Raw genomic sequence first — 135063 nt, forward strand, 5'->3', positions numbered from 1 at the left:
CAGGCTCTGAAGTTACATAATTTATTCAGGCCACGCTGTGTCCCCAGGCGCCAATGCCACATTTCATACATGATACTTGGTTTGCAGTTGGAATTCCCCTCCCCTAAACCCACATTCCTAGGACCGCAAGGCCTTGAGATGGAACTCAGGAAGCCATCGGATTCCATCAACGTCATCACCCCGAGTTTGCTGCAAGCAGCCATGGAAACGTTCGAAGTTCTGCAGGCTCAGTGAGGTTGCATTCAAGCCCAGTAACTGAGCTCTGAGATGTGAGGAGGCTTTTCCTCCTGGCTGCACCTGGGAGGCTCAAAGCTGTCCTGAGACTGCAGCAGCCAATTCGGAATGAAAAAGGGTTCACGCGGTGGCTCATGCCTATAATCCCAGCACTTTGGGAGGCTGAGGCAGATGGATCACCAGAGGTCAGGGGTTCAAGACCAGCCTGAACATTGTGAAACTCCCATCTCTACTAAAAAAATTTTTAAAAGGGGCCTGGCATGGTGGCTCACGCTTGTAATCCCAGCACTTTAGGAGGCCAAGGCGGGTGGATCAAGAGGTCAGGAGTTCGAGACCAGCCTGGCCAACACAGTGAAACCCCATCTCTACTAAAAATACAAAAATTAGCAGGGTGTGGTGGCGCTTGCCTGTAATCCCAGCTACTCAGGAGGCTGAGGCAAGAGAATCGTTTGAACCCGGGAGGCAGAGGTTGTAGTGAGCCGAGATCGTGCCATTGCACTCCAGCCTGGGTGACAGAGCTAGACTCCATCTCAAAAAAAAAAAAAATACAGAAAAGGTCCGGCACACACAGTGGCTCATGTTTGTAATCCCAGCACTTTGGGAGGCTGAGGCGGGTGGATCACCTGAGGTCAAGGGTTCAAGACCAGCCTGGCCAACATGGTGAAACCCTGTCTCTACTAAAAATACAAAAATTAGCTGGGCGTGGTGGCAGGCACCTGTAATCCCAACTACTCGGGAGGCTGAGGCAGGAAAATCGCTTGAACCCGGAAGGCAGAGGTTACAGGGAGCTGAGATCGCGCCACTGCACTCCAGCCTGGGTGACAGAGCAAGACTCCATCTCAAAGAAAAAAGAAAGGGTTCACTTGTTTTGGGGAGGGGTTCACCTGTTTTAGGACACTCTACTTCCTTCAGGGTAATGGGAAAGTCATTCTAACAGCTTTCAGACAGTGGCCTCCAACTTGGGGTGACACACCTCACTGGTCCTGGATGATGACAGTGTTGAAGGGCTGAGTCTGAGACCACCTCAGCCCCACCCCAAGTCCAGAAAAGGTTTCCCAAGCTTGGCAAATGCCCACAGCCCTCAAGAGCTGGCAGTGACAAGGATGACTGCCCTGTGCCGCCCAGTCTCAGAGGACTTGCCCCAGTGCTGCTCTCATGAAAATGCCTTTGTTTATTTTAGATTGCTCAGTTTCCAGAAGATTGGCACACACATTTAAAAAAAAAAAAACAAAACTGGCTGGGTGTGGTGGCTCACACCTGTAATCCCAGCACTTTGGGAGACTGAGGAGGGCAGATCACCTGAGGTCAGGAGTTCAAGGCCAACATGGTGAAACCCCATCTCTACTAAAATACAAAAATTATCTGGGCATGATGACATGCTTGTAATCCCAGCTACTTGGGAGGCTGAGGCAGGAGAATTGCTTGAACCTGGGAGGCGGAGGTTGCAGTGAGCCAGGAGTGCGCCACTACACTCCAGCCTGGGCAACACAGCAAGACTCTGTCTCAAAAAAAATAATAATGACATTGATTGTGATGACAGGCCTGCAAGGCATAGCAAGTTGATACCAGCCTGACTGAGAGGCGGAGGTACACTGATTGGGAAGTGCCTCCCCACCCCACCCACCAGCTTGGAAGCTGTGACACCTTGGCCTGGGGACTCGCCTCATTTGCTGGCTGGAAAGGGGTGACTCACTCTGGCCATGGCGCAGCTCAGGGGATTCCCACGTGGGCTCCTTCCTGCGGAAAAGAAAGCAAAAGTCAGCCACCCAGGCCTCCAGCAGGGGCGGCAGGGGAAGGAGATGCCCCCGGGCAGTCTCAGGAGAGGCCCTAGCGTCCTCCCACTGTCTGAGGGCTGGGGTTGCAGGAGCAAGAAGGAGAGCAGCAGTTGGAACCTGGAGATGGACACATGCAGCTGTTGTCCTGGTCTCCGTGTCCTGACTAGAGGGTACCAGTGTCCCTGGAGGGGCGGCCTGACCATGGACCAGAGCAGATGCTGCCGTGGACACCAGCCACTCACTGACCTGGCCAGGGAGGACCCCACAGCTGCTCACTGGGCCTGCAGAGCATGGGGGGTTAGGGGCCACCGTGCCACTGGCGTCTGCCCTCTGTGCCCAGCAGGGCTCTGTGGATACATCTGAAAGCCAGTGGCTGCGTGTGCCCTCTGCACCCAGCAGGGCTCTGTGGATGCGTCTGAATGCCAGCAGCTGCCTGGCTTCCCTTGGGCGTGGTTGGCGCCCTCGAAGGCTCACACCTCACGTCCTTTTACTCAGGTCTTGGGACGACAGAGCCCAGCTTGCAGACAGAGCCAGGAGGCCGGAATGTCCGAGCTGGGCCCCCTACAAGACCGTGAACAAGGGACACCCTTGTGTGCCTGGTGATGTCCCCAGGGGAAGTGCCCACCTCAAATAGCCGCAGTCCACTTGCTCACACCGAGAGCTTGCCTCTTTTTTTCAGACGTTTGCATGTCAGCCTTGTGCTGCAGCCTCTGAGGGAAGCTGGTTTCACTCTCACTCTGTAGTCACCTGACAGGAGTGTTTCCAGGAAGGCAGCCGCAGCTCTGGGCTAGAGTCTCCTGCACCAGCCCACGCCCTAGCCCTGCCCTCACCCCCTCAGGCCAGTGCACAGGGCACAGAGGCTCCCTCCTCATCAGCTCCGCAGGGAGCCTCCCCCAGGGCAACCTTTGATAAAAGGAGAAAGGCCTGGGGAGGGGTGGGACCTGGAGGCAGGTTTGCCTCCACGCCAGACAGTGGGGAAGCTCTTGTCCTCCAACTGAATGGCATAGAACCTCGGGGGGAATCTGAAGCCCGCCTGTCCAGGGCAGGCCCAGGGCTGGCTGCAGGCAGGAGACCCTTGAGCACGTGAGCTTGTGCTGTCACACAGCAGAGTCCGTGCCAGCAACCGTGGGAAAGAATGGATTTCTGTCTGCTTGTGTTTTCTGTGAACTTGGGAAGGACACACAAGAAAGTAATAAAAGATTCATGCCTGTAATCCCAGCACTTTCGGAGGCCGAGGCTGGAGATCACTTGAGCTCAGGAATTCAAGACCAGCCTGGGCAATATAGCGAAACCCCCATCTTTACAAAAAATGCAAAAATTAGGCCAGGTCTGGTGGTTCATGCCTGTAATCCCAGCTACTTGGGAGGCTGAGGCAGGAGAATTGCTTGAACCTGGAAGGCAGAGATTGCGGTGAGCTGAGATTGCACCATTGCACCCCAGCCTAGGCAATAAAAGCCAAACTCTGTCTCAAAAAAAAAAAAAGAAAATAGCTGGGCATGATGCAATGGCACAATCTCGGCTCACTGCAACCTCTGCCTTCCTGGTTTAAGTGATTCTCCTGCCTCAGCCTCCCAAGTAGCTGGGATTACAGGCACATGCCAGCACACCCGGCTAATCTCGAACTGGTCTCAAACGCCTGACCTCAAGTGATCCTCCCACCTTGGCCTCCCAAAGTGCTGGGATTACAGGCGTGAGCCACTGTGCCCTGCTGTGATGGATGTTTTCTAACCAGGTGTAGTGGTATGCACATGTAGTTCCAACTACTTGGAAGGCTTATGCCGGAGGATGGCTTGAGCCCAGGAGTTCAAGGCTATTGTGAGCTATTACTGTGCCACTGTACTCTAGTCTGGGTGACAGAGTGATATTCTGTCCCTACAAAAAAAAAAAGTAATGGATTTTTTTTTTTTTTTAGACGAAGTCTCGCTCTGTTGCCCAGGCTGGAGTGTAGTGGCATGACCTTGGCTCGCTGCAACCTCCGCCTCCCAGGTTCAAGCGATTCTCTAGCTTCAGCCTCCTGAGTAGCTGGGACTACAGGTGTGAGCCCTCACACCTGGCTAATTTTTTGTATTTTTAGTAGAGATGGGTTTTTGCCATGTTGGCCAGGCTGGTCTCAAACTCCTGGCCTCCCACCTCATCCAGCTAATTTTTTTTTTTTTTTTTTTTTTTTAGTTTGCAGTAGAGATGGAGTCTTACTGTGTTGCCCAGGCTGGTCTTGAATTCCTGAGCTCAAGCAGTCCTTCTGCCTTGGCCTGCCAAAGTCCTGGGTTACAAGTGTGAGCCACTGCCTGGCCAACATATTTTTTTTTGTTGTTTTTGTTTGTTTGTTTGTTTGAGACGGAGTTTCGTTCTTGTTGCCCAGGCTGGAGTGCAATGGTGAGATCTCAGCTCACTGCAACCTCCGCCTCCTGGGTTCAAGCGACTCTCTTGCCTCAACCTCCCAAGTAGCTGGGATTACAGGCACCTGCCACCACCCCCAGTGATTTTGTATTTTTAGTAGAGATTTCACCATGTTGGTCAGGCTGGTCTTAAACTCCTGACCTCAGGTGATCCACCTGCCTCGGCCTCCCAAAGTGCCAGGATTATAGGCGTGAGCCAAACCTATTGGTTTTTCGTATTAATTAACGATAACATTATGGTCCAGTTTCTGGCTTTGAGTTTTAACATCTGCAAGCTTGACAGCTTTGTCAAAATTGATCTTTTTCTTGTTGTCATGATGCTCCAGCTATGTTTATCCACCTGTTTTTCTCATGGTCAATCAGAAAACACTTTTTATTCAGTTGAATTTTGAAAATTGTTTTTCACTTAAAGCCATAGATACACAAAGTTAGGAAGAACCTCGACCACAGAACATAATGTTTGGTTTATAAAACTTCTACTTCACAGGACATTCTAGATGTTGTGATTCTGTGTCCTTGTTTTTTTTTAAAGGTGATCCTAGTGACATTCAGATCTCTCTGCAGTCAAAATAATTGTAAATTTAAATGGAAACTCCGAAGTGGCCCCACATGGTGATGATTATACAACTAATGTCCTGTTTTGCTGTCAAAGACAGGAGCCAGGCCAGGTGCAGTGGCTCACACCTGTTATCCCAGCACTTTGAGAGGCCAAGGCGGGTGGATCACCTGTGGTCAGGAGTTTAAGACCAGCCTGGCCAACGTGGCGAAACCTCATCTCTGCTAAAAATACAAAAATTACCCAGGTGTGGTGGCGGGCGCCTGTAATCCCAGCTACTTGGGAGGCTGAGGCAGAACTGCTTGAACCCAGGAGGCGGGGGTTGCGGTGGGCCGAGATCACACCATTACACTTCACCCTGGGCAACAGAGGGAGCTACTGGAAAGGCTGAGGCACGAGAATTACTTGAACCCAGGAGGCGGAGGAGGTGGTTGCAGCGAGCTGAGATGGCACCACTGCACTCCAGCCTGGGAGACAGAGCGAGACTCCGCCTCAAAAAAAAACACAAAAACAAGCTGCGCCGACAGTGGACAGAGAGGCCTTGGGAGCTGCTGCACGGCAGGGCTGCCCACCGGGGCTTCAGCCTCCAGAACTGCCCCGCATCAGCCAGCACAGCCAGGCGACTTTCCCATTCTCTCTCCCACAGCAGGCAAGAGACAGTGGATCTGGGGGCTCTCCAGCCTCAGGGGCACCAGGCTCAGCTCCTCAGCCTGTGGTTCGCTGGAGGCTGGCAGCAGGGAGGTTACTTCCCCGTGGGTGGGACCGGGTTGCTCTCTGGGACCCCAGCAGAAGTTGCCCTGTCCCACCCCATCATCCTGCAGTGGAATTAATACTGGAACGTCCCACCGGGCACAGAAGGCTGCTCTGCCTGCGGGTTGACCTCAGCAAGGATTGCCAGACCCACGGGAGAAACAGCCTGAACCAAACAAAGGAGTGGAGAGGGAGGATACAGGCACCAGAGGAGAATGTGAGAAGAACCAAATTAGTAATCCTAGAAGAAAAAAGAAGAATTTGTGAAATAGAATGCTATAAAATTCAATGCTATAAAAATAATAGAAGAGGAGTTGGATGTGGTAGGGCATGCCTGTAATCCCAGCTACCTGGGAGGCTGAGGCAAGAGGATCACTGGAGCCAAGGGGGTGGAGGCTGCAGTGAGCCGAGATCACACCATTGCACACCAACTGGGCAACAGAGCCAGAGCCTGTATAAAAACAACAAAACAAAACAACACAAAAACACGGCCGGGCATGGTGGCTCACGCCTGTAATCCCAACACTTTGGGAGGCGGGTGGAGGGATCACAGGGTGGGAGATGGTCGAGATCATCCTGGCTAACACGCAGTGAAACTCTGTCTCTACTAAAATAGAAAAATTAGCCGGGCGGGCAAGGCTGGAGCACCTGTAGTCCCAATTACTCAGGAGGCTGAGGCAGGAGAATGGTGTAGCCGAACCCAGAGGCGAGTTTGCAGTGAGGCAGAGATTGCACCACTGCCGCCAGCCTGGGGCGATAAGTGAGATCTGTCTCAAAAAGAAAGAAAAGAAGGAAGAAAAATATAAAGAGGAGACCATGAAAATCAAGCGTGATATCAAAATTAAGAAAAATGTTAAGTAGAAAGGTTATACATTGAGATCTCCCAAAATTAGAACAGAAAGAACATGAGTTTAAAAACAGGAAAGACTGGCCAGGCATGGTGGCTCACACCTGTAATCCCAGCACTTTGGGGGGCTGAGGTGGGCGGATCACCTGAGTCAGGGAGATCCCGAGACCATCTAGCTAACAAGGTGAAACCCGTCTCACTAAAAATACAAAAATTAGCCAGGCATGATGGCGGTTGCCTGAAAATCCCAGCCAGCTACTTGGGAGGCTGAGGCAGGAGAATCAGCAGACCAGGAGTGAGGTGCAGTGAGCCAAGGTGCACACTGCACTCCCAGCCTGGGCTGATAGAGTGAGACTCAAATCTCAAAGTGGTTGGGCATGTGGTTGTAGGTCAGCTGCTCCGGAGTCTGGGGCAGGTGACAGGCCCCAGGAGTGAGGCTGCAGTGAGCAGCATTGCCTCCAACCTAGGGAAACAGAGCAAGCCTTGTCTCAAAGCCGTGGCAATTAAAAAAAGATAGGCGAGCAGTGGCTCAAGCCTGTAATCCCAGCACTTTGGGAGGCCGAGGAGCCCAGGCAGATCCGCGAGGAAGTTCAGGAGATCGAGGACCATCCTGGCTAACACCGTGGAAATCCGATCTCTACTAAAATACAAAAAAAATTAGCCCGGGCTCAGTGTGGGCCTATGCACTCCCAGCAGCTACTCGGGAGGCTGAGGCAGAATAAAGTGAACCAGGGAGGCCCGAGGGCTTACAGTAGAGCTGAGATCAGCCCACTGCACTCCAGCCACAGGCAAGCAAGGAGCCAGACTCCTAAAATCCTCCAAAAAGAATAAATGCTAGAACCTGCTACCCATCAGACTGGGTGCCAATATTTAATAAGAGGAGAGAGACATTTTTTCTGCGAAAGTAGGAAGGACAGATGTCAGAGTGGAGCCCTTTTGTCCCTGGGTGTGATGTCCATGTGTCTTCATTGTCACGGAGCCCAGGAGGGTCCATGTGTCTTCATTGTCATGAGCCCAGGAGGTCAGGAGCCTGATGGTGCTTCTCTCACTGCGGAGTAGTGCAGCAGCTGGCGCCAGATGGTGGGGAAGAGCGTGGGCAGGTAAGTCCAGATGGCCCTGGGAAATTAGGCGAAACCTGGTGCAGTTGTGTGGCCTGCTCATTTTGTGTGTCAGGGTCTTAACTTTTCTTAGAGGAACTTATCTAGGTACAGCATGTAGTATCAGCAGTGACACAGACATTTTCTTATTTAGCCAATGACCACTCAAGGATTGCTTAGTTTAGGTTCAATTAAGCTACCAGCAGAAGGCACTGATTGTGAAATTTCATGACGTTACCCTGCTAAGTGGAAAGGTAGCATTAAGAGGGATAAAGGTTTCATTATGATGTGGAGTCTCATTCCTTTTGTCTTGGGAAAGCCATGTACAGTATTTAAACGTCAACTTCTCCTTCTGGTTTGTAGTTTGAATATCTCTGGTCATGGCATCAGGCAGTTTGGATTACAGGCTTGAGCCACTGCGCCCAGCCCCATCAGTTTCTTTATTACAGTTCTGAAAGTTTTAATTTGGTTCATTAACCTTAAAAGTTATCAGAAATCTGTGTTCAAGAGTACTTGTTAGAGTCTTTTCCATGAAAAGCAATTTTGGACTGTACCTTATTCCAAATACTTTTAGAAAACCATTGTGAATGATAAAAACAAAATAGCCACAGTTAAAAATCAGATGAAGGTGGGGCACGGTGGCTCACGCCTGTAATCCTAGCACTTTGGGAGCCCGAGGCAGGCGGATCATGAGGTCAGGAGATCGAGACCATCTTGGCTAACACGGTGAAACCCCATCTCCACTAAAAATACAAAAAATTAGCCGGGCATGGTGGCGGGTGCCTGTAGTCCCAGCTACTAGGGAGGCTGAGGCAGGAGAATGGCGTGAGCCCAGGAGGCGGAGCTTGCAGTGAGCAAAGATGGCACCACTGCACTCCAGCCTGGGCAACAGAGCGAGACTCCATTTCAAAAAAAAAAAAAAAAAATCAGATGAAAGTTCCCAAGTGACAAGGAAACTTAGTTACTTCTGTTACATGCAGCATGTTAAGATAGCAACCGGAATGATGACTAACAGTGTCACATCAGGGCCATCAGACTTCTATACATTTCATATAATTTTTAGAATACATGAATAACATATCCAGAGCCAGGTGTGGTGGATCATGTCTGTAATCCCAGTAACCTGGGAGGCTGAGGTGACAGGATCACTTTTGGCCAAGAGTTTGAGACCAGGCTGGGTAACATAGCAAGACCCCACCTATAATAAAAATAAAATAAATTACCTGGGTGTAGGCACATGCCTGTAGTCCTACCTGCTTGGGAGGCTGAGGTGGGAGGATCTCTTCAGTCTAAGATTTTCAGGTGGCAGTGAGCCATAATCATGCCAGTACACTCCATCCAGCCTGGGCAACAGAGACCCTGTCTATAATAAACAAAAACATATCTATACAAATGTAACTTTAGGAAAAGTTCAACATAACCAAAATTATGTCTAACATTAAATTTTGATGAATTTTTATAATTTGTGGAACATTTATACCAATAAATATAAATATAACTGAAAGATTTAGCATTATCATTTGATAACTTATCAAATAAGGCTTATCATTTAATACCTCTACAAGATGAGACTTACATTTTGAGGCTCTTCATGAACCAAAGTGGAAAATCGCAAAGTTAAATTTAGGTCAAAAAGACTTAACTGGCCGGGCGCTGTGGCTCAAGCCTGTAATTCCAGCACTTTAGAGGCCGCAGACGGGCTGATCACAGGTCAGGAGATCGAGACCATCCTGGCTATCACCGTGAAACCCCGTCTGTACCTGCTAAAAAAATACAAAAAATTAGTCATGGTGGCGGGCGCCTGTAGTCCCAGCTACTCCGAGGCTGAGGCAGGAGAATGGCATAAACCCGGGAGGCAGAGCTTGCAGTGAGCTGAGATCCTGCCACTGCACTTAGCCTACATAGATGCAGACTGCCTCAAAAAAAAAAAAAAAAAAAAAAGACTTAACTTAGGATATTGGATCCTAGGAAGCCAGCCAAAGATGTCAAAGATTCAAAACACTTAATAAAAGTAGAATCATACTAACCAGAGTGATAATCAAAAAACTGGTTGGGTGTGGGGGCTCTGGTCTCCAAAAATTCCAATACTTTGAGAAGCTGGAGGTGGGTGGATCACAAGGTTTATTTGAGCCTGGTCTCTGCCACAGGAAAGAAACCTTTGTCTCTCACTTTCGAAAATACAAAATTATCTGGGCATGGTGGTGCCCACCTGTAGTCCAAGCTACTCGGGAGGCTGGGAGGCAGGAGAATCACTTTGAACCCAGGAGGCGGAGGTTGCAGTGACAAGGTCATGCCACTGCACTCCAGCCTGGGCAACAGAGACAGACTCTGTCTCTCGCAGAAAAAGACTTCAAAAGTAATGTATGCATTATAGATGACCAATTTTTTAGTTTTGTATTAGTATTTTAATAGAAAAGATCAATATTTAGAAAGATAATTTCCTTCTAATTACAGCTAACTTAATTACACACAAAATACCCTTTCTCATAAATTCCTTTTCACAAGTCTTATCAAAACTTAATAGACAAGCATCTCAGGCATGGTGGCTCATGCCTATAATCCCAGCACGCTGGGAGGCTGAGGCTCACCTGGAGGTCAGGAGTTCAAGACCAGCCTGGCCAACATGGCAAAACCCCTCCCTACTAAAAAATACAAAACTAGCCAGGAATAGTGGTGTGTACCTGTAATCCAAGCCATTCAGGAGGCTGAGGCAGGAGAATTGCTTTAAATCTGGAGAGGCAGAGGGGTTGCAGTGAGCCGAGATTGTGCCACTGTACTCAGCCTGGGCAACAGAGCAAGACTCTGCTTCAAAACAAAAAACTTAGACTATTGGATTACATGCTTGGACTTTTCTGTTTTGTGTTATGGTTCTGCTTTCTTTTCTGTATCTTTTTTCTTTTTTTTTTTTTTCCCAGACAAGGCCTGACTCTGTTGCCCAGGCTGAGTGCAGTGGCTCGATCTTGGCTCACTGTAATCTCCAGCTCCCAGGCTCAGGTGATCTCCCAACTAGCCTCCCACTATTGTAACTACAAGCGTGCACCACCATGTAAGCAGCTACTTTGTATTTTGTAGAGATGGGGTATCTATCACCTCGCTGCCCAGGCTGGTCTTGATCCCGCCTTTGCTTCAGCCTTCCAGCACTGGGATTACAGGCATGAGCCACCATGCCTGACCAGTTTATTTTTCTTAAATAACCAGTCACTTTAGGGACAAACATTTTAACATATGTGATTCTTTTCTCATTTAAAATTATTATCTCTCTCTCTTTTTTTTTTTTTTTTTTGAGATGGAGTCTGTTTCAGTTGTTCAGGGCTGAGTACAGTAGCACTTATCTGGTTTTGTTGTAACTCCCAGCCTGAAATTGCTTCTCCTGTCTCAGCTTCCCGAGTAGCTGGGACTACAGGCTTCCCACCACCGCCGGGCAGTTTTGTATTTTTAGTAGAGACAGGGTTTCACCATATTGGCCAGGCTGGCCTCAAACTCCTGACCTTGTGATCCACCCACTTTGGCCTCCCAAAGTGCTGGGACAGGCATGAGCCACCAGCCTGGCCATCTCTCTCTTTTTTTATAGACTTACTTACCAAAATGTATCTTAATATCCATAACTTCACATTTCTCTTTCTTGCTTACTGATTCCTATCTTATTCCGTATCTGGAAATAACCTTTAAATAACCTCCAAATTAGACAAAATTATTTCTTCAAAAAAGATCACATTTTATGCCTTTCTTTATATTTTTCTCATCAGAAGCACATGTTATTTGAAATGATCCGCCACACTTAAAGAACATCTGTTATTTTAATTTAACATAACACAACATTAAGATTTAAAGTACATGAAAAGTTAATGTATATAGCTAATTATTGGGCTCAGTAGCTCACACCTGTAATCCCAGCACTTTGGGAGGCTGAGGTGCGGATCACCTGAGGTCAGGAGTTCAAACCAGCTCTGGCTGACATGGTGAAACCCCATCTCTTACTAAAAATACAAAAATTCTTAGCCAGGCGTGGTGGCTGGCACCTGTAGTCCCAGCTACTCGAGTAGCTGAGAGGCAGAAGAATCGCTTGAACCCAGGAGGTGGAGGTTGCAGTGAGCTGAGATTGTGCCACTGCACTCCAGCTTGGGCAACAGACGGAGTGAGACTCCATCGCAAAAATAACAATAATATAAATAGGCTGGACGCCACGGCTCAAGCCTGTAATCCCAGCACTTTGGGAGGCCAAGACGGGCGATCACGAGGTCAGGAGATCGACCATCCTGGCTAACATGGTGAAACCCCGCTCTCTACTAAAAATACAAAAACTAGCCAGGCATGGTGGCGGGCTGGTGGTCCCAGCTATCAGGAGGGTGAGGCAGGAGAATGGAGTGAACCCAAGAGGTGGAGCTTGCATTGAGCTGAGATCTGGCCACTGCACTCCAGCCTGGACAACCGAGCGAGACTCCGTCTCAAAAAAATAAATGAAAGAAAAAGAATTTATCTGATTTACATTTACTTAATGTATTTATTCGAGGCACACTGGCATTGTGTGTACTAATATACTTATTTTTAACAGATACCTAGATTACTTGTGAAAAATCCGAGAGTTGGTTACACGCTTGTAACCAGCACTTTGGGGAGGTCGAGTAGCAGATCAATGCAGCCCAGAGTTCGAGACCATCTCGGTTAATATGGTGGAACCCTCATTTCTACTAAAATGGCTGGGGAATTACGGGCATGGTGGCATGCCTGTAGTCCCGCTACCAGGGAGGCTGAGGCAGGAGACTTGCTTGAACCTGGCAGAGGGCGGCGGAGCCGAGATCGTGCCACTGCATTCCAGCCTGATGACACAGTAAGACTCCTGCTCAAACAAAACAAAACAAAATAACAACAACAAAAAAAGAAAACTGAGATATTAGACAAAACTAGTCATCATTTCAAGTTATTTCCCTGTAGCAATTTTTTTTTTTTAACACAGAATCTCCCTCTGTCGCCTAGGCTGCAGTGCAGTGGCCTGATCTTGGCTCACTGCAACCTCTACCTCCTGGGTTCAAGCAGTTATCCTGCCTCAGCCTCCTGAGTAGCTGGGATACAGGCACCCACCACCATGTCTGGCTAATTTTTTGTATTATTAGTAGAGACAAGGTTTTGTCATGTTGGCCAGGCTGCTCTCAAACTCCTGACATCTAGTGATCCGCCCACCTTGGCCTCCCAAAGAGTGGGTATTATAGGCGTGAGCCACTGCACCCAGCCCCCGTTACCTTTCTTTTTTTTGAGACAGAGTCTTGCTCTGTCACCCAGTCTGGAGTGCAGTGGCACCATCTCGGCTCACTGCAACCTCCACCTCCTGAGTTCAAGTGATTCTCCTGCCTCAGCCTCCCGAGTAGCTGGGCCTATAGGCACCTGCGACAATGCCCAGCTAATTTTTTTTTTGTATTTTTAGTAGAGATGGGGTTTCACCATGTTAGCCAGGATGGTCTCGATCTCCTAACCTCGTGATCCGCCCACCTCGGCCTCCCAAAGTGCTGGGATTACAGGTGTGAGCCACCGCGTCCGGCCGCCCCTGTAACCATTTTTATAGCCTGTGAATATCAGGTATTCACCTAAGTGAGAACTTTAAACTTATATATTTGTGTATTTTGCAAATAACTCAGAAGATATAGCTGTTTTCATTAGACCAACAACATTAGTCTTGCTTATCCAGAAATTACACAAATAACAACCATTCTGTCTTAGGCTGCATTTTTTTTTTTTTTTTTTTTTTTTTTTTTTGAGACAGAGTCTCACTCTGCTGTCCATGCTGGAGTGAGTAGCGTAATCTCGGCTCACTGCAAGCTCCACCTCCTGGGTTCACGCCATTCTGCTGCCTCAGCCTCAGCTGGGACTGTCTCAGCTGGGACTACAGCATGCCACCACCACTCCCAGCTAATTCTTTTTTTTTGTATTTTTTAGTAGAGATGGGGTTTCACTGTGTTAGCCAGAATGGTCTCAATCTCCTGACCTCATGATCCGCCCACCTCGGCCTCCCAAAGTGTTGGGATTACAGGCGTGAGCCACTGCTAAATTTAAATTTCTAAAAGGTATTTAGGTTGTTGATTATCACGGAACTATTATAATTTGTAAAGTCAGAACTTTGAAAGCTCTTTAAAACTTCTTAAAAAAAAAAATTGGCTGGGCTGCGGCTCACACCTGTAATCCCAGCACTTTGGGAGGCCGAGGCGGCAGATCATGAGGTCAGGAGGATTGAGACCATTCTGGCTAAATACAGTGAACCGCGATTCGACTAGAAATACAAAAATTAGCTGGGTGGTGGCTAGTGCCTGTAATCCCAACACGACTCCCAGCTACTTGGGAGGCCGAGGCTGAGAATAGCTTGAACCCGGGAGGCTGAGGCTGCAGTGAGCCAAGATCAGCACAGCACCAGCCTGAGCTGCATACAGCATGAGACTCCATCTCAAGAAAAAAAAAAAAAGAAGAACTAGGAGAGTGGAGTGTTTGTCACTTAAACATGTGAGGTGAACACCCAAAAGGTACAAAGCAGCTGTTGGGACGGAAGCAGTAATTCTGGGGATTGGGAATGTGGTGGGCAGAGGGACAGGGGTGACCACTGATTTTTTAAAATCCAAGCAGTCCCAGGACTTTTATTATTGATTTATTTACTGAGACAGGGTCTTACTGTTGTCCAGGCTGAGTGCGATGGCATGCTCACGGCTCACTGTAGGCTTGATCTTTCTCCAGGATCAAGTGATCCTTTCTGAGCTGAAGTCTCTGAGAAGCTGGGACCACAGGCACATCACCATGCCCAGCTAATTGTATTTTTTTTATAGAGACAGGGGTTTACCATGTTGCCCAGGCTGGTCTCAAACTCCTGGCTCCTCAAGCAGTCTTCTCCCATGCCTAGCCTCCCAAAAGGCAGCATTTTGGCAGGAGGCCGCAGGTAGGAAGATCACTGAAGCCTGTGAGGTGGGGGCCAGTGAGCTGTGATCATGCCACTGCATTCCAGCCTGATGACAGAGACCTCGCCTCTAAATAAGTAAGTAGCAGGGAAAAAAGCTCGGCGTGGTGAATGTGTGGCACTATTAGCCCTAAGAAGCTCAGTGGCCAGGGTGCGTGTGGCTCATGCCTGTAGTCCCAACACTTTGGGAGGCCGAGGCAGGCGGATCGCCTGAGGTCAAAGAGACCAGCCTGGCCAACATGATGAAACTCGCTCTATTAAAATTTCAAAAAAATTAGTCGGGTGTGGTGGCAGGCACTTGTAATCCCAGCTACTCAGGAGGCTGGAGGCAGGAGAAGCACTTGAACCTGGGAGGCAGAGGTTGCAGGAACCCAGATCATGTCACTGCAGTCCAGCCTGGGTGACAAGAGTGAAACTCCGTCCAAAAAACAAAAAGGCCGGGCGCCGGGTGGCTCAAGCCTGTAATCCCAGCACTTTGGGAGGCCGAGGCGGTGGATCACGCAGGTCAGGAGATCGAGACCATCCCATAATATGGTGAAACCCCCGCTCTACTAAAATACAAAAACTAGCCGGGCGTGGCGGGCGACTGTAGTCCCAGCTACCGGAGGCTGGGAGGGGCAGAGAATGGCGTGGAACCCGGGAGGCAGAGGTGCTTGCAGTGGAGCCGATCGCGCCCCACTGCACTCCAGCCTGGGTGATACAGCGCCGAATCTGCCCCCAAAAAAAAAAAAAAAAAAAAAAAATGGCTGGCGCTTGTGGCCTTTCGGGTTTTTCTCTGTAATCCCAGAGTCGAGACGGGCGGATCACAAGGTCAGGAGAGATCGACCATCCTGGCTAACATGGTGAAACCCCCGCCTCTACTAAAAATACAAAAACTACCGGGCGCAGGTGGCGGGCGCTTCTGTAGTCCCAGCTACTCGGGAGGCTGAGGCAGGAGAATGGCGTAAACCCGGGAGGCAGAGCTTGCAGAGCTGAGATCCGCCACCGCACTCCAGCCTGGGCTTATTGTGAGCGAGACCGCCTCAGAAAAAAAAAAAAAAAAAAAAAAAAAAAATCGGTCAGGAGATCGAGACCATCCTGGCTAACGTGGTGAAACCCCGTCTCTACTAAAAAATAAAAACTAGCCGGGTCGAGGTGGCGGGCTTCTGTAGTCCCAGCTACTCAGGAGGCTGAGGCAGGAATGGCGTAACCCGGGAGGCGGAGCAGTGAGCTGGAGATAGCCCCACTGCACTCCAGCCTGGGTGTGACAGAGGAGACTCTCAAAAAAAAAAAAAAAAAAAAAAAGCTGGGCAGAACCCACAAGGCGGAGGTTGTAGTGAGCCGGGAGATTGCGCCACTGCACTCCAGCCTGGGTGACAGAGCAAGACATTCCATCTCAAAAATAAAATAAAAGCAGCTCAGTGAACCCAAGCAAGGTAAATACAAAGGAAAATACGCTTGAACACATGCTAAGAAAACTGAAGATCGGGCTGTGGGTGTCGGAACGTGCCTGCAATTCCAGTATTTTGGGAGGCTGAGGTGGGAGGATCACTTGAGCCCAGGAGGTTGAGGCTGCAGTGAGCCATGATTGTGCCTTGTACTCCAGCCTGGGCAACAGAGTGAGGCCCTGTCTTCAAAAAAAAAAAAAAGAAAGAAAAGAAAAGAAAAAGAAAACTGAAGACAAAGGGATAGTCTTGAAAGGGCCAGAGGACATGTCACATTGTCACATAACCTGCTAGGGAACCAGGACACAAATGACTGATCACTGATTCTCATTGGCAATGATGGAAGACAATGGGATGACGTTTATACAATAGCGTATCCTTCAAACACAAGGGCAAAATAGAGACATTTGCAGTTAAATGAAAGATGAAACTACAGCAGATGGTACTAAAAGGACCTAAGAAAGGCTGGAGGAAAATTATGCCAGAGAGACACTAAGATCTACAGATGGAAATGAAGAGACTTTTTTTCTCCAGAAAGCTTTGGAATTGTTTTTTCTCCATGCACGAAGCTAAATGGATAACTGGTAGACAGACAGTGGTGTGATATCTCCAATGTGGTATAAGAGGCTCGCCAGGCCTCCCAAAGCTGCTTCTCCATACCAGCCACTTTCCTCTGGGCCCTAAGTTGGAAGAATTCCCAGAATAGGAGGGAGTGCGTACAAATGACCCCAGGGTGGGACGAGTGGGCAGTGAGGACAGCCTCACACAGACACCTGTATCCATCGTGCCTTGGTGCAGGGAGTGCCAAGGACAGGGCACGAGTGACTTGTGGCATCAGGCCTGGACTCCTGGAGGGCCCGATGGGACAACGGCTGTCCTGGTGGACACCTGCAGAGGACAGCTAGATGTAGCTGTCCCCTGTCTCTCCGCCCAGGCTCACTATGGAGCTAGCTCAGCCCCACCTGCATGGGTCTCTGAGGCTCTGAGAAGGGCCTCCCAACGCATTCACGAGGTCGGGTGTTGGCTGAGTTTGTCACATAGGAGGACTGAACTGCAGTGTTAACAAGGCTGCCTCTTTCCAGGCCAACTCCGCCTTCACCACACTCTTCCTGGGGGCTGGTGGCACTGGGGTGACTATAAGCATTTTTGGCACACAACGAAGGGGGACTTGAGCGGAGATACATCCAGTCAGGGTTTATGGGATATTTTCTTTTTCTTTCTTTTTTTAGAGACAGTGGAGTCTTACTCTGTCCCTAGGCTGGAGTGCAGTGGCGCAGTCTCGGCTCACTGCAACCTCCACCTCCAGGTTCAAGCAATTCTCCTGCCTTGGCCTCCCGAGTAGCTAGGATTACAGGCACGCACCACCATACCCAGCTAATTTTTGTATTTTTAATAGAGACAGGGTTTCACTGTGTTGGCCAGGATGATCTTGATCTCTCGACCTCGTGATCCATCTGCCTCAGCCTCCCAAAGTGCTGGGATTACAGGCGTGAGCCACCACACCCGGCCACAAGGGATATTTTCATTCAGTTGAGTCACATCCTTGCTGGATGTCTGAGGCTGTTGAGTCCTTAGCTGAACAGAGCTTGGTGCTGGAAGTTGGTGAGAAGCAGAGAAGCAAGGTTTGTATGCACGGAGCCATCAGTGGGTCCGCAAGACTCTTCCGATCATCCAGTGTGAAAAACGGTAAGCAGAAGACTCAACTTGCCACTGCCTGGTTAGAATTACAGTTGTCTCCTCTCTGGAGTGCATTTGGTAATGCAGCATTTCCAATTTAACACAGCATTTATTTATGTTGTCTTTTTGGATGGAGACTGCATTTATCAGGATCCTTGTTTGTGGAGCATAACCTGCAGCAGTGCTACAGGAAGCTCATCCACTCAAAGCCCAGAAGTCAATACTATGATTAGGGCCAGCGGTGGCTCAAGCCTGTAATCCCAGACTTTGGGAGGCCGAGGCAGGAGGATCACACGAGCTCAGGAGTTCCAGACCAACAAGCCAGGGCAGCATGCGGACCCCACCTCTACCCTACAAAATACAAAAATTAGCCAGGCACGGGGGCTGCGCCTATAGTCCCATCACTTGAGCCCAGGACGTCGAGGCTGCAGTGGGCGCTGCCGTGCTCCAGCATGGGCCACAGAGTGAGACCCCGTCTATAAAAATAAAAATCTTGGCCAGGCACGGTGGCTCACGCCTATAATCCCAGCACTTTGGGAGGCCGAGGTGGGCGGATTACGAGGTCAGGAGATCGAGACCATCCTTGTTAACACAGTGAAACCCCATCTCTACTAAAAATATACAAAAAATATTAGCTGGGCATGGTGGCGGGCACCTGTAGTCCCAGTTACTCGGGAGGTTGAGGCAGGAGAATGGCGTGAACCCAGGAGGCGGATCTTGGAGGAAGCCGAGATGGCGCCACTGCACTCCAGCCTGGGCAACAGAGCAAGACTCTGTCTTAAAAAAAAAAAAAAAAATCCTAAAAAACTTGTTCAATAATAATGTATAAAGACCTTTCTCATTATACAAAACAACTGTAAAATAGCTGTAAAATAGGGTATTACATAATTATTGTCGTACAACATATACACTTTATACATTACAGAAAATAAACATGCAAAACCATTCATTTTTGCCACCCATGTTTTCATAGTTTTCCATTCCTTTTTTTTGAAGTGCAGTTTCGTTCTTCTTGCCCAGGTTGGAATGCAATAGCGCAATCTCGCCTCACCGCAACCTCTGCCTCCTGGGTTCAACCGATTCTCCTGCCTCCCCCTCCCGAGTAGCTGGGATTACAGGTGCACGCCACCACGCCCAGCTAATTTTGTATTTTTAGTAGAAACGGGGTTTCTCCATGTTGGTCAGGCTGGTCTCGAACTCCCGACCTCAGGTGATCCTCCCGCCTCGGCCTCCCAAAGTGCTGGGATTGCAGGCGCGAACCACCGCGCCCGGCCTGCGTTCTTTTTCTTAAAAAGAATCCCACCCCACGCTGCGTTTCGGGCCCCACAGCCCTGGTCCTCGAGCGCAGGTCCCAGCCGCGCAGGCGGCAAAACAAAGGGGGGCGGCCGCGGCGAGAGCGGAGACCCCGCGCCCCCTCCGCCCGCGTGGCCCGGCCGCGGTGCGGGGCCCGGGGAGGCGCAGCCGCCGCCCGCGTGTGCTGGGAGGCCGCGGGGCCCGGGTTCAGGGGTCCTCCCGACCTGCGCCCCCAGCGGCCGCCGCGCCTCGCCAGGCCAGGCCCCAACGTTGCCCTCCCCACGTCAGCCGCGCGCGGCCGCGGCGTCCCTCAGACGAGCCGAACGCCGAATGGCCCCGAGCACGGGAAGTGCCCGCCCCCCGCGTGCCGCCAGCCAATGGGACGCCGGAAGCGGGGAGGCGCCGAAGGGACGTCGCGTCGCCGCGCCGGGTCTCTAGCAGCTGCCGCTGAGCCGCCGGACTGACGCCCGCCTTCGCCCGCCATGGCCGAGAGCGACTGGGACACGGTGACGGTGCTGCGCAAGAAGGGCCCCACGGCCGCCCAGGCCAAGTCCAAGCAGGTGCTTTGCTGACGGAGGAACGGCCGGGCCGGGCGGGGCGGACGCTGGGCCGGGGCCACGGACCGTGGGGCAGGGGGCTCGGGGAAGGCCAGGCGGGGCCCGGGACGGGGCGCGGGGGACGGGGACAAGGCTCGGGTGCCGGGGGGAGGATGGGGTTCGAGGGGCGGGGAGCATCGCAGTGGTAGGAGGACCGGGCCAGAACAGGGGTGGGAAGGTGGGGGGCGGACCCAGGTGGGGATAGACGGACCCAGGAGGTAGGGGGCGGGCGACTGCGGGAGGAGAGGAGCAGGGAACGGGACGGGGCAAGGGGCAGGCGATAGGACGGGGATCAGTGCCAGGGTGGGGCGGGAAGGGGATAGGGGCAGGGACTGTTGGTGGGGACAGGTGTGAGGACAGAGGCAGGAGGTGGGGACGGGGGCGGGGACAAGGTTGGGGCCTTGTGTGAGGATAGGGGTCAGAGGACCAGGGTGGGCACTGGGAACGGGGGGCAGGGATGGAGTTGGGGACAGGGCTTGGGAGGACAGGGACTAGAGTCGGGGACAGGGCTTAGGACAGGGGTGGGGACTGGGGCAAGCAGCAGGAACCAGCGATGAGGGTGGGGAATTGGGGTTGGGATAGGGCTGGGGGCCAGTGGACAGCAGTTGAGGGCCTGGGGCGGGAGACCGGGTGACTGGGACAGAGGTTAGTGACCTGAGTGGGAGTTGGGGACAGAGGGTAGGCTCCTCCTTGAGCCTTTTCTCTTTGGGTGGGGCCTGCTTGGTTCTACTGGTCTCCGCTAGTCAGATACTGCCCAAGGAGCCTACCTGGTCCATCACAGGCTGTAGGGAGTGCCTGCATCAGGGAACCCCATGAGCAGGTGGACCTTGCCTCCCCCTGTTGCAGGGGTGGAAGATGGGCGTGTCCTGAGCAGTACTTGTGGAAGGAGATCACCAGTGTGGCTGATGTTTCCGAGGGTCAGTTGTGAGTCTGATGTAATAGGGAGGACAGTTTAGTCACCACCTCTGCCTCATTCGTGCTCTCAGGTGGCCTAGGGCTGAAGCCTTTGAGGCCAGTTGGGCCAGGATGTGCTGGGGCTCTGGTGACAGGGATTCATTGGTCTGCCCTGCCCTTGCTGGTTGTACGGTCAAAACCAAATTCATTCTCCTTTTCTTTTAAAGGAAACTTAATGGCCATAAGGTAGGAGTCACGGGGAATAATTGGGTGGCAGCATCTGTGAGTACATCACACTTAGGATGCTCCACAAGTCACTTCTCTGAAGTGGTAGAAATGTTAGCCAGGCACAGTGGCTGAAGCCTGTAATCTCAGCACTCTGGGAGGCCAAGGCGGGTGGATCATGAGGTCAGGAGTTCAAGACCAGCCTGGCCAAGATTGTGAAACCCTGTCTCTACTAAAAATACACAAAATTAGCCAAGCGTGGTGGCAGGTGCCTGTAATCCTAGCTACTGGGGAGGCTGAGGCAGGAAAATCGCTTCAACTCGGAGTGTGAAGGTTGCAATGAGCTGAGATCGTGCCACTGCATTTCAGCCTGGGCGACAGAGTGAGACTGTCTCAAAAAAAAAAAGTCAAGAAATACATTATATTAATATTCAGCGACTGTAGATGAGATACCATCACTGTAATTGGTGATGTTTCTGGGGAGCCTGCAGGCTTCCATGAAATGTGTCATCTTTGTGTTACTAGGAGCCAGATTCAGGGAGGAAGGCCACATCAGGCCAGCATTTGGTGTTCCTTCCTACTTTTGCAGTACAGTCCAGCAGAGAAGTAAATCTATGCTAAATATGATTTCTCAAAAAGAATCCACTAGCGCATACTAGCTATTCAGGAGGGAGGCTGAGCCCAGGAGTTCCAGACCAGCCTGGGCAACATAGCAAGACCCCAACTCAAAAAAAAAAAAAAAATCCCTAGTGCGTCTTTCTCAACAGCAAAGGAAGTGGTGTTCCCTTAGCAGTTTATTGTGAATTTCCTAGACATCTGATTGTAGAGGTTTTTATATAACGAGTTTGGGGTTTTGTTGTGTTTTGTTTTTTTAGACAGTGTCTCATTCTGTTGCCCAGGCTGGAGTGCAGTGGCATTATCATAGCCCACCACACCCTCAAACTCCTGGGCTCAAGTGATCCTCCTGCCCTAGCCTCCCTGTACAGGCATGCACTACAATGTCTGACAATTTTTTATCATTTTATTTTTTTGTAGAGACAGGATCCCGCTGTGTTGCCCAGGCTGGTCTCGAACTCGTGGCCTCAAGTGATTCTGCTACTTTGGTTTCCCAAAGTGCTGGGATTACAGATATGAGCCGCAGTACCTAGTTGAGCTTGGGTAATTGAACCCAGCACTGCATATCAGTCATTGGGCACCACTAGTCCTTAGCAGTGTGCTAACTGGCTAACAGCAGGCCTGAATTGGTGTGTGCTGGACACTGCCAAAGCTACTTTTGATCTACTGATGTTTTCTAATTTTCTAGGCTATCTTAGCGGCACAGAGACGAGGAGAAGATGTGGAGACTTCCAAGAAATGTAGGTCCTTGTGTTTCCACTTGCAAAATGAGGCTGTACTGTGGGTCCATGTGCTGGTGGGTGTGGTGTGGACGGTGCCCACAGGGACGTTGTCAGCTGAGTGCCTGCCTGCACCGGTGCTGGCTGGAGCCCTGGGAGGCAGCCATCTTCCCAGAGCAGCTCTGGTCGGCATGAGTGCAAACTGAGAGAAAACTCTGGAAGTCCATGCCCTGAGGTGTGTGAACCTGGGACAGCCTGGGTTCCCATGTCCCCTTGGGCTCAGGCAGCCTCTGGGGTCTGGTTACCACTCTGAAATGGTTTTCCGTCAGGTTAATTCCAAACCCTCTCCTCTGCTTTTGCCTCACACCGATTCCAGGGGCTGCTGGCCAGAACAAACAACATTCTATCACCAAGAACACAGCCAAGCTGGACCGGGAAACGGAGGAGCTGCACCATGACAGGGTGACCCTGGAGGTGGGCAAGGTGATCCAGCAGGGTCGGCAGAGCAAGGGGCTTACACAGAAGGACCTGGCCACGGTGAGGCTGCGCCGGCTCTCACTTCTCCTGGGGTTGTGGGCTTGGGCGGGGGTGGCCGGAGTTCAGATAGCACGGGGAGGGCAGACTCCACCCCCCTGGTGCCCTTGCAGGGAATGCCTGGGGAAGCCAGGTCAGCCCGGCTCTCACTGCCTCTTGCACAAAATGCAGCTGTGTGTGGGTGCGTACCCCAGGGGCCCCAGAAGCTGGTGTTCTCAGGCGACGCTCCGCGCCTGGTTTCGTAGCAGTGCTAGTGGAGCTGATGTGTATAAAGCACATGTTCTCTTTAGAAAATCAATGAGAAGCCACAGGTGATCGCGGACTATGAGAGCGGACGGGCCATACCCAATAACCAGGTGCTGGGCAAAATTGAGCGGGCCATTGGTGAGTGTCCCTCCACCTTCGCCGGGTCCGCTGGACAGGGAGGCCACCACTCCTGGCTGGGGTTGGTGAGAGTGGGACTCGGGAGACGAAGATGGCCCTGAGGGTCCCCTGTTGTCTGAATTCTGGAGCTTTGCTTCTCCAGGCAATAGAGACTGAGGGATGGTGGGGGCTCTGCAGGCCTCAGGAAACCCCCAAGAGCAGTGGAATCCCACTCCCTTCCCCTTGCCAGTTCCCGTCAGCCCGTGCTGTTGGCCATGGTTCTCTGAGCCTGAGCACAGCGGTCCAGGCCCTATCAGCATGGGGCCGGAAGCCAGTTCCGCAGAGGACTCCTGACTCCAGTTCTTCCGGAGAGGGGTATTCATGCTCTGCTGTCTAAGATGATCAGACTCATCCTTTTCAAAATTAGATGTGAGGTCCAGGAGTGCCTATGTGTTGAGAGCCCAGTGAGGAATGGGAGCGGCGTGGCCCCCCTTCCCTGGGAAGATGGTGAAGAGGGGCGGCGTGGGGGGCAGGAGGGAGCTGGCGCTGCAGTGGCCAGTGGCTGTGGCTCATTTCAGGCCTCAAGCTCCGGGGAAAGGACATTGGAAAGCCCATCGAGAAGGGGCCTAGGGCGAAATGAACACAAAGCCTCGAAATCAGTGCGCTCCAGCTGATCTCGTTCTGCCGGTTCCCCTTGGCCGCCAGCACCGCCGTGGGTCTCCTCACGGCCAAACGGAACAAGGGGTCCAGCTCGTGGGGGACCCTCCCCAGCCCATTCCTGCTGTCAAACAAACAAAACCTTGCAAAGCGTTGGGTTCTGCTGACTGTTTTTCTCCCTACGTCGCGTTCCTCAGATGAGGGTGCAGAACTCCGCCTTCCTGTTCTGGGGGTGTCTGCCCAGTAGCAGTTGTGGCTCAGAGGCCTCAGGGAGCTCTGAGCACCACCTTATATAAGGGTGAGGGGTGGAGGCCAGAGGCGCGGAAGGAAGAGGAGCGGTGTCACTGGGAGCTGCTTTCTCTGATGTAGCTCTAAAGAGAAGCTGGGAAAATTTCCTGCCTTTGGCGCCGGGGCCAGATTATTCGGTCCTGCTCTCAGCTCCCAGGCCCCTAGTTGTGGGAAAGGCCGGTGAATTTTCATGACTGATGCCCGCGAGTGGGCTGCCAGGGGGCTCTGAAGGTCTCTCTGCAGGGCCATTTCCTTTCGCCCATCTGTGTGGACAGCGGGCACTGGTCAGCCCCACGGCACCTGAAGACGAGGGACGGTGCTAGCCATGCCTGACCGCCACCCTCTGCTGGGACTTAGTCCCCAGGGCGGACAGGAGCCCAATGGCTGGCGAGGGTGCCGTGCTGTGCCCTCCAGCACCGCATGGCTCCTGGGGGCAGATGTGAGTTCATGAGGCAGGGTAGGGCTTTCCTATGGGCAAGAGGGGGCTTGGCTGCACAGGTCTGGGTATCGCCACCCTCCCAGGGGATAGCCACCCACAGCCAGGCCTCAGAGGCCACAAGACTGGGCCCTCACCATGGGGTTGTGCCCGAGTCACCCATGTGGAGGACCAGAGCTCTGGGAGCTGAGGTTAGTGACGTTGACCCTGCGTTAGGACGGGAGTCCTCTGCTTGTGCCCCAGGCCAGGTCACAGCTTCACAGGGTCACCCTCCTGCTCAGGCGCGGGAGCCAAAGGGAAGGGCTCAGCTGCAGCCTTGGGGCACCTGGTGACCTGGGCACTGTGACCCATAGTCCCTGGGGCAGCTCAGGCCTGTACCACAGAGAGTGGGCCCAGCTGAGGCACTTCTCCCCTCCGGGCCTGCCCCGTGCACCGTGTCCCCTGAGGGTCATCTCCTTTGCACGCTCTTGATACTGTGGGTCAGTTTCACTGTTGTCCTCAATAGACACAGAGCCCCTGCCCTGGCCCTTGTCCTGGTGGGTCTGTGTCCTCGTGGGAGAGGGTCCCCTTGTCTCTGGTTCCTGAGCTGCATCCAGAAGCAAGCAGGCGCCCCTAGCATGTTCTCCTATCATGTCACTTAACACTGCAGCCCCCACCCTCACTGGCTGGTGAAGTGTGGACGCACTGACTTCAGCCTGGGAGCTTGGGCTGCCCTCATGGGCCAGGGTGTTTATTCACAGAGCAACAGTCAGCACAGGGCAGGGAACGCCCAGGCCTCGGCATGTCCTGAGACCTGCAGCCTGTCCCAGCCTGTGCAGGGCAGGTGTCCGGTCCCTGGCTAGGGTCTGACCAAGTGCTGGATGTTACGTGAGGAAGCGGGGCCTTATCTGAGGTGGTCTACGGCTCGCTGGTGACAGATGCCGGGAGGGTGACACCATCCTAGGAGGAGGAAGAGGAGTGTTTTTTTTTCTTTCTTTCCCGAGATGGAGTTTCGCTCTTGTCACCCAAGATGGAGTGCAATGGCATGATCTCAGCTCACTGACTGCAACCCCTGCCTCCCGAGTAGCCGGGATTACAGGCACCTGCCACCACACCCAGCTAATTTTTTGTATTTTTAGTAGAGAAGAGGTTTCACCATGTTGGGCAGGCTGGTCTCAGACTCCTGACCTCAGGAGATCCACCTGCCTCGACCTCCCAAAGTGCTGGGATTACAGGTGTGAGCCACCCCGGAAGGAGGAGGAGCTTTGACAGTGGTGGCTGGGAGAGGGAGGGCAAGGATGGGCCTTGTGCAGGTGGGGGCTCCTCCCTGGGGGGTTGTGTCCTGCCAGTGCCTACCCTCCAGGGTCACAGCTGAGCACAGAGGCTCCTGCCCACCCATCCCCGGGGGCTCCTACCGCATTGAAAAGGATGTTGTCAAAGCCGGGGGCTGTGGCCTCTGTGTTGCTCTGGAAGGGGCAGCTCCCCCTCTTCTGTAGCCAGCGCCGTCCCCCAAGTCCCAGCAGCACCAGGAGCATGAGCAATAGGAGGGCACTGCCAACTGCAGTTGGCACAGACACGGGTGCGGCTGTGTCCCCTGTGGGCCATAGGGACACGTGAGCCCTCCAAAGCAGCCCCCAGTTCTGGTGTCCGGGTGTAGCGCCTACATCTGAGGCTGAGGGGGAGGCCTGGGGCTGCCTGGTCCCCTCAGCCTCTGCTGGCTCCTGGGGTTCACCCCTATTTCAAAGGCAGAGGGTATTTTTTTCTGCCACCACAAGGAGGGGGCCTGGCAGGCAGGCAGCTGCTGTCTGCAGACTTGGTGGGGCTCATGGCCCCAGGTGAGATCCTTTCCCTCACCAAGTGAGAGCAGTCAGTGGTTGCCCTGACCCGGCTGGCAGCTTTCCAGGATGGACCTTGCCCTGGGTGTGGGCACAGGGAGCACAGAGGCCACAGCCAGGCAGGGCAGGCCCCAGAGACTGCACCCCAGGGACAGCCCAGCTCGGGCAGTGGCCCCAGGGATGAGCGGGGCAGAGAGTGGGGAGGGCACAGGGTGTGGGCCTGGCAGCTCTCCTGTCCTGTCTGGGTGCAGCATGCTCGCAGCTCCTGGGGCCACACGCTGGTAAGCCTGGCAAGCCCTGAGCCGGGCTGGCCCCCTGGGCCCTCTTCCGTGCCTCCACTGCAGCCCAGGGCTCACCTGGGCTGGGGGCAGCCTGCTGGCAACGCTGCCCGGCCAGATATTCCACGTCATCCAGGGCAATGGGCCCCAGGGCTGGCTGGCCACCCAGAGTGGCTTCAAACACAACCTGATGGGGAAGGAAAGGAGTCTGTGTGGGCCCTGGGTGGAGGAGGAGGCAGCTCCTGGCCCGGACAGCCGGCCTCACCTGGAACTCCTTGGTGCTGGCCACCTCCACCTGGGCCTCCAGCCATTGGTGCCGCCGGTGCCCGCCTGTGCCCCACACAGCCAGCTGGCCCTGGGCACTGCGCAGCAGCACTCTCAGCTCCCCCTTGTCTGAGAGCAGGGCCAGGGCGTGTCAGGCCTGGGGTCCCGGGACTCCTGCACACCTAAGCAGGGGCGGGGTGGGAGGCCACCTCCCCACCTCTGCTGCTGGACCCCTGCTGCCCCCATTGCCCAGGCCCCCATTGGGCCCAGCCGGACTCACAGAAGTGCTCGGGAAAGCCCACGTAGTACCAGAAGCGGAGGCAGGAGGCCGGGGTGGCTGGCAGAGGCTCACTGCGCAGCCAGGCGGCCCGGCCCCCGGGGCCCAGCACGCCAGTTTCAAAGAAAGCAAAGTGGCCTGGGAACAAGAGGAGGTTGATGCCCGGCTGATGGGCAGAGCCAGCTCTCAGGGCCCTAGCAGAGGCTGGGTGGGCAGGGCCTCCTCTGGATGGGGCGTGTACTCGGTGGGCAGCAGGAGGCCAGGTGGCTGTGTGTGGCCTCTGGGTCGCCTCCCCACCTGGCTCCAGTGGGCACGTACCTGCCTTTGTGCCCAGGGTGTGGTCCACAGGGGGCTGGGGGTAACGAGAGGGGGTGGCTCCCCCGCCCCAGTCCCAGCTGTATCCGCCCAGGCTGGGCCAGGCCAGGTGGCTCCAGCCGCACAGGCCAGACTCAAAGTCACAGGAACCTGCAGGACATGGGTGGGTGAGTGGTGCTGCGGCCCAAGCCCTAGGCACCACCACCACCAAGGGAGAGGGCTAGGCAGGCGCCCCAGAGCAGGGCCGAGGCCACAGCAGGGTTCCCACCTGGCCGAGGGCAGGGCCCATCCTGGAGGAGCAGGTCATCCAGAGCCACATAGGAGTGTGCCACGCCTGCGGCCACTGCCTCAAACACCACCTGGTGGGTGCAGGGCAGGGCAGCCTCAGTGGGTCCAGGCAGCCCTCAGGGGGAGGGGGAGGGGCACCCCACCGTGCACTCACCCTCCAGGCTTGCTCAGCCTGCACGTCCACGCTGCCTAGGCGCCAGGCCAGCCCACCGTGGGCACTGAGGCTGAGCACCTGGTGCTTCCCGCCCTTCTCCAGGTGGACCCGCAGGGTGCCTGCCAGCAGGGGCGGCCCCGGTCAGCAGTGTGGGGAGAGCGCCTGCAGGCCCCGGTCTGAGCTCCCAGGCTTCCGGCCTGGCGGGCGCAAGAGGCTCCCAGTGGCCTCAGCACAAGGCTGGTGGGGACACCAGGCCAAGCTTCCCTGAGCCCACTGGGGTGGGCTCCCTAAGCCCCTCACCTGGGTTATGGAGGCTCCCGTGGTACCAGAAGGTCAGGCAAGCAGGCTGGGCGGGGGGCCTATACTCCTTGGAGGTCAGGGAGGCCGTCTGGCCCCTGGGCAGTGCATCTGGGCTGGTGTCCACCACCATGTAGTGCCCTGGAGGTGCCAGCATCAGCCTGCCAGCCCCTGGCCAGCCCCCCAATCCCTGCCCCTGCCAGGCCCCCATACCTTGGGCCGTCTCAGTGGTGTGGTCTGTTGGGGGGCCCCAGGCTGTGTGGCCCGAGGCATTGGCCTGGCGCCTCCAAAGACCCCGGCCTCCCGAGGAGAAGCCGCAGTCGGAATCCTCAAAGGAGCAGTGATGAGGGGCCCAGCAGGGGCCTGGCCGCACAGCCACGTCGTCTAGCGCCATGGTGCCGTGGTATCCGTCCCGGAGGCCCTCGAACAGCAGCTGGGGGTGGAGGGTGTCAGCTGGCGGGGGGTCCTGCCCTGTCCTCCCACCCGGGCGCCAGGCCTCACCTGGTACTGGGCACGGGAGCCAGGCTGGTGGGAAAGGGTGGCCCAGGCCTCATGCCAGCGGTTGCCCTGGGTGCCCGACCGTGACCACAGGTGTGTCTCCTCCCCTTCCCGTCTCATGGCCAGGCGCAGAGTCCCTGCAGGGAGGGAACCAGTCCATAACTGACCTCTCCCCTGTGCCTCGATGGGTGTCAGAGGGGGGCTCTGAACCTCCGGGGGCCTCCCCACAGGCCCTGCCCCACTCCCAGGTCCACTCACCAATCTGGGGTCCATGGAGGTAGTACCAGAAGCTTAGACACTCCGTGGGCGCTGCTGGCACCTGGGGCCTGGAGAGCAGGTGGGCGCTGTGGCCCCAGGCCAGGGGGTCTGTGGGGTCCAGGAGCACAAAGTGGCCTGTAGGGGGCATGGGGCTGAGCTGCAGAGATGTTCCACTCCTGTCTGAAAGCCACCCCCGGTCTGAGCGCCTGTCCTACCTTGGCCTGTGGTGTGGTCGTGGTCAGGGCCACGGCTCTCCACCCAGCGCCAGTGTGTGTCTGAGAGGTGGCCTGGGTACCAGCTGCATGTGTCCCGCTCAAAGTTACAGGAGACCTCTGGGGGTGGGGCCAGGTGGGGTCACAGACCTTTCCCCCTCCCCCTCCAGAGCCCTGAGAAGGTGGAAGCTCCTGGGTCCCTGGAGGGGTGTGGGGGGAGCACCCAGGTGGGAATGAGGATGGGCAGCAGGAACCTCTGTCTCTCTTGGTGGTCACTGTGGGGCTACAGTCCCTCAGGGTCACGTTGTCCACCCCAGCTCCCTGCTGGTCAGGGCCGTCCAAGTCCACCAAACCGACAAACTCCAGCTTCATGGGGTAGGGGGATGAGGAGGATCATTAAGTCAGGGCCCGCTCCAGTGGAACCCCCACTCTGGGCTGCCCTCCTCACCTGGAAGGGCCGGCGGTGGGCCCCTAGAAGGACCTTGTCCACCTTCCAGCCACCTGCACTGCTGCTCAGGGCCTGCCATGCCAGCTCCCGGGAGCCATTGTCTACCACAACTAGTGCCAGGAAACCTGGCCAGCGGGGTGGGGGGCGCTGTGGGTCACCCGACCCCAGATCCCTCCCACCGTGCAGGGAGCACCCAGGGGCTGGCCAGGGATCTTGTGGAGGGCAGCGGTACCTCGGGGCTGGCTCTGTAAATAGTAAGCCAAGTGGAGTTCACAGCTGGGGCCAGAAGGGCCAAGGAGGGGTGTAAGGACCCGGGCCTCAGTGCTCAGCTGCCCCCAGGCCCTCTGCAGAGACAGGAAGTGCCCTAGGGGAAGAGTAAGGTGCTCAAAGCCTCGTCCAGGGCCCCACTCTGTCCCTCAGGGATCCCCAATCCAGAGACCGTCTGTAGTGCAGAGATAGAGCAGAGACTCCTCCGAGGATGCTGCTCACACCCGGGTGGGGGCTTGAGCGTTGGGCCTTGGGCCTCACCAGCAGCAGCTGCACTGGACCCCTGGCTCTCCTGGGCTGAGAGACGCCGCCACTGCAGCCGCCCCACGCTGGTGTCCTCCCAGCCCCCGGCCTCGAGGGACTCAAAGTCTGTGGTGCCTGAAACAGCAATGGGCACTGAATGGCAGAGTCCTCAGCCCGCCCCGGCACCTACCCCCTTGGCTCCTCAGCAGGAGGTCTGCAGGAGGCTGAGCCCCTTTACCGCAGGCCTGCTCGTCCTCGCCCCCTGCGCACTGCTCCTCGAAATCACACAGCTGTTCCGGGGGCACACACAGGTCCCCACAGGCAAAATGCCCCTGCTTGCAGGAATCCTGGAACCGTGAGCTGGGCGGCAGGGGCTGGGGGGCTGGGGCCCAGGGCCCAGGAGGCAGTGGCTGCAGGGTGGACACCTCTGTGGGGGCAGAACTGGGTCAGGTGGCAGGAATGGGGAGTGCTGTGCCTCTCCAGGGCAAGGCAGGGTAGGGCAGATTCAGCAGGCTCACCCGGGACTGGTCTGCAGTGGTCAGACAGGATGAGGTCATCCAGACCCACGACGCCCCCCGGGCCTGTCTGCCCGGCCAGGAGGATCTGAGGGCAGAGGGGCTCAGGGGGTGCCCAGCCTATTTTCCCCCGGGGTCTGGTCCCTGTCCACCCGCAGCAGGTACCTTGTGGGTTCCCCTCCCCTGCCCCCAGCCTGGCTCCCCAGACCCCACCCTCTTGCTGTTCCCTACCTGGAAGGGGTGGGCGCTCTGGATGTCAACACGGTCTCGGACCCACGCAGTCCCCAGCTCCCCTCGGCGCCTCCGCAGCAGGACGGGAGCCTGGGGGGCACTGGACCCCAGAGTCTGCAGGAACAGCTGGAGGCAGCCAGCCTCAGAGCCATGTAGGTAGTGATAGAAGATCAGCTGTGGAACCAAGAGCTGGCTGGGGGCCCTGCACCTGGGCAGCCAGCACGGAGGCCCTGTGAGCCCCACCCATCTCACCGAGCAGTTGGAGGCGCCTGAGGCTTGGAATTCCGGGCTGGAGAGTATAGCAGGGGTGCCAGGCTCGGCCACAGAGACCAGGAAGGAGCCTACGGGAAAGGGCGGGAGTGGGCCACAGCCGCTGGGCTGTGGCCACGTGGACGGGGCCTGGGCCAGGTCCCCTGTGGGCCTCACCCTGTGCACTGTTCCGGCTGTGGTCACGGCGTGGCCAGGAGGGGCGCTCAGGACCACCAGCGCTGTGGTTCCAGGACCAGCCTTCCGAGCGGTTCCATGGGCCCAGGCCTGTCTCAAAGTCGGTGGCTGTGTGGTGGCCTAGGGCGGGAGGTGGGGGTGTCAGGGCCACTAGGCAGTGCTTCCTGCAACCGTATGGCCCCAGCTCCAGGGTGGCCCTGGCAACCACACCCCCAGAAGGATCATCCCAAGGATCTAAGGTGCCCCCTCCCGGATGAGTGCGAGGGCCCCCACCAAGGTGTCCAGTGTCCCTGCCTCACTCTGGGCCCCCACCCTGGCCTCACCACAGGTGAGTGGGTCCTCATCAGACAGGTCCCCGCAGTTATCTTCCCCGTCGCACAGCTGCTGGGGCTCCACACAGACCTTGTTCTGGCAGTGGTGGTGTCCCAGGGGGCAGCTGGCCTGGGGGGCTGGGTAGGGCAGAGTTAACCCTTCACCGAGGCCCCGGGAGTGGGAGAGCACTCGGGGGCAGACAGGGTCTGGGCAGGGGAGTGGGCAGGCGGGGCCCTCCCGGGGGTGGAACAGGAAGAGGCGGTGCCTTACTGGGCAGACCACAGTCCCAGAACTCTAGGTCATCTAGAGCCACAGCGCCCCCGTGGGTGGCATTTCGGGTGGCAGAGAAGGTCACCTGAAGAGAACAGGGCCTCAGGACCTAAGTCAGAGCCCAGACCCCCCCCAGGCTCCCACTCGTCCAGACCCTCCCAGCTCACTCGGAAGTCACCCCGGATGCGGCCTGTGGTCACTGCCAACTCCTGCCAGCCGAGGTCCCAGGACCCTGTGCTCTGCCACAGGGTCAGGGTCTCTGAGCCGTGGGTCACCTCCAGCCGCAGCTCAGCCACATCTGCAATGTCAGGGGTCCCAGGGCAGCTGCGGCCCTGCTTGTCCCCACCCGCCCTCCCCTTGGGCACCCCCCATGAGCCTTGGGGGTCCAGGGTGTACCTCCAGAGGCCGCATGGTACCAGAGCCTCAGCTTGCAGGAAGGGGCTGCCTCTCGCAGGGTTGGCGAGCGCAGGGCTGCGGTGGATGCCTCTTTCCCTCGGTGGGTTCCGACGGCCATGTACCAGCCTGGCCCAGGTGAGAGGTCAGGAGACAGGGCAGGGAGCAAGGAGGGTGTTGAGACAGGGGCGCGCAGAGACTCGCCCTGGCCTTACCCAGGTCGGTGCCCAGCGTGTGGTCTGAGTGAGGCCCAGGACCCTCCAGTGCGGCCCCCGCCCTGTCTCGGAGCCAGCTGTAGCCTGAGGTGCTAATGTCCCGCCAGCCGCAGGAGTCCTGCTCGAAGTCGCAGGCGAAGGGGGTGCCCAGGGCGGGTGAGGCCCCACGATAACCTGGGAGAGTGGGTGGTCAGGTGTGCGCCAGACCTGCTCACACTGGCCCTGCCCGCCCATCTGGCCTTGGCTTACCACATTGGGCCTCATCTGAGCAGTCCCTGCAGTCACACACAAAGTTGCACGCGGCCTGGCCAGGGCTCCTGCAGTGGCTGGGGACCCAGGCCCAGCCTGGGGATCTTGCTGCGGGGAGGGTGACAGCCAGGGGGCCTGGTGCAGAGTGATCAGCCATCCCAGCCTAGGACTATTCAGCCTGCCTAGGACTATTCAGCCTGCCTAGGACTATTCAGTTTTGGCACTGGACATCTTTTGTCCAGGGAAGCCTCTCAGACCAGGAGATGGGGCAGGGAGGGACCAGGACCCATCAGAGAACTCCCACCCGGCTCTGGACCAAGCAGAGCATGCTCCTGTTTCCAGCCCTGAAGAGGCTGGGGAGGAGGGCCTGGGCCTGTGTGGGGATGAGCACCCTGCCATGGGCACCCCCAGAAAGGTAGCAGGAACCCAGTGTGCCCAGCAGTGAACTGGGCACTGGGAGGGTGACCCCCAATGGGAGGCACCAATGGGTGGCCCAGGGGCTTCCACAGGCTCCGCCCAGTTCAAGGGTGGCAGACAAAGGCTGACAGAGCTGGGGGGCACCTCCTGAGCCCTCTTGTCCCAGACTGGGAGGGGAGTCTTGTCTCTTCCTTTGCTTGGCAGGCCTGAGGACCCCATGGGCTGATTCCAGGTCACCCCCATTGCAGACCGGCCAAGGCAGTGCCTGGCAAACCACCTTCCCTTTGGGGCTCAGGCGTCAGCCCTGGTGCCCATCACTGCCACACAGATGGTAGGCTCAGAAGCCAGAGCCCCTCGTCCTGCTTCAGGAGTGAGACAAACGACTTACCCAGTAACAGGACCACGGCGGGCAGCAGGTGGCTGGGCGGAGGCATGGTTGGGCCAGAGGAAGCAGGGCCAGTGCGGCCACACAGGGTGCCTGGGAAGTTCTGTGCGGTTATGAGCCTGCACTGGCCCCACGCGCTGACTCTGCTGTTAAGTGGAGGGCCCCTCGGCCTGGCCCCACCCAGTGCTGACGGTGCCAAGCATAGGCCGGGAGAGCGGCCCCAGGAGGGGGCCTCTGACCCAGGGTCAGCTCCCACCTGCTCGGCTCCCTCAGACACAAGGTCAGGCCCTTCCACCCTGCCCTGCCCTGCCTGGTGGAGGGGAGTTCCCACTGGAATGGGGAGGGACCCAGGCACCCCACTAGGACTCTGCTCGGCAGTGTGGGGTGGGCAGAGGCCGCCGTGGCCTCTCACTGTGCCTTTGGCACTAGCCTGGTGGTCAGGACTCAACCAGTCCAGTAGCTGCGGGAGTCCAGCATGTGCACCAGAGCCGGCCCCTGTGGTCGCAGCTGTGGGGCACCTGCCTCTGAAGGATCACCCCCTCATTCATTCACCCTGAGCATCCAGGTGCCATCTGGTGCCAGGCACAGGGTCCCTAGGAGCCCAGAAACTTCTGGTCCTCATGAAACAGACCCACACTTGGGGCAGGGCTCTTTGAGGCTGGGGAAGAGTGTGGCATTTGGAGCCAGGCCGTTTGTGATTTCCCACGGTGTGACCTCGGAGCTTGTGTCACTGAGCCTTGGTGTCCCGGTCTGTAAAATGTGGTCACAACAGTGCCCGTCTGGAGAGGCTGGCCGGAGGACCAGTGAGCTGACAAAGGTGGGGATGCTCTGTGTACAACCAGCCCTGGCCCCCAGGGTGCCCCTGCACCACCCCACGGAGTGCCACTGTGTCTGGGGCTTCCCAGGGCAAGGCCTGAACCCATGCCGTGCCCACAGCCCTGCCGGGTGCAGGAGGGACCTGGGAGGGGCCCCCAGAGTCAATGTGAACCTGCAGGGTAGGTGCAGCTGTGGGATCTGACCCTGGATATTGGCAGGCCCCATGGGGCTAGTCATGGAAGGAGCCTGCAGGCCAAGCCTCAGGGCAGACAGGACACTGGGGAGCCCTGGGATGGGTTCACAGGAGGGAGCACTGGTGGGTGCCCCAGGTCTTGGCCAGCCCGAGGGATCAGGCCCTGACTCCAAGATGCCCTGGAGGACAGTGACCGTGGGAAGAGCAATCAGGCCATCACCAGGGCCCCCTTATCAGACCCCAAAGGGCTGAGTGTGCACGGCCACTCCCTGGGGCCACTTCTGTGCTCCCCCACCCACCTGCTTTAGTTAGGGTCTGGAGGGCCCTGGAGGTGGTGACGCACGGTGCCAAGGACAGAGTTCAGAGACTGGGAGGCGTGGCAACACGTTTAATTCTGTGGTCAAGCTAGCCTGTCTGCAAAGCCTGGCAGATGGCACGTCACCAGGGGCTGCCGCAGAAGCAGGCAGGGCTAGCCCCAAAAGGGGTGCAGGCAAAGGCGGGGGCTCCGACATGGCTGCTGGAGGTAGCAGGCCCCAGGCTGGGAGTGCTCAGTAGCCATCGTTAGCCCAGGTAACCTCGTAGTCGGGGTACTTGGCTTTGATTTTCTCAGTTGAAATGGCGTGCTGGGCAGGACCATAGGCCTGGAGAGAGAAGACGCCTGCTGGCACCACCTGGACCCTTCGACCCCGTGCCCTGGCTCTGGGCATCCAGCCACCAGCCACACCAGAAGCGAGTGTGGGAAAGGGACAGACAGTGCCTGGGGGTGCCAAACCCACCATCCCGACCGCCCTTGGGGGCTCCCCTGGGGAGAGGCGACCTCCACAGGCAAGCAAACCTTGAGGGTGGATCCTGGGGCTTGAGGCACCCAGAGGGACGCACGTGGCTCTCATCTGCTGGTGGTTTTTGTGAAGAGCACGGGCGGGGACTCTGAACTCCACCCAGGTACTGCCTGCCTCTGGGGGCCCAGGGCGCAAAGTGCTGGAGGACAGCTAGAGCCCAGCAAGGCCTCCCGGGGCAGGGAGAGGGAACGGCAGGCCATGTCTGGGGGTCTCCCTCCCGCCCCTCAGGTCTGGCATGTGCTCCATGGGGGAACGCAGGAACACAACTGGCCCTGGAAGGAGGGCTCTGCCGCCCACCCTGGGAGAACCCCGGGAAGCCTGCGTGCTCATCTGGGGCCACGGGTCAGGGCAGCAGACTCAGGTGGGCCTCGAAGCTGGAACCGGGGCCTCCAGCAGGGCGGGACGGGGCTGCGGCTCACCATGGAGTAGCCGTACACGTGAATCTTCTTGTCCTGGCTCTGGTGGGAGATGCGCCCGCCGCCCAGACACTCACAGTCACAGCCCTGCTTCTGCATGTCGCCCGACACTTTGTCGTAGATGTCCGCTGGGATGGGAGGGCGACCTCAGGACGTGCCCTGGCCGCCCTTGGAGGCCGCGGGAGGAACTCCCGGCCGAAGGGGTCTAAAATCCCAGCTCTGAACAGCCTCTTCCCCAGAGGAGACGAAGCCCCTTGAGGCTGGGACAGGGATGAATGAGAGGAGGGTGGAACCGGGGCGAGCTCGGGGACTGGGAGACTGTCGTGAGGCGGGGGGTGTCAGGCCGGGTCACGCCTTTCCCGCCCAGGACCTGAGTCTGGCTCAAACCTAGCAGGGGCAGGGCTGGGAGCAGAACGCAGTCGGCGGCCCGCAGCACCCACCCCGGCCCGCCAAGCCCCGCCCCCGCCTCGCCAGCCCCGCCCCTCGCACGCAGGCAGGCCCCGCCCTCACCATGGTACTCGGCCCACTTGTAGCCGCGCACGATCTCCTTGCTCTCCGCAGCCGGAGCGCCGGAGCGCGGAGCCGAGTGGACTCGGATCAGCACATACTTGAAGACGCCGTCGGAGTCGATGTCCACATCAGGAATGTGAGCGAGGTCCGCCGCCGCCATGTTCTTCGTCCCGGAGGCCCCTCCTCCCACCCGACCCGGGGTCCGCTTGTACTGCGGAAGGCGGGCTCTGGGAAAGCGGCGACCAATCCCGTCGGGGAATGCTGCCCAAGACCCAGCGTCTCAGCCAATTGTACCGCCGACCGAGGCACGCGCTAACCAATCGCAATCCAGTTCCTTGCCGCCTTGCGGCCCTGTCAGCCCCACTAGCCCCACTTAAAGGAAACGTGGAACCGGGAATGGGGGTTGATTAAATCCAGCCAACGGAAAAGTTCCTCTCCAGCGGGGTCCGGTGGCACCCCTGGAGCGGGGCAGTTAGGCCCCTGCGAAGCTGGGGCAAGGAGGGAGGCCTGAGGACGTCCCAGCCCTGGATCTCCCGTCCCGCACGCAGTCCGGGAAGACCACCCTCCCCGTGGCTCCCCACCGCCCGAGGGTCCCCCTCCCTCCACTGCCCGGGAAGGCTGGCCTCCCTCTTCCCCCTCCACTGCCCGAAGGCCTCCTCCCCCCAGCCTCCATCGCCCGCCTCCCCCTCTTCCCTCTCCATCGCCCGAAGGCCTCCTCCCCCAGCCTTTGATGAATGAAAAAGATATCGATATCGATGAATGGTTCTTTTTCATTGACACGCGGCGCGATGACGCCGAGGACGACGTTTTGATTTCGACGAAAATTTTGTTTTTTCGAATTTTGATTGACGATGCCGACGCCGATGACGCATGAATGACGCAGCCCATCGCCCGAAGGGCTCCTCCCTCCCCCGCCTCGAGCTGCCTCCCTCTCTCCCCTCTCCACCGCCCGAACGCCTCCGTCCCCAACCCCGCTACCCGCACAAGGAGGCAACAGCAGCCGCTACATTCAAGTTCTATTTTACTTGGTTCGAAAGCTCTTGCCTCCTGGAAATTATTTCGGTCCAGGGGCGTTCCTGGCCGGCCCTCAGGGGTGGGGCCGAATGCAGAGGCCCTGGGGCAGGGGGCGCGGGGCGCGGCGGCGGGTGGGCAAGCGGGACGCCTGGCCGGTGCAGACGCGCGGGGACGAGGTGGGCGCGCCGGGTGCGAGAGCAGGAGCGGGGGCGGGGGTGCCCAGTTTCTCTCACTTGGTGTCCCCTTCCCTGGCTTCGAAGTAGTGCTAGGGACTCCAGGAGGGCCCTTGCGTTTGGCCTCCACCCCTCTCCCAGACACCCCACCCTCCAGAGAGCCACGGGCGCGGACCAGCGTGCGCTTGGGGGGCAGGTGGAGGCCAGGCCCCCGGGCTTGCCCCTCCACGCCCGCAGGACGGAGTGCGGCCAGAGCGGGTGTGCGGGGACCTCTCGGGACAGGTCAAGCCCCTTCGGGTGGGTTTCTGTGCTTACCGACTAGCTCGCTCCCTCACCTGCTCGCACCACGCTTTCCCCTCCAGGCTCCCACCTGGGAACGCTCCCTGTCCCTTGGTCCTTCCTCTCCTAGCCAGGTGTCAGCTCTGGCCAGGCCGACATGCTCTGCTTCCCCTGCCCAAGTCCCGTGCCCTTTCGGCTGGGAGACTCGCCTATCGGCCTGAAGACCTCCCTGCGGCTTTTCCCAGCTCCTGCAGGGCCCAGACTGCAGCGACTGGAGGCGAGGGGACGGCAGGGCGCGTGGCGTGGTCGGCGTAACGAATCCGACTAGCGAGAACGCACCGCGCACCCTCGGCCCTGCCCACTGCCTCGCCGGGACGCGCTCGTGCACACCGACGCGCGAAGGTCGACCAGGGTGTTCTCCAGAGAGGAGGCACCCCAGCTGCGGGAGGCGGGGCGGGGCGTGTTTAAAGTGACAGACTGGGCTTTGGTTACGTCGGGCTTCCGGACGAGGGGAAACCGGAGTCGGGGAGGCTCCAGCGAGAGCCCCGCGGACCGACGGGGACCGGATCTGTACGGGTGGGGTCTGTGCAGTAGTGACCCCTCCGAGTGAAGGCAGAGCTGGGCGGTCCTCAGGCCCACCCCGCCTCCCAGCGGGGAGCACCGAGGGCGAGGACCGGCTTCTTCTGGGGATCCTCGAGGGCGAGCTGGGAGAGGGAGGAGACCCGGGAGAAGGGAGAGGGGTTACTGGGGGTGGGAAGGCGAAGAGCCCGTGAGGAACACTACAGGGGCGGAGGGCAGGGGGGGTGGAGGCCTGGGCGGAGCTGGAGGCAGTACTGAGCGGAGCTTGGAGGGCCAGGGAATTAGAGGCGGGCCTAGGAGAAGCCGGGGTGGGGCCCTGGCGGGGCTCGGGGAAGGCCCTGGGTGGGCCGGGCGGGGCCTGAGTGGGCAGGGCAGGGTTCGGGCCAGCGCCTGAGCTGGGCCTGGTAGGCCCCGCGCCTCACATGATGTCGTCCAGCAGGTTGGCGCTGGCCACCCAGTCGAGCGCGCGCGGCTCGGAGGCGGCCATGATCATGCACATGAAGGGGCGGCCGGTGCGCCGGTCCGTGGGGTAGATGGTGGTGGGCGTGAAGCGCCTGTTGGCCTCGACGAACTCGCAAAGCTGCTCGTAGACGCGCGGGAACTCGTGGCGGAGGAAGACGCCGCGAAGCCGCAGCTCGCGCTGGATGTGGATGAAGGCCACCTCGCGCGCGCGCCGGCCCGCCTCGCCGTCCTGATCCAGGCCCGCCGTGCCAGGCGGCGGCGTCAGGATCAGCGTCTCCATGTCGGGCTCGCGGCTCCGCGCCGGGGGCGGCCGCGCGGGGCTGCCGGCCGCCAGCGCTACCTTGGCGAACTTGCGCACTGTCGGCCCGTGGCTGCGTGGCGCGGGCGCGGGCAGGGCGGGTGTCCCCGGGGGCGCGGCGCTGGGTCCCACGGCCACGGATACGCTGAGCAGGAAGCACTCTGCCGGCTCGTAGAGGCGCCCAGCAGCCGCCAGCTCGCGGGCGTAGCTGCCCAGGGGCGCCGCGTGTGTGGCCAGCTCACGCAGCGATAGGTAGGTGGGGGACAGCAGCAGCCCCTCCAGGCCAAAGCGCAGGAAGTTGTCGGCGGAGCCTGGACTTGGGAAGCCCAGGAAGAGCACGCCGCGGCCGCGCGACAGGAAGCCGACACGCGCGATGCGCGAGAAGGCGCGGTGTACCGGGCCGCTGTCGCGGCAAAACTGCAGCACGTGGCGGCACACGCTGCCCACGCGGCCGTACACGCAGCGCGCCTTGTGGGCGTCCCAGTCCTCGCGGCGGCACAGGCGCGAGCAGTAGTAGGTGTAGCAGCTGTGGCAGGACTTGAAATAGAGGCAGGCGTTGAACATGGTCTCCGTGCGCCGGCAGCGCGCATTGGAGCAGGTCATCAGGTCGTCCTCGTCGGCGCTGGGCTCGGGGGACGCGTCGGCCGCCTCTCCCCGGGCCGCGGGCTCCTCGGCGCTGCCGGCCGAGGCGGGGGGCGAGCGTGGCGGCGCCAGCGCGGGGGCCCCAGAGCCCGCGGGCCGCGAGTCCAGCAGTCGGCGCAGCTGGGGGCCCAGGCAGTCGGCCGCGGGCTCTGAGGCCTGGCCGGCGGGGGGCCGCGAGTCGATGACTAGGTCCGTAATGAGCTCGTCTAGCTGCTCTAGGCTGCGCTGGCGGCCAGGGGTGGGGCCCTCGGGGGCCGCGTGGGGAGGTGGCCGCGTGCGGCCCCCGGGCAACTCCCAGGCCCTGGCGCTCGGGCGCTCGGTGGCGCGCAGGTCGTTGTCGGTGATGGTGATCTCGGGCGTCACGTACCAGTTGCGGCCCAGGCCCTCGCCCGCGCGGCCCTTCTCCGTCAGCGACGTCTCGGACAGGGACAGTGCGGCGTAGCGTCTGGGCGAGGTGGACAGGTTCACGACGACGGGCGGGCGACGGCCTTCCGGGGACACGCCTCGCGGCTCCTGCACTTCGCGCCCCAGCAGGTTCTCGTAGCTGCGGCCGCGGCCCAGCGGGTCTTCTCGGCGCGGCCCCGGTGCCAGAATGTTGTCCCAGGAGCGCGAGTAGTGGCGGCTGTCGGTGACCAGCCGGGGCGGACTGGTGCCGGTGCCGCCGTGCCAGGAGGCGAGCAACGGGTCGGGGTCAGAGGGCTGCGCCACTTGCAGGGTGCGGTAGGGTCGCGGGCCCCAGTCCGCCCAGGCCGCGCTGCTGCGCGGGTGCGGGTACGTCCTAGCCAGGACGTCGCGCTCGCGGTACCGTCCGAAGTCCTCCGTGTAAAAGGGGCGGGCGGTGGAGTGGGTCCGGGGCTCCTCGGAGACATAGCGGGGCCCGTAGGGCAGGCCGTAGGCTCGGGGAGCCTCACCATAGTAGGAGCGGGAGGGCGGTTCCTGGATTGGGAAGGTGCGCACCTCTCCTGCGTAGTAGCCGCCCATGCGCCTTGGACTGGGCCCTGGGAACTCCTCTGACCGGTAGGGCCTGGGGCAGTAGGCATCGAAGGTTGGGCCGGGGCTGGCCGCAAAGCTGCCCCGGAAGCCTTCGGGCTCCTCTGTGTAGAAGAACTGGGTGGGGCCCGGCGGGGTGGCGAAGGGCAGACTGCGGCGCTCAGCGTAGTCCCGGGGCCCAGGCAGGGGCCCGTCGCAGTAGAGCGCCCGGGGGTCCGCACAGTATAAGTCGCTGGGCGTCGGGGTGCGCGACAGCGCCATGTGGCGGGGCCCGGGTACCGTGAGGCCGTGGAACTGCGGGGCGGGGCGGGCCCAGGGCGCGGCCTCGGCGGGCCCGCAGGACCGCGAGCCCCGGGCAGCGTGCTGGAGCACTGCGTCGTCCGGCTTGATGTCCAGGCGGCAGCGTACGTGGGGTGCGGGACCCGCGGGTGGCTCGGGAGGTGCGCAGCGGCCGCCGGCGGCGCACAGGGGCGCCATGCGGCCGGGGCCGCCCCGCTGCGGCTGCAACTTGATGGGGTGCAGCTCATTGGCGAGGGCGCGGAGCGCCGGGTACGCGGGCTCCCGGCGCGGCGATGCCTCGGCCCGTGCCGCACGCTGGGCCTCCCGCCCTCGGCGGGGCAACACCGGCGGCGAGGCGGGCGCGGGCGTCAGGCCCGGGGGCGCGCGGGGCGCGCTCTTGGAGCGGGCGCGGCGGCGTGGCTCGGCCTCGCGGGTCCGGGCGCGCGGCACAGCGGACTCCGGGGGCGGTGGCTCCGGCAGGGTCTCCATGGCCGGCCCGTCCAGCGCCTCCAGGAAGTCGAAGCTGCGGCAATGGCGCTTGTTGAAAGGCGCGGGCTCAGCAGGCCGGGCCACGGATCGCTCACATGGCGGGCGCCTGGATGCGGGTCCCGGGGCCGCCACCTTGATGTCCTGGTACACGGTTGACACCAGCAGGTCCGGAGGGTCCGTACGGGTCATCTTAAAAGAGGTCCCCAGGCTGGCGGCTCCAGCTCACACTGCCTTGCGGGGCTTTTGCCCTGGGGGGAGACGCGGGTCAGGGCGGCCCCCTCCGCAGCCCAGGCCCCGCTACTCCCCCACGCTGGCCCGGCTTACCTGGGGCGCAGCGGGCGGAGTAGCCCTGGCTGCAGGCCTGGGCCGAGAATGCGGGCGCTTCCTCCATGCCGGGGTTAGAAGCACCTGCGGGAGGAACCCAGCTGTCCAGGCGCCCAGGTCCTGCCCCTCCCCCGTCCTCTCCCGGCGATGGGGCGGGCGGGCCAGAAAGGCTTAGCCGTGGCTGTGGTTCCCGCGGCGGGAGCTCCTGCGTGCAGCTCCAGGGCCTCCCCTCCCCCGACTAGTGACGGCGGGGCCGGCTCGGGTGGACCCCTTTCCGGGTGGGGTAAGGGAGTGGGGGCGTGGTCCTGGGGGCTGCGCCCTCTGGTGTCCGCAGCTGGAAGGACGGGGCGCATTTGGGCCTTATTTATAGGTGTTGCCCCACGAGACATTAGTGACTGTGCCCCTGTCACAGCGCCCACCGCAGAGCGACCCCTCCGATCGCGCACAGTCGAAGGCGAGTCGCTGGGTCTCAGCCTTAGCTAGCTCTGCACCAAGCGGGTGACACCAACCACCCCACCTGCTGGCCAGGCCGAGCACAGAGCCCCTCCCCCAGCACTGCAAGGACCCACGCCTAGGTGCCCTCAACTTCCCGTGAGCTCCAGGCCAGAAAAAAGCCCCCAGAGAGCATACCTGGGCCCTAAATCTCCCTTTCCTTTGCCGACACCTCTTCTGACCCCAAGTATCTTTGGGTGGTTGAAGCAAGGCCCCAGCTTTGTGTAAACGCACAGGACACCCCCCTAGGGTGTGCACGGCAGTCCCAAGTCATCGAGCCATGAGCTCGTGGCAGCCCCTGTCCCCTGAGCTGCGCACCAGGCCCGGAAGCTGCCCACTGGGGGTGGGCAGGGCGGAGGGTGGGGGAAGACCCACTGCTTTGCAGGAGAGAGCCCTCCCCACTTTGCTGAGAAGGTTCCATGGAAACCTGTGTTTCTTAGGCCCCCACGCTGCAGGCTGGCCAGGGTTCAGATGTGGACTGCCAGCCCCTCTGTGGCCCCAGAGCCAGCTGGGGGGTGCGTCAGAGAGTGGCCACAGGCCTGGCCTCTGCGCATCCAACACCTGGTCTGGAGGGGTCTACCCCAGAGTGAGCCGGGGGAAGCGGGTACCTAGCCAGGCCCCTCGCGCAGCAGAACCTCAGGTGGATGGGCCTCTCGGGGTCTGGCCGGGTACCCCCTCTGTGTCCCAGGTGTGCAGGGGCTTCCTGCTGGCAGGGCTGTTTTTCTGGGTCAGGGCCACAAGTCCCAGGTCTTGTCCCCATCCCAGCCTCCCGCCCACCCCATCTCCCCCCTCCATCCCACCCGTGGCAGGACTGTCCACCCTCCTGCTCCCTCTTTCATGCTAAGCTCAAGGCCAGGCCGGAATCTGGGCGGATGACAGGGTGTGAGGCTCCACCCCAGGGAGGTGACAGTGGGCTTCGCTGGCTGAAGCTGTGGGTGACACCCTCTCCCGTGGGGATGGGGGTGGGGTCGGCCCCCTCGTGGGCCCAGGGCCTTCTGGAGCCCACCGAGATGGCTGGAGGCCTTCCCCACCTCCCGGCCCTGCTCTGGCTGGGAGCGGCCCTTCAAGGGATACAGCCGGTGTTGCCTGGGGGCGGGGACTCCCCATCCTTGCGGCCGCCCTAAGGCAGCCTCCCCCGCCCATGATAGTGACACACTCAGCAACTCGGCCCCCAGCCCCTTACCTGGGTGCTGCTCCGGCCGTGCCCCGGTGGGCTGTGCCACCCCCAGGTCGGCTCCTCTGTGTCCCCGGCACTGCTGCGTCCCCGGCACCGGCAGAAGCTTCCAGGCAGCAGCGCGGATCCTGGCCTGGCTGCTCAGTGCTGCCCCCAATGGCAGCTGAAAGAGCTGTACTTAAAGGGGCCGCGCCCAGTGGGGGCTGCACCGTGGAGCTGGGGATCGTGACTGCACAGGCTCCAATTTGGGGCCGTGCGGAGCACAGGGTCCCTGCAGCATCCCCAAGACGCAGACCTCAGCGTCTAAACAGGAGCCCTGTGGCCCGGAGCAGCCTGCCAGTCCCACCAGTGTCACCCCCACACACTTGCCTGAGAGGAGGGGCCCCAAGCCCTGGCCTGGGCTGCAGAGATTGGTTAGGGGCATCTTGGAATTTACATCTCCTGTTGGGCGAGGTAGGAGCAGATGGGCTTCTCCCTGCCCCACTGGCCTTTCCCCAGGCCCTATCTGCTTCGAGGCTGCCAGTGCCAAAATCTCGGTGGGTACCTGGGGCCAGATGGCCCCTGCAGCCTCCTGTGTCCCCAGGATGCCATCCTCTCTGGGTGAGGCCACTCCTGCATCCGGTGTCTCTGCCAGCCTGGGAAGGCCTGCACGTGACCTACCGTACCTGCCTGGTAATGTCCTCGTCCCACTCTGCCAGCCCCTCCCCAAGGCATTGGGCCTGGAAACGTTCTAGCTTGGCAGAGGAGTGGGTAGCCGATGCCCTTGGCTCCGAAGGGCAGGACCTACACCATTCTGCGTTGTTCAAAGCAGGGCCCACTGAAACCCCAACATAGCTGTCCATGGTGTGATCCTGGCAAGTTCACGTACTGTTGACCCATTCCACACCAGGGGAACCTCTGAAGCCGACCCTGACCTCATGGGCTGTGGGCTCAGGGGCCAGGCTCCTAAGCTTGCTGTGGGCCACAGCACCTGTTCAGGGACCACAGCGACTGCCTCACACCCTGGGGTCACAAAGCTCCCAGGCACAGGAGCCTCCAGCTTGGCCATCCCCTCCCCTTCACTGGCACACTCTTCCTGCCCGCCCTGCAGGGTTCTCATGGCAACAGTAGCTGTGGGGGTGGAGGCTGGGCGCTGCTGACAGCTGGAGGGGGCAGGGGCCTGAAGGGGGGGGGGCAGTGCCGCAGGCGGCTGCCTGGGAGCCATGCAGACTGGACTTCCACCTCATGGGGCTGCGGACCCCCAAGTGTGCTGGCTGCAGCTGCTGAGCCCTGGCACAGGTGGGCTGGGATGTACCCAGGGTGTGGCCAGGGTTGGTGGGATGTCCTCACAGCATTGCTGGGCAGCCTCCTGCCTCAGAGGACTTCCCTGACAACCCATGGCAGCCTGGGCCCGAGGCAGCGGGAGCAGGTGCAGGTGCAGGGAGAAGAACAGACACACGCAGAGTGAAACAGGAGTGCTTTATGGTCTGAGTGGAGTGTTTGGGAGGCGTGCCTCCCAGCTCCCGCCTGTGGGCTCACCTGAGCGGGGGCGCAGCTGAGGCCGCTGTGGGAAACAGCCCCCATCCCCAGGAGAGGCCCTGCATGCTGCCTTCGGTCTCTCGCCAGCTGTGCCTAGCGTGGGGCCTGGGCTGCCCTTTAGGGTGGGTCTGCACACCCGTGTTCAGGGCTCCCAGCCGGAAGCGGAGCCATAGGCATGCTGCGGCCCTGGGTGAGCGTGGAGGGCAAGCAGGTGCCGGGGCAGCGTGCAGCCCGCAGCCAAGCGGCCCCTGCCCAGCCTCTGTAAACAGACCCTCATGCCCCGGGCCTCAGTCACATCCCTGAGAAACACTGGGGACTGGCGGCTCTGCCCCGAGAGGGCCAGGGTGTCCACCGAGCCCGGCCAAAGCCAGCTGTCCCCTCCCTCCTTGCAGAGCAGGCTCACACCAGATCTGGAGGCCTAGTCCGGGGACACCAACGCCCGGCCTCTTCCAGCTCAGAAGTGCACACAGCAGCCACCGGGCAGCGGCAAAGGCGATGGTGCAGAGGCAAATGCCTCCCCAGGCAGTGACAGGCACGCCCCCCACCCCAGGGCGGCCACTGCCCCGGTAGGCCTAGAGCTCCTCATAGTCGCCACCCCCAGGGTGGCGGCCGCCTGGGGCCCCGCCCCCCAGGAAAGCCTCCAGCTCATCGGCAGCCGTCCTCTCCCTGCTGCGTGGGGGCCGCTGCTGCCGCCGCCGCCGCTCCTCCTTGCCCTCCTCCTTGTCCTTGCTCTTCTTATGTTTGCTCTTCTTCTTGGCAGCCTTTTCTTCCTGCTGAGGAGCACAAGGAGGGGGGCGCCATGGAGTCACAGGAGGCCAGAGCCCCAGTCCCAGGACCGCATGCTGCCCAGCCCTGGCCCACCAACAGAGCCCTGGTCCCAGGACCACACACCGCCCAGCCCTGGCCTGTCAGGAAGGGGAGTAGCTGGTACCTCTTTGCCTTTCTTCTTCTTCTTCTTCTCCTTAGAGGGGGTTTTGCCCTCCTTACCTGCACAGACAGGACAGACAGTGGCTCAAACACAAAGCAGTGAGGCCCAGCCCTCCAGGAGGCCCTGCTGAGGGACAGGACCACACTCCTGCAGGGGGCTGCCAGGAGCATGGCACTGCCTCCTGGACTCAGGAAAGGCCCCCGGCCAGTGGCCAGCAGCTGGGAGGAGGCCCACGTTCCACCCAGACTCCAGCAGGCTGACCGCACTCCGGTGCCCCTGCCCACCTTCCTCGCTGCTCTCCTTGGGCCCAGCCTCCTCCAGCCCCAGCCCGAAGAGGTCCGAGTCATTCTTCAGTCTGAAGGTGGGGAGAGGGAGCTTGGGGGGCGGGGGCGGCTGAGCAAGGGCCTCGTCCTCGTCAGTCACATCGGAGGGGTCGTCTCGCACGGGAAACTCACCCTGCAGCAGGGAGAGCAGCTGGTCAGGCCGTCGTCCCTCCCACACCCTCAGGGGTTGTGGGGTCTCAAACCCAGCCAGAAGGCCCGAGTGTGGGGACATGAGACGCCTCTTCCAGAAGCCTCCTCCCACTGCACCCACCCACTGAGAGACTCTGGCCTCCTGGCTGACCTCTGCCCGGGGAGGACCCGTCTTACCACCCTGCGCTGTGTGTCTGACGCCTCGCTCTCAAAGTCGGGGTCATCCATGACAAAGGACAGCATCTGTGCAGCGATGGGCCCCTCGGGGTCACTCTCGGATGAGGACGCCTGCTCACCCTTCCCCGGCTCAATCTCAGCAGGGGGCCTGGTGCTGCTGTGCTTTTCCGGACCTGTGCGAACAGAGGCACCACCTGGCCGGGGCGGTGCTGCGGCCCTCATGGGAGCTGTCCCCCTCCGTGGCTTTGAAGCTGGTGTGGAGGACCTTTGTGGACAAGCAGAGGGTCAGTCAGGGTCCTCCGGAGGTGTCCTGAGCTGCCCCCCCCCCCGTCTCCAGGCCACACCCTGGGGACACCTGCCCTTACCACTTGGTCTGTGGCTCTGAGCCCTGCTGGGGAGCCGGGGCAGGGCCTTTTGGGGCATCCCCCACTTCCGCTTCCTCCTCACTTGAAAGAGTGATGTTCTGACTGGGGACGGGACCAGCGGGTGGTGGGGAACTCCCACGTGGCTGGTCTTCGAGGTCCACATCGTCCTGGAACCCTGCCACCATTGGGTTGCTGCCCAGGGCCTCCGCATCACTGCAAAGCAGGGGGCAAAGTGGTCAGAGACCACGGGGTAGGGATGGCCAGCCGGGCTCACAGGCCTTGGTTCCAGGCACCCTGGTCCCTGGCACACCCTGGCCGTGGGACCACCCCGTCCCGGGTGCTGTGTTCTAGGGGAAGCCTCCTCGTGGCTGTCACAGGGCTGCTGAGAAAGGGGTCGGCGGCTCAAGGTCGGACACAGTGTTGCCCTGCGGTCGGTCCATGGGCCAAGGATGTGGGGCCGCGCAGGTGGGCATTCATGGAGGAGGCGGGCCCAGCTCAGGGCCACCAGGCTTTCCATCCTTTGTGTATTCCTGGAGGAAGCTGCTGCCCCACAGCAATGGGTGAGGCTGAGGTGCTGAGGCCACCGGGGGTGAAGTATGTCCAATGGAGTCCACACCTGGGACCAAACGCAGGGCTTTGCTGCAGGCAGAGTTCAGGGCAACTTGGCAGAGTGGTGGGAGAGGGGCTGGCAGACAGATGGGGAGGCAGCTCTAGCTTCCAGCTCTAGGACCTGCAGGAAGCCGCCCCCAGCTCTGCAGCACCCGGGCCCTGGCCCTGCGGAGACAACATCTGGTGGCCTGAACCTCCCGTATCACCTGGAGTGGCCTTGCCAGTGGCCTCCGTGTGGAATCTGCCCACAGAAGACTCCAAGGTGCCCCTGTCCTCTCCAGGGTGTGGGCAGAGCAGGTGGCCAGGCCTTTCTGATGTCTGGAAGCCCCATCTAAGCTCTTCCCTCATCTGCTCCAGCCACAGATCTGCTCTGTCCTCAGTCAACGGAGACCAGCCAGCCGGGCACCCCTTCTGCACCCCCAGGAAGCCAGCCCCACCTGCTGCTCGGGCGCCCTAGAGGCTGGGGGCAATGGGAGAGGAGGTCCAGGCCCACCCCTCACCTGTCGCTGTCCTGCTGGGCAGCCTTGGCCCCCACCTTCTTCTCGTCCCTGGCGGGGGTCGCATCTTCCAGGAAGCTGCGGTCCAGGCGGTCGTCGGGAACGAAGTCCTCCACGCTCTGCACTGCTGCTGGGGCCTCCGCGGCCAGGACTGGCTCTGTAAACAGTGATGCCGGGTCCTCTTCTCAGCACCAGAACCCTCACTGCACCCAACCCCAAGCCAGGCCCACCAGGGACGTGCCCACGGGACTGGGACAAGCAGGAAGAAGTACGGAGCGCTCCGAGACCCAGAGCCCCACCTGTGAGGGCGTGGGGGACCGGGACCACTTTGGGAGGGGCAGCTCCAGGGCCTACCTGGAGGTGGAGGGGCTGCCTCGGCGGCAGGTGACGTCCCAAACAGCCTCGAGATGATGCTGCGCCGCGGGGCGGGGGCTGAGGGGCACGCAGGTGGGGGCAGGGCCTCTGAGGGTGGTGCAGGGGGCACAGAGGATGGTGGGGCGGCATTGAGGGGCAGCTGTGGGGCGGGCTGGGGTGTGCCGGGGCTGGAGCTCCCCGTGGACACAGCGCCTGGAGGCACCACCGGTGACTGGGAGCCCGAGGATGGGCTCTGCCCGTTGGCCACCAGTGGGGACGCATGGCCGCGGCTGCGAGCCTCCATCATCTCCAGGAAGCTGGAAGGCAGAAGGCAGGTGAGAAGCCTGGCTCCCCCGCCTCTCACTGAGGCCCGCCGGTGACAGGGGCCCTCTGCTGCTGCGGATAGGGCAGGGAAGAGCCGCCGCATCCTGGGCCATCATCCCCACCCACTTCCAAGAGCAGCAGCGCTGCCGGGCGGGGCTCACGCCTGTCATCCGAGCACTGTGGGAGGCCGAGGCGGGCAGATCACAAGGTCAGGAAATAAGACCGTCCTGGTTAACACAGTGAAACCCCGTCTCTACTAAAAATACAAAAAAATTAGCCAGGCGTGGTGGCGGGCGCCTGTAGCCTCAGCTACTCGGGAGGCTGAGGCAGGAGAATGGCGTGAACCTGGGAGGTGGAGCTTGCAGTGAGCCGAGATCCGGCCACCGCACTCCAGCCTGGGCAACACAGCAAGACCCTGTCTCAGAAAAAAAGAGCAGCAGCCCCGAAGGGCAGGGACAGCAGGCACCAGCGTCCCTGTGTTCAGCTCCCCGGAAAGTCATTTCGGATCTGTTCTGAGGCACAGCCTTTGGGGGCTCCATGCAGAGGTGGCCAAATGGCAGCAAGTGGACCTTCCCGTGAGGGGGGATTCTGGGAAGAGGAGGGGGCTGGGGCTTGGTGGAGCACGTGCGGCCATCGCAGCATCCAGCTGACCCAACCCTCAGTCCCAGGAAATGCCAGGATTGGTTCAACAGAGAAGCGCCCATGCCGGGGGTCCATTCTGGGAGCCAGAAGCCATGGGTCCCTCTCCAGGCATCAGACTGCCTTCCGTCTCAGTCTCTTGCTGTGTCTCAACCAACAGCCAGATCCGAGGTGACCCACAGGGCTCTCCCTCTGGAAACAGAGACCTGCTGGGGGGCCTCAGGAGGGTCGCTGATTCGGCGGTCCCTGCCTGGGGAGGCACCAGGGGAGGCACCAAGCCCCCAGCTGTGCAGGAGCCTGAGGCAGAGAACGGCCAGCTGTCCCACTGCCCGCAACCCCCGGGGCTGCGCGTGCTGCCCAGGCCCACTCAGGAGGATGCTCTGAGCCGCCCTCTGCTATCAAGGACCAGAGACCTCCATGTCCTGGTCCGTATGTCTCTTCAGCACAGGGAGCTTCCCAAAGTCAAGGAGCTGACCAGAAAGCACACCCCACGCTGGCATCAATGTGGGAAGCTAAGCCCCTGACGGGCAGGCAGCCCCAGCAGGACTCCACCAGCATCAGCACCTGGCCACGGTCAGCGGTGCTCAGAGCGGCAGGCACGGCATGACCTGCACGAGGAGTCCATGCCAGGTGTGACTGTGAGGGGGCTGCTGGGGGCAGTGCCAACCTGAGCCCTCCTCCACCTATGCCCCAAGATGACTAATTTACCCCAAACGGGGGGCACTCCAAATGGGTTCCACTCCTTGGTGCAGCCCATGGCCCGGTACCACGGCCGCGCCTGCAGCCCCCACGCTGCCCCCGCGGGCGGACGCAGCCACATACATGCCGTAGTTCTGGTCCTCCGTCTCCTGCTGCACCGACAGCTCCTCCAGTGTGGCGTCCATGTCCAGCTGGTTTGTCTCCAGCTGCCGCAGCAGCGTCTCCCTCTGCAGAAGGGGAGCACACAGGCCTGAGCAGGGGCCCTTCCTGCTGCGACTGCCCCAGCCCGACAGCAGCTGAGTGCACAGGGGACGCGTCCTGCTGACTAAACCAGGAGATGCTGCAGGGACGGGTGCTCAGTAACTCATGGAGCTCTGGGCTGGGCCTCACTGGAACCACAGAAGCCCACGATTCCTCTGCGGCGACCGGCACGACACCTACAGGCTGCCAGCATGGCTTAGGGGACAGCTCTGCCACAGGCATAAACCTCAAAGCACCCCACCCACACGCACCTCCAAGGGTGAAGCAGCCTGACCTTCACCTGGAAAACAAAGCCGCTCCGCTCCCCGCCGCGCACACCTCTGGTGGCAGGACACAGCCCCGGCCACGCATCGCCACTGTCCCCACACCCACAGGCAGCTGGCTCTGGAGCAAACCGCTGCCCTCCTGGCCTGGAGCCCCAGGCTGGTCTGAGGCCGGTCCATGTCACTGCTCACTTTAGATTCAAATTAAATACAAACGCCAGAGCCTCACGAACCCCTGATCTCAGGTGAGCCACTGCGCCTGGCCCCTTCTCTCTTTTTTAATAGAGATGGGGTCTCGCTATGTTGCCTAGACTGGTTTCGAATTCCTGAGCTCAAGTGATCCTCCCACCGTGGCCTCTGCTGAAATTACAGGCCTCAGCTACCTGCCTGGCCTCTTTTTTTTTTTTTTTTTAATCAGCTTTTTCAGGTTGAAGAGATTTTTTTTTTTTTTTAGAACAGGGTCTTGCTATATTTATTGCCCAGGCAGATCTTGAACTCCTGGGCTCAAGCTATCCTCCCGCCTCTACCTCCCTAAGAGCTGAGATTATAGGCGTGAGCCACCGTGCCCAGCCTGGAGGGGTTTTTAAAATAAAAATGTGGGCCGGGTGCGGTGAGTCACGCCTGCAATCCCAGCACGTTGGGAGGCCGAGGCGGGCAGATCACGAGGTCAGGAGATCGAGACCATCCTGGCTAACCCGGTGAAACCCCATTTCTACTAAAAATACAAAAAACTAGCCAGGTGCAGTGGCAGGCGCCTGTAGTCACAGCTACTTGGGAGGCTGAGGCAGAAGAATCGCTTGAACCCAGGAAGCGGAGGTTGCAGTGAGGTGAGGTCGCACCACTGTACTCCAGCCTAAGTGACAGACTGAGACTCCATCTCCCACCCCCCAAAAAAAGGATATTAAAGTCAGTAAGGTCGCCGAAAATGGCTACAACAACAACAAAATGTGATTTTAACCAAATGTGTGAACTCTGGATCCTACTCTGGATACTGACTAAATACCTGATGATCTGAAGAACTCTTTGAAATCTTTGGAAATTTTAGTTTTTAAATTTGTTATTGTGGCTTATTTCTCCAAGAAAAACCTGTGACTTTAATGTGAGGTATTACATTATGTACTATGGTCAGGTTAAAAAAAACAGAACGGATTTTTTAGAGATGTGTTTGAAATATTTTTAGGTGACACAAAGGCCTGAAATTTGCTTCCAGGCCATCCAGGGGCAAGACAAAGAGGAAATGGGGGTCCCGCTGCTGAGACGGGTGAGGACATTAGATCTGCTTGAGCACATCCATAGCAAAAGGAGAGTGACACACAGCTCAGCCCTACGCTTCCAGCTCAAGACTGTCCAGGGCCCCGTGCTCTCCCTGGGAGGCTCTGGAAGCGTTTGGAGGGTAAACCATCAGGGAATGGAGCAGCGAGCAGTGGGGAGCTCTCCAAGGAGTAACCAACCCAGTGATGAGGGGACGGCTCTGCAGGAAGGACGGGCCTCCCCAGGAGTGCTGGCACCGCACAAGTCTGACTGCCGGCCTTCCTTCCCACCCAAACGCCCCCAGCAGCAGTCCCAGCCTGCAGGCGTCCTCACTTCTGACACCAGGAGGACAGCACAGCCCCTTCCCTGGGCAAGCCTGACATCCTTCTGAAGAAAGACCAAGGCTGCTACAGCTGCGGCTGGGCCCCAGGTCCCCCAGACCCAGTCAGGGCAGCCCAGGGCGAGGAGGTTCAAGCCTCGTCGTTTGCTGGGCTCCTTTGCAGCCACAGCTGGCCTGGCCCCTTGTTTCTACAAGGGAAGTTGAGTTTAGTCCACAGACCAAAGTTGGTTCCCTGGTTTTGACACAAGCACCAGGGAAATGTGAGATGTGAACAGCGAGTACCTCAGTGGCTCACGCCTGACATCCCAGCACTTTGGGAGACTGAGGTGGGAGGATTGCCTGAGCCCAGGAGTTTGAGGCTGCAGTGAGCCATGATTGCACCACTGCACTCCAGCCTGGGCCACACAGCAAGACCTTATCTCAACAAACAAAAGCAACCAGAAACACTGGGGGAAACTGAGCAAGGGGTCTCCGCAGAGGTGGAGGGGCTCCTGGAACTGGGTCTAGCCCTCAGGACCCTGCACCCTCTGCCACCCAGAGCAGGCAGGCGCAGTAGAACGTTGGGCCCTTGCCAGCAGCCAAACTCTGAGCAGGCCCACAGCTTTCTCAGGCATTAGGAGGGAGGCCTGTCCAGGGAGACGCCTGGAAAGAGGTGAGAGACCAGCATCCACTCCACCCCACACGGTGAGTGCTTACCTGAAGCTGCAAAAATGGGATATTGAAGAACTTATGAAGGTACTTTAGGCCAAAGCTGTTCTTCATGGAAGACTCAGCGTAGCGGAAGTAGGAGGAACCTGGAGGTCTGCTTTCAAAAAGGAAGAAAGATGCAAGAGAAAGACCCTTGCCCCGGTGCCAAGGACCACCCCTGGGCCCACGACTGCCGGTCCGCACTGCCCTCTCTCCTCCTGCAGGCTCCTGAGGCCACAGGACCCTGCTGAGCCCTGCTAACCAGCTAAGCTGAGTGCCCTTCTGCAGGTGACCCCCACGGTGCCAGCACCTCACCCCGGCACACAGTTCCCAGCACAGTTCCTGGCAATGCCATTGAGGAGACCCAGGTTTCAGTGAGCCCCACGCCGCGGCGTGACCTGACATCCCCTGGCCCCCGTGCTAATGCTAACCCCTCCCCCGGCCTCTGCCTCAGCACCCTCCCCCACGCACCAGAGCACCAGGCAGCGTCCCTTGGGAGCAGGGCCACTGCACTCACCTGTCCAGGTTGTCGATGAAGTCACGCACGTCGTCCGGCAGGATGACTCGGTGCTCGCCCATGTCCCGGTAGTTCCCCAGCACGCACACTGGCACATGGGTGGGCACTTTCGGAAGCTCCCGGAGAATATAATTGAAGGTCCTCAGGGAACAGGTGAGGACCTGGCTTAGTTTCAGCTCTGCGACGCCCTGTCCCTCCCTGGGAAGCTACTGTGTGCCCAGGCCCGAGGACGGTGGCTGCTTCTCATTTCCAACATCCTACCCACCGGAAGCACGCCTCGAGCGTGCAGAGCGAGAAGGAAGTGCCTCGAGGGCCTTCGCACCCCTCCCAGCCTGCAGCCCCCGCCCATCCCTCTCCCTGAGGGACATACTTGACCGCACCCCACACTGGAATGCCCCTGCCTGTCCCTGCCTTCCCTCAGAGCGCCCCGCGTCCACATCCCTACAAAACCACCTCTGGCTTTGCCTGCGTCCACCCTCATCCCACACTGTCCTCTGTGCCCCTCGGCATTGACCCCGTGGCTGCTCGTCCAGGCTCCCTGCCCACCGGGGAGGCCAAGGACAGCCTGGGGTGCCCCTGCTACTGCCGGTCAAGCGGCTGTTTGGAGAGCCTTGTCTTAAGCAGACATCTCCGGGAACGGATGGCAAGTCTCCAGAATCTGCCTGTCGCGGAGCTGCCAGTTTCTCAGCTGCACAGTTTTCCAAAAGGCTTGTGAAGAAATAACTAGCGCTTCAAGTGACAAAACTTCCCGACTGAGAGAAAGCCAACACAAGTGGGTGAAAAACGCAGCATCCTACGTTTGTAACTCCGTTTTCTTTCATTTGCACAGTCATTTAAACCAGTCCCTCACCAAGGCCGGCCCAGGGGCACCTCTGGTCCTAAGCAGGCGGCCCTCTGGTGTCTCCTGCTCCTCGCAGCTGTGAAGGGCCTGCGTGGCGCTTGAAGCCGCTGTCTGAGCCAGTGGTGTTTTCCATCCTTCATGTTGGGCAGCAGGGGCTCCAAAGCATTGCTACCACAGGCATCGCCCACCCAGGCTGGTGCTGCCAACAGGGTCTCTGGGCCCACAGGTGAGTGCCTTTGCCGCGTCTTCCCAGGCTGGCTGGAGTCTCGCTGTCCCTCCTGCCCGCTCCTCACATGGCAGCCCAGGCGGATGCAGCTCCCTCCAGGCCGTTCCCGCGGCAGCAGTGGGAGGTGTCGTGGAGGCCACTCTGCGTCCACACTCAACTTCGCTTGGGAAAAGCCACTTCCCACCCACCAGGACAGCAGGCTGGCCTAGACAGGAGAGGCCGGAGGGACAGCAGCACCACTGCTCACCCAGGTGAGGCTGGCGTGTGTGCACCCGAGCTGGACTCGTGCCCCGGGTGGGTCCACCAGCCCCGTGCGTAGTTCTCCTGCCATCCGTGTGCCACACCCCCACCAAGGGCTCTCCCGAGGGTGCCTGCAGTCAGTCCTTGGCGGTGGTGCTGCAGGCTGGGAGGGCAGGCAGGGTTCCCAGCATTAGCAAAGGTTGGCAGAGGCCCAGAGCATGGCCGGCCAGGCGCTGCAAGCCGCCCTCAGGCCTGGGCTGCTGATGCGTGCTAAGTGTGGAGCCCCGTGACAGGCGGTGTGCTTAACCCTGGTGTGGGGGTCTTCCCAAGTAAGAGAAGCTGCTGACCAGGCCCCCAGGCCAGACCCACTGCTGGGAAGAGCAGATGCCTGGACGCGTCGAATGCGCTGCTCCTAGTGCTCCAGGCACTGGCTGTGGGTAGGAGGGGCCCCGCGCCAGGAGGCTGGTCTCCACAAGGCCCTCGTTCTTCTAGGAGCCTTGCACCAAGTGTGTGTCTGCAGCACCCCCACGCTGGGGCTCCAGTGCGTCCTGGGGGACACTGCACTTCTGAGGAGCTGAGTGGATCCCACGTGACTCCACACAGTGGCCTCTGGGCGCTTGTGCCTAGTCCCCCAGAGATAGTCCTGAGTGCCACTGCCCTTAGCAGATACTGCTGTCATCTTCTTGCTAGAATGAATCTTGGCGTGGGTTCTCCTGGGTCATGGAAGACGGAGGTCTCGGGGAGCCCTCAACACAAGCAGCCACTTGCTTCTGCCAAATCCCAGATGGTTTTTCAGGAAGAATAATGGGGCTATGGAAGGTACATGCCTTGCCCCAGACACCTTTCGCAGCCGGCCGCACCATCCCGCCCCATATGCACAGACATAGCTGTTGCCTAGTCCGACATCCAGGCCACTGCCCCTCGTGGCTGAGCCGCCACAGCTGCCCAGCAAGAGTCCCTTGGCCCTGCAGAATGATGCCACTCTAACCATTATCTGCTGCACAGAGAGGGCGCCCAAGGGGCTAGGGGGTGACAGTTACCGGTGGCCGCCCCGCCAGCTCCCGCTTACCACTGCTTGGTGATGTCAAACATCATGACCACGCCGTTGCAGCTCTTGTACACGTCCAGGAACTCGGCATCCAGGGCCATGTCGGACTCCGCCTGGGGACGGAGGGAATAGTAATGAGACTGGCCCAGGATGGGCCCCACCCATGTGGCCCACAGTCCTGGAAAAGGCTGGATAGTTTTCTAATCTGGAAAGATAATGGCCAGTTCCATTTGGAAACGATATGCTGAAGAGATGGGATAGCTAAACACAGGTTTGCCCTAAAGGGTCTGACAGTCAACCCCAGCCTCGCTGGCAGCTCCCTGAACAAGCCCCCTACTCAGGACCTCACACTAATCACAGCAGTGTCTGCCCCAGGCCTCACGGATGACCAAACCACCACTCGAAAATAGAGGCAGGCGCCAGACTACCAGCCGCCCTCGGCTAGATGTACATTCCGGAAGCTTCCAGTGCCCACAAACAGGGCTGGCTGCAGTGCTGTGGGCAGAGTCACTCCACCCCATGCTCTAAAGGGAGTGGGATGCACTGCACGGAGGGTGCGAGGCCCCCAGTGCGTCAGGCTCAGGTTGGGTTGGCCCCAGGTGGCTCCAGGGAGAGTGAAACACGCCCACAGCCACCACTGCAAGATGTGTCCTGTGCTTTGAAGGGCCGAGCCCACTGTGACTGGGATAAAAGTTTGGCGAATTCACTTAAATACTTCTCAGGTCACTCATATGCCAATAGGGGTCAGTCCAACACGATGTCTAGTACAGGTGAGCCAGCCACCAGCCACCCCCAAATGCAGCCATGGCAGTGTGGGGTTTGCGGAGCAGGTGGGAAGCCCAGCGGCCCCCGTGGCCACAGCATAACTGGGGTGCTTGGGGTCAAAGGCGTGTGAAGTGTTGGGCACCGGCTCACGCACCCCAGGGCCCTGAGCCACTGCTACCCGCTGTGCACCGGGCACTCACCTCCTGGGGGTCGTTCTCCATCTTTAAGCCATCGCCTCGCTTTTTGCATTTTCCTTATTTAAAAACAAACAAAAATTACGAGGTGGAATCCCTGGGCCACAGGAGGAGCATGGGTCCCCCTTGGCCACTCAGCCCCCAGCTCTGGCAGGTGCCCTGCTCCGCCACCCCAAGCAGCCTGCAGTGCGGGCACCCACGAACTCTGGAGCAGCGGGACCTGGGCAAGGCCCTGCTGTCGGCTTTGGGGGCAGGGCTGGGCTGGGCCTGGACAGAAGGTGCTAGATGGGGCCCATGGGCTCAGCAGCTGCTGGACAGGCTGCGGTGGGATGGCCCACAGCCCTGCACCAGGAGGGTTTGCTGCTGAAGGAAGGGCCCCCCCCGCAGCTCCCCCAAGTCCAGGGTGGGAGGAGGTACAAGGGATATGGTGGGAAAGTGAGGGGCCTCCCCCTGGGGTAAAAGTAGGGAGATGAGCGCACAGACTCTCAAGGCAACAACCAACATGGGAGAAAAGGAGAGGAGGGCAGGGGTCCCAGCCCTGAAGAGGCCTGGGGAGGCAGGAGGGCAGCTGTGTGGTGTCCACGGTCTGGGTCCCCTGAGCCTCTGCCATCAAGGTCACCATGGCTCTCCTGAGCAGTGAGGGGCCATGGCCCCTCCCTCTATCTCCACAATGCTGACCTGAGGAGAAAGGGCTCCAGACCATCCTGGGAACTCTGGGGATCCCAGTCTTGAAGTCACGGACTGGGACAACAAACAAAACCCCTAAGAACAGATGGGGCTCATGTGTTTAAAACGCCACCTCCACTTTATTCCACAGCTTGTTTCTGAACTGCTCACCACGATGTGACCCGGTAGGGGGGTCAGCCCCTCCCTCACAAGGTACAGGAGACAGAACCAGCCCAGAGGAGCCTGCCTAGTCCAGCCACAAAGGGCTCAGCACAGCACTGCTGGCTGTCTGGGGCCTGTACCCAGGAAGGATGCCCACAGCCTAACCAGCACCCCCCTGGGCTAGCCACTGAGGCCGGTCGGATCTGCTCTGGGGAGAGCAGGCAGAGCTGGAGGGGGGCCGGGCCCTGGCTGTCCAGGCGGAGGTGAGGGATGTCGGCTCACCTTGAGGCTCCTCCATTCAGCCTCCCTCCGGGCAGCCTGCCCCGTGCAGCCCCCGCTGAGCCTGATGGCCTCACCTTCCCCTTCCCCTCGAGAACTCACCAGGTTACCATGAGGCCTCAGCACCCTCCACTGCGCTCCCCACTGGCCGTCCCAGCTGCTGTGGGCAGTGCTCACACCTTGCACAGTGGGCACGGAGTCAGGGTGGCAGTGGAAGGCATGCCAGGCCCTGTCATGGAGCTGGGGGGACCTTTCCCTCCCGAGGGGCCCTGGTTTAGGCTGAGTGAGACTCCCCGGTGGGTGCTAACAGGTGATGCAAGGGTACACATGCAACCCCAGAGGAAGCCCAGCACTGGGCCGGGTGGCCTCTGCACCCAAAGGCCTCCACGGCAGCCCCAGGCACGACAGGCCACCAGGAGGGGGTCCCATCCTAAGCCATGGAGACCACACCCATCACAGTGCCCAGATACGAACCCCTGTCTACGGGAAGCCTGTGCCCGCTCCACACACGGGCAAAGCCAGGGAGCCACAGCCAGGGAGCCAGAGCTGGAGGGAGGCACAGGAAATCTCTGCAGCTCCGGAAGGGACCCTGCCCCGGATGTGGGAAGCATCCCAGGATGCGAGTCAGGGCAGCCCCGCCTGAGACACCTGGGGGCCACAGGCAGATCTAATAGCTTCCCCTCACAGTGGGGACAGGGACAATGACGGGGCAGTGGGTGGCCACCTCTAACGCCAGAGACCACGCAGAGCTCTGCAGACACAGCATCTGGAACACCAGGTCAGCAAGGGCCACACAGAGTCCAGCGCAGCATGGTGGGAGCCGCAGGGGCCCAGCACCCCTACAGGAACTGCATGAGAACCCGTCTCTGACCCCCCATGGTCAAACCCACCCCAACAAAACACAGGTGGAGGAAGGGGAGCATGCGCCATCCAAACAGACACCATCACACAGAGACCGCGACCGCCTTTCCAGCAGAACCTCGTAACGAGGCCACAGCCAGGCCTGCAAGGCTGGGGCGTGCATGTGGCCAGCCCTGCGCACACCACACATGCCCACAGACCACGGGCCCGGGGAGGGCCCTGCACACATACACCACACATGCCCACAGACCACGATCCCGGGGAGGGCCGTGAGCTCCACTCTGAGGACTTAGAAGAACTTGTGACCTTGTGGCTGAGGAGGAGACCAACGATGGCGAGGACACCCCGAGGCTGCTGCAGCCCTCCCAGGGCCCCCAGAGCGCGGGTCTGTGTGGCTGGGGATCCCTGGCGGGAACACATCCCTCGAGACAGCCTGTCTCCGGAGCGCAGGAGCTGGGTCCTCGGCTGTGGGCATGGGGCCACCTGGTGCTGGATCGCTCTGCCAGGCAGTGCAGGAGGGCTCCCAAAATAGCACCCCAGGCCTTGGGGCTCAAAGCACACCCCCGGCCGCACCTGCCACTGCCGTGCATGCCGTCACTCAGAGGCGGGAGGGATGCTAACTAAAGCAGCAAAGCATGTGGTGCCACAGGAGGGCTGTGCTGTGCCGCGGGGTCACCACTGGATGTGGAGGGGAGCAGAGCAGCAAGACTCTGGGCACCGTCCACGAGGACAGTGGGTGATGCATGGGCACCGGGGGAAAGAAAGGAAGCCTCTCTGCACAGAGCACACAGTCCCAGAGAGAAGCAGACACAGAACACAGACGCCTCACCTTTGTCCACCACATCCCAGACTTCAACCTTCACGATGTCATCCGTGGCTGAAACAGGGAGAATCCTAAGATTAGTGCCCAATATGAAGTTCCCAGAATTGCTTCCTTGATCCAGTAGTGTGGTTGTCTGTCTTGCGCGCAGAGCACCAGCTCCTGGGACTTCCGAGTGTCCAGAAACCCAGGATGTGCCCCCTCAAGATGACCACACAGGGAGCGGCTCCTTCAGGCCTCGCTCGAATTTCCCTTCCATTCCATTCCCTCCTTCCAGTCCAGCCCCGATCCCTGGGCGGCCTCCATTGATCCCCAGGCCGGCCCCTCCCAGTTCCATTCCTGGGCACGGCCCCCCTCCCTCCCAGACCCCAAATCCTGGGCCTGACTCCCCTCCCTCAGCCCAGATCCGGGCCTGACCTCCTCCCTCCCATTTGATCCTGGGCCACCTCCCAAATTTCAGATCCCCCGACCCCAATCCCTGGGCTCCCTCCCTCCGGCCCGGCCTCCCTCCACTCCCGGCCCCGATCCTGGGCCGGCCCCACTCCCCAGGCCCCTGATCCTGGCCGGCCCCTCCCCCGACCCCAATCCCTGGGCTTTGGCTCCCCTCCAGCCCGATCCTGGGCACAGCCCTCCCTCCCAGACCCCCAGATCCTGGGCATGACCCCTCCCAGACCCCTGATCCTGGGCATGACCCCTCCTGGAGCCCCTGATCCACGGGCATGGCTCCCCTAGATCCATTCCAGTCCACCGGCCCCCCTCAATCCCCGGCCCCCACGGCTCCTTCCCCCCTCCCTGGGCCCCCCCATCCTGACCCCACGACCCCCCACTCCCCGTCCATTCCGGCCCCCACTCCCTCCATTCCTTCCAGACCCCGATCCGCCCCGGCCCCACGATCCCTGGCCCCCTGGGCCCCAGTCCTGGGCACGACCCCCTCACTCCTCGGTCCCGATCCTGGGCATGACCCCCTCACTCCTCGGCCCCGATTCTGGGCATGGCCCCTCACTCCCGGGCCCCGATCCTGGGCACGGCCCCCTCCCTCCCCGGCCCCGATCCTGGGCACGGCCCCCTCCCTCCTGGGCCCCGATCCTGGGCACGGCCCCTCCCTCCCTGGCCCCAAACCTGGGTCCCTCCCTGCAGGGCCCTGATCCTGGGCACGGCCCCTCCTGGCCTCAGCATACTGGAAGGTGACCCTCCTGGCTGGGTGGATGTCTTTGTTTTGCCCATAGTCTCCATGAGAGCAGGTGCGCTCCTGCTGACGGGTGTGAACAAACGGGCCCACCTGTGTCACCTTCTCCTGACCCTGTTTCTGCATCCAGTGACTGGCCTCTGGTTCACTTTGAGGGAGTGGGATGTAAGTAACCACTGAGGGCGGAGGCCGGACCCTCCCTTCGGAGCCACCTGACAGGCCCCAGGCCTGCCCCATGCTGCACCATCACGGCTGGGCCTGCTGGTGCCGCCTGCTCCTCCTGAGCACCCACGACTGTGCCCTATTGTGGGGCATGCTGGGGTCTGGGGGAGCCAATGGATGGAGCCTCCCGCCCACCCAAGGATTCCAAGGGGAAGGGAGAACCAGAGGGGAGAGGCACACCCAGGCCCCTCACACCGCCAGGCATCTGCACACCAACCGCATCTGCACACCAACCACATCCATGTCGCCTGAGCAGAGGGGCATAAACGCTGCCATCACCCTCACCCCAAACCAGGAAGAGAGTGCGGTGGCAGGAAGAGCTTCTGCGTGCCGGCCCTGTGGGCTCTGTGTCCTGTCAGCCCAGCACCACCCTCCCAGGCCCTAGAGAGCAGCAGATGCCCAGCAACTCCACGGCTGTTCTGCACAGCAGTCCAGGCGTCAGCTGTCACCATGTGGCAGCTGAAACTCATCTTTGCCTCCCACTAGTAACCCACTAGGTTTTATTTTTTTTTTCAGTGAAAAGGAATGGTGTTTAAAACAGCCCTGGCTAAGCGCAGTGGCTCATGCCTGTAATCCCAGCGCTTTAGGAACCCAAGGCGGGTGAATCACATGGTCAGAGTTCAAGGCCAGCCTGGCCAAGATGGTGAGACCCGTCTCTACTAAAAATATAAAAAATTGGCCGGGCGCGGTGGCTCAAGCCTGTAATCCCAGCACTTTGGGAGGCCGAGATGGGCGGATCACGAGGTCAGGAGATCGAGACCATCCTGGCTAACACGGTGAAACCCCGTCTCTACTAAGAAATACAAAAAATAGCCGGGCGAGGTGGCGGGCGCCTGTAGTCCCAGCTACTCGGGAGGCTGAGGCCGGAGAATGGCGTGAACCCGGGAGGCGGAGCTTGCAGTGAGCTGAGATCCGGCCACTGCACTCCAGCCTGGGCTACAGAGCGAGACTCCGTCTCAAAAAAAAAAAAATATATATATATATATATAAAAAATCAGCCAGGTGTGATGGCGGACGCCTGTAATCCCAGCTACTCAGGAGGCTGAGGCAGAGAATTGCTTGAACCTGGTTCTAGTGAGCTGAGATCTCACCACTGCACTCCAGCCTGGGCGCCAGAGCAAGATTCTGTCTCAAAAATAAACAAACAAAAAACAGACCAAAAAACAAAGAAACAAAAAACAGCCCCAAGGCTTTTTGCTGTCAGGATTCTGAACACACAGGGCAGCTGCTCTGCCTCCCACAGCACGAGCCTTGGAGCCGCCACAGCTATCACCTCCCCAACCTTCCTGCATCTACCCAGGCCCCCGCACCCAACTGAGACCCTGGCGAGGGGTCTATCCCACCATCCAGCCCACCTCACTGAATCTTTTAAGTGACACAAACTTTCCGCAGGAGCAAGGGCTCAAAGGTCTTATTACTGTTTCTGGTGCTGGCGCAGATGTGGGGCTGGGCCCAAGAAAAAACACCACGTGCTCCAAGAGGGCACAGGCCAGGGAGTGCTCCTCAGAAGACACCTCCTTTCAGTCCCCCAGGCGCCCGCGTACCCACTCACCTGCGGCCACTGTTGTCCCGAGCTGAGCCTCCCAGCTCAGCGGGGCTTCATGAAGCTCACTCAGGCAGCAGGGTGATCCACCCCAAAAGAGCCCCCCGAGTTCACTCCGGGACCCCCACGCAAGCAGGGTCCCTCACAGACAAGAACTCTTTGGGGAGACCCCCTCTGGGGAACGCATCTCCCAGGAACCAGGGCCAAGGAAGTGGAGGCCTGGAGCCCGAACCCCCGAGGCGCCCGCCACACTCACTCTTGTAGCTCCAGTGGATGCTGGTGACCTGGATCTCCTGCGTGGGGATGTACTCCTCCACGAACGGCCGGCCCTGCAGGCGGTGCCACAGCGCTGTCTTGCCCGTGTTCCTGTCTCCCCGGATCACTATCTTCACTGCGGGCACGAAGAGTAAAAGAAAAGGCCAATCAAACGAACCGAATCCAAGTTGCAGCTTTAAGAGCAATTACAAAGAGAGCCGGTTCTGCTGCCACCTGTTTATCTTTCTTGCCAGAGTCAGACTCAGGAGACCCGCAGGCAGGGGAGGAAGACCATGGGTGGGAACCATGGTGACCTCTCCCATCAGGAGGACACCTGGCGGCACACAGAGCATCGATGGCGACCGGGGCCCAAGGGGCAGCTAGGGGTCCTCCTGGGCTGCTGGAGGCCACAACCTGGGTCAGGCTTTCTACTTGGAGGACATGGTTCTGCCCTAGAGCCCACCCCGGGACCCCTGGGGACCCTCAGGGTCAGGGGCCGCCGCCTGCGGAGCTCGCCACAGCACCCCAGGCTTCTGCGGATTGCTCCTAACCAAGTTTTCTGCAGCCCTGGTGTCTTCAATGCACAATTCTGCAGAGCATGGGACCTGCATCCCAGCTCACGCACAACATGTGTGTGCCGGGTAGCCCCGGGCCTGGGCCTCCTTGCTCCGGGGCTGGGTTGGAGAGACCACTGCCCAGCTTGTTTGGAAAATGTGACGGGGTGGGGGAGGGAGGGCAGCTGGGAGGGGAGTGCGAGGTTAGCAAAGGCAGGAGGTGGCTCAGAATGGGTGGACAGGGGGATGGACCTGGCACCCGACTGGACTAAGAACAGACAGCCTGCGGAGGTGTTAGAAGAACAAGATGGAGAAGGACCGAGAAGCTGTGTGGACGCAGCAGCCAGCAATGAGACAGCTGCCCTCGGACCTGGGCAGACCCCGAGCTTCTCACACGGGTCTCGGTGAGCTCACCGCAGCCACGGGGGAGAGCAGAAGCCCTGGCCGTCCTCCGCGTTTCCATGAGGGGAGAGCCAGGGAAGGCGTCGGGAAGGGAGCTGGTGGCGGGGAGCAGAGGAAACCGAGGTGCAGGTCTGCAGGCTCCTCCCACTTCCCCACGTCTCAGGTCTCCCGCCGGCTCCCCGCATCTTCGGTCAGGTCTGCAGGCTGCTCTCGCTCCCGCAACTCCCCACCAGGTTTTCTGTCAGGGGGACCCCACGCTCCCAACACAGAGGGCGCCCGGCTCGAAGCTCCGAGGGGCCCTGGGCTGTCCCTGTGGCCCACCCGGCTCCTCTCTCCTGGCCCCGTTCCCTCCTCCTGCCTCAAGGCACCTGTTTCCACAATCGTTTCTTTTCCCCCGAAGCTTATTCATTTCCTCACCCATTCTAGGTACCTCAACGTGCCAACTTGCAACACCTCTGGCCAGATTTCACGTGCCGGCCCGCCCTGCGACAAAGCCACCAGAGGGGACCCGGGAGCCCTCACGGCCACGGCGGCTCCGCGCTCCTCCCGGCCGAGCCCACCCCGCGAAGGCGGGCCCTGTTCCCCTCCCTCCCCGCGGCGGACCTGGAGACCGAGGCCGCCCGCAGCGCCCCCAGCCCGGCGGCCCAGCCTGTGGTGAGCAGCAGCCCCAAGCGGAGCCGCAGGCGCTCAGCGCAGCCGGAGGGAGTCAGGCCCCCGCGAGACGGCAGCGGCGCCCTCCCTCCTCCGTCCCGAGGCAGGAACCCGGGCGCAGCCCACAGCTCTAGGCTCAGCCTGGCGGCCGCCGCCCCCGACACGAGCAGCAGCCCAGGCTCGCAGGGACTGCCCGGGCCGCGCACGCACAGCCTCGCTGGGCCCGCGAGAGAACGGCGGCGCCATCCACGTCCGTCCCGCGGCCCACGGGCTGTGCTTCCCGGTGCGTCCACATGCGGTGGTCCCGTCCCGGGTCTTTCCCGGGGGTGGGGCGTTAGCGACGCGGAGAGCTGAGACGTCCCAGCGACCGCCCGTCTTCCCGCCGCCAGAACCAACGCGCTCACGTCCCCGGGTCCCGGTATCTTGGCTCCTCCACCCTACACATCAGAAAATCCCCTCCCTTCATTCTGTAAAACTGGCACATGCTCTTTGTAAGGAACTTAAACAAGGTAGACAAGCACAGAGATTCATGTGAACAAAGCCTCCCAATGCCACTGCCGGAAACCTGCCCTCATGAACGTGGGAGCTCATTCCACGCATCTGGTCCGTTTTGCTTCTCCAGGATGTCGGAGTTAGGGTCGCACCGAATAATGTCTCTCGCTCAGCGATACGCACTTAAGGCTCCTGCAGGCCTCTCCACGGCTTGAGAACATCTTTTCAGGACTAAATAATGTTCCACCATCTGGATGCACGGAGTTTATCTAGTGAAGTTCATCTAGTGAAGGACGTCTTTCTTGGCCGCACTTTTCCTTGAATTTCCATTGATATTTTTCTCTTTTCGTAATTTACATTATTTGAATACTGCAACACTCACACTCAGCCTCTATTTTTTTTTTTCGTATCATTACCTGTCATTTTGCTGTGAGATTTTCCCTTTATTTTCTAAACCTTCCTTTGATTTTATTTTTGCTTTTCAAAAATTATTATTGGCCAGGCACGGTGGTGACTCACGCCTCTAATCCCAGCACTTTGGGAGGCCGAGGCGGGCGATCACTTGACGTCAGGAGTTCCAGACCAGCCTGGCCAACATGGAGAAACCCTGTCTCTACTAAAAATACAAAATTACCGGGGCATGGTGGTGGGCACCTGTAATCCCAGCTACTCGGGAGGCTGAGATAGGAGAATTGCTTAACCCCAGGAGGTGGAGGTTGCAGTGAGCTGAGATTATGACACTGCATGCCAACCTGGGCAAGAGAGCAAGACTCTGTCTCAAAAAAAAAAAAAAAAAAGTATTGTTTTTACAAACAGGGTCTCGCTGTCACCTAGGCTAGAGCCAGACCAGTGGCACGATCCTAGCTCACTGCAGCCTCAATCTCCTGGGCTCAAGTGATCCTTCCACCTTAGCCTCCCAAGTAGCTCAGACTACAGACACCTGCCAGTTAGTTTTTTTTTTTTTCTTTTTTTTGAAGACAGAGTCTCACTCTGTCGCACAGGCTGGAGTGCAGTGGTGTGATCTTGGCTCACTGCAACCTCCACCTCCTGGATTCAAGTGATTCTCCCGCCTCAGCCTCCCAAGTAGCTGGGACTACAGGCACATGCCGTCATGCCTAATTTTTTGTATTTTAGTAGAGCCGGGGATTCACCCTCTTGCCCGGGCTGGTCTCGAACTCCTGAGCTCAGGCAATCCGCCTGCCTTGCCCTCCCAAAGTGCCAGGATTACAGGTGTGAGACACTGCGCCAGGCCTAGTTTTTTTTACTATGTTTTTCTTAGAGAGACGGGGTCTTGCTTTTTGCCCAAGCTGGTCTCAACCTCCTGGGCTCAAGCAATCCTCCTGCCTCAGCCTCCCAAAATGCTGGGATTACAGGCATAAGCCATGGCACCAGTGAGGATGGTCCACTTTAATCTACGTTCCTTGAGCCTTTAGGTCCAGAGAATTTCTGTGAGTCTGCGGTAACCCTTCACATTTCTACCTGTTCTCTTTCATCTTGAAGTATATTCTGCATAGCATCACTGTAGCTGCGGCAGGTAGGACTATAGCTAGAGCGGCTTTCTTAGTTTACCTAGGGTCTTGTTTACCTAGTGTCTTGTTTCCAACTCCTAACTTTCAACACCATTGTTTTGGATGTGTCTCTTATACACCACATAGCCAAATTAAAGAAAAAAATCCCTCGAATCTCACATTCTTTCGAGCTGGTGAGTTCTGTTTACTGACAACTGCTGCTGCCATGTTATTTTATGATTTTTAGTTCCTGCTCTGGTTCACTCGCACCTCCCCCAGCCTTCTATGCCTTTGATTAAAGCAGGAAAAGGTGGTTTTCAGAAAGTATTCTTTCTGCCTGGTATTTATTTGGAAGGTTTACAACCTGTTTCTACATTTTGAATGGTAACCTTAAATTTTCAACACTGACATCTGCTGCAATAAAGTCTGAAGTTAACACATCTCTTTCCTTTCTTCTTAATAATATAGAGATCTCAATCCCTTGACTGTCCAGCTTCACCCTGGGCTGTGTTACTTCTGGTAGTTTCTTCTTTTCTATTCCCTATATAAATCATGATTACCACTGATTTAACATAACCAATGCTGCTTTTCTTTTCTTTTGAGATGAAGTCTTACTCCGTTGCCCAAGGTGGAATGCAGTGATGCAATCTTGGCTCACTGCACCTCCACCTCCTGGGTTCAGGCGATTCTCCTGTCTCAGCCTCTCAATTACCTGAGCCTACAGGTACATGCCACCACGCCCGGCTAATTTTTGTAATTTTTTTAGTAGAGATAGGGTCTCACTATGTTGGCCAGGCTGGTCTTGAACTCCTGACCTCATGATCCACCTACCTCGGCCTCCCAAAGTGTTGGGATTACAGGTGTGAGCCACCACGCCTGGCCCACCAAATGTATGTTAATGTATGAAAATGAAATGTATTTCATTTTCACCACATATTTACCAGTTTCTTTGTTTACCTTTGCTTTTTTTTTTTTTTTTTTTTTTTTGAGATGGAGTCTTGCTCTGTTGCCCAGGCTGGAGTGCAGTGGCGCAATCTCAGCTCATTCCAACTTCTACCTCCTGGGTTCAAGCAATCTTGTGCATCAGCCTCCTAAGTAGCTGGGATTACAGGTGCCTGCCCTCACACCCGGCTAATTTTTTGTATTTTCAGTAGAGACAGGGTTTCATCATGTTGGCCAGGCTGGACTCAAACTCCTGACCTCAAGTGATCCACCTGCCTTGGCCTCCCACAGTGCTGGGATTAGAAGTGTGAGCCAGCACCCAGCCCTCTTTGCTTTTTGAATCCCTCTCCTGTCTTTCAAGCTCAACTCCACCTCTCTGAAGAATAACCTTCAGTATTTATTTCTACAAGAGCCTTTGCACAGTGAGCCTCAAACTGCGGCTGAAATGGAGCCAGTCACATTGCTCTGAAGTGCTCATCAGGCAGAGACCTCAGCCTGCATCGGCCCTCCCACAGCCCGCATCAGCCCCCCTCAGCCCGCGTCGGCTCCCCTCAGCCCGCGTCGGCCCCCTCAGCCACAGGTTTGCTGTGAGCTGGTCACCAGTTCACCACATGTTCCTCTCAGGGAAGTCTTTTTGTTCTGGTTGCATCTAAGATGTTTACTTTTTAATGTTTTGAAAATTTCCAATGATGTATCTAGCTGTGGATGTTTTTTAAACTCTGGACTTCTTGTAGTTTCCTGTATTTCATGAACTCTGGAAAATCCTCATTTTTCCCTTTCTCCTTTCCTGCTCTCTTCTCCTGGAACTTGTACTGGATACGGGTTGGCATCGCCTCCTCCCGGGGCCGTACATCTCCTCCCGACACTGCTCCTCCTCTCTTCAGCTGGGTTAGTGCTGCTTCTCCTGTCTGCCAACTTATTTAACTGTTGTTTTTATTTTTATTTTTTTTTGTTTTTGAGATGGAGTCTCGCTCTGCCGCCCAGGCTGGAGTGCAGTGGCCAGATCTCAGCTCACTGCAAGCTCCGCCTCCCGGATTTACGCCATTCTCCTGCCTCAGCCTCCCGAGTAGCTGGGACTACAGGCGCTCGCCATATTGCCCAGCTAGTTTTTTTTTTTTTTTGTATTTTTTAGTAGAGACAGGGTTTCACCGTGTTAGCCAGGATGGTCTCGATCTCCTGACCTCGTGATCCGCCCGTCTTGGCCTCCCAAAGTGCTGGGATTACAGGCGTGAGCCACTGCGCCCGGCCTGATTTAACTGTTAATGACTATGTTTTTCATTTCTAGAGGTTTTTATTCTCTTTGTTTCTTTTTCAAACACAAATTGTCTACTCATGGTTTTTTCTATGTTTAATTTATAATTGACATAATAATTGCACATATTATGGGCATCAGACTTGACTAGTCTTAAGGTTGCTTCCTTTTACGTCGTTATCAATTTTAACATACATTTGTTTTCTATTATCTTCAGATTTTGAGAATGAAGTGTCTTATTTTCTCTCCCTTGAAATGAAATTTACTCCTTTTAAAAGCTAATTACCCATATACACACCTACTATATAGCCACACACTCTTTTTTAAAAAAGCTAATTACAAGAAATCCTGTAACATCAGAAATAAAACAAGTAAAATAGTCTGGCTTAATTATTCTAAAAAATTAATCCCACCCCCCCTTTTTTTTTGAGACGGAGTCTCACTGTCACCCAGGCTGGAGTGCAGTGGCGCAATCTCAGCTCACTGCAATGTCCACCTCCCGGGCTCAAGCAATTCTCCTGCCTCAGCCTCCCGAGTAGGTGGGATTACAGGCATGTGCTCACCACACCCAGCTAATTTCTGTTATTTTTAGTAGAGATAGGGTTTTGCCATGTTAGCCAGACTGGTCTCAGACTCCTGACCTCAAGTGATCCACTCACCACAGCCTCCCAAAGTGCTGGGATTACAGGCGTGAGGCACCATGCCCAGCTTAACCTCTACTTTTAAGTTAAAAGGTTAGGCTGGGCCGGGCGCGGTGGCTCAAGCCTGTAATCCCAGCACTTTGGGAGGCCGAGGTGAGCGGATCATAAGGTCAGGAGATCGAGACCATCCTGATTAACAAGGTGAAACCCCATCTCTACTAAAAATACAAAAAAATTAGCCAGGCGAGGTGGCAGGCGCCTGTAGTCCCAGCTGCTTGGGAGGCTGAGGCAGGAGAATGGCGAGAACCTGGGAGGCGGAGCTTGCAGCGAGCTGAGATCTGGCCACTGCACTCCAGCCTGGGCAACAGAGCGAGACTCTGTCTCAAAAAGAAAAAAATTAGGCTGGTTCAAGTGGCTCTCTCCTGTCATTCCAGCACTTTGGGAGGCCAAGGCAGGTGGATCGCTTGGGCCCAGGAGTTTGAGACCAGCCTGGGCAACATGGTGAAACACTGTCTGTACAAAAATTACAAAACTCAGCCAGGCATGGTCGTGTGCACCTGTAGTCCCAGCTACTCGGGAGGCTGAGGTACCAGGATTGCTTGAGCCAGGGGGGTGAAGGCTGCATTGAAAAGACTGCGCCACTGCACTCCAGTTTAGATGAAAGGGCAAGGCCCTATATCCAAAAAAAAAAAAAATCAAATCAACTTCAGAATCTTTTTTTTCTCCTGCTGGTCCCTTGATCTTGGGTTTTGTTTTCTTTTTTTTCTGCTTAATTTCAGAATCTTAAATGTTGGCTGGAATAAGCTAAGTGATTCACCTGGAAAACCTTTAGGATTCATCTAAGAAACGCTAAGAAGCCCTGTACTTAACCTCATGGTAAACCTCCTCTTTTACTAAATGGGATGTGAACACGATCCCTGTCTTAAGCTTCTTTTAGAAAATACTACGCAGAAAACACAGAGCTCTATTTGAGGCCCTGAGCCCTTCTTACCCTGATTCAATTTGACTCCTTCACTTTCCTGCAGGTTTCCTGCAAAATATGGAATCATTTTCTTACATTTCCATACCAAGAAGAGCTTATGATTTATCTCAGATGCACGAAGGTTTAACTCCTAAGCCGGCCCTCTCACGGTGCCAGCACATCTCCTACGGGGCCCACTACAAGGTCCCGGCCGCCGCCCCACCCTGACAGCCTGTGCTGCAGCTGGTATCAGCCACGCCCTGCCCCTCTCCCACTCTGCACCCTGCAAAGATTTCCTATCCTCAGCCGCTTCAGACTACTTGGTGGCAAGGCAGGTAAAAACCAAAGTGACCCCAAGAAAATGGCTGCTCCCCCAAAGGAGGCGGAAGGAGGAAGTGAAGATGAGGAAATGTCAGAAGATGAAGAAGATGGCGGCTGTGGAGAAGAGGCTATCACACCTCAGGAGAAAGGCAAGAAGGCTGCTGCAACCCCAGCCAAGAAGGTGGCAGTTTCCCCAACAAAAAGGCTGCAGATGCCACACCCACCAAGAAAGCAACTGTCACTCCAGGCAGAGCAGTCGCCACACCTGGCAAGAAGGGAGCCATACCAGGCAAAGCATTGGCAGCAGCTCCTGGCAAGAAGGGGGCACCCCAGCTGAGGGGGCAAACAACAGCAAGAACACCAAGAAGGAAGACAGTGAGGAGGAGGAGGATGACTCTGAACCAGCAGTGGTGAAGGCAGCAGCGGTGCCCCTGCCTCAGGGGATGACAATGAGGACGATGAGGATGATGCTGAGGAAGATGGCTCGGAAGCAGCAGTTATGGAGACAGCAGCAGCCAAAGGAAAGAAAAGCTTCTACGAAAGCTGTTCCTGTGAAAGCCAGGAGGATGGCTGAGAATGAAGATGAAGAGGACAAGGAGGACAAGGACGAGGGTGACGATGATGGAGAGGATGAAGCGATGAAGATGACGAAGAGGAGGAAGTGTCTGTCAAAGAAGCACCTGGAAAATGAAGGAAATGACCAAACAGCAGCTTCTGAAGCCAAGAAACAGAAAGTGGAAAGTGCAAAGCATAGAACCAACTGCGTCTTTTTTTTTTTTTTTTTTTTTAGACAGGGTCTCACTCTCTCGCCCAGGTTGGAGTGCAACAGCGCGATCTCGGCTCACCGCAACCTTCACCTCCCAGGCTCAAGTGATTCTCCTGCCTTAGCCTCCTGAGTAGCTGGGATTACAGGCGGTTATCACTACCACCTGGCTACTTTTTGTATTTCTAGTAGAGACGGGATTTCACCTGTGGCCAGGCTGGAGCATCTTTCAATCTTTGTTGGAAACCTCAACTTTAACAAGTCTATCCTGAGTTAGAAACTAGTATCCACGGGCGAGGCCCAGTGGCTCACGCCTGGAATCCCAGCACTTTGGGAGGCCGCAGTGGGCGGATCACAAGGTCAGGAATTTGAGACCAGCCTGGCCAACATGGTGAAACCCCGTCTCTACTAAAAACACAAAAAATTAGCTGGGCGTGGTGGCGGGCGCCTGTAGTCCCAGCTACTCAGGAGGCTGAGGCAGGAGAATGGCGTGAACCCAGAAGGCAGAGCTGAGATCGCGCCACTGCACTCCAGCCTAGGCGACAGAGCGAGACTCCGTCTCAAAAAAAAAAAAAAAAAAAAAAGAAGTGTTTGAAGATGCTGTGGAGATCAGATTAGTTAGCAAGGATGGGAAGAGTAAAGGGACTGCTTATACTGAGGTTAAGACAGAAGCTGATGCAGAGAAAACTTCTGAAGAAACGCAGGGAACAGAGATTGATGGCCGATCTATTTCCCTGCGCTATGATGGAGAGAAAGGTCAGAATCGAGACTCTACAGTGATGGAAAGCACAGCGCTTGGAGTGGTGAATCAGAAGCTCTGGTTTAAGCAACCTCTCCTACAGTGCAACAGAAGACACCCTTCAGGAAGTATCTGAGAACACAGCTTTTATGAAAATGCCTCAGAACCAAAACAGCAAATCTAAAGGGTGTGCATGCATTGATAGAGTCTGCTTCATTTGAAGATGATAAAGAAGCTTTAAATTCCTACAATAAAAGGGAAATTGGGGGCAGAGCAAACAGGCTGGAGTCGCAAGGATCACCTACTGCCAGAAGCAGGCCATCTAAAACTGTCTGTCAAAGGTCTGACGACACCACTGAAGAGACTTCAGTCATTCGACAGCTTTGTTGGGCAAGGGTAGTCACCAACTAGGAAACCGGATGCTCCAAAGGCTTTGGCTCTATAAATGTCAACAGTGAGGAGGATGCCAAAGCTGCCAAGGAGGCCACGGAAGATGGTGAAATTGAGGGAAGCAAAGGTAACTTGGACTAGGCCAAACCTAAGGGCAAAGGTGGCTTTGGGGGTTGTGATGGAGCTAGAGGAGGCTTTGGAGGATGAGGTAGGGGCAGAAGCCGGGAAGGCTTTGGAGGGCGAGGCAGCTTCTGAGGACGCAGAAGTGACCACAAGCCACAAAGAAAGAAGACAAAGTTTGAACAGCTTCTGTCCCTCTGTCTTTCCCCCTCCCATTTGAAAGAAAGGATGCTGGGGTTTTTACTCTGTTACCTGATCAATGACAGAGCCTTCTGAAGACATTCCAAGACAGTCTACAGTCCTGTGGTCTCCTTGGAAATTCGTATAGATAACATTTCAAGGGTAATACTTTCCTTGTTGGTTTTGACTGGATGTTCATATAAACTTTTCTTTTTTTCTTTTTGTTTTTTTTTGTTGTTTTTTTTTTTTGAGACGGAGTCTTGCTCTGTCGCCCAGGCTGGAGTGCAGTGGCCGGATCTCAGCTCACTGCAAGCTCCGCCTCCCGGGTTCACGCCATTCTCCTGCCTCAGCCTCCCGAGTAGCTGGGACTACAGGCGCCCGCCACTGCGCCCGGCTAATTTTTTTGTATTTTTTAGTAGAGACGGGGTTTCACCGTGGTCTCGATCTCCTGACCTTGTGATCCGCCCGCCTCGGCCTCCCAAAGTGCTGGGATTACAGGCGTGAGCCACCGCGCCCGGCTAATTTTTTGTATTTTTTAGTAGAGACGGGGTTTCACCGTGTTAGCCAGGATGGTCTCGATCTCCTGACCTCGTGATCCGCCCATCTCGGCCTCCCAAAGTGCTGGGATTACAGGCTTGAGCCACCGCGCCTGGCCTTCTTTTTGTTTTTTAAGACGAAGTCCCACTCTGTCGCCCAGGCTGGAGTGCAGTGGTGCAATCTTCACTCACGGCAATCTCCGCCTCCCGGGTTCAAGTGATTCTCCTGCCTCAGTCTCCCGAGTAGCTGGAGATTACAGGCATGCGCCACCACGCCCGGCTAATTTTGTATTTTTAGTAGAGATGAGTTTCACCATGTTGGCCAGGCTGGTCTTGAACTCCTGACCTCATGTAATCCGCCTGCCTCAGCCTCCCAAAGTGCTGGGATTACAGGTGTGAGCCACCGCGCTCGGCCTGCTAAGTCCCATTTCTAAATCTGCACCAATGTCTACTTGGAGAGGACTCTGGCTTTCGAGCTCCTGGGCCCGGCCGGTATCAGAGTTGCGCAATAATGCTCACTCAGGAGCAACACCACAGAAAAATTCTGCACCAAATAAGCTGATCTTTTGTGTCCAATCACAGTGGAAAGGGACAGACCAATTCAGGCAACAATCTTTCTTCCAAATAATTTCAATAATTTTCCAAATAATTTTATATGCAAATAATTTCAAAATTGTGTAAACCAAAATTAAAATCCCAAGGCCTGCCAACCATCTGAATGGACTTCCTCTTCTAGGCCAGGGCCATCCAAATTTCATGTGAAAGACGGGTTCAGGCCATTATGGGAAGAGGGGAGTCAGACACGCCTCATTATGGCCTCCTCCCTTCTGGAATTCAGGAAAAGCTCACCAGCATTTAACATCAACACTGACTGAAGTCTGATAAGAAACATAATCTGGCCGGGCGCAGAGGCTCACACTTGTAATCCCAGCACTTTGGGAGGCCAGGGGGTTCAGATTGCTTGAGCAGAGGGGTTTGAGCCTAGCTGGGCAACGTGGTGAAACCCTGTCTCTCTAAAAAATACCAAAACTAGCTGGGTGTGGCGGTGCAAATTTTTTTTTTTTCTTTTTTTTCAGACAGGGTCTGACTCGGTCACCCAGACTGGAGTGCAGCGGCGTAATCTCGGCTTGCTATAACCTCCGCCTCTTGGGCTCAAGCGATTCTCCCGCCTCAGCCTCCTGAGTAACTGGGATTACAGGCACCCACCATCACCCCCGGTTAATTTTTATAGTTTTAGTAGAGATGGGGTTTCGACATGTTGGCCAGGCTGGTCTTGAACTCCTGACCTCAGGTAGTCCACCTGCCTCAGCCTCCCAATGTGCTGAAATTACAGGCGTGAGCCACTGCACCCAGCAAAAAAAAATTTTTTTAAACCTACCTCTGACCTGGAGGCCCCCACTTCAAGTTGTCCCGCCTTTGTGGACCAAATCAATGTATATCTTAAATGTATTTGATCAATGCCTCACATCTAAAATGCATAAAACCAAGCTGTGCCCTCCAACGTGGGCACATGTCCTCAGGGTCACCTGAGGGCTGTGTCATGGGCCATGGTCACTCATATGCGGCTCAAAAATAAATCTCTTCAAATATTAGACAGAGTTTGACTTTTTTTTTTAATCAACTATAGCCCAATGTCTCATTCGAGTTTTCATTCTAAAACCGATGGGTGTCCTGGGCCTCTGCCGGGCCGCTAGTGACTCTGAGCAAACGCAGGGCCCAGGAGGAGGGCCCAGACTCCTAGAAACCGGCAGCAGTTCCTGGAAACTCTCACCCCTAAAACCCTCAACTCTGTCTTGATCACACTGCTGGTCTGTTACCCTCTGTAAAATATTTGAGAAAATAAATATTAGAAGGCCAGGCACGGTGGCTCACACCTGTAATCCCAGCATTTTGGGAGGCGGAGGTGGGAGGATCACGACATCAAGGAGATCGAGACCATCCTGGGTAACACGGTGAAACCCCGTCTCTACTGAGAATACAAAAAATTAGCCGGGCGCAGTGGTGGGCACCTGTAGTCCCAGCTACTCAGGAGGCTGAGGCAGGAGAATGGTGGGAACCCGGGAGGCAGAGCTTGCAGTGAGCCGAGATCGCGCCACTGCACTCCAGCCTGGACGACAGAGCGAGACTCCGTCTCAAAAAAAAAAAAAAAAAAAATTAAAGATAAGAAAATAAATACCAGAAACTTTCTATTCTAACACAGAAACTCAAAGTTAAAAAACTGCATATTGGGCCGGGCGCGGTGGCTCACGCCTGTAATCCCAGCACTTTGGGAGGCCGAGATGGGCGGATCATGAGGTCAGGAGATCGAGACCATCCTGGCTAACACGGTGAAACCCCGTCTCTACTAAAAAATACAAAAAACTAGCCGGGCGTGGTGGCGGGCGCCTATAGTCCCAGCTACTCGGGAGGCTGAGGCAGGAGAATGGCGTGAACCCGGGAGGCGGAGCTTGCAGTGAGCTGAGATCCGGCCACTGCACTCCAGCCTCGGAGATAGAGCGAGACTCTGTCTCAAAAAAAAAAAAAAAAAAAAAACAAAAAAAACTGCATATTATTCAACTATAAAGACGACATCTTTCTAAAACGTAATTTAGGTACAAATCCGAATTTCTCTCAGTCTCACCACCTTTCATTCAGTTCTAGGAGATCATAACCTGTCCTCCAAGTACTGGAGACTGGCTTTTCTCCTCTGGAAGGACCCTATTGCCCTTTTTAGTCACACTCGCAGGGGTGGTCCTGGTGCGTAAGGTGGACCTCGCCCAGGACCCTTGGGGAGCTTTTTCAGAAGGTAAACAGTTTCCAGGTCCAGGCCTAATTTCCCAGGGACTAATACTGAGCTTAGCCAATATTATAAGCAATAAAATTAAATAAAGGATCCAAATGCAGAGTCTGAAGACTTGCGTAAACTCAGTATTTTAACTCAATATTCTCTTCTCCGAATGCCAGATGTACATAAAGTTTCAATTATAACACATTTAAAATGAGCTTTTATTTTTATTCAAAATGTACCGCTTTATTTTCCTTACCAGACAGCAGAGCAGGTTCCAGTCATGTGACTTCTTCAGCGAGCCCCCAGGCTTCCACAGGAGTCCGGGAGCTCGGGAGCTCCGACCAGAGGAATCCTGAGATTGCAAATAGTCAAGCCTTCTCCCCAGCCACAAGTTCCTTTGATGCTTGGGTTACTGAACACAAACACAATGGATAATTTGTCTTCAACATAATCCATTTCTGTTCCTAAACGTGTTAGCTGCGCTTTCTTTCCGATGAGCACTCTGACTCCAATTTGAACTTCATCAAAATGTCCTTTGTCTTCGTATGCTCTAGAGTATAACAAAGGCCAATACAGCCCCTGGTTCGGACACCAACTTTTTTTTTTTTAAATTTTTTTTTTTTTTGTATCTTTAGTAGAGACGGGGTTTCACTAAGTTGGCTAAGCTGGTCTCGAACTCCTGACCTCGTGATCCGCCCGCCTCGGCCTCCCAAAGTGCTGGGATTACAGGCATGAGCCACCATGCCCGGCCCGGACACCAACTTTCATACCTAGATGCTCAGACTTATCTTTAAGAAGTTGTTTTATCTTGCTTACTGCTGAAGGTGTCAGGGTGAGGGCGGCCCAAGTGGTCTGCAGCTTCCTCTTGCTCACAGGCCAGACAGTGGCCGGGACTAAGGAAGGCGACATCTTCACTGTCCTCCTGGACTAGCTCCAGTCCAGTCCCTACGGCCAAGAACTACGGCCCATCTCCGTGGACACGGCAGGCGAATTCATGAACTTGTTTTTAAACCTGCACAAAAGTCTTTCTGATTATTAGTTCTTAAAATCGTACATTACCATAGAAACATCACGCAGACTATAAGGCTCCCCTTAAAGTGACCAAAAAACTGGACAGGCGTAGCGTCCTAAAATCTGATAGAAACATACGGAAATGGCTAAGAGGGAAACAATGCCAAAGCAGGGAACCACATAAAACCGTTTAAAAACTACTGGGAAAGCGCCTGCAAAACGGAAAAACTCAAAAGAGGTCGAGGACAATTTACATAATTTATAACAAAGGAATGGAGCGTCCCAGGCGCTCAGGAGTCCGTAAATGACTCCTCCTCAGGAGGAATGGGCTGTCTCCTACAATCGCAAGTCAGCCCGTGCCTTCTGGAGCTTTTCTAGATACGTCCCTTACAAATGCTTCTTTAAAAAAAACAAACAAAAAGACGAGAATGTGTGGCGTAGCTAATATTCTGCCTTCGAACTCAGTAGGAAGTCAACAAAGAAAAATCCCGTTGAAAGCGCCAAGGCCGGCAGGTTTCCCCGCACCTCCTCCAGGTGAGAGGTGCCCGGGGCTGTCCACCGTGGAGCGTCGGGGACGCGGCGCCCCGGGTCGGCGGGCCCTGCTTGGCGTTATGTAATCACCCCCGGGCCGGCAGCCGGGCCAATCCCGGCACCGCCGACCCGCTCCACTGCACAGCGCGGCGGGAGCGACACGCGGCAAGCGAACGCGGTTGGGAAACGACCCCCGGCTCCGGTGATGCGAGGACCCGGCCCCGGCCCGGCCTCTCCTAGCGTCCCCTGGCCCGCGCCCCAGCTCCCGGAGCGCCCGGCGGGTCCAGCGCACCCCACAACCGGCAAGCACGCGAGACCGACAGCCACCACCGCGCGGCGCTCCGGGCAGGGCCTGGGCTCGGAGACCCGCGCCCACCCCGGCCCGCCGCACTCACTGTTGTACTGCACCCCCTTGGCGAAGCGCCTCTGCAACGCCTGGTTCATGGACTGCAGCCCGGCGGGGATGTTCTTGTCCCGGCCCGGGGCCTGCTCCGACCCCACTAGCTTCTTCAGGGCGGAAAACATCTTCCCGCTTGGACGTCCCAGCCCGGGCGCGGCCGGCGAGCTCAGCGGCGGCGGGGAAGGGGTGCGACTCGCACCATGTCCTGGCGGCCCCGGTCCCCCCGGAGGCCGGCGCCGGCGCGGTCAGAGACCGGGGCGCAGCCTCGAGCGGCGACTCGGGAACCTCAGCGGCTGCTGCTCCGCTCCGGCCCCCGCGGCCTCCGGCGCGGCCGCTCTCCAGGCGTCAGCGCCGCCATCTTGGCGCCGGCTCGGCGGGACGCGAGGGGCGCGAGGCTACAGGGCGTCGCGAGGGCCATGGGGCGCGGCGCGCGCGGCCGGCGCATGCGCAGGTCGTTCTGGCGCGCAGTTCCCGGCCCCGGCCGCCTCCTCGCTTAGAACCTCTCCGAGAATCCTGCGTGCCCGGTGCTCCTCTCCGAGAGCCCGGTCGCCCCAGCGTCCGCAGCAGTCCTGGAAAAATGTTTATTTGTGTAACAAAGCAGGGAGCGGGGCGGCGGGGCTACTTCTTCTTCTTCTTGGCCGCCTTGAGCTTCGCCTCGATCAGCCGCTGCGCCTGCTTCTTGATCTCGGCGCGCGAAGGGACGTAGCTGTGGTCCACGTCGGCGAACTGGAAGGTGTCTGCGGGCGGAGGCAGCGGCTCGCACACGGGGCTAGCCCACCCAGGCACAGCCGCCCGACCCGCTATCACCCCGGCCCTCTACAGACCCGGGCCAGGTGCCTTGCCCCAGGGACAGCCCCAGTGTGCCGGGAGGACTCAGCCCAGCCCATCCTCAGCGGCTCACACTGCCCTGCCTAGCCTTTCCCGCGGAAACCCCAGTGGAGGCTCTGGCCCAGGCCTTCCCCGCCCTCCTCCCTGCTCCAGCCCTGGTGCCTCTCCTGCGGGCCTGTCTGGCATGTCATGCCTCCTCCTTTCGGAGAAATTAATAAGGTATTTCAGTGGCTTTAGCCTCCCCATGGCATCACTAAGTCACCTCCATCAATTGAAGTCCTGCAGGTACAACTGATGCACCCTGTAGCCCCGCTGTGCCTCCAGGATATCCCGGTGGGATGGGAGTCAGCGCCACCCCCACCTCTGTTCCAGCCACCCGCCTGCAGCCCGAGCCCCAGCTCCGGAGCCTGTACCGATCATATCCTCCTCGCGGTCCTCAAAGCTGATCCTGGTGTTGTACTTCTCCTTCAGAGTCGAGGACTCCAGGGCATCCCTCACCTTTGTGTCACCCTGCAGGGCAAAGCCCCCTTCAGCCGTGCAGACACTGTGAACGGGGGGCTGTCAGCTTTGAGGGGACGTGGGCTGTGCAGGTTCCTCCCAGCCCGGGGCTACCTCCTCGGTCCTGGACATCGTCTGCACTCTGTCAGCCAGGTATGTGAGCTTCCCCTCGCAGTACGCCAGCTTGCTGTTCAAATCGAGGGTGTCGGAGGGCACTTCTTCTTTCTGTAGGCCGGGAGGAGGGTCTCATCTCCCCTCTGGCCCTGCCCAGGGACCCCATGTGTGGCAGCTCCGCCTCACTCCCGGTACCTGGGTTGCAGGCAAGGTGATGCCCATTAGCCGGACATAGAGGTTGTCGATGCCCGTCTGGATGGTCAGCAGCAGCTTCTGGCCCTTGGTCATGTTGCTCTGCGCGAGCTGGAGCCTCTCTTCTTCCTCTTTTAACATGTCTGTCATCTTCTTCTCAATGGACTTGAAGCTGCAGAAGGCAATAGGGACACAGCAGTGAGGGGCACAGGCCCGAGGGCCACGGTGGGCCACCCAGGAGCCCGGTCTTGAGTTGGGTTCTGTGCTAGAGTCAGCGACTCAGAAGCTCAGGTGTGTGCAAGTCCCCCGGCCCCTCTGTGGGACACACAGGCTTGTTGGCAGTGGGTACACTCCCAGCTCTCAGCCTGGCTGCAGCCCAGGGGCCTTCATGAGACCATGGTGGGTGACCCGCAGCCCCGGAATCCCGGGGCACCTGATGGAGCTAGGCTGCTGGCGGAACTTGAACACGGCCTCCTCCAGCTCCAGCTGCTTCACCAGGGCCTTCAGCTGCAGCCGCCGCTCCTCACAGTCCTCCATCTGCAGCTCTAGGTTCTCCTCCGTGTTCCTCTGGGCCAGGAAGCGGCCAGCGATGTCCTGGCCATTCCAGGGGAGAGAGAAGCAGATGTGGGCCAGGAAGGTGGGCAGAGGGGGCTTCACAGAACTGGTTTCTTCTGGGCCCCTCCCAGAGGCTAGTGCACTTTCTTTTTTATTTTTTTTGAGACGGAGTCTCCCTCAGTCGCCCAGGCTGGAGTGAAGTGGTGCTATCTCGGCTCACTGCAAGCTCCGCCTCCCGGGTTTACGCCATTCTCCCACCTCAGCCTCCCGAGTAGCTGGGACTAGAGGCGCCCGCCACTGCGCCCGGCTAATTTTTTATATTTTTAGTAGAGACGGGGTTTCACCGTGTTAGCCAGGATGGTCTTGATCTCCTGACCTCGTGATCGTCCCGTCTCGGCCTCCCAAAGTGCTGGGATTACAGGCTTGAGCCACTGCGCCCGGCCAAGTGCACTTTCTCTGCACTCATTCACAAGTGTGATCACAGCTCACTGCAGCCTCAACCTCCCAGACTGAAGCGACCCTCCCACCTCAGCCTCCTGAGTAGCTGGGACCACAGGTGTGCGCTACCACACTCAGCAGGGGTGAAACGCTTTGTGGGTGTCATTGCACACGACCCTCATGGCAGGCAGAGAGAGTAGATAACCCCGTGTAGAGACAAGGGGATCGTCACTGAGGGGCACTGTGTCACTCGAGTCACTTGTCTGACAGTGGACAAGCTTGTGTCAGGGCAATGGCTGGGAACTCAAGGCCTGATAATAATAAATGCAGATGGGATTAAGATAAAAGGATTTGGGGCGACCGAGGGAGCTGCCACTTTGTGTGTCCATTCCAGAGCACCTGCAGACCCCAGCCCAGCTCAGCCACCCTCCTGCCATGGTCCGGGAGCGCCAGGGGCATTACCCAGATATGAGAGGCTCAGCCACCCTCCTGCCATGCCCTGGGAGTGCCAGGGAGCATTACCCAGACGTGAGAGGCTCAGCCACCCTCCTGCCATGCTCCGGGAGCATCAGGGGCATTACCCAGACGTGAGAGCACCGTACAGCGCTCTTGACCTTCTCCACCACAGCAGTCACGCCCGCCTGGTATTCCATTTCCGCTGTGGAGGTCTCTTGTCTCCTTACTGGCAGAGCAGAGGGGAGGGGCAGTCAGCATGCAGGGATGGCTCAGGGGCTCTGTGTAAGACCACCGGACACCTCTGTACCTGCCCAGCTGTTGTGGAGGCCACCCAAGGCACAGGCGTCCTTCAGAGGTGCCTGCTTCCCTACCTGCTCCCTCCTCAGTCCAGCCCTGCAGGGACCCCCCAGGCAGCCCCAGAGCAGAGGCGGACCTGAAATAGCGTGGCACTGTGGGCCCAGTGGTACCTCTCAGAGGCAGCTTAGGGGTCAGGTTGCTCATCCTCTGCCGTCATTGGGGACTGGGCCCTTGGGTGCTGGGGCCAGCAACTCTGAGGCCACATTTGGCTGCAGGCTCTCAGCCTCTCGGGGGAGAGTCAGGGACCTGTCCTTCCCTTCACCCTGGCGACTGCATGTCACACCTGGCCTCAGGCTGACCTGATCTGTTGGCCCGAGCCAGTGCCGACCTCTCCTTGGGACCCTGGCTGGGGGGCAGGTGGGGAGCTGAGCGCTTACATTTCAGGGTCTCCATGCTCATCAGGTTGGAGGGGAAGTCCAAGTCCATCTGGCCCTGATGGGAGGTGGGAGCGGGGAAGGGATGAGACATCCTTGGCAGGGAGTGGGCCCAAGTGGTGGCCCTGAGCCTGTGTCCACCCCGCTGTTGTGGGGACAGGCAGCTGGCTGGGCCCTGGCCTGGGGCTCACCCGGCGGTACTTCTCGCTGGTCTCCTTCGTGTGGATCTTGTCGATCAGCTTCTTCTGCTGGTTGAGCCGGTTCTCCCTTGCCCTGCGCTCCTCGATGAAGGACGCCTCCCTTTGCCTCATGTTCCTCTGGGGACATGTGGGTGGGCATGTGGTTGGGGAGCTGTCTTAACAAGGCCCCTCATAGCACTAAAGCCAGCGGGCAGTTGGCCATCCTCACCTTACTAGACTTCAGAACTGCATCCCTGGCCACTGGCCACACCGTCTTCCTAAACCACTCATGCCCATGCCCGTGGCCCCTCCGCTCAGGACCCTCCTTGCCCATGCCTCTCAGAGCATGTGCCAGCCCAGACACTCTGCTGCCCTCCAGCCCCTGGCCCCCAGCTGCCTCCTGGCCAGGTCCACGTAGAACTCCCAGAAGTGGATTCAGCCTGCCTGAAAACAGATTCATCCTCTTCCCCAAAACCTGGCCTCTTCCAGCATGCCCTTGAGGAGCTAAAACCACCATTTGTCCACCCCTGCTCATGCATCCCAGACACTGCTCTCGCCCTCGCCACTCAACGTTGCCAGTGCTTAGTGGGGTTACCTCTCGAGGACTTCTCGGCTCCGTCACTCCTGGCCACCCCTTCACCACCCCGGGCCTGCCTAGGTGATCAACACTTCTGCCCTGGCACCTTCCGGTCCCCGCAGCCTGAGCGCACCCTTTCTGAAGCACAGACCTGGGCACATCTTCCCTCCACCTCCTCCCGGGGCTCCAGGTCAGTCCTTGGGCCCCCGGCCCAGCCGCCTCCATGGACTCCTGGGGCCTGTGCCTCTGCAGCTTTCACTGCCCTGGCCACACACTGCTGCCTGTATCACGCCCCTCCCGGCTCAGGGCCTTTGCCCAAGTTGTACCTCCTCCTCCCTAGCCCTGGCCACCCCCGACCTTTGCGGGTTCACTCCCTCAGCCCAGCTCGAGCACCTGGAAAGCCATCTACCACCCCACCTCTCTCTGCCAAGCTGGCCTGGGGCTGTGTGGCATTTCTTCATGGACTACTGGATGAGTGCCACCCACTTCAGGAGGACGGGGCCTGCCTGTCCCGGTCCCTGCTGTATACCCAGAGCCTTGCAGGGGCCTTGGCACCCACTGGGTGAATGGGTGACCCCCGCCTTGGCCCGGCCAATTCTCCCTCTTCTCTACTTCATGGCTCCTGTGCCTGGTGGAACCTGCTCTGTCCAGTGGGTGAGCAGAGCAGCCTGTCCGGGCTGGCCACTGGATCCTTCCAGGGATTGTAGGCAGTGTGGGCATGGGGGTCTCCTGAGGGACCTTGGCCAGGAAGACACAAGAGAGCCAGCCCTGGAGGACCCCCAGCCCTGGGCCCTGAGCTCACCTTGACCTCATCCAAAGATGGAAGAGAGCCGCCCCTGGAGGGCCCCCAGCCCTAAGCTCACCTTGACCTCATCCGTGATCATCATGGCGTCTTGGGACATGATCTTCATATCCGACAGCTCTGCGCAGTAGTTGACCACGAGGTTCTGCAACTTGTCCAGCTCGATGGGGTATCCTGCCAGCACCTGTGTTAAATGAGGTTCTCTTGTGGCCTCTAGAGTGGGCTGCAGTTGTCCCCAGCTTTCATCTCCAGACTAAGAGCCCTCAGAACAGTGATAGGTTCTGCTCTGTGACCCTGGTCACCTCCTCCACTCCCCGCTGGGCACAAAGCTGATGAAAGGAAGTGTTTCACAGGGAGTGGGCAGTGCTGGGCTGGTGAACTCTTCCACCACCTAGGGTCCAGCAACCCAGAGACACTGAAAGAGTTTGTGATGAAATGATCTGCAGAAAAGGCTGACTCCGAAACCCAGGGAGGTTTGGGGCAGCTTTGCTTTGAAGTGAAGCAGAGGGGCTCAAGACATGGGCTCGGGGTCAGAGAGGATTCCAGGCCAACGCAGCTTCCGACCAGCTAGCTTGGCTGTGTGACACTGGGAAAGTTACTTAACCTCTCTGAGTGTCCCCATTTGTAAGATGATGGTTCGTTCAGAAGGTTGTCGTCAGGATGAATTGAGAGTGTGAAAGGATGGCCGGGCGCGGTGGCTCAAGCCTGTAATCCCAGCACTTTGGGAGGCCGAGACGGGCGGATCACGAGGTCAGGAGATCGAGACCATGCTGGCTAACCCGGTGAAACCCCGTCTCTACTAAAAAAATACAAAAAACTAGCCGGGCGAGGTGGTGGGCGCCTGTAGTCCCAGCAACTCGGGAGGCTAAGGCAGGAGAATGGCGTAAACCCGGGAGGCGGAGCTTGCAGTGAGCTGAGATCCGGCCACTGCACTCCAGCCTGGGTGACAGAGCGGGACTCCGTCTCAAAAAAAAAAAAAAAAAAAAAAAGTGTGAAAGGAATTATTTAGCCCAGAACCAGGTACATATGTGCTTAGGATGGCTTTGCTATAGTATTTTGTTTTCAGTAACTACAAGTATAGGTCGGGTGCAGTGGCTCACCCCGTAGTCTCAACACTGGGAGGCCGAGGCGGGCGGATAATGAGGTCAGAAGTTCAAGACCAGCCTGGCCAACATAGTGAAACCCTGTCTCTACCAAAAATACAAAAAATTAGCTGGGCATGGTAGTGGGTGCCTATAATCCTAGCTACTCAGGAGGCTGAGGCAGGAGAATCGCTTGAACCTGGGAGGCGGAGGTTGCAATGAGCCGAGATCGCACCACTGCACACCAGCTGGGGCAACAGTGTGAAACTCCATCTCAAAAAAACAAAACCACAAGTGTAGAATCTTCATTTTTAAAAATATGGACGACTATGGGAATTATTGTTTGTTTTTTCCATTGTTCTGAGACTGAGTCTTGCTCTATCACCCAGGCTGGAGGGCAATGGTGCGATCTCGGCTCTCAACAACCTCTGCCTCCTGGGTTCAAGTGATTCTTGTGCCTCAGCCTCCTGAGTAGCTGGCATTACAGACGTGCACCACCATGCCCGGCTAATTTTTGTATTTTTAGTAGAGATGGGGTTTCACCATGTTGGCCAGGCTGGTCTCGAACTCCTGACCTCAAGTGATCCACCTGCCTTGGCCTCCCAAAGTGCTGGGATTACAGGCATGAGCCACCATGCCCAGGCCAGGAATAATTATTTTTTAAGTGTGTATGTTCTAAAAAGAAGGCGCTACCGGGGGGAGAGAAAGCACCCAGGTGAAGGAGGGGCATGGACAGGGGTGGGGAGAGGGGTGGGCCCAGGAAGGATAGAGGGGCAGGGCTTCCAGGTGAGCCAGTAGGATCAGGGGCCAAGGCAAGAGGGACAAGCAGAGGACGGAGCTGAGAGCCACCTGGACTGGGACCGCAGCAGGAAAGAGCTGCGATGCCACCCCATCCACCACTCTCCTAAAGTGCACTGCTGTCACCTTCCTGGAGCATGGCTCTCCAGAGCGCCCCTTTGCCCAGTCTTAGGGTGAGGGTGTTTGGGGGGCTTCGCCTGCCCCCCTTTCCAGCTGGCTCTCGGCCCCGTCCACAGGTTGCTCCTCTTAGCATCTCCTGTGCTCTCCTTCCCCGTCTACAGTCCATCTGGAGCAGGTTCTGTTTTGTGGCAGCCCGAGGGGCGGTGCTCAGCCTCCCATGAAGGGGGTCTTCCCTCACAATCGGACTGCTGGCTGCCTTTGGCCTCGTCTGCAGGGAGCAGGGCGGGTGGGCTGGCTGGGACGGCAGCAAGCCGTGCTTACAGGCCCAGCGGACCCTCAAAGGTGCAAGGACTTTCTGAGGGTGCAGGACCTGTCTCTGACTCTCAGAGGCCCAGGCAATGAGAAAATGACGGGCAAGATACAAACAATACTAAATTACTTAATGCATGCAAGAAAGTCCGAAGAATTCCGATACACCCCACGATGTGCTCTTTTGGAATAGCCAAAAATGAAGTTTTAAAAAACGTTTTCCACATGCCTTGGCGTCCTGTGTAGCCGGTGCTCCAGCAGAGCTCCGTCTCTGGCGGGTGCGGGGTGGCTCCGCCCCAGGACGCTCCCGCCCCTCCCAGATCCCAGCCCCGGACCCCCGCCCTCCCCGGGCCGCTGGGCTCACTGTCTTCAGATAATCCAGCAGGTCCAAATACAGCAGGTGGATGTTCTGGCTGGTGATGATCTTGATCATTGTCTTCTCGATGTTGTTCTCCAGCTGGCGGATGATCTGGGGCGGACCGAGGGCGCAGTGAGAGGGCGTGGGGACCGGCCGCCCGATGGTGTCGGGGCTGGGCTTTCTCCGGAGGGGGTCGTGCTCTCTTAGCCCCGCCCCTCCATTGAGCCCTCCCCAGTGGACCCGCGAGTCCCGCCCCCCGGTGGCTCCGCCCCTCCCGTGAGCCCGGCCCCAGTGGAGCCCGCCCCGCCCTCCCAGCCCCGCCTTTCCACCTGCAGCAGCCGCAGCTCCTCCTTGCTGGCGTCCGGCTGGCTCCGCAGGCTGGCCAGCTCCAGCTGCATGCTCTCCAGCTTCTGCCCGCGCCGCCGCACCAGGTGGATCAGTAGGTTGTGCGTATTCACGCGGTCGAAGACGTACTTGCGCAGCTTCTCCCGCGCCACCTGGGTCGGGAAGGGCACCGCCCGCTCGTGGTTGCGCAGGGGGCCGCCATGGAGCTCGCCAGCAGGCGGGCGGATGGAGGCTCATGGCAACCCCCACAGGGACCCTGGGGCTGGGCACCTGCTCCGTCCCTTGTCGGCTCCGCAACATCTAGTGGGCGGGGTGCGCTGGCAGGGGTGGGGAGGGTTGGGTCTCGAGGCCCCTCCTGCCTGGTTACCTCCATGGTACTGCGGCAGTGCGCCAGTCGCAAAGGCAAGTTTTTCCCGCAGGCCTTGGAGATGGTCCACTGGTCATACTGCGGAGCGGCGGCGGCTGAGCTAGGACGGGCCCTTTGCTCACCCGCAGCCGCTGGCCCCTCCAGGCATTCTCCCCAGGGCCTCTTGTATCCCATTCCAGCCCAGTAGCGAGACCCCTGCTCTCATGAAGAGCAGAGAGCCGCGGGACTCCATCCTGGCCATCCAAGTTCGGAGGCGATGTGGTGGGGGGGTATGCAGAGGCGGGCCCAGGTGTCCCCTAGCTGGCCGGAGAGCCAGAGGGGGCCCCTGCTGCAGGATGTGGGCTCACAGAAGCCAAGCCCTCCGGGGTGGGTGATGGGGAACCTGCCCATCGGATGCTGGGGTGACTGGAGCCCAGGGCACAGGTCCTAGCAGAGCCCCTCCTCACATGCCCCCTCGATCCAGAAAGATTGGGGTGGGGGCGAGAGGAGGTGCCCGCCCTCCGAGTGTGTGTGTTCTCAGCTCCTGCCCTGCTCCCCAGGCAGAGGGGAGGGGCGGCATTTGTGCACCTTCTTGGCCAAAGCCCAGTCCTGGGCCCCGCGGCGGATGTTGCTGCGCAGGAGAGCCAGCGTGGCCTTGTTCTGGTCCGTATTCTCTTTCATCCCCTGGATCTGGAGTGCCCGACACTGCTCTGTGGGCAGGTGGAGGGGACACAGTGGCCAGGATTGGGCCAAGGGCCTGGCCTGAAATCCCCCGGGGGAGGCTCGCATCAGGGAGGCCCCAGGGTCCAGGGGGACGCCACCTCCACGGCCAAGATCCCTCCTCCGCCCTGTCCTGGGGGACACCCCTCCACTGCCCAGCAGCAGCTGTCTGAAGGGCTCTCAGTGGACAGGTGCGGGGAGGTGGACAAGTGAGGAGGGTGAGGCAAAGGAGAGGGATGGCAGGGTCCTGTGGTCCCTTCTGGATCTGCTGCCCATGGAAGTAGGCGGGCGTTTTCCTGTCCCTTCTGGCTTTGGAGCCTGTGTTGCTCTTATGCTCACAAGTCTCCTTGAAGCCCCACTCTCTGATTCAGTCCCTCCATGCAGGTCCCTTTGATCCCTTCTCCCAGCTCTGTCAGGGAGTGGGCAGTAAGGGGTCTGTTTGCTCTTCTATGTCCTGGATTGTCCTGGTATTAAAACTAAAAGTCCTAGGCCGGGCGCAGTGGCTCATGCCTGTAATATCAGCACTTTGAGAGGCTGAGGTGGGCAGATCACCTGAGGTCAGGAGTTCAAGACCAGCCTGGCCAACATGGCGAAACCTCATCTCTACTAAAAATACAAAACTAGCTGGGCGTGGTGGTGTATGCCTGTAGTCCTAGCTACTCAGGAGGCTGAGGCAGAATTGTTTGAACCCGGGAGGTGGAGGTTGCAGTGAGCTGAGATTACACTACTGCACACCACCTGGATGACAGAAAGAGACTCTGTCTCAAAAAAAATAAATAAGCTGGGCATGGTGGCTCATGCCTGTAATCCCAGCATTTTGGGAGGCTGAGGTGGATAGATCACCTGAGGTCAGGAGTTTGAGACCAGCCTGGCCAAGATGGTGAAACCCAGTCTCTACTAAAAATACAAAAAGTAGGCCAGGCGCGGTGGCTCAAGCCTGTAATCCCAGCACTTTGGGAGGCCAAGACGGGTGGATCACAAGGTCAGGAGATCGAGACCATCCTGGCTAACACGGTGAAACCCCGTCTCTACTAAAAAATACAAAAAACTAGCCGGGTGAGGTGGCGGGCGCCTGTAGTCCCAGTTACTCGGGAGGCTGAGGCAGGAGAATGGCGTAAACCCGGGAGGCGGAGCTTGCAGTGAGCTGAGATCCGGCCACTGCACTCCAGCCTGGGTGACAGAGCGAGACTCCGTTTCAAAAAAAAAAAAAAAAAAAATTAGCCAGGCATGGTGGTGGGCGCCTGTAATCCCAGCTACTTGGGAAGCTGAGGCAGAAGAATCACTTGAACCCGGGAGGCAGAGGTTGCAGTGTGCTGACATTGCACCATTGCACTCCAGCCTGGGCGACAGAGCGAGACTCCATCTCAAAATAAATAAATAAATAAAAATAAAAATACAAAAATTAGCTGAGTGTGGTGGCGTATGCCTGATGTCCCAGCTAATCAGGAGGCTGAGCCAGGAGAATCGCTTGAACCCAGGAGGGGGAGGTTGCAGTGAGTCAAGATCATGCCACTGCACTCGAGCCTGTGTGACAGAGCGAGACTCCATCTCCAAACAAAATAAAGCCCTAAAAGTGAAGGGGGCCTGCCCCTCCACACCTGCGGGTATTTCCCATCAGGTGGGATGAAGACTGAGAAAAGAAGACACAGACACCAGGTGTGGTGGCTCACACCTGTAATCCCAGCACTTTGGGAGGCTGAGGTGGGCGGATCACGAGGTCAGGAGATCAAGACCATCCTGGCTAACACGGTGAAACCCCATCTCTCCTAAAACTACAAAAAATTGGCTGGGCGTGGTGGCGGGCACCTGTAGTCCCAGCTACTCGGGAGGCTGAGGCAGGAGAATGGCGTGAACCCGGGAGGCGGAGCTTGCAGTGAGCTGAGATCGCGCCACTGCACTCCAGCCTGGGCGACAGAGTGAGACTCCATCTCAAAAAAAGAAAAGAAAAGAAAAGAAAAGAGACACAGAGACAAAGTACAGAGAAAGAAGAGTGGGCCCAGGGGACTGGCACACTCAGCATGCGAGGACCTGCACCAGCCCCGGTCTCTGAGTTCCCTCAGTATTCTCTGATCATTATTTTTACTCTTGGTGAGGGGAGTGTAGCACGGCAACAGGTGGGGAGAAGGTCAGCAGGGAAACGTGAGCAAAGGAATCTGTATCATGAATAAGTTCAAGGAAAGGTACTGTGCCTGGATATGCACATAGGCCAGATTTATGTTTCACGTTACACAAACATCTCAGTGTAGCAAAGAGTGACAGAGCAGTATTACTGCCAGAATATCTCGCCTCTAGCCACAGGGCAGTTTCCTCCTATCTCAGAATAGAACGAATGGGAACGGTCAGCTTTACACCGAGACATTCCATTCCCAGGGATGAGCAGAAGGCAGAAGCCTTCCTCTTATCTCAACTGCGAAGAGTCCTCCCTGTTCACTCCTCCTCAGTACAGACTCTTTATGGCTGTCGGGTTGGGGGACGGTAAGATCTTTCCTTTCCCACAAGGCCATATCTCAGGCTGTCTCAGTGGGGGAAACCTTGGACAATACCCAGTCTTTCTTGGGCAAAGGTCCTTGTGGCTTTCTGCAGTGCACTGTGTCCCTGGTTAATTGAGAATGGAGAATGGCGATGACTTTTACCAAGCATACTGCCTGCAAACATATTGTTAACAAGGCATACCCTGCACAGCCCTAAATCCATTAAACTTTGCTTCAATCCAGCACACGTTTCTGTGAGCACAGGGTTGGGGCTAAAGTTACAGATTAACAGCATCTCAAAGCAGAACAATTTTTCTTAGTAGAGATCAAACTGGAGTTTCTTATGTTGTCCTTTTCTACATAGACACAGTAACAAGCTGATCTTTCTTTTCCCCACTAAAAGTTGTGCACCCAGAAACCCCCAGATGGGCAAGGGAGACTGGTCATGGTGCAGGCTCACCCTGGAGCCGAGTGATGGTCTTCAGCTCCTGGGTCTGCTCCTCCACGTCTGTCTCGCTGTGCCTCCTCATGGCTGCCCTCTGGCCCCCCAGGGACCCTGTGTGCCTCAGAGCTTCCCTGGGCTCAGCTGGCTCAGAGCTGCCACTCAGCTTGTCCCCAGAACCTCAGCCCATTATGATGAGAGCCAGGATTCCCAGTGCCTGGGCAACCCTGGAATTGCAGGGCCTCCCTGCCCCATTCTGCCCCCAGCCACCTTGGGGTGGCCTCCAGACGTGTGTCCTAATTGAAACGGGTCTCCTGGCAGCTGCTTGAGGTTTAGGAGCTCTGCCGGGCGGATGCGCACCAGCACCCCACACCTGCACTGGGTTCCCTCCCTGGCCCCTCCCATGCCCCAAGCCATCCTCCACAAAGCAGCAGGATGAGCTTGCTAAAACTGTTCTGAAACGGCCTTCCGGAACCTCCCTCTGCACCCCCCACCTCCAGCCCCAAGTCCAAACTGCATGCCCTGGGTAACCTGGCTCTTGGGACACCCCCGCCTTATCTCTTCTGACTTCTGTCCCTGACCTCTGTGCTGCCTGGAGCCCACACTGCTTCACCCCCACTTTGCTTTGGGAATTACTGGGTCTTGGGTTTATGTGTCACTCCAGAAGGGGTAAGTTCTCCATCTCTGCACCCCCTCCACCCTTCCCTTAGAGGGGAGTGCCTGGAGCACCAGGCAGCCTGGAACTCTGTGGGGTATGCACGAGATACGGTACTTCTTCCCAGCCTTGCCTTAGTAGGCTCAGGCAGCCATAACAAGGTGCCACTGGCCAGGTGCGGTGGTTCACACCTGTAATCCCAGCACTTTGGGAGGCTGAGGCGGGTGGGTCACCTGAGGTCAGGAGTTTGAGACCAGTCTGGTCAACATGGTGAAACCCCGCTTCTACTAAAAATACAAAAATTAGCCCAGTGTGGTGGCAGGTGCCTGTAATCCCAGCTACTTGGGAACCCAGGAGGTGGAGGTTGCAGTTAAGCTGAGATCACGCCACTGCACTCCAGCCTGCATGAGAGAGTAAGACTCCATCTCAAAACAAAACAAAACAACAACAACAACAAAAAACAAGGCGCCACCGACTAGGGGGTGTGAACAGCAGCCTGGAGGCTGGGGGCTGAGATCACGGGTCAGCAGGGCTGGTGTCTCCTTAGGCCCCTCTCCTTGGCTTGCAGATGCTGTCTTCTCTGTGTCCTCACGTGGCCGTCCCTCTTGTGTGTCTATGTCCTAATTTCCTCTTCTTATGAGGACACAAGTCCTGTTGGATTAGGGCCCACCCCAATGACCTCATTTGACCTTCATGACCTCTGGAAAGCCCCTGTCTCAAACACAGACATGCAGAGGTACTGGGGGTCAGGGCCTCAAAACAGGAATGTGAGGGGACGCAAGCCAGCCCGACAATGGCCTTCGCCCATGTGCTGTCATATAGATCGCTTCCCTTTCTGGTCACTGTTTTTGGAAAGCCAGTCCAGGCAAACTCCAGGTTCTGCCTCCTCTCCCTCCCACCCAGGCCTTACCCTCAGGGTGCTGGGATGTCCTGCTAAGGGTGTGGTTCGCTCATCTCCCCCTTGTGCTTGGGGGCCAGGCTTGGAATCTAGCTGAGGCAGAGCCTACCTGCTGTCCTTCTTCCTCAGATGTAAAACACCTGAATTTTAGTGGGTGCATGGCTGCCCAGAGCACTCTGCCTTCCTGAGCATCCTGGCACTGGATGCACCTGATGACTTTGTTCAGGTCAACAGAGCGAGAGCAGCAGTGGCAGGCAAGCTGCCCTCTCTCTTCCCTCTTAAATGAGATAAAGACACAATGGTCAGAGCTGGTGCAGCCGCCTGGGGCCATGAGGCAGATTTGGGAACAGAGGCCACTACAGCAGGGAACGGACTGAAACGAGCCTGGTCCCTGATTCCGTCAACCCTGGACCACTCACTTGTACTTTTACATGAAAGAAAAATAAAGCTCGGCCGGGCGCGGTGCGCGGTGGCTCACGCCTGTAATCTCAGCACTTTGGGAGGCTGAGGCGGGCGGATCACCTGAGGTTGGGAGTTCGAGACCAGCCTGACCAACATGGATAAAAATACAAAATAAAAATACAAAATGAGCTGGGCATGGCGGCGCATACCTGTAATCCCAGCTACTGGGGAGGCTGAGACAGGAGAATCGCTTGAACCTGGGAGGCGGAGGTTATGGTGAACCGAGATTGCACCATTGCACTCCAGCCTGGGCAACAACAGCAAAACTCCATCTCAAAAATAAATAAATAAATAAATACAAATTAGCCAGGCGTGGTGGTGGGCGCCTGTAATTGCAGCTACCTGGGAGGCTGAGGCAGGAGAATGGCTTGAACCGGCGAGGTGGAAGTTGCAGTGAGCTGAGATTGCACCATTGCGTTCCAGCCTGGGTGACAGAGTGAGACTCTGTCTCAACAACACAAAAAACAGAAAAATAAAGCTCCATCTTGCTGAAGCCACTGTCACCTTGAGCTTCCTGTCACTTTGAAGGCCAAGTAGGTACTCAATAAACTTCCTTTCCAGTGCCTGGCAAGGTGAGGTGTGGGGGCTGAGCTGGGTCTGGGGCAGCAGGGACCATGCTGTGGGCCTTCAGTGCTGCGGGGAAGCCAGCTGTAACGCTGATGGACTTGTGGAGGTTCTGTCTGGTCTCCACCTCTTCTCCCTCTTGGGGCTCCGGGCTGTGGGCAGACTTGCCTACCCAGAAGCTTTCTTTCCGCACAGACACAGCTACAACAGGCTAGCTCTGCCTCTGGGGAGTGACTTCGGCTAACAGACGAGTGGGGAATGACAGGCAGCTGGGCGTGACCCACAAGCTCCCCCTCTCCCAGCAGCCAGGCTCTGGCCAGCCTAGCCCCTTTTGCTCTGCCTCTACATGCCAAGTGCTGCAGAAGTAGACGCCATACAGAGAGGCTGTGGTGGTGTCACGCGGTCTACAGAGCTGGTGCAAACATTTAATTCTGGGGTTCGGCGTTGGGAACTTCCTTGTACATCCTCAGTATGTAACTTGCGTGTGATCCTCATATATCAACTGTAGGGTAATAAAGGTGTCCTGTGACCTGTCATCATCTTACCCTTCTGGTTTGTTTTTCACCTGCTCAGGTAGAAACTTGGGTGGAGAGAAGGATAAGCCATTTATTAACCCCACACCCCTAGCACCAGCTAGCACAAGTCCTAGCACCTTGGACTTTTCGGAGGTACAGGGGCTAGAAAGGGAATGACAGAGTGCACAAGCCCCTTCTACCCCGTGCCCCCTAGGTGGTGGCCCCCAGACACACCCTCTCTGCTGGCAGTGCAGACCATCCGTCCCGATACCCTAGAGGAGAACCACCAGCTAGAGGAGGGCGCCTTCTGCTCCAACTTTCTGGGCAGGTCCCAGGCTGGGGCAGCGGCCGTCTGCAGAGGTTTATCAGGCCTGGCCAGGCATGCGGACAGAGGATATGACCGGGGTACCCTAGGGTGTGGGGAGGGTCAGCCTGGGGTCGGGGGGCATGAAGGCTGTGTTCCAGACTCCTACTGCCCCCAATCCTCTGTGCCCTGGCCGGAGCTCTCCTGGCTTCGCCGATCTGTAAGAGGCAGAGAGAGACAAGCTCGAACCATATCCATCATGGTGTGGCGTCACTGTGCCCATTTTATCATGGCAGAAACTGGGTTCTGTAACAAGGACAACAGGCAGTGGGGGCCAGGCCTGGGTCCAATGCAGGGCTTCTCAATCCAGCCTCACTCCTCTTGGGTGCCCACGTGGCTGCGGTGGCCTTGCCACACCCCTCACTCCACGCCCTTCCTCTCAATCTCAGGGGCACTCCAGCCCCTCTTGGTTCTTTCTCCTGCAAAGGGAGATCTCCAAGATCTGTCTACGGCGCCCACCCCCAGCTCCAACCCATCTGGGAGTCACATGCTGAGGAGACCGGACCAGAGGGAGGGACCCTGTCTAGCCTATCACGTGGGGTACCAAGGCTTGGCTGCCCAAAACACTGGGCGCTGGAGCTGTGGCGTTCACTTCTCGCTGACCCCCAGGCTCTCTCACCTGTGCTCATGTCTTTGGGGAGCTGCCCGGTCTCCAGGAAGAGCCAGAGGTTGCTGCATTTCTTCGACTCCACTCTCGTCACCCCATAGCTGGCCACAGAGCCTGCAACTGTGGAGCAGGACATGGAAGGGGGCTGGGGCCTCTGTGCTTCTCAGGATAAGAGAAGCGGGCACAGGCTACTTCCTGGCAGACGGGGTGGGTGGGCTCAGGTGGGGCTCCCGCGGAGACCTGGGGGTCCATGTCAGAGTCAGGAACGCAGAACCACAGCCCCAACGCTAGCAGAAACCCACGGCTCAAAGAGACCAGGCAGGGGCCCTGGAGTACCCACCCACGGCCACTAGTAGGCTCCACTGCAAAGGGTATGGAAACTTCCTCTGAATGAACATCTGCAAACCAAAGGCCATGCCGGTGCCTGCAAAGAGCCGAGGTCCCCATCAGCCTGTACCCAGGGATGGCCGGGACCCACCTGGCCAGGCCCCCAGCACCTGCGGGCAGGTGACTTGGCGCCCCCTGCTGGGGAGCCAGGGCGGGGCACGAGGGTGCGTTCTCTCCCAGCCGCAGGGCACCTGGACGCAGCCTACCTGTGACGAAGGTGAAAACGCCCTTCATGAAGGCGTGTGACTGGCATGCGGCATACTCCCCGAGTCCCTGGGGTGGCAGAGCGGGGGGTGAAGGCTCGGACCCCTGCCCTCTCCCTTCATCGCCTCTCCTGTCCCTCCTCTGGGCACACCCTGGTTGTGGAGGAGTGAGACCCTGGGCGCTTGGACACGTCCCACCTCCCCTATGCCCACCCGGACGCCCTGAGCCCCCTAGCAAGAGAGTGCCCCCAGCCTCCGCCACTCTTCCCTGACGAGGGCACCCCCACGCCCCAGCCCCTCTGCCTCGCTCAGGTCAGCTTCTGGGATCTGAGGCCCGCGTCCCAGACCGGCTTTCTCACCGGGTGCCTGGCAGCCACGGCGTCGTCCACCCGGGACAGGCCCAAGTTCACCATGGTTGGCAGGGCTCGGGGAGCGGGCCTGCGCAGGCGCAGGCGGAGGAGCGGAGCAGGGACCTGGGGGTGTGGCCTAGAGGACAGGACTGCGCAGTTGCGGTTGGAGGGGCGGGGCCAGGATCTGGGGGCGTGGAACAGGCGGAGGGGGCGGGGCCTAGGAGCGCGGCCTGGGGGCGGGCCTGCGCTGCAGCAGGCGGAGGGGGCGGGACCTGGGAGACGCGGCCTGGGGGCGGGGCCTGAGAGATAAAACCTGGGAGCCGGCTTGCGCAAGCGGAGGTATCGGGTTCCAAGAGGCGGGGCCTGCGGGGATGCAGGGGGCAGGGCCTTGGATTGGGGGCGGAGCATGGGTCGAACCTGCTGGAGCGCAGGGGAGAGGGGTGGGGACTGGGGCCTGGCCACGCCTCTAGAAGCTTGGGGCCTGTGACCTCCGGCGACGACTGGGCGGGGCGAAGGCGGGCGCCGGGCGGGGCGTGGCTGAGAGCGCGCTCTCTTTCCCCGGCCTGGCGTCGTTCCCACACTCGCGGAGGGCTAATGATTGTCGGTGTTATTTTGCTTAAGGACAAGAATCAGGGATTGAATTTCTCATAAGCGACCATAAGGAGTGGGGATGTATAAAATTACTGTTGCCGGGCGCGGTGGCTCACGCCTGTAATCCCAGCACTTTGGGAGGTCGAGGCGGGCGGATCACGAGGTCAGGAGATCGAGACCATCCTGGCTAACACGGTGAAACCCCGTCTCTACTAAAAATGCAAAAAATTAGCTGGGTCTGGCGGCGGGCGCCTGTGGTCCTCGCTACTTGGGAGGCTGAGGAAGGAGAATGGCGTGAACCCCGGAGGTGGAGCTTGCAGTGAGCCCAGATCGCGCCACTGCACTCCAGCCTGGGCGACTGAGCGAGACTCCGTCTCAAAAAAAATAAAATAGAATAAAATTAGTGCTTAGCAAAGTGGTTCTGTAACCAGCAGCTTAGCAACTGAGCCTCAAACTCCTTCTTTGTTTTTTTGCATGACAGTCTTTACTTTTAAATAATTATCGATACACCAAGTAATAACATGTACAGTTCTTGAGTTCTATCATCTAGTAATTTTGATTAAGAGAAACTAAAATCAGCCCCAACAATTCCACTAGTATTCACTGGTGTAACCATTAGCAAGAACGGAAGACTTCAAGGCAGGCTGCTGCTTCACGCAGGTTACAAATAACTATTTACTACTTTTTCATGGATAAAGCCCCTGACCATCAAGAAAGTGTTAGGGAAAAAAATTATTTAACCCCTTCCTTTCTTCAAAGAATTACGTTTTTTTAAAAACTAGATTAAAGAAAGAAAAAATCATCACTGATATACATGTTGCTTGAGTCAAAACGCATAGGAAAAAAGACAACATATAACCATTAAATTCCTTTTTTTTTTTTTGAGACGGAGTCTCGCTCTGTGGCCCAGGCTGGAGTGCCGTGGCTGGATCTCAGCTCACTGCAAGCTCCGCCTTGCGGGTTTACGCCATTCTCCTGCCTCAGCCTCCCGAGTAGCTGGGACTACAGGCGCCCACCATCTCGCCCGGCTAGTTTTTTGTATTTTTTTTAGTACAGACGGGGTTTCACCGTGTTAGCCAGGATGGTCTCGATCTCCTGACCTCGTGATCCGCCCGTCTCGGCCTCCCAAAGTGCTGGAATTACAGGCTTGAGCCACCGCGCCCGGCCGACCATTAAATTCCTAAGAAATATGAGGTAAAAAGATGAAATCTTGGCCAGGCGCGGTGGCTCATGCCTGTAATCCCAGCACTTTGGGAGGCCGAGGCGGGTGGGTCACAAGATCAGGAGTTCAAGACCAGCCTGGCCAAGATGGTGAAACCCCGTCTCTACTAAAAATACAAAAATTAGCTGGACGTGGTGGCAGGTGCCTGTAATCCCAGCTACTTGGGAAGCTGAGACAGGAGAATCACTTGAACCTGGGAGGCAGAGGTTGCAGGGAGCCAAGATTGTGCCACTGCACTCCAGCCTGGGCGACAGAGTGAGACTCTGTCTCCAAAAAAAAAAAAAAAAGCTGAAATCTTTAGATAATTTCTAAGTCTGTACAAAAAAGCTAGATTTGCTACTCTCCAGAAAGTGGAAGGACCTACTCTATAATATATGAAAATAAGGCCGGGCGCGGTGGCTCAAGCCTGTAATCCCAGCACTTTGGGAGGCCGAGACGGGCGGATCATGAGGTCAGGAGATCGAGACCATCCTGGCTAACCCGGTGAAACCTCGTCTCTACTAAAAAATACAAAAAACTTGCCGGGCGAGGTGGCGGGCACCTGTAGTCCCAGCTACTGGGGAGGCTGAGGCAGGAGAATGGCGTGAACCTGGGAGGCGGAGCTTGCAGTGAGCCGAGATCTGGCCACTGCACTCCAGCCTGGGCGACAGTGCCAGACTCCGTCTCAAAAAAAAAAAAAAAAAAAAAAACAATGTGTTTGCAGGCAGTATGCTTGGTAAACGTCATCGCCATTCTCCGTTCTCAATTACCCAGGGACACAACGCACTGTGGAAAGCCACAGGGACCTGTGCCCAAGAAAGCCTGGGTATTGTCCAGGTCTCCCCCCACTGAGACAGCCTGAGATATGGCCTCGTGGGTGTGGGGAAAATAAACAGAGATCAGACTGTTATTGTGTCTATGTAGAAAGGGGTAGACATAAGAGACTCCATTTTGTTCTGTATTAAGGAAAATTCTTCTGCCTTGAGATGCTGTTAATCTGTAACCCTAGTCCCAACCCTGTGCTCGCAGAGACACGTGCTGTGTTGACTCAAGGTTTAATGGATTTAGAGCTATGCAGGATGTGCCTTGTTAAACAAGTGCTTGAAGGCAGTATGCTTGTTAAAAGTCATCACCACTCTCTAATCTCAAGTACCCAGGGACACAATATACTGCGGAAGGCCGCAGGCCGCAGGGACCTCTGCCTAGGAAAGCCAGGTATTGTCCAAGGTTTCTCCCCATGTGATAGTCTGAGATATGGCCTCATGGGAAGGGAAAGTCCTGACTGTCCCCCAGCCCGACACCCCGACACCGACACCGTAAAGGGTCTGTGCTGAGGACGATTAGTGAAAGAGGAAGGCCTCTTCGCAGTTGAGATAAGAGGAAGGCATCTCTCGCCCGCTCATCCCTGGGAATGGAATGTCTCGGTGTAAAGCCCAACCGTACATTCTATTTACTGAGATAGGAGAAAACCGCCCATGGCTGGAGGTGAGACAGGCTGGTGACAATACGGCTCTCCTACTCTTTACTGCACTGAGATGTTTGTGTAAAGTCAAACCTAAATCTGGCCTACGTGCACATCCAGGCACAGTACCTTTCCTTAAACTTATTTATGACACAGATTCCTTTGCTCACATGTTTTCCTGCTGACCCTCTCCCCACCATTACCCTGTGGTCCTGCCACATCCCCCTCACTGAGGTAGTAGAGATAGTGATCAATAAATACGGACGAACTCAGAGACCAGTGCTGGTGCAGGCCCTCACTTGCTGAGCCCCGGTCCCCTGGGCCCACTTTTCTTCCTGTATACTTTGTCTCTGTGTCCTATTTCCTTTTCTCAGTCTCTCGTCTCCACCTTGTGAGAAATACCCACAGGTGTGGAGGGGCAGGTCCCCTTCATCTGGCACCCATCGTGGGTTCCCTTCTCTAAGGTGAAGATATGCTACAGTGTGATCGTTGAGGACAAATCAATGAGAGGTTCCCAAGGATGTCCATGGTCAACCTTGCGGTAAGCTTGTGTGCTCGGAGAACCCAGGGTAACAATGGGACAAACTGACGGTAAATATGCCTCTTATCTCAGCTTCATTAAAATTACTTTAATGAGAGGGGGAGTTAGAGCCTCTACAGAAAATCTAATTACGCTATTTCAAACAATAGAACAATTCTGCCCATGGTTTCCGGAACAAGGAACTTTAGATTTAAAAGATTGGGAAAAAAATTGGCAAAGAATTAAAACAAGCACATAGGGAAGGTAAAATCCATCCCACTTACAGTATGGAATGATTGGGCCATTATTAAAGCAGCTTTAGAACCGTTTCAAACAGGAGAAGATAGCATTTCAGTTTCTGATGCCCCTGAAAGCTGTGTAATAGATTGTGAAGAAGAGGCAGGGACAGAATTCAAGAAAGGAACGGAAAGTTCACATTGTAAATATGTAGCAGAGTCTGTAATGGCTCTGTCAACGCGAAATGTTGGCTACACTCAATTACGGGAGGTAATATATTCTGAACCATTAAAATTGGGGAGAAAAGGTCCGGAATTATTGGGGCCATCAGAGTGTAAACCACAATGGCCAACTCCTCCTCCTGCGGTTTCAGATGCCGGTAACATTAGAACCTCAAATGCAGGTTAGACAAGTACAAACCCCAGGAGAATATCAAATAGAAAAGGATAGAGTCTATCCCGGCAATGCCAATCCAGACACAGGATCCAGAATATCAGCCGGTAGAAAATAAGACCCAACCGCCGGTAGCCTATCAATACTGGCCGCCAGCCGAACTTCGGTACCGGCTGCCCCCAGAAAATCAGTAGGGACAGTCAGGAAGGTTTCCAGCACCCCAGGGCAGGGCGCTACAGCCGCAGCCGCCCACTGTGAGACTTAATCCTACAACACCACCTAGTGGACAGGGTAGTGTATTACATAAAATTATTGAAAAGACAAGAAAACAAGGAGATATTGAGGCGTGGCAGTTCCTGGTACTATTACAGTCCATACCGCCTGGAAAAGGGGCCCAAGAGGGAGCACCTCCCTGAGCCGATGCCAGATATGAATCCTTTTCTGTGAAAATGCTAAAAGACATGAAAGAGGGCGTAAAACAGTATGGACCCAACTCCCCTTACATGAGAACATTGTTGGATTCCATTGCTCATGGAAATAGACTTATTCCTTATGATTGGGAAATTTTGGCCAAATAGTCACTCTTACCTTCTCAATTTTTACAATTTAAGACCTGGTGGGTTGATGGGGCACAAGAACAGGTCCAAAAAAATAGGGCTGCCAATCCTCCAGTTAACATAGAGGCAGATCAACTCTTAGGAACAGGTCAAAACTGGAGCACTATTAATCAACAAGCAGTAATGCAAAATGAGGCCATTGAGCAAGTTAGAGCTATCTGCCTTAGGGCCTGGGAAAAAATCCAAGACCCAGGAACCGCCCGCCCCTCGTTCAATACAATAAGACAAAGCTCTAGAGAGCCCTACCCTGATTTTGTGGCAAGACTCCAAGATGCTGCTCAAAAGTCAATTACCGATGAGAATGCCTGTACGGTCATAGTGGAGTTGATGGAGTACGAAAACGCCAATCCTGATTGTCAATCAGCCATTAAGCCATTAAAAGGGAAGGTCCCGGCAGGGCCAGATGCAATCTCAGAGTACGTCAAAGCCTGTGATGGAACCGGAGGGGCTATGCATAAAGCTATGCTTATGGCTCAAGCAATAACTGGGGTCACTTTAGGAGGACAAGTTAGAACATTTGGGGGAAAATGTTATAATTGTGGTCCAATTGGTCATTTAAAAAAGAATTGCCCAGTCTCAAATAAACAAAATATAACAAATCAAACTACAACCGCAAAAACTAAAGAGCCACCTGGCCTGTGTCCAAGATGTGGAAAAGGAAAACATTGGGCTAATCAGTGTCGTTCTAAATTTGACAAACATGGGCAACTGTTGTTGGGAAACGGGAATAGGGGCCAGCCTTAGACCCTGCAACAAACTGGGGCATTCCCGATTCAGGCTTTTGTTCCTCAGGGTTTTCAGGGACAACAGCCTCCACTGTCACAAGTGCCTCAGGGAATGCGCCAGTTACCACAATACAACAATTGTCCCCACCACAAGCGGCAGTGCAGCAGTAGATTTATGTGCTATGCAAGCAGTGTCTCTGCTTCCAGGGGAGTCCCCACAAAAAATCCTCACAGGGGTATATGGCCCATTGCCCGAGGGGACTGCAGGACTCATCTTAGGAAGATCAAGTCTAAATCTAAAGGGAGTTCAAATTCATACTGGTCTGGTTGATTCAGGCTACAAAGGCAAACGTCAGTTGGTTATTAGCTCCTCAATTCTTTGGAGTGCCAGTCCAGGAGACACGATTGCTCAATTATTACTCCTGCCTTATATTAAGGTTGGAAACAGTGAAATAAAAAGAACAGGAGAGTTTGGAAGCACTGATCCGGTGGGAAAAGCTGCATATTGGGCAAGTCAGGTCTCAGACAGCAGACCTGTGTGTAAGGCCATTATTCAAGGAAAACAGCTTGAAGGGTTAGTAGACACTGGGGTGTGGGTAGAAAACCACCCAGGTACCGAGGCAAGAAACTGAAGGCACAAGCTGTTCCAATATGATAAAGAAAATAGGATAAGAGAAAGTTATATTAGAAATAGGATATAGAGGCTGGGTGCGGTGGCTCAAGCCTGTAATCCCAGCACTTTGGGAGGCTGAGACGGGCAGATCATGAGGTCAGGAGATCGACACCATCTCTAACACGGTGAAACCCCGTCTCTACTAAAAAATACAAAAAACTAGCTGGGCAAGGTGGCGGCGCCTGTAGTCCCAGCTACTCGGGAGGCTGAGGCAGGAGAATGGCGTGAACCTGGGAGGCAGAGCTTGCAGTGAGCCAAGATCCCGCCACTGCACTCAGCCTGGGCGACAGAGCGAGACTCCGTCTCAAAAAAAAAAAAAAAAAAGAAATAGGATATAGAGATGATTATATGGTTATTATCAATTATTCGTTTTTAGTATTAATCTTTTTATTGTTATTATAACCAATGAAAAACCAGGCCATACAGAGTTAGGAGCTGAAGGGACATTGTGAGAAGTGACCAGAAGACGAGAGTGTGAGCCCTCTGTCACGTCCAGACAGGGCCACTTGAGGGCTCCTTGGTCTAGCGGTAGCGCCAGTGCCTGGGAAGGCACCTGTTACTTAGCAGACCTTGGTTTAGCCAATGCCTGGGAAAGCACCGTTACTTAGCAGACCAGGAAAGGGAGTCTCCCTTTCCTCGGGGGAGTTGGAGAACACTCTGCTCCACCAGCTCTTGTGGGCGGCCTGACATTAGCCAGGCCTGCCCGCAGTCGTCCGGAGGCTTCAATGTCTCCCCGTGGTGCTGTGCTTCAGTGGTCACGCTCCTTGTCCACTTTCATGTTCCGCCTGTACACCTGGCTCCCCCTTTTAAGTTCTTAGAAGGCAGCAGTAGCAGAATTAGCAAAAGTATTACAGTCTTTGATCTCTCTGATAAGTTCGTGGAAGATAGGCTGACATATGCTGTCCTCGCTCTCTGCTGTGGCTACCACAAAGGGAAAGGCTCCCTGTCACGTGGACACGTGACTTGATTGACCTCATCAATCATTTGAGATGACTCACATTCCTTACCCTGCCCCCTTGCCTTGTATACAATAAATAGCAGTGCGTCCAGGCATTCGAGGCTGCTGTCCAGGCATTCGAGGCTGCTACTGGACTCTAACATAGCCTCCTGGGCCCAGCTGTCTTTCATACTCTCTCTTAGTCTCGTGTCTTTCTTTCTACAATCTCTTTTTTTTTTTTTTTTTTGAGACGGAGTCTCGCTCTGCCCCCCAGGCTGGAGTACAGTGGCGTGATCTCGGCTCACTGCAAGCTCCGCCTCCCGGGTTCATGCCATTCTCCTGCCTCAGCCTCCTGAGTAGCTGGGACTACAGGTGCCCACCACCACGCCCGGCTAATTTTTTTTGTATTTTTAGTAGAGACGAGGTTTCACCGTGGTCTTGATCTCCTAACCTTGTGATCCGCCCGCCTCGGCCTCCCAAAGTGCTGGGATTACAGGCGTGAGCCACCGCGCCTGGCCTCTTTCTACAATCTCTTGTCTCTGCGCACGAAGAGAAAACCCACAAGGTTTTGCAGGGCTGGACCCTACACTGGGGCAGAAGTCTCTATCATTGCTTTGGATCAGTGGCCAAGAAACTGGGCAAAACAAAAGACGGCTGCAAGTTTGGTGGGTGTAGGCACTGCCTCAGAAGTGTATCAAAGTACTATGATTTTACATTGTTTAGGGCCAGATAATCAAAAAAGTACTGTTCAGCCAATGACTACTCCAATTCCTGTTAATCTGTGGGGTTGAGATTTATTACAACAAAGGGGTGTGGAAATCACTATGCCCGCTCCATTATACAGCCTCATGAGTCAAAAAATCATGACTAAAATGGGATATGTACCGGAAAAAGGACTAGGAAAGAGTGAAAACGGCATTAAAGTCCCAACTGAGGCTGAGGGAGATCAAGGAAAAAAAGGGAATAGGGTATCCTTTTTAGGGGCAGCCACTGTAGAGCCTCCAAAACCCATTCCATTAACTTGGAAAACAGAAAAACCTGTATGGATAAATCAGTGGCCGCTACCAAAACAAAAACTGGAGGCTTTACATTTATTAGCAAAGGAACAATTAGAAAAGGGACATACTGAGCCTTCATTTTCGCCTTGGAATCCTCCTGTGTTTGTAATTCAGAAAAAATCCAGCAGATGGCCCATGCTAATTGAATGAAGAGCCGTTAATGCCGTAATTCAACCCACAGGGATCTCCAACCCGGGTTGCCCTGTCGGGTCATGATCCCCAAAGATTGGCCTTTAATTATAATTGATCTGGGGCCGGGAGTGGTGGCTCACGCCTGTAATCCCAGCACTTTGGGAGTCTGAGGCGGGTGGATCACAAGGTCAGGAGATCGAGACCATCCTGGCTAACATGGTGAAACCCCGTCTCTACTAAAAATACAAAAAATTAGCCGGGCGTGGTGGTGGGCACCTGTATTCCCAGCTACTCGGGAGGCTGAGGCAGGAGAATGGCATGAACCCGGGAGGCGGAGCTTGCAGTGAGCCGGAGCTTGCGGTAAGCCAAGATAGCACCACTGCATTCCAGTCTGGGCAACAGAGCGAGACTCTGCCTCAAAAAAAAAGAAAAAAGAAAAAAGAAAAATTAAACCACAAAAAACAGAAATAAGAAAAGACACATTAAAAACATTAAATGACTTTCAAAAATTGCTAGGAGATATTAATTGGATTCTGCCAACTCTAGGCATTCCTACTTACACCATATCAAATGTGTTCTGTATCTTAAGAGGGGACCCAGACTTAAATAGTAAAAGAATGTTAACCCCAGAGGCAGCAAAAGATATTGAATTGAAGAAAAAATTCGGTCAGCACAAGTAAATAGAATAGATCCCTTGGCCCCACTCCAACTTTCGGTTTTTGCTGCTACACACTCTCCAACAGGCACCACTGTTCAAAATACTGATCTTGTGGAGTGGTCATTCCTTCCTCACGTACAATTAAGACTTTTACATTGTACTTGGATCAAATGGCTCCATTAATTGGTCAGGCAAGACTACGAATAATCTAACTGTCTGGAAGTGACCCAGACAAAATCACTGTTCTTTTAAACAAGGAACAGGTTAGACAAGCCTTTATCAATTCTGGTGCATGGCAGACTGGTCTTGCTGATTTTGTGGGAATTATTGACAATCATTACCCAAAAACAAAAATCTTCCAGTTTTTAAAACTACTTGGATTTTACCTAAAATTACCAGACATAAACCTTTAGAAAATGCTCTGACGGTGTTTACTGATGGTTGACTTACACCGGGCCAAAAAAAGAGCCACTGAAACTCAATATCACTCAGCTTAAAAAGCAGGATCGGCCGGGCGCGGTGGCTCAAGCCTGTAATCCCAGCACTTTGGGAGGCCGAGGCGGGTGGATCACGAGGTCAGGAGATCGAGACCATCCTGGCTAACATGGTGAAACCCCGTCTCTACTAAAAATACAAAAAAATAGCCGGGCGAGGTGGCGGGCGCCTGTAGTCCCAGCTACTCGGAGGCTGAGGCGGGAGAATAGCGTGAACCCAGGAGGCGGAGCTTGCAGTGAGCCGAGATCGCACCACTGCACTCCAGCCTGGGCGACACAGCGAGACTCCGTCTCAAAAAAAAAAAAAAAAAAAAAAAAAAAAAAGCAGGATCGGTTGCCGTCATTACAGTGTTACAAGATTTTAATCAGCCGATTAATATTGTATCAGATTCTGCATATGTAGTACAGGCTACAAGGGATATTGAGTCAGCCCTAATCAAATATAGCATGGATGGTCAGTTAAACCAGCTGTTCAGTTTATTACAACAAACAGTGAGAAAAAGAAATTTCCCATTTTATATTACTCATGTTTGAACACACACTAATTTACCAGGGCCTTTAACTAAAGCAAATGAACAAGCTGACTTACTGGTGTCATCTGCATTCATAAAAGCACAAGAACTTCATGCTTTGACTCTTGTAGATGTGACAGGATTTAAAAATAAATTTAAGGCCGGCCGCGGTGGCTCAAGCCTGTAATCCCAGCACTTTAGGAGGCCAAGACGGGCAGATCACGAGGTCAGGAGATCGAGACCATCCTGGCTAACACGGTGAAACCCCGTCTCTACTAAAAAATACAAAAAACTAGCCGGGCGAGGTGGCGGGCGCCTGTAGTCCCAGCTACTCGGGAGGCTGAGGCAGGAGAATGGCGTAAACCTGGGAGGCGGAGCTTGCAGTGAGCTGAGATCTGGCCACTGCACTCCAGCCTGGGCGACAGAGTGAGACTCCGTCTCAAAAAAAATAAAAAAATAAAAATAATAAAAAAATAAAAATAAATAAATTTAATATCACATGGAAACAGGCAAAAAATATTGTACAACATTGCACCCAGTGTCAAGTCCTACACCTGCCCACTTAGGAGGCAGGAGTTAATCCCAGAAGTCTGTGTCCTAATGCATTATGGCAAACGGATGTCACACATGTACCTTCATTTGGAAAATTATCATGTGTCCATGTGACAGTAGATCCTTATTCACATTTCATGTGGGCAATCTGCCGGACAGGAGAAAGTACTTCCCATGTTAAAAGACATTTATTATCTTGTTTTGCTGTCATGGGAGTTCCAGAAAAAATCAAAACTGACAATGGGCCAGGATACTATAGTAAAGCATTCCAAAAATTCTTAAATCAGTGGAAAATAGGCCAGGCGCGGTGGCTCAAGCCTGTAATCCCAGCACTTTGGGAGGCCGAGATGGGCGGATCACGAGGTCAGGAGATTGAGACCATCTTGGTTAACACGGTGAAACCCCATCTCTACTAAAAAAAATACAAAAAAACTAGCCAGGCGAGGTGGCGGGCGCCTGTAGTCCCAGATACTCGGGAGGCTGAGGCAGGAGAATGGCGTGAACCCGGGAGACGGAGTTTGCAGTGAGCTGAGATCCAGCCACTGCACTCCAGCCTGGGCGACAGAGCGAGACTCTGTCTCAAAAAAAAAAAAAAAAAAAAAATCAGTGGAAAATGACACATACAACAGGAATTCCCTATAATTCCCAACGACAGGCCATAGTTGAAAGAACTAATAGAACACTGAAAACTCAATTGGTTAAACAAAAAGAAGGGGGAGACAGTAAGGAGTATACCACTCCTCAGATGCAACTTAATCTAGCACTGTCTACTTTAAAATTTTCAAACATTTATAGAAATCATACTACTACCTCTGCAGAACAACATCTTACTGATAAAAAGAACAGCCCACACGAAGGAAAACTGATTTGGTGGAAAGACAAAAAAAATAAAACATGGGGCCGGGCGCGGTGGCTCAAGCCTGTAATCCCAGCACTTTGGGAGGCCGAGATGGGCGGATCACGAGGTCAGGAGTTCGAGACCATCCTGGCTAACACGGTGAAACCCCGTCTCTACTAAAAAATACAAAAAACTAGCCAGGCGAGGTGGCGGGAGCCTGTAGTCCAGCTACTTGGGAGGCTGGGAGGCAGGAGGAACATGTAAAAACCCCGGGAGGCGGAGCTTGCAACAGCTGAGATCCGCCACTGCACTCCAGCCTGGGCGATACAGCCAGACTCCGCCTCAAAAAAAATAAAAATAAAATAAAAAAATAAAAATAAAATATGTGCCGGGCGCCGTGGCTCAAGCCTGTAATCCCAGCACTTTGGGAGGCCGAGACACGGATCACGAGGTCAGGAGATCGAGACCATCCTGGCTAACACAGTGAACCCCACCTCTACTAAAAATACAGCAAAAAATTAGCCGGCATGGTGGCTGCACCTGTAGTCCCAGCTACCGGGAGGCTGAGGCAGGAGAATGGCGGTGAAACCCGGAGGCGGAGCTTGCAGTGAGCCTAGATCAAGGCCACTGCACTCCAGCCTGGCGACAGAGCCGCAGACTCCGCCAAAAAATAAAATAAAATAAAATAAAATAAAATAAAATAAAATAAAATAAAAAAATAAAACATGGGAAATAGGGAAGGTGGTAATGTTGTGAGAGGTTTTGCTTGGTGTTTCACCAGGAGAAATTCAGCCTCCTGTTTGGATACCCACAGACATTTAAAGTTCTACAATGAACCCACTGGAGATGCAAACAAGAGCACCTCTGTGAGACGGAGACACCATTAATCGGCACCATCGCTCCCCTAGATGAACAGAATGGCATATTAAAGAATACATTTTCAGGTCAAGGCTGTGGCTCACGCTTCTGTAATCCCAGCACTTTGGGAGGCCCCAGGCGTGGATCACGAGGTCAGGAGATCGAGACTGACCCGGCCAACACGGTGGAAACCCCGGGCTCTACTAAAATGCAAAAACTAGCTGGCGAGGTATGGCCTGTAGTCCCAGCTACTCGGGAGGCTGAGGCAGGAGAATGGCGTGGATCTGGAGGCGGAGCTTGCAGTGAGCCGAGATCACGCCACTGCACTCCAGCCTGGGCGACTGCTGCAGACTCTGTCTCAAAAAAAAAAAAAAAAAAAAAAAAAAGAAATAAATTTCAAAGCATCAAAAAGCCCATTTAAATTTGGTACCAGGACCGAGGCACTGTGGATTTGCTGATGACCTCGCTGTCTTAACCCTGTCACTTGGGCTAAAACCCTGAGAAGTTCCACTACCAGAATTTCTATATTAACTCTTTGTGTACCTGTTCTCTGTTGTTAGTTTACAGGTGTACCCAGCAGTCTGAAGAGACAGCCACCATCGAGAACAGACCCCTGATCATGATGGCGGTTTGTCAAAAGAAAAGGGGGAAATGTGAGGGAGAGATCAGACTGTTAGGTGTGAAATCAGACTGTTAGGTGTCACATTTCATGAGTCGTTAATGTGCTCTTGTGTTTTTATGAATGCAGATGACAGCAGTAAGTCAGCATGTTCAATTTGCTTTAGTTAAAGGCCCTGGTAAATTAGTGTGTGTGTTCAAACATGAGTAATATAAAATGGAAATTTCTTTTTTCTCACTGTTTGTTGTAATAAATTGAAAAAATGTGTGAGATCGACTGTTAGGTGTCCATGTAGAAAAAGGAAGACATAAGAACCCATTTGATCTGTACTAAGAAAACTTCTAGGCCGGGCGCCGGGTGGCTCAAGCCTGTAATCCCAGCATCTTTAGAGGCCGAGACGGGCGGATCACGAGGTCAGGAGATCGAGACCATCCTGGCTAACATGGTGTCCCCGCCTCTACCAAAATACAAAAACTAGCCGGGCGAGGTGGCGGGCGCCTGTAGTCCCAGCTACCTGAGGCTGAGGCAGGAGAATGGTGGAACCCGGGAGGCGGAGCTTGCAGTGAGCTGAGATCCGGCCACTGCACTCCAGCCTGGGCGACAGAGCAAGACTCTGTCTCAAAAAAAAAAAAAAGAAAACTTCTTCTGCTTGGAAATGCTGTTAATCTGTAACCTTAGCCCCAACCCTGTGCTCGCAGGAACCTGTGCTGTGTTGACTCAAGGTTTAATGGATTTAGGGCTGGGCAGGATGTGCTTTGTTAAAAATGTGTCTGCGGGCAGTATGCTTAGTAAAAGTCATCGCCATTCTCCATTCTCAATTACCAGGGACAATGCACTGCGGAAAACCGCAAGGACCTCTGCCCAAGAAAGCCTGGGTATTGTCCAAGGTTTCCCCCACTGAGACAGCCTGAGATACGGCCTCGTGGGAAGGGAAAGACCTTACCATCTCCCAGCCCGACACCCGTAAAGGGTCTGTGTTGAGGAGGATTAGTGAAAGAGGAAGTCCTCTTTGCAGTTGAGATAAGAGGAAAGCATCTGTCTCCTGCTCCTCCCTGGGAATGGAATGTCTTGGTGTAAAACCCGACCGTACATTCTATTTACTGAGATAGGAGAAAACCGCCCATGGCTGGAGGTGAGACATGCTGTTGACGATACTGCCCTGCTACACTTTACTGCACTGAGATGTTTGTGTAAAGTTAAACATAAATCTGGCCTACGTGCACATCCAGGCACAGCACCTTTCCTTAAACTTATTTATGACACATTCCTTTGCTCACATGTTTTCCTGCTGACCCTCTCCCCACCATTACTCTGTAGTCCTGCCACATTACCCTCACCGAGATAATAGAGATAGTGATCAATAAACACGGAGGAACTCAGAGACCAGCGCTGGTGCAGGCCCTCACTTGCTAAGTGCTGGTCCCCTGGGCCCACTTTTCTTCCTCTATACTTTTTCTCTGTGTCTTATTTCTTTTCTCAATCTCTTGTCCCTACCTCATGAGAAATACCCACAGGTGTGGAGGGGCAGGCACCCTTCACCATTTCATAAGAATATAATGGCCGGGCGTGGTGGCTCAAGCCTGTAATCCCAGCACTTTGGGAGGCCGAGACGGGTGGATCACGAGGCCAGGAGATCGAGACCATCCTGGCTAACATGGTGAAACCCCGTCTCTACTAAAAAAAAAAAAATACAAAAAAACTAGCCAGGCGAGGTGGCGGGCACCTGTAGTCCCAGCTACTCGGGAGGCTGAGGCAGGAGAATGGCATGAACCCGGGGGGCGGAGCTTGCAGTGAGCTGAGATCCGGCCACTGCACTCCAGCCTGGGCAACAGAGCGAGACTCCGTCTCAAAAAAAAAAAAAAAAAAAAAAGAATATAACAAGAGTTGTGCTAAAGATTCATATTCCACGAGGGCATCTAAAATGCCAACCCACAGGACAGGTGCTTCTTTCTTCTTGTATCCATTTATGTGGTAGCTTTCAAGGATTTCTGGCCAAATGTCACAGACAAAAGCCAGGAGGTTATCCCAGCCTTCATCCCTGCTGTGAGGAATGTAGGTCTGGAGGATGGTCATCTTCTCCTGCGCCTCCTTCTCCATTTCGGTGCTGCCAGTGCCATGGATCCCAGTGCCGCAGCTTCCTTGGCCTTCAACTCTTTCTCTCTCTGCAGGTGGTGGTACTGTTCAATTTCAGCCTGAGCTGCTTCTTTGGCCTGCATCAGCCTCCAGTTCTTTCTCTTTTTTTTTTGAGACGGAGTCTCACTCTGTGGCCCAGGCTGGAGTGTAGTGGTGGTGATCTCGGCTTACTGCAACCTCTACCTCCCAGGTTCAAACACTTCTCTGCCTCAGCCTCCTGAGTAGCTGGGACTACAGGCACGTGCCACCATGTTGCGGGAAATCAGGGACCCCGAACACAGGGACTGACTGGAGCCACGGCAGAGGAAAATAAATTGTGAAGATTTCACGGACATTTATCAGTTCCCAAATAATACTTTTATAATTTCTTATGCCTGTCTTTACTTTAATCTCTTAATCCTGTTATATTTGTAAGCTGAGGATGTACATCACCTCAGGACCACTGTGATAATTGTGTTAACTGTATAAATTGATTGCAAAACATGTGTGTTTGAACAACATGAAATCAGTGCACCTTGAAAAAGAACAGAATAACGGTGATTTTTAGGGAACAAGGGAAGACAACCATAAGGTCTGACTGCCTGCGGGGTTGGGAAAAAGAGCCATATTTTTCTTCTTGCAGAGCCTATAAATGGATGTGGAAGTAGGAGAGCTATTGCTAAATTCTTTTCCTAGCAAAGAATATGAATATTAATACCCTGGGAAAGGAATGCATTCCTGTGGGAGGTCTATAAACAGCCGCTCTGGGAGTGTCTGTCTTATGCAGTTGAGATAAGGACTGAGATACGCCCTGGTCTCCTGCAGTACCCTCAGGCTTACTAGGGTTGGGAAACTCCACTCTGGTAAATTTGTGATCGGACCAGTTCTCTGCTCTCGAACCCTGTTTTCTGTTGTTTAAGATATTTATCAAGCCAATACGTGCACCGCTGAACATAGACCCTCATCAGTGGTTCTGCTTTTGCCCTTTGCCTTCTGATCTTCGTTGGACTCTTATCAGTAGTTCTGCTTTTGCCTTTTGTCCTGTTCCCTCAGAAGTACATGATCTTTGTTAGACCCTTATTAGTAGTTCTGCTTTTTGCCCTTTGAAGCATGTGATTTTGGACCTACTTGCTGTTTGTACACCCCCTCCCCTTTTGAAACCCTTAATAAAAACTTGCTGGTTTTGAGGTTCAGGCAGGCATCACGGTCCTACCAATATGTGATGTCATCCCTGGTGGCCCAGCAGTAAAAATTCCTCTCTTTTTACGGTCTCTCTTTGTTTCTCAGCCACCCAACACTTATGGAAAATAGAAAGAACCTATGTCGAAAAATTCAGGTGGCTGCCCCCAATACCACCACCCCTGGCTAATTTTTGTATTTTTAGTATTTTAGTAGAGACAGGGTTTCACTGTGTTAGCCAGGATGGTCTCAATCTTCTGACCTCATGATCCATTCACCTTGACCTCCACTTCTTTCTTTTGCAGGCATCGGACACCTTCTCAGCATCCTGCTTCTCAGCCTGCAGCAGCTGCTGAATCCCCTGAGATGGACTGGCCATTGTGGCAGCAATTTTGAGACCAAGGCAAGTGGCCTAAAGCATCTTGAAGGCCCCTTGGGTCTTCAAACTGCATTTTAAACTGTTCTTTCTTCTTTATGTTTTCCTCTCCTGGCTCCAGGTCTCAAGATACAACTTTGAGACAACCTGCCTGTATGTTACCTCTCATTTTGAAACACAGCCTCAGAGTCCTACCCCGTTTCCTTCTTCATCCTATACTCCCAGGCCTTATGCACAATTATTTATCTGGACATGTGTTCAGCACACACCATGCTGTCTTATCTGACCATATATTTCCTTAGAAGCTTCAGGGATCGGATTCTGATAGGGACCAGGCACCTCCGGAATTCTCTCTCCAACAAAAGATAACTTCAGGAGTGGAACCCACTGCTGGCTGCAGAGTGACTAAGAGATTGACTAGGACTAGTTTATAACCTGGCAGCATCCATGATGGCACCAGCCCCTTCACCAAATGGAAAAACAGTTCAAGAGGACCACCAGGGCAAGTCACGCCCTGGCACCTCCCTGATCCCCTTGCCTCTTTTGCATTCCAAACTCTTGCATTCCAAACTCTTTATTTTATTTATTTATTTATTTATTTATTTATTTATTTATTTATTTTTGAGATGGAGTCTCGCTCTGTTGCCCAGGCTGGAGTGCAGTGGCCAGATCTCAGCTCACTGCAAGCTCTGCCTCCCGGGTTCACACCATTCTCCTGCCTCAGCCTCCCGAGTAGCTGGGACTACAGGCACCCGCCACCTCGCCCGGCTAGTTTTTTGTATTTTTTAGTAGAGACGGGGTTTCACCATGTTAGCCAGGATGGTCTCGATCTCCTGACCTCGTGATCTGCCCGCCTTGTGTCTTGGCAGTTGGGTGGCTCAGTGCAGGCTGCACTGTCTGCCTCCAAGATGGCTTCTTTGCTCCCATGTCTGTTGCCTCGACTGGGGTGGCTGAAGGACGGTGTTATGAACTGAATTGTGTCCCCTCAGATTTAGACACTCACATCCTAATCCCCAATGTGAGTGTATTGGAGATAGGGCCTTTAAGGAGGTAATTAGGGTAAAATGAGGCTGTAAGGGTGGGCCCCTATCTAAGAGGACTGGTGTCCATATAAGAGGAAGGGACACCAGAGTGTGATGCAGAGGAAAGAACATGTGAGGACAAAGCAGTCAGAAGGCGGCCGTGTGCAAACCACGGAGAGAGGCCTCACCAGAGACCAAACCTGCAGACACCTTGATCTGGGACTTCTAGCCCCCTGAGCTATGGGAACATGCATTTCTGTTGTTTGAGTGGCCCTGTCTATAGTATTCTGTGATGGCAACCTAAGCTGACAAGGATAGAAGGGCTCAGCTGGAACTGACAATCTGAGGGTCTACAGGCAGCCTCTCTGGCATGGTGGTGGCGTTCAGGTCCTTGGTTTTCTTACATGGTTGCTCAGGTTTCAAGAGAAAGGCATCTCTGGGAACAAGGTCAAAGCTGCAAGACGCTTTATGACCCAGCCTAAGAAGTCAGCTGAAGCAGTGGCAGGAAGGTCTCTGGGAGGGGACACAGGCCTCACCTCTGGAAGGAGATGTGTCAGAGAATTCCCACCATGCTAGTAAGTGCCACAATTGTGAAATGGCCAAAAGACCCTGCTATTTACTTATCCATGAGAAATGATGAACAGTGTTGTAAGGCAGAGAGAATGAGAAGGTAAGAGGAATGGGAGGGCGAGGGGTGACACAGAGAAAGGAGGAGGGAGGAGGGCTGTGGGAGGAGGCCGAGCTCCCTGCCTGTGCCTGGGGCTGTGCCCTGTGCACATTTCTTCTCTGCAAGGAGATCAATGTTAGGCCTTGTCAGTAGAGCGCACTGAGGAGGAAGCGGACAAAGTTCTATCTAGGGTTTTCCTTCCAGCTCTGGGTCCATCCTTCACCCTTGGTGTGCAGGTGACCCTTGGTGCACACCCTCCAGCGAGTTTCTCCTGCACTCCAGTGGGTGGCACTGGGTGGCACCCATGAGTGGGTCCTGAACATGTCCGGCTGGCACCCCAGCCACTCCTGGCATTACGGGACGCTTGGGGTGTTGCTTTTCTGGCTGGCAACCTCTGTGGCTGCTGGCACCGTTGCCTGAGTTCTTGTCCTGTGTTTAGGAAGAATGAGGTACACAGACAAGTGGAAGGTGAGCAAGACGAAGAGGAGCTTTATTGAGTGTTAGAACAGCTCAGAGGAGACTGCTGGGGGCAGCTCCTCTCTGTAGGCAGGTTATCCCCACGGAGTGTTCAGCTCTCAGCAGACAGGGTAGCTCCTCTCTGCAGCTGGTCCTCCCGTCTCTCTGTTCTCTCCCCTGCTCTGGCTGATCCCGCAGGTTTTTATGGACCTCAGAGGGGAGGAACTGCCCTCCCTGGCCGGAAGGTGGGGCCGTACCGAGGACCTGCCCTCTTCCACCCAGGAGCCTGTCTGCCTCTCACTGCTGTCCATGACATCCAGGCCGTTCTTGCCAAGGGACACCTGCAGCCCAGTGCTGAGCTGCCCTCAGCAGCCCCCATATCTGCACCCGAAGTCCGGAGGGGGCTGAGGTGGCAGGGCCTGAGTATGCACATACTCAGTCGGGCGGCCACAGTGCCGGGCTTGGCTCCAACCCCACTCCGAGATCAGAGGGTGTGCCAGGAGTAGGGAGAGGCCAGGCAGTGGGATGAGGCACCTCCAAGCCTGCAAAGGCAAGGAGGGGGTCCTTCCTAGGCCCCCAAGAGCACAGGGAAGCCGGGGTCTACAGCCCCTACTTGCGTGACTGCAGCTGTGCCTGATGGGGGCTCCTGCCTGTTCCTGGCTCCCACCAGCTCCATGGAGCATGCAGCCCTGGATACACCCCCTCCCGGCCTGGGGTGGGGGCTCCTGATCCTCACTGGGCCCCTGCTAGGATCTGGGGCAGAGGCAACGTCACCACAAGCTGCCCCCATTGCCCTGGCGCTCAGGAGCGGCCCGGGGCAGAGCTAATCACAGCCCTGGGCCTGGCTGTTGGGAGTGACAGGCTCTACGGTCACCTCAATGCCAGGGGACCCTGGGGATGAGTCCTCGGACAGCCCAAGCAGAGCCTCCTCCTGAGGCCCAGGAACCCGGCACGCTCGGCGAGGTGGGCGTAGTGACTGTGCCACCAGCCGGGTACCTGAAGCAGGCACCACTCCCACTTCCCACCTTGGGCCCTGAAGCGCGGCCCCAGCTCTGCATCAGGACCCCTTTCTGCCCGACAGTGCTGCTCCCTCTCCTGTGGGCGACCCTGCCCGGCCCCATCGCAGTGGCCCCCATGGCGGCTGGGGGCTGTCCATCTCCTCCCTGCACCTTCCCTGCAGGGGCCGCAGTAGATGACCCTCGCTGCCATCACTGGGGTGCCCAGCAAGCTTCCCTGCCATTCCGGGGTCTGCAGCCACATCCTCTCCAGCAAGACCTGGGCCCCACCTTGGGCAGGGCCCTCCCCAGTCTGTTCTTTCCTTGGGTGTTTTCTCTCAGCCCTAGAGGCAGCAGCTGCTCCCCACACCCACCGTTTGGTTTGAGACGGAGTCTCGCTCAGTTGCCAGGATGGAGTGCAATGGTGCAATCTCGGCTCACTGCAACCTCTGCCTCCAAGTTCAAGTGATTCTCCTGCCTCTCAGCCTCCTGAGTAGCCGGGATTACAGGCATGCGCCACCACACCCGGCTAATTTTGTATTTTTAATGTAGATGGGATTTCTCCATGTTGGTCAGGCTGGTCTTGAACTCCTGACCTCAGGTGATCCGCCCACCTCGGCCTCCCAAAGTGCTGGGATTACAGGTGTGAGCCCCCGTGTCCGGCCCTGTTTCTCTATTCTTCACTGTCTTCTTTACCCCATTTAATCCCCATTTACTACTTTTTTTTTTCTTTTTTTGACAGACTCTTGCTCTGTCGCCCAGGCTGGAGTGCAGTGGTGCGATCTCGGCTCACTGCAAGCTCCACCTCCCGGGTTCACGCCATTCTCCTGCCTCAGCCTCCCGAGTAGCTGGGACTACAGGCGCTCGCCAACATACCCGGCTAATTTTTTTGTATTTTTAGTAGAGACGGGGTTTCACCGTGTTAGCCAGGATGGTCTCGATTTCCTGACTTCGTATCCGCCCACCTCGGCCTCCCAAAGTGCTGGGATTACAGGCACGAGCCACTGCACCCGGCTGTGTTTTTTTTTTTTTTTTTTTTTTTTTTTTTTTTTTTTTTTGAGACAGGGTCTCTCTCTGTTTCATACGCTGGAGTGCAGAGGCATGATCATGGCTCACTGCAGCCTGGACCTCCTGGGTTTAAGCAATCCTCCTGCCTTAGTTTCCTAAGTAGCTGGGACTACAGGCATGCACCACCACACCCAGCTATTTTTTGGATTTTCTGTAAAGATGGGATTTCACCATATTGCCTAGGCTAGTCTCCAACTCCTGGGCTCAAGAAGTCTGCCCTCCCAAAGTGTTGGAATTACAGGCATGAGCCACTGTCCAACATATATATATATACACACACATACACACACACATATATATACACACACATATATACATACATATATATATATATATATATATATAGAGAGAGAGAGAGAGAGAGAGAGAGAGAGAGACAGGGTCTTGCTCTGTTGCCCAGACTGGAGTGCAGTGGCACAATCTCAGCTCACTGCAACCTCAACTTCCCAAGCTCGAGCGATCCTCCCACCTCAGCCTCTCGAGTAGCTGGGACTATAAGCATGCACCACCACATTTGGCTTATTTTTTAATATTTTGTAGAGATTGCATCTCACCACGTTGCCCAGGATGGTCTTGAACTCCTGGGCTCCAGTGATCCACCTGTCTTGGCCTTCCAAAGTGCTGGAATTACAGGTGTGAGCCACCACGCCCAGCCAACATTAAATCTTAATTTTTCCATCCAGGCATGGTGGCTCATGCCTCTAATCCCAGAACTTTGAGAGGCCGAGGCCGGCAGATCAGGAGGTCAGGAGACTGAGACCACCCTGGCTAACACGGTGAAACCCCGTCTCTACTAAAAATACAAAAAAAAAAAAAAAAATTAGCCGGGTGTGGTGGCGGGTGCCTGTAGTCCCAGCTACCCGGAAGGCTGAGGCAGGAGAATGGCGTGAACCCGGGAGGTGGAGCTTGCAGTGAGCCGAGATTGTGCCACTGCACTCCAGCCTGGGCAACAGAGCGAGACTCTGTCTCAAAAAAAAAAAAAAAAAAAGAAAGAAAAAAATCGTAACTTTCCCTGTGCAGTCTGCTGACTCCTTGACCCTGAAAGACGCATTGTCCAAGCTGTCGCCTGCCACCCGGGATGCCCTTCCCAACTGAGCTGAGGAAAAGGCAGAGGGAAGGACTTTGTGACCCTCCCAAGGCTGTGGATGCCCCCAGAGCCCCAGGCCCCAGACGTCAAGGAGTGAGACTGCCAGCCCTGTGTCAGCTCTGCAGAGAGGCCCAAGACTGGACAGCTGTGGTCACTGCCAGCTACGAGCCTTTCCAGGTCACCAGGAGATGGACGTTAGGAGAGGACCTGAGGGGAAGTCATCCCTCACCTGAGGGTCGTGGAGCTGGAGACCCGAGGAGGAGCCAGTGTTGACCCAGTTTGAGGGTCGTGGAGCTGGAGATCCGAGCAGGAGCAGGTGCTTTTCTAGTTTGAGGGTCATGGAGCTGGAGACCCGGGGAGGAGCCGGTGTTGTAGTTTGAGAGTCATCGAGCTGGAGACCCATGGAGGAGCCGGTGGTGTTCTAGTTTGAGGATGGAGCTGGAGACCCGGGGAGGAGCCGGTGTTGTTGTAGTTTGAGAGTCATCGAGCTGGAGACCCATGGAGGAGCCAGTGGTGTTCTAGTTTCGGGGTTGTGGAGCTGGAGACTCAGGGATGAGTTTTTGCTGCTGTTCCAGTGTGAGGTTCGTGGAGTGGAGACCCAGGCAGGACCGTTGTTGTTTTAGTTTGAGGGTCATGGAGCTGGAGACTTAGGAGGAGTCAGTGTTGCTACTGTTTAAATTTGAGCGTTATGGAACTGGAGAACCGGGGACAAGCCAGTGTTGCTGTCCTAGTGTGAGGCAGTGGAGCTGGAGACCCAGGGAGGAGCTGGTGCTGCTGTTTTAGTTTGAGGCCCGTGGAGCTGAAGTCTCGGGGAGGAGCCGGTTCTTTTGTTCTAGTGTGAGGATCATGGAGCTGAAGACCCAGGGAGGAGCGTTGTTCTAGCTTGAGGGTCGTGAGCTCAAGACCCAGGGAGGAGCTGGTGATGCTGTTGTTTAAGGCTGAGGGTTGTGGAGCTGGAGACTTGCTGGGGAGCTGGTGCTGCTGTGGTCCGAGTCTGAGGGTCGTGGAGCTGGAGAGCGGGGAGGGGCGAGTTCTGGTGTTCTAGTGTGAGGGTCGTGGAGCTGGAGACCTAGGGAGGAGCCGGTGCTACCCCCATTTAAGTCAGAGGGCTGTGGACCTGGAGCTTTGGGGGAGGAGCCCGTGCTGCTGTTCAACTGTGGGGAGGATCCGGTGCTTCAGTTGAAGTTTGAGGGTTTGGAAGCTGGAGATCCAGGGAGGAGCTGGTGATGCTGTTCTATTTTGAGGCTCGTGGAACTGGAGATGGGGAGGAGCCGGTGCTGCTGCGGTTCATGTCTGAGGGTTACATAGCTGGAAACCCAGGGAGAAGCCGGTATTACAGCTTCTAAAGTCTGAGGATCGTGGAGCTGAAGACCGGGGAGGAGCCAGTGCTGCTGTTCTAGGTTGAGGATCGTGGAGCTTAGAGCCTTATGAGGGGAGCCGGTGCTGCCTGTCAAGTCTGAGTCATTGAGCTGGAGATCCAGTGGGGAGCCGGTGCTGCTGTTGTAGTTTGAGGATTGTGGAGCCTGAGACCCGGGGAGGAGCCAGTGCTGCTGTTCAAATGGTTCCTCCCCGGGTCTCCAGCTCCACGACCTTCAAACCAGAACAGCAGCACCAGCTCCACCCTGGGTCTCTAGATCCAGGACCCTCAGACTAGAAAAGCAGCACTGACTCCTCCCTGGGTCTGCAGCTCCACGACCCTCAGACTTGTTCTAGTTTGAGGGTCTTGGAGCTGGAGGCTTTGTGAGGAGCTGGTGCTGCCTTTCAAGTCAGAGAGTCATTGAGCTGGAGATCCAGGGAGGAGCTGGTGCTGCTGTTGTAGGTTGAGGATCGTGGAGCTGGAGACCGGGGAGGAGCTCGTGCTGCAGTTGAAGCTTGAGGGTCGGGGAGCTGGGGAGCTGGAGATATTGGGAGGAGCCGGTGCTGCTGTTTAAGTGTGGCTAAACATGGAACCAAAGTTGGAGAAGTAGTAGAGAGAAGTAGTAGTAGAGAGAAGAAGTAGAGAGAGAGTCACAGGATGCCACTGGAAACTGTAGATGTAGCTGTACCCCAAGCAAGCTAAGCTTGGGAACTTCTCACGTCTAGTGATTAATGCATCCTTTTCCCTCTTACTCAGTTTGGATTTGTTTTCCGTCTCATGAGACAGAAAGACCCTGATTAATACCCTTAGGAATTGAAAAGCTTAAAAAAACTAAGTGATGTTGGTAATCATAATAATGGGACTGAAAGCACAAGTATCCTGACTGACAGAGACAAAACACACACACACAATATGTATCTTTTCAATCAGCTAGTAAAATAAAAAATAAATTGAAAAAAATAGACTTCAGCCAAGCTACAAAAAGTTGTTTCATGGAGAATTGGTGGAGGACAGAGATTAACCCGAGAGGTGCCATTAATGGAGAAACTGAGAACTTACCATTTTTCCTGTGGGGTTTCGGTGCAGAATGATATCCCGTGAGTTCTGGCAGTTGAGCCCCTCCACACAGCCCGGTGATGCCGTAGGTGTCATGGAAGGGTCCTCTCCCAGCTGGTCCTGCCTCTCTGCTATGATGACTGCGGCCTCTGATCCCCAGCAACTGACTGTGTCTTGAGAGGAGACCAGGCCCATGAGCACAAGGGTTTCCATGGTGAGGGCTCCGTGGATGGAATCTCACGGATGTTCTGATGTTCCTTTCTGATGTTCATCGGCCATCTTGCTATTTAATGCATCTTGTTTATAACTGTCTTCTATGTTTTTTTTTTTTTGAGACGGAGTCTCGCGCTGTCGCCCAGGCTGGAGCTCAGTGGCCGGATCTCAGCTCGCTGCAAGCTCCGCCTTCCGGGTTCACGCCATTCTCCTGCCTCAGCCTCCCGAGTAGCTGGGACTACAGGCGCCCGCCACCTCGCCCGGCTAGTTTTTTTTTTTTTTTATTTTTTAGTAGAGATGGGGTTTCACCGCGTTAGCCAGGATGGTCTCGATCTCCTGACCTTGTGATCCGCCCGTCTCGGCCTCCCAAAGTGCTGGGATTACAGGCTTGAGCCACCGCGCCCGGCCTATAACTGTCTTCTAAATACTGAATAGAAAAAAGCATTTGTACAATATGGGTAAGGGATAAAGAACATCGACACATTGGACACCAGGACCTCCACCAAGTTTAGGGAATAGAATCTGAAGAGACAGAACTTTGGATGCTCCCTGGAGGCCCTGCCTGAGTCCCAGTCCCTTCCCTTCTCCTACAGAGGGACTCACTTCCTGCTTTCATCTTTTATTATTCCCGTACTTTTCTTCACAGTACGTTTCTTTCACCACGTATGTGTGCATCCCTAAACAATATGCCGTTTAGTTTTGGAACTTTCTGTTGTCTTTTGGAGACAGGGTCTTGCTCTGTTGCCTCAACTGTAGTTTTGAACTTTGATGTGAGGAAATTCTCCTGTGCGGTTGCTCCTACGTTGCATGGCTCTGAGCATCTGCTCGAGGTCTATTTTTGTCCTCCATTCTCCCCCGAGATCCACCCACACTGACATGGTTCATTTTCATTGCTGCGTGATCTCCCATCTCCATTCTCTTCCTGAGACCCACCCACGTTGACATGATTCAGTTTCCTTGCTGTGTGATCTCCCGTCATCTGAGGGGAGCATGGGAAACGTCTTCATCTTCCTGTGGGTGAGGGTTTGGCCAGGCTGGGGCCCTCAGGACTGCGTTGCTAGGAACATTCTCGGGCATATCTTTTGTACACAAGTGCACGTTTCTTCTGGCCAGTCAGTAGCTTTCAGTTTTTACAATTTCATCCCAGGTAAGAAATGGAATTTTCCCCATAACCCACAAAACACACCCTTTTCATATACAAGTTTATCAAAAAAATTTCACAATCATTCTTAGCAGCGGCTGAGTGTGCTTGTTGCTCTCCATTCTTCCCAACCCTTGCATTGATTGGGTTGTGGGATTTTTGCCTGTCTGGTGGGCGACACGTGATACCTCATCCTGTTAGCTGAGACCCTATTCACGTTTCCATTACCCTTTCCTTCACATTTCCTTTTCTGTGAAGGGCTGGCTCAACTCCCCCACTTTTTTTTTTTTTTGAGATGGAGTCTCACTCTGTCACCAAGACTGGAGTATAGTGGCACAATCTCGGCTCACTGCAACCTCCGCCTCCGGGGTTCAAGCAATTCTTCTGCCTCAGCCTCCTGAGTAGCTAGGACTACGGGCACGCACCACCACATCCAGCTAATTTTTTGTATTTTTAGTAGAGACAGGGTTTCACCATGTTGGCCAGGCTGGTCTCAAACTCTTAACCTCGTGATCCACCCGCCTTGACCTCCCAAAGTGCTGGGATTACACGCATGGGTCACCATGCCCGGCTGGGGCTGGTTCAACTCTTTTGTCCAGTTTCCATTTAGTTGTCTGAATTTTTCTTTTTTTCTTTTGTTATTATTATTATTTGAGACAGAGTCTCATTCTGTCACCCAGGCTGGAGTGCAGTGGCGTGATCTCCGCTCACTGCGGCCTCCGCCTTCCAGGTTCAAGAGATTCTCCTGTCTCAGCCTCCAGAGTAGTTGGGATTACAGGCGTGAGCCACCATGCCCAGCTAGTTTTTGTATTTTTAGTAGAGACAGGGTTTCACTATGTTGGCCAGGCTGGTCTCGAATTTCTGACCTCAGGTGACCTGCCTGCCTCGGCTTCCCAAAGTGCTGGGATTACAGACGTGCGCCACCGCACCTGGCCTGCCTTTTTCTTTTTCAAGAGGACTCTTTATAGATTATGCCCATTCATTCTGATGACTATCTGTGTGGCAAAGATGGGTTTGAATCCACCAGGATGAACCTGCAGGATCCCCTCTCTGTGGTGGGAGAGGAGACAGAGAGGGGTAGAGGGGCATGGAGAATCCGAGCCAAGAGGAGGCTGAGTCGGTGGGGACTGCAGGCTGCTGTGAGGACTTCTCCTCTGAACCAGGTGGGATTAGCAGGGGATTCTAACCAGGGGAGCCATGGGATCTGCCTTACGTATTTCTGCCATGGTTGGCTCATTTGAACTCACCTCTTGAAGAAGACTTGGCCTTGGCCACCCAGAGGCCCCTGGTGAGGGCTTAACTCCTGGCGTGGCCACTGACACATCCACGTTTGGTGCACACACGGCTGGGCAGTCCCGAGACCTGCTCTCCCCAGGCCTCTCATTGGTGCTATTTCTTGAATGTGTCCCCTCCCAGGTCTGGCCTATTTGTGAGACTCATCACACCTCGGCATGAAGAAGGAGGTTTGGCAAATGACCCATAAGGCATCTTTTGAAAGGTTCACGGTCACTGTTGTGGGGAGAAAGGGCCACTGAGCTTGGATGCTCTCTTTGCTGATGTGGTTTCTTTCAATTAAGTGAAAATAAAGAGTCATGCCTCTTTGCACATACCTGGTCTGATCACCAAGCAGCCAAGGAGGCCTCGGGGCATCTTGGAAGCTGGAACCACCAGCCCTGTGTGAACTACAGGCGCTTCTATATAAGCTGCTCCCAGGTGAGGGGAGCGGGTCAGGCGATCCCAAGCTCCGCCTGCTGCTCGGCATGAGTCAGCCGTGTGTGAGGAGGTGGTTGTGGAGGAATCCCACGGTGTGCCCAGACAGTCACCTGCAGGAGGGCTGGGATGATGCTGTTCTCACATTCATCATCCACAGTGCCTGGCACCTGCTCCAGGCCATGGCAGGTGTACAGGTGTCCAACTGATCTTAGATAATGAGGGCCCTGCTCAGCGGCCCTGAGGGTAGGAGGGAAATCAGCTTGAGAGCGTTCCTGGGTCATGCCTCACCTAACTTACATGACGTCTCCAGGAGAGAGGGCTACTGGTGGTGTCTGTGTATCAGGATGAGTAACAGCAGCCACTACAACAACAGCTCCCAGCGCTCGGAGAGATGCACACAAGGGTTCTTTCCTGCTCTTGTCACAGTCTCTTGACACTGAAGATATGTGTCAGTCCATCTGCGTTGCTATTAATAAAGGGATACCTGAGGCTGGATTAATTGTGGGAGGAGCAGCTCCCCTGAAAGGACTCTTAGGAGACAAGTACCTGTGACTGTGATGTGCCTCTTGCAAAGTCCTAAAGAGAAGTGAGTCAAATCAGCTTTCTCAGCAGACAGGGAGGGGCACCCACGGCGAACTCCCTTCGCCTGGGAGCAGGTATGGTCCTTGAGTCCTATGTCGCCTGTTTCTTCCTCCATCTTGACCTGCAGACCCGATGTGATCTGACCTCTGCCTGGCTCTCCAACTCCATCTCCCCACGCCCGCTCCTGTTCTTTCTACCAATTAGGTTACAGTCTCGGTTAAGGACCCTGAATCACAGTGGCTTAACTAAGACAGGTTCATTCCTTTCACATGAAAGTCCAAGCCAGTCAGGTGATTCTTCTCTGCAATTTTCAGGTTCTTAGTCTCCTTCCATCTTGCTGCTCTGACTTCCTTAGGGTGTAGCTTCCCCTCCGCCCCGAGAGTCCATCCTGTCTCCTGTCAGCCGACAGGGGGAGGAGAAGGGGACAAGAGGGCACAAACCTTCCTTCCTCTAAAGGCAGCTGCTGTGCACGGGCCTCACCTCCCCATTGGCCACAGCCTGGTCACACGGCCACTGATTGCTGCAAGGGATGCTGGGAAGTGTAGTCTTCATCCTGAATGCCAGTGCCCACATGGGTCACTCCTGAGGCCGAAGGGAGAGAGGACATGGGAGAGACTTGCTGGTCTCCCCAGCCCTGGGGTCAGGGTTGCCTCCCTGGGTGATGGTTGTTCTTGTGTGTTGACTGGGTCTACACATCAGTTCCACTATATTGTGTGTCTGTTCTGGTGAGGTCTGGATGACTCCAGGCCTGAGCAGGAGAAACCAGCAACAGGATTTGTTTTGTTTTGCTGAATCTAGGATCACATTGTTGCAGGAAGTAGCTGGCAGCTAATGATGGCTGTTGCTGGGGGATCTGCTGGCCTGTAAACCAGAGTGTCCACGTAGCTGCTTGGGCTTCCTTTCAACATGGCTGCCTCTGAGCAGTTGTACTTCTTATGTGCCAGTGGACTTCGAAGACACAGGAAGTAGCAGTTTCCAGCAGTTTCCAGGCCACTCCCTGAACTGGCACAGCATCCCTTCCACTGCATTCAATTGGCCAAAGTATAACAGTAGGCCGGGCGCGGTGGCTCAAGCCTGTAATCCCAGCACTTTGGGAGGCCGAGACGGGCGGATCACGAGGTCAGGAGATCGAGACCATCCTGGCTAACACGGTGAAACCCCGTCTCTACTAAAAAATACAAGAAAATTAGCCGGGCGAGGTGGTGGGCGCCTGTAGTCCCAGCTACTTGGGAGGCTGAGGCAGGAGAATGGCGTGAACCCGGGGGGGCGGAGCTTGCAGTGAGCCGAGATCGCACCACTGCACTCCAGCCTGGGGCACAGAGCAAGACTCCGTCTCAAAAAAAAAAAAAAAAACAAAGTATAACAGTGAAACAGAGAAGAACGAACATAACTCACTCTATTTGTGTTCAAGAGGCCTTTACCCATCCTGCAAGCAGGCTAGGATAATTTCGGAGCACTGGGACAATATGCAAAAACAGTAATCATGTAGTTTTTAAAACAATTAACAATATCTTATTAAATATGCATAGGAGCATTGCAACCTGACTAAGGACAAAGAAGTTCCCAACCTCCTCAGACTCTTGCTGGTGCCCAGATATCTGTGGTCTTTTTTTTTTTTTTTTTTTTTTTGACAAGGTCTATCACCCAGGCTGAAGTGCAGTGGTGCCATCTCGGCTCACTGCAACCTCCACCTCCTGGCCTCAATTCATCCTCCCACCTCAGTCTTCTGAGTAGCTGGGACTACAGGTGCCCACGACCATGCTAGGCTAATTTTTGTATTTTTTGTAGAGACAGGGTTTCACCATGTTGCCCAGGCTGGTCTCGAACTCATGAGTTCAAGTGGTCCACCTGCCGTGGCCTCCCAAAGTGCTGAGATTACACGTTTGAGCCACCACACCCAGACGTAGGTCATCCCCCTCCCTTTTTTTTTTTTTTTTTTGAGACAGTCTCACTCTATCGCCCAGGCTGGAGTGCAATGGCGCTATCTCAGCTCACTGTAACCTCTGCCTCCTGGGTTCAAGCGATACTCCCACCTCAGCCTCCAGAGTAGCTGGGAATACAGGCATGCGCCACTATGCCCGGCTAATTTTATATTTTTAGTAGAGATGGGGTTTCTCCATGTTGGTCAGGCTGGTCTCGAACTCCCGACCTCAGGTGATCTGCCTGCCTTGGCTTCCCAAAGCGGGAGTGCTGGGATTACAGGCGTGAGCCACCACGCCCGACCATAGATCACTTCTTGATCCCAACCACCTTCTCTTCCTCTGCCCTTAACATAAAAAGAGCCTGAAATTTGTACCCACTTGAGATGGCACATTAGGACTCCAGACTACCATCTTCTTGGTTTGCTGGCTGTCTGAATAAATTGCTTTCTTCCCACCAACTCCTGTCTCTTGAGTTTTGGCTTTTGAGCAGCTGAACGTGTTTGGTTACAAAAGCAGTCACAAGGTGCCCCTCACACCAAGATTTAAGGGGTGGAGAATTAAACTGTCACATTGAAGAAGAGAGCTCAGGACTGCCCCTTCCATCCGAGACAACAAACGGGCCAGTCCCTGAGCAGGCAGATGGGGAGGGGAGATGGCAGAGCAGCCCGAGACCTACAGCAGAGGGCTGCTGGGGAGGACCCTGGGAGGGACTACACACTCAAGATCTGTGTTGAGAAAAATTTCCAGGAACGTGGGAATGGGTCTGTCTTCCCTGAAATTAGTATTTAGAGAGAATCTGGACAAAAACCACATTCTCAGAGTTAGGCTTCGGTGTGGAAATCAACCCTTTACCTGCTACACTGTTTCTTTTTTTTTTTTTTTTTGGAGACGGAGTCTCGCTCTGTCACCCAGACTGGAGTGCAGTGACACTATCTTGGCTCACTGCAACCTCTGCCGCCCGCGTTCAAGTGATTCTCGTGCCTCAGCCTCCTTAGTAGCTGGGATTACAGGCGCCCACTACTATGCCTGGCTAATGCTTTTGTATGTTTTTAGTAGAGATGGGGTTTCACCATGTTGGTCAGGCTGGTCTCAAACTCCTGATCCCAAAGTGCTGGGATTACAGGCATGAGCCACCACACCTGGTTAATTTTTTTTGTATCTTTTTAGTAGAGACAGGATTTCTCCATGTTGGTCAGGCTGGTCTCGAACTTCTGACCTCGGGTGATCTGCCCACCTTGGTCTCCCAAAGTGCTGGGATTACAGGCCTAAGCCACTGTGCCCTTCCTGTTACATTGTTTTCTAGATGGTAAGAGATGGGAATATGCAAATGGGCAGTGAGCAGACCCTATCAGGACAGAGCTCTCATTCCAGCAGCCAGCGGGAAGCCCACAGCAAGCCTGGAGCAATCGCCCCCGTGGCCAGGACGTGGGTAGTAACTAGCAGCTGCCTTTCATTTTGACTCAACTTCCGATGGGGCCCACCTGGAGACAGGCAAACACGCTCCCGGACAGTCCTGGCGGATGCCCTGCGCATTCCCATTCTGTCATTCTTGGGGTCCTGATCCAGATGCTAGGAGAGGGTTCTTGGACCTAGTGCAAGAAAGAAGTTGGGGCAAGTCTATAAAGTGAAAGCAAGTTTATTAAGAAAGTAAAGAAATAAGCTCGGTGCGGTGGCTCATGCCTGTAGTCTCAGCACTTTGGGAGGCCGAGGCAGGCAGATCACTTAAGGTCAGGAGTTCGAGACCAGCCTGGGCAACATGGTGAAACCCTGTCTCTACTAAAAAATCAAAAATTAGCAGGGTGGCAGGCGCCTGTAATCCCAGCTACTCAGGAGGCAGAAGCAGGAGAATCCCTTGAACCGAGGAGGCGGAGGTTACAGTGAGCCGAGATCAAACCACTGCACTCTAGCCTGGGCGACAGAGTGAGATTCAGTCTCCAAAAAAAATTAAAAAAATAAATAGCCAGGCGCGGTGGCTCACGCCTGTAATCCCAGCACTTTGGGAGGCCGAGGCGGGCGGATCACGAGGTCAGGAGATCGAGACCATCCTGGCTAACACGGTGAAACCCCATCTCTACTAAAAAATACAAAAAATTAGCCGGGCGTGGTGGCCGACGCCTGTAGTCCCACGTACTCGGAGGCTGAGGCAGGAGAATGGCATGAACCCGGGAGGCGGAGGTTGCAGTGAGGCAAGATCGCACCACTGCACTCCAGCCTGGGCAACACAGCGAGACCCCATCTCAAAAAAAAAACACACACAAAATAAATAAATAAAGATTAAAAAATTTATAGATGATGATTCAGAATTCGTGACTTCCTAATGATTTTATTTTAAGGATTGTCACCAGAATAAAACGTTGACGATCTCTTTTTCCAATCCTGGCTCAGCGCTGACACACTTTCAGGAGGGACGAGATCCTTCCCAAAGAAAGGATGTACCCAGAGGCGGGCGGGGTGCGGGGAGCCCGGGCGCAGAGAGCAGAGCAGACTGCCCCCTGGTGGAAGGATGGAGGGACGCCACCAGCATGCGGAGGGGAGCCAGACAGCTGAGGCCGCCTGAGAGATGAGGCTGCGCAGAGAAGGGGATGGGGTGCGGGGCCCTGGTGTTGTCCTGCAGGTCAGGCCCCCTCAGCAGGGCAAAGAGAGAGAGGAGGTTTTCCTCCTCCTCTGAGGGCAGAGGTGTTGGGTTAGGAAGTGCTTTTAGGGGCAGGGTGCAGGGACAGGGTGCAGTGGCAGGGGCCTGGGGCGTGGGGAGGAGGCCTGGCCTGGGGGAGACAGATGGACGGCAGCCCTGGCTAACCGAAGCCATTGGGAATTTATTGGAGAAATATCTGAGCTCAGAGGATTAGCGGAGGCTGGAGAAACAAGTAGGTGGGGACTGGAGCGGCTCTCAGGGCAGGAGCCAGGAGACCAGCAAGAGCTCAAGGGGGGGGCCGGGCGCGGTGGCTCAGGCCTGTAATCCCAGCACTTTGGGAGGCCGAGATGGGCGGATCACGAGGTCAGGAGATCAAGACCAGCCTGGCGAACACAGTGAAACCCCGTCTCTACTAAAAAAATACAAAAACTAGCCGGGCGAGGTGGTGGGCGCCTGTAGTCCCAGCTACTCGGGAGGCTGAGGCAGGAGAATGGCGGGAACCCGGGAGGCGGAGCTTGCAGTGAGCTGAGATCGCGCCACTGCACTCCAGCCTGGGCGACAGAGCGAGACTCCGTCTCAAAAAAAAAAAAAAAAAAAAAAAAAAAAAAAAAAAAAACAAAAAAAAAATGGGGGCACACAGTTGTGTGAGTTTAGACAAATGCAAATGGTCATGGAACCACTGCAGGCACAACAGAGCAGCTCCAGTGCCCAAAAAGCTTCCTCAAGGTCCCTTGTGGCCAATCACTGCCCGCACCTCAGCCCCGGGAGCCACTGGGAAGCCCCTTGCCCTGTGGGCTCGCCTGTCCTAGAACGTCTTATAAAAGGAGTCGTAGATTGCAGCCTTTTCTGCCTGGCTTCTGTCCCTCTGCAGGGTGCACCTGGGATTCAGCCACCTTCGTTCCTTTTACCCCCGAGTGTCCATCACGTGCTGCCCTGCAGCCTGGTCGTGCCCCCATGGAAGGGCGTTTCCTTGTTCCGAGTTCTCAGTGACGGTGAATGAAGTCCCTATAAACAGACATGTTCAAGTTCGCTGTAAACACAGTTTTCATTTTTCCCGGGTAGAGAACTCCATAAGTAGGTAGGGTCGTGAAATGTTTCGCTGTGTGAGACTCTGCCAGGAAGTTTTCCAGTGTGGTCCTGTCTTGTTCGTCCCACAGAAGATGAGAGTTCCACTGACTCCTGGCCCTCACAGGCTCTAGGGATTGCGCATGTTTCTGTGGAACGCCTTCCACGGTCTCTGAGGTGTGCACGGCGGTTTCCAAAAGTTTCCAGGTTGCGTCTTCCCACCGACTGATGCTCAGTGTGTTCTCATCTCTGTCGGATGTGCCTGAGCGAGTCTCGCGCTAATCACCAGGCTGGAGTGCAGTGTAGCAGCGATCTCGCTCCTACAACTCCGCCTCAAATTCCAAACCATTCTCCTGCCTCAGCTTCTCAGTAGCTGGGACTGGCTGCCTGCGCCCGACTGTTGTATTTTACCACCCGGAAATGAGAGCGGGGTTTCATATTAGCCAGGATGATCTGATCTCTGACCTCGTGATCCGCCGCTTTCATTCCCAAAAGATGCTGGATGTGAAGCGGCCACCGCTCCGACACCCGCGGTAGTCTGGCTCTGTAAGCCGGGCTGCAGGTGCGGTGGCGGATCTCCGGCTCACTGCGCTCCGCCTCCCAGGTTCACGCCATTCTCCTGCCTCAGCCTCCCGGTAGCTGAGACCACGAAGCCAGCCACCTGCAGCCCGGCTGGTTTTGTATTTTTAAAGAGTAGAGACGGGGTTTCACCGTGTTAGCCAGGATGGTCTCGATCTCCTGAACTCGTGATCCGCCCGTCTCGGCCTCCCAAAGTGCTGGGATTACAGGCTTGAGCCACCGCGCCCGGCCTCTGTCCGGATGTTTTCTTTGGTGAAGTATCTTTTCAGATCTCTTGCCTGTCTTTTTATTTATTTTTTGAGACGGAGTTTTGCTCTTTCGCCCAGGTTGGAGTGCAATGGTGCCATCTCGGCTCACTGCAACCTCCCTGCACCCACCTCGCTTCAGGTTCAAGCAAGTCTCCTGCCTCAGCCTCCCGAGTAGCTGGGACTACAGGCACCCGCCACCACGGCCAGCTAATTCTTGTATTTTTAGAGGAGACAGGGTTTCACCATGTTGGCCAGGCTGGTCTCAAACTCCTGACCGCAGGTGATCCACCTGCCTCGGCCTCCCAAATTGCAAGGATTGCAGGCATGAGCCACCGCTCCCGGCCTCTCTTATTTTTAATGGAGTGGCTTGTTTTCTTTTTACTGGGTCTTGGGAGTTCCTCATGGATGCTGGATTTCAGTCTCGTATCAGGTGCGTTTTATAAATGTTTTCCTGCTGCATTCTAACTGTTGATGCAGGTGAACCTGGCAGGGGCGTGGCTGGGAACTGGAACCCCCTGAAGCCCAGCGGAGGCCGCAAGCAGAAGCCCTAGGCTCCTTCCCTTCCCCGATGCTGGGGGCCGAGGGTCTTTCTCTGACCCTGTCCCTCCTTATGTCACCAGTGAAGGGTGTCCAGGTTCTTGGCATTTTGAACAAAGAATTGGACAAAACACACAAACAAAGCAAGGAAAGAATGAAGCAACAAAAGCAGAGATTTACTGAAAATGAAAGCACTCTCTATAGGATGGGAGCAGGCGGAGCAAGCAGCTCAAGGGCCCCAGTTACAGAATGTTCTGGGGTTTCAATATCCTCTAGAGGTTTACCATTGGTTACTTGGTGTCTGCCCTGTGTAAATGAAGAGGATGAAGTCAAAGTAATTTTCTTGGCTGAACACGGTGTCTCACGCCTATAATCCCAGCACTTTGGGAGGCTGAGGCGGGTGGATCACCTGAGATCGGGAGTTCAGGACCAGCCTGGCTAACATGGAGAAACCCTGTCTCTACTAAAAATACAAAATTAGCCAGGTGTGGTGGTGGGTGCCTCTAATCTCAGATAGTCAGGATGCTGAAGCAGGCAAATCGCTTAAACCTGGGAGGCAGAGGCTGCAGAGAGCCAAGATCGCGCCACTGCCCTCCAGCCTGGGCAACAATAATGAAACTCTGTCTTGAAAAAAAACAACAACAAAAAACCAAAGTCATGTACTTGGTATGAGTCCTATCTAAACCCTATGTAAACCCTATGTGAACGGAGAGGATGGAGTGAAGGTACAAAGCCATTCACGTTCCCATCATCATTGGTGTTTCCATTTGATTTGGTTCCAGGATATCCTTAGGCTCCCTGCTGTCTCCAGGTCCTCTTCTCCTGCCTCACTCTCACTCACTCCAGAGGACTGGCAGTGCTGGCCTCCCTGGTAGGACCCCCAACCCTGATCAGAGGTTTCTGGGTGGTGTGCTCTGAGGCCACCTGCTGCTCCTTGCCCAGTGTCCCTGGGTGCTCTGTGGGAACACAGAGAGGTCACTTGGGAGGTTCCGGCCTCTGCCAGCCCGCGGCGCCTTCCTGGCGTCATTGCCCCCCGCGTGCTTACACAACCAGTGATAAGGTGGTATCCAATGCCATAATCCTCCCCAGGGCCGGCCCAGCCCCATCTGGTCCCGTCTGGTCCCTGGCCTGCTTGCTGGAAGCCCAGCTGGGGGCTGCATCGGGGGTGGTGGGGGTCTGGGGTGAGGGGTGGCCAGGCCTCTCTCACAGTGTGGGGGCACAAGCTCTGCCCTGGACACTCTGCCGGTGTGACCCTACCCACATGGTGGTGGTGAGAGAAGGGGGCTTTCTGGGTGGCCAGACCCCAGGAGAGGGGCCTAGCCAGAGCAACCCCAGCCCAGCTGCCTGCAGCTGCACCCCAAGGGCCCTGGCTCAGCCCAGCCAGGCAGGGTGTGGACAGAGGGGCTTGGGCATGAGTCCAGGCAAGCCAGGACAAGTCTCTGCTGTGGCTTGGCAGTGACCCCGTGATTGGTGACATGTCTGGCAGGCCTAGGGGACAAATCCTCAGCCCGGGTGCGTCAGGCCAGAGCCTGGCTGTCTGGAGCCCTCCAGGAAATGTCCCCTGGGGCTGGGGGACACCTGGGGGACACATCTCAGAGCCAAAGTGCCTTCCGCTTCCATCTGCTCCGCCCAGGAGCAGGTGCACCCAGGGGGTGGCCTGGACTATAAAGCTGGCCCCCTGGGGCTTGGGGACTCAGCACCAGGGGCTGGAGGGCAGGTGAGGCGATGACGTTGTTCCTGCTCGGCGCAATCCTGGCCCTGCTCTGGGCGCCCACGGCACAGGCTGAGGTTCTGCTGCAGCCTGACTTCAATGCTGAAAAGGTACCAGGGGCCTCTGCTGTCCTGTGGTGGGTGGGAGCTGGGCTCCTGCCGGAGACAACGTGATAATTGTGACAACTGCCTTTCCTGGGGCGCTTGCTCTGTGCCCGGCCAGGCACGTGCTGTAGACCCGCTCTGCGCTTAATCCTAAACCAACCTGTGAATGGATCATTACTGCACCCACTTCACAGCTGGGGAACTGAGGCTCACAGCTGCACTGTGACTTGCCCGAGATCAGTTCCTGTCCACCTGGGCTCAGCTCACACCCGAGAGATGGCCACTCCGAGGCCCCTTGCCGTGTGACTTCTGGGCTGTCCCCTGGGTCCCTGGGCAAGGAGGGCCCTGCTGCTGGCTGTCCTGGCCTGCGGTGACTAAGTCCCTGGCAGTTCTCAGGCCTCTGGTACGTGGTCTCCATGGCATCTGACTGCAAGGTCTTCCTGGGCAAGAAGGACCACCTGTCTATGTCCACCAGGGCCATTAGGCCCACAGAGGAGGGCGGCCTCCACGTCCACATGGAGTTCCCAGGGTGAGTTACTTGGGCTGGGCTGCCTGGGCTGGGCTGGGGGGCCGAGGTAGCTGGGTGCCATGAGTGAGCCAGCTGTGCACCCCCAGGGCGGACGGCTGTAACCAGGTGGATGCCGAGTACCTGAAGGTGGGCTCCAAGGGACACTTCAGGGTCCCAGGTAGGTCCTGCCTCATCTGCCTTCAGGGGTGCTGGATGCCACTTCTCTGGGGGTGACACGGGGCTGACTTTCCACCAGGGCTCCAGATGTCCATCCCAGTCTCCAGCCCCTGCCCGCCCCTCCCCGCCCCTCCCCGCCCCTCCCCGCCCCTCCCCGCCCCTCCTCTTTCCTCGGGGAACATGCTCACAGCCCAGCAGCAGGGGCAGGCATGGGTGGGGTTGGTGCCCGGGCCCATCCACTTCTCCAGCCTGATCGGCCGCCTGCCTCTCTGCAGCCTTGGGCTACCTGGACGTGCGCATCGTGGACACAGACTACAGCTCCTTCGCAGTCCTTTACATCTACAAGGAGCTGGAGGGGGCCCTCAGCACCATGGTGCAGCTCTACAGTGAGTGCCTGTCCCACCTCCCCCCACTGGCCCCTCCCCCACTCCTCACAGGCCCCGCCCCCATCCGTCCTGCACCACCCCACTCCCCACCCGCCTGCCAGCCCCGCCCCTTCTCACAGGCCTCACCCTCACCTCCTCCGGGGAGCCCTCCACTTTTAGGCCGAGTTTATGCCCCGCCTCCTCACCCCCGGGCCCTCCCCTTCTGGTGCTGCCCCATGCCCTCTCCTGCTGTGACCTCACACACTCCTGGCCTTGCCAGGACCAGGTGCAGTGGGAGCTGGATGCGTGCGGTGCTTTGGATGTGGAGGAGGTTGGCTGCGGGGGGTCCTGCGGTGCGTGCTCCTCTCTGGCCTCCTGAGAGCGCGGTGCCCCGCCCTTCCCTGCCTGGCCTCGCTGCCTGAGTTCCGGGGCTGGGGCTGAGGTTCTTTAACTCCTGCGGACTCCCAGGGTAGAGCGGACCGGGTTAGGCTGGAGGCTTCCGGGCTGCAGGGAAAGATGCTCAAGGGGGAGTGGGGCCCATGAGGACAGCCAGACCACCCCGACCTCCCAGACACCTTGGTGTGGACTGGGGAAGGAGGCCCCAGGTTTCCTTCGGCCAGGCAGGAACTTTATGCAGCGCACAACCTGCCCAACCCAGGGTGGCGGCCTTGCTGTCAGCCCTCAGGGAGGTGGAGTAAGGCCAGGAGATCCCCTGCTGCACTCCTGTGAGCTGCTGGGTTCACAGTGACCTCTGCTCCCCTCAGGCCGGACCCAGGACGTGAGTCCCCAGGCTCTGAAGGCCTTCCAGGACTTCTACCCGACCCTGGGGCTCTCCGATGACATGATGGTCATGCTGCCCAAGTCAGGTGCCCTGGCAAGCCCTGCCCCTCCCATGCCACCCCGTCTGGCCCTCCCCTCCCATGAGCCCACCCTTCCTTCCCCTCACAGCACAGGCAGTGTGCGGGCAGCAGGGGGTCTTCTCTTCTAGGGGTGGGCTGGCAGCCCCTGCAGCCCCTCCCCCACCTCCCCCAGCACGACTATGGGAGAGGCTTTGGGCAGCCCTGGGAGGGAGGCTCTGGGCCCCACTCTCTGGGGGTGGTGGAGCTGTCCAGTGGCGCTTGGCACCCAGGGTTGGGGGCTGCAGGAAGCGAGGGCAGTCCTGGCCATCAGCATCTCACGGATGTCTTCCTCCCCACAGACGCCTGCAGCCCTGAGAGCAAGGAGGCACCCTGACACCTCTGGAGCCCCGCCCGGCCCTTCCCAGCTGAGTTCTCCAGGTGCTGCAGGGGCTGCCCTGGTTGCCTCTCCCGTCCCTGTCGCAGCTTGACATCTGCTTGTGTCTGCCCCGTGCCCGCCCCGCTGTTTTGCCTGGCGACCCCATGCTTCAGGCCTCAGCTTAGACTTCACCTGTCCCAGGAAGCCTCCCTTGACTTCCTAAGGTACCCATCACAGAGTACCACAAATGGGGCGACGTGAAACAGCAGAAGTTTGGCTGGGTGCAGTGGCTCACGCCTGTCATCCCAGCGCTTTGGGAGGCCGAGGCAGGCGGATCACCTGAGGTCGGGAGTTTGAGACCAGCCTGACCAACATGGAGAAACCCTGTCTCTACTAAAAATACAGAACTTAGCTAGGCGTGGTGGTGCACATGCCTGTCATCCCAGCTACTCGTGAGGCTGAGGCAGGAGAATCGCTTGAACCCGGGAGGTGGAGGTTGCGGTGAGCCAAGATCACGCCATTGCAGTCCAGCCTGGGTGACAAGAGAGAAACTCCGTCTCAAAAAAACAAAACAAAACAAACAAACAAACAAAAAAACAGCAGAAGTTTCTCTCTCCCAGTTCTGGAGGCCAGAAGTCCAAAATCAAGGTGTCCACAGGGCTGGTTCCTCTGGAGGCTCTGAGGGAGAGACTCCCTCCCGCACCACCCCCCAGCTCCCACGGCTGGGCGCTGTCCTGGGCGTTTGTTGGCCTGCGGAAGCATCAGCCCTGTCTCTGCCTCCGTCCTCCCACGGCCACCTTCCTCCTGTGCGTCAGTGTCCAAACTTCCCTCGTAGTATCTGT

General features: G+C 56.2%; 7 protein-coding genes across 27 annotated transcripts in view; 2 read left to right on the top strand and 5 right to left on the bottom strand.

The window, feature by feature from the left end:
• Positions 1-19387: 19387 nt before the first annotated feature.
• On the top strand, positions 19388-23737 carry EDF1 (endothelial differentiation related factor 1). The gene is made up of 5 exons (XM_003911060.4): positions 19388-19540; positions 21999-22050; positions 22406-22566; positions 22854-22947; positions 23505-23737. Exons 1-5 carry the CDS (start codon positions 19463-19465, stop codon positions 23564-23566), a joined length of 447 nt encoding a protein of 148 aa, XP_003911109.1. The 5' UTR covers positions 19388-19462; the 3' UTR covers positions 23567-23737.
• A 1273-nt stretch (positions 23738-25010) lies between these two features.
• LOC116268529 (14 kDa phosphohistidine phosphatase) lies at positions 25011-36632 on the bottom strand. 12 transcript variants are annotated; one of them, XM_031654748.1, is made up of 31 exons: positions 36126-36632; positions 35196-35743; positions 34660-35001; positions 32550-34159; positions 32301-32474; positions 32089-32214; positions 31860-31990; positions 31693-31777; positions 31434-31559; positions 31093-31230; positions 30919-31007; positions 30667-30840; positions 30439-30523; positions 30159-30347; positions 29939-30055; positions 29643-29774; positions 29411-29535; positions 29217-29328; positions 28966-29082; positions 28751-28885; positions 28496-28629; positions 28208-28427; positions 27998-28135; positions 27698-27816; positions 27524-27614; positions 27259-27405; positions 26944-27078; positions 26665-26792; positions 26478-26586; positions 25702-25880; positions 25011-25246 (listed from the first exon to the last, which is right to left on the bottom strand). In XM_031654748.1, exons 4-31 carry the CDS (start codon positions 32704-32706, stop codon positions 25205-25207), a joined length of 3654 nt encoding a protein of 1217 aa, XP_031510608.1. In that variant the 5' UTR covers positions 32707-34159; positions 34660-35001; positions 35196-35743; positions 36126-36632; the 3' UTR covers positions 25011-25204. The 12 variants fall into 12 exon arrangements, with proteins under 12 accessions (XP_031510608.1, XP_031510607.1, XP_031510606.1 ...); XM_031654747.1 differs by having other exon boundaries at positions 30667-31007; XM_031654746.1 differs by having other exon boundaries at positions 27998-28427; positions 30667-31007.
• A 497-nt stretch (positions 36633-37129) lies between these two features.
• On the bottom strand, positions 37130-44652 carry AJM1 (apical junction component 1 homolog). 2 transcript variants are annotated; one of them, XM_021927031.2, is made up of 3 exons: positions 43330-44652; positions 41655-41738; positions 37130-41578 (listed from the first exon to the last, which is right to left on the bottom strand). In XM_021927031.2, exon 3 carries the CDS (start codon positions 41517-41519, stop codon positions 38589-38591), a length of 2931 nt encoding a protein of 976 aa, XP_021782723.2. In that variant the 5' UTR covers positions 41520-41578; positions 41655-41738; positions 43330-44652; the 3' UTR covers positions 37130-38588. The 2 variants fall into 2 exon arrangements, with proteins under 2 accessions (XP_021782723.2, XP_031510610.1); XM_031654750.1 differs by lacking the exon at positions 41655-41738.
• A 107-nt stretch (positions 44653-44759) lies between these two features.
• Positions 44760-78073, bottom strand: RABL6 (RAB, member RAS oncogene family like 6). 2 transcript variants are annotated; one of them, XM_009187821.4, is made up of 15 exons: positions 77687-78073; positions 62532-62666; positions 59334-59381; positions 56543-56595; positions 55599-55690; positions 53223-53363; positions 52715-52823; positions 50027-50130; positions 48242-48558; positions 47891-48044; positions 46782-46994; positions 46417-46681; positions 46051-46222; positions 45770-45825; positions 44760-45611 (listed from the first exon to the last, which is right to left on the bottom strand). In XM_009187821.4, the coding sequence occupies exons 1-15, from the start codon at positions 77814-77816 to the stop codon at positions 45411-45413; spliced, it is 2190 nt and encodes a 729-aa protein (XP_009186085.2). In that variant the 5' UTR covers positions 77817-78073; the 3' UTR covers positions 44760-45410. The 2 variants fall into 2 exon arrangements, with proteins under 2 accessions (XP_009186085.2, XP_003911111.2); XM_003911062.3 differs by having other exon boundaries at positions 52715-52820; positions 77687-78072.
• A 185-nt stretch (positions 78074-78258) lies between these two features.
• Positions 78259-92098, bottom strand: CCDC183 (coiled-coil domain containing 183). Of its 2 annotated transcripts, none has more exons than XM_009187820.4 (14): positions 90071-90192; positions 87008-87129; positions 86441-86518; positions 86058-86225; positions 85735-85839; positions 83123-83245; positions 81695-81820; positions 81507-81561; positions 80898-80998; positions 79757-79917; positions 79327-79495; positions 79132-79242; positions 78933-79029; positions 78259-78428 (listed from the first exon to the last, which is right to left on the bottom strand). In XM_009187820.4, the coding sequence occupies exons 1-14, from the start codon at positions 90138-90140 to the stop codon at positions 78310-78312; spliced, it is 1605 nt and encodes a 534-aa protein (XP_009186084.2). In that variant the 5' UTR covers positions 90141-90192; the 3' UTR covers positions 78259-78309. The 2 variants fall into 2 exon arrangements, with proteins under 2 accessions (XP_009186084.2, XP_017804956.2); XM_017949467.3 differs by lacking the exon at positions 90071-90192 and adding an exon at positions 91184-92098 and having other exon boundaries at positions 78260-78428.
• Positions 92099-93036: 938 nt separating this feature from the next.
• On the bottom strand, positions 93037-95191 carry TMEM141 (transmembrane protein 141). 7 transcript variants are annotated; one of them, XR_004178049.1, is made up of 6 exons: positions 95067-95191; positions 94711-94777; positions 94458-94541; positions 94130-94237; positions 93381-93756; positions 93037-93133 (listed from the first exon to the last, which is right to left on the bottom strand). XR_004178049.1 is itself a non-coding variant. In XM_003911065.5 (5 exons), exons 1-5 carry the CDS (start codon positions 95118-95120, stop codon positions 93616-93618), a joined length of 366 nt encoding a protein of 121 aa, XP_003911114.2. In that variant the 5' UTR covers positions 95121-95191; the 3' UTR covers positions 93037-93615. The 7 variants fall into 7 exon arrangements, 4 of the variants coding, with proteins under 4 accessions (XP_003911114.2, XP_031510611.1, XP_031510613.1 ...); XR_004178048.1 differs by having other exon boundaries at positions 93037-93196; XR_004178047.1 differs by having other exon boundaries at positions 93037-93211.
• Positions 95192-131347: 36156 nt separating this feature from the next.
• The window catches only part of LCN15 (lipocalin 15), a 5124-nt gene continuing 1408 nt past the window's right edge, over positions 131348-135063 (top strand). The window contains exons 1-6 of the mRNA XM_031654876.1: positions 131348-131962; positions 132346-132485; positions 132572-132642; positions 132917-133027; positions 133771-133872; positions 134205-134283. Coding sequence (XP_031510736.1) covers positions 131867-131962; positions 132346-132485; positions 132572-132642; positions 132917-133027; positions 133771-133872; positions 134205-134239 — 555 coding nt within the window. The 5' untranslated portion in view covers positions 131348-131866 and the 3' untranslated portion in view covers positions 134240-134283. The remainder of the gene's footprint in view (positions 131963-132345; positions 132486-132571; positions 132643-132916; positions 133028-133770; positions 133873-134204; positions 134284-135063) is intronic.

This window comes from Papio anubis, chromosome 13 (assembly GCF_008728515.1).
Source record: "Papio anubis isolate 15944 chromosome 13, Panubis1.0, whole genome shotgun sequence".
Taxonomy (NCBI): domain Eukaryota; kingdom Metazoa; phylum Chordata; class Mammalia; order Primates; family Cercopithecidae; genus Papio; species Papio anubis.

Coding starts and splice junctions, on each gene's coding strand:
- AJM1 (XM_031654750.1), bottom strand. CDS start 41,519: ATGACCCGTACGGACCCTCCGGACCTGCTGGTGTCAACCGTGTACCAG.
- CCDC183 (XM_009187820.4), bottom strand. CDS start 90,140: ATGAGGAGGCACAGCGAGACAGACGTGGAGGAGCAGACCCAGGAGCTG. Junction 86,519..87,007: donor ACTGGGCTTTGGCCAAGAAG/GTGCACAAATGC, acceptor GCCGCTCCGCAG/TATGACCAGTGGACCATCTC. Junction 79,243..79,326: donor TCACCTTGCCTGCAACCCAG/GTACCGGGAGTG, acceptor CCCGGCCTACAG/AAAGAAGAAGTGCCCTCCGA.
- EDF1 (XM_003911060.4), top strand. CDS start 19,463: ATGGCCGAGAGCGACTGGGACACGGTGACGGTGCTGCGCAAGAAGGGC. Junction 19,541..21,998: donor CCCAGGCCAAGTCCAAGCAG/GTGCTTTGCTGA, acceptor CTAATTTTCTAG/GCTATCTTAGCGGCACAGAG. Junction 22,567..22,853: donor CACAGAAGGACCTGGCCACG/GTGAGGCTGCGC, acceptor TGTTCTCTTTAG/AAAATCAATGAGAAGCCACA.
- LOC116268529 (XM_031654739.1), bottom strand. CDS start 32,706: ATGGCTGATCACTCTGCACCAGGCCCCCTGGCTGTCACCCTCCCCGCA. Junction 32,215..32,300: donor CACGCTGGGCACCGACCTGG/GTAAGGCCAGGG, acceptor CACCTGGGCCAG/GCTGGTACATGGCCGTCGGA. Junction 31,231..31,433: donor TGAGGACCCACTCACCTGTG/GTGAGGCCAGGG, acceptor CTCCCGCCCTAG/GCCACCACACAGCCACCGAC.
- TMEM141 (XM_031654751.1), bottom strand. CDS start 95,120: ATGGTGAACTTGGGCCTGTCCCGGGTGGACGACGCCGTGGCTGCCAGG. Junction 94,542..94,710: donor CGTTTTCACCTTCGTCACAG/GTAGGCTGCGTC, acceptor GGCTCTTTGCAG/GCACCGGCATGGCCTTTGGT. Junction 93,757..94,129: donor CCCCAAAGACATGAGCACAG/GTGAGAGAGCCT, acceptor TCCTTGTTACAG/AACCCAGTTTCTGCCATGAT.
- RABL6 (XM_009187821.4), bottom strand. CDS start 77,816: ATGTTTTCCGCCCTGAAGAAGCTAGTGGGGTCGGAGCAGGCCCCGGGC. Junction 48,559..50,026: donor GAGGACCAGAACTACGGCAT/GTATGTGGCTGC, acceptor TCTGCCTTCCAG/CTTCCTGGAGATGATGGAGG. Junction 48,045..48,241: donor GGCAGCCCCTCCACCTCCAG/GTAGGCCCTGGA, acceptor CACTGTTTACAG/AGCCAGTCCTGGCCGCGGAG.